The sequence below is a fragment of the Cheilinus undulatus genome, linkage group 15 (assembly GCF_018320785.1).
Source record: "Cheilinus undulatus linkage group 15, ASM1832078v1, whole genome shotgun sequence".
NCBI classification, from domain to species: domain Eukaryota; kingdom Metazoa; phylum Chordata; class Actinopteri; order Labriformes; family Labridae; genus Cheilinus; species Cheilinus undulatus.
In genome coordinates, this window is record NC_054879.1 from 27,465,459 (window position 1) to 27,609,038 (window position 143,580).

Genomic DNA, 143,580 nt, shown 5'->3' on the forward strand with positions numbered 1-143,580 from the left:
GTCTTCGTCACATATGTTCATGTGCTCTGGGTAATGACCAAAAGAATAAGTTCAAGCAGTCAAACTGAGATTTCTCAGGAGGGTGTCTAGGCTCAGCCTTAGAGATAGGCTAAGGAGCTCAGACATCTGGAGGGAGCTCCAAGTTGAGCTGCTGCTCCTGGCTGGAAAGGAGCCAGTTGAGGTGGTTCAGGCATTTGATTAAAATGCCCACTGGTCAACTTCCTGTAGAGGTTTTCCGGGCACATCCAACTGGGAGGAGACTTCAAGGTAGACCCAAGACTCTGGAGGGGTTATAGATCTCATCTGGCCTGGGAATGCCTAGGAATCCCACAGGAAGATCTGGTGCAACCCAGCCCTGGATAATCAGAAGAAACTGGATGGATGGATGGGCTTACTATGTGACAATGTATGCCATTTGTTGTCTTTATAGGTAAAAAATGACCCTGGTATCACTATAGCCCGAACTCTCAATTTGGGATAAATCTGACACTAAAACAGGGGGTAATTCCTGTAAATGATGCATTTTGATGGCAAATTTAAAAGAAAAAGAACAGACTTGTAAGACTAAGCTAAAAGAAAATTGTCAAAAATGATTTAACAAATTGCAGACATCTGCTGCATCTGTCATTCTTTTAAATCAGTGAAACGACACTGGGTCAAAATTGATCATATTCAGAACAAAGAAAACACAAAATTTAAAAAAGAGGAGAAAAAAAAAACAGAGCTGACTTATATGATAGTCTTAAGTAAAGTACCCAAACAGATTCAATGTCTTTGTATTCACAGATGAGGCGACCATATTGTGTATTTTCAGTTTGAAATAAAGTAGATGTTTTCTTTGTTGCCTGTGCTCAGACTCTGCACCATTATGACAGTGCAAAGGTACCAAAGGTGCCAAAGTGCAAGAAATTAATTTCCTGCATAATGTTGTATTCAAATTAAACTCTTAAGGCCCCCTCTATTAAAAGCCATATATTCTTTATTTTGTGTACCTTATGCTGCTATTTCTGTTTTTTTATAATAACACAGTTAAGCCTTTGTTAACACGTGCAACCCTGAAATTTTCTGGATAACTTTGGGGTAACCTGCTCTGTAAATTTCCTGGCATGCTTGTACACTCTTGTCCCTCACAGTAGGGAGTTTTCTTGTAGTCTGCCTACCAGCCAGTGGAGGTGTTGTGGGAGGGTTTAATGTTAAAGGGAATTTCTGGGTAATGTCAGGGTGAAGCAGTCTGCTTTTTGCTTTTCCATGTGCAGCTCACCCAGGCAGATTCAGAGATTTTTAGGGGTTTTGTGCAAGTGTGAAAAGGGTATTTGAGTGGTTGCACAACCTAAAGTCACACGTTTTATGTTACATTTTTTCCAACTTCTTGTAGGTACCAATTTAAAACTGTATTTAAAGTTTCATTACCAGTGGAACAAAAACAGAGAATCATGATTTTTCTCAGTTTCTCTCCTCATGTATTCCCATTAGCTCTATTAAAGTCTTTAAAAATACTGATACACTGATTTTCCTCACTGTGATTATAAAGGACATTGATGTTTAGCTACACAAGGCTGTGACTCTGGATTTGTTGTTGGTTCATTTCGGGGCAGGTTAGACATTTAGTCTCAGACAGAGTAAAGGTCGAGCTGCTGTGTATTGCAAAATGATCTCCAGTGAAAACATTTGGAAGTACAAAATCCAGGAATGACTTTTCCTGAAAAAATAGCATGTTTTCATCAATACTGAAGTTATTGCAGGATTTTCTCATGGGCTGATATATATATATATTTTTTTCTTTTTGTATCATATGTTGAACATATAAATTATAAGTCCAAGAGTTATATAGTTGAATGTTAGAAGAAGCTTTTAATGTCATGTTTTAAGGTCAAACACATTTGACCCGCTGTCATGAGAGACTGCAAACAAAATGTTTCACCTTTATATGCTTTACATTCAGAATCCGCCTGAGGCCTCGTATCCTGCGGGATGTGTCGGTGAGTGACACCCGGACCACAGTGCAGGGGACAGAAATCAGCTTTCCAGTCGGGATCGCCCCCACTGCCTTTCACTGCCTGGCCTGGCATGAAGGAGAGGTGGCAACAGCTCGAGGTATGAGGGGACACCTAGTGGCAAGGGTGAAAAAAACAAAAACAAAACTATAGTTTTTACATTAGAAGTTAATGTTTTACCACATGTTGGTTTAAGTCATTTAACACAGAAGATAGATGTAAAAAGAGAAAGGTTTGACCCTCAAAAAGAGACAGATAAACTTGGAAATACAGGCATGTAGCTCATTTTATATTCATAATATTTTAGATAGAGCTTGGCTGATTTGTCTGTGGAAAGTGTCGTCAGCATACTTTTTCTCTAGAATTAAAGAAACCATGCAAATAGTAAGTGGAATGATTATTTTTTAGACTTTTCCAATCCTTCCATTTACAGTGTTGTAGGTTAGGTAAAACTGGAGTGAGCATGAAGGAGGCTGCTGAGGCGTCTGAGCTCACTGTCCAGCTTCCCCTTAGTGCTGTGAAATAACTTGGATGAAACATCTGTGAAGAGAGGTCTGCATAGCTGGGATGGGAGCAGAGTTTTAGTATGGGCGTTTGCATGTACAGGGCTTGGGTCTGTTGTAGGTGGCGCAGTAACAAAGGGTCTTATGGAAGGTTATGTAACCTATCAGTAGCACATAGGGGTATGACTGGGATCAGGGGTCTTGTCACAGTTCACCTAACCTTTTATTAGGGCACAAGTATGTTGTATTTATTTAAAATTCAACTTACCCAGCAGTTTTGGATATATCTCTTGTAAAAGTGTCTGTGTTTAAGTTATGATCCATGTTTGATACTGCACCCTTGTTTAGTTTATTTTGATTTTATTCACATCAAGAACCATGTACAAAAGCAGCATTGGTTTAATTAGAGAAAATGTAAGTAATGTAAATTGTATGTAAAGTAACTGGATAATTAGAGTCAACACCTGCCACAGCAAATGTGAATGATCTAGATACTATGGAAATGACTTTAATGTTTAATGTTACTTTAAGGGGTTTTAAACTTCTTTGTTAATTTCATCACTAAATTTATAACTAAAATTGTTTGTGGACTAACTTTTTCCACAAGAAAGACTAGACTTACACAAGCTAAAAATAGATCTTTGATGACTAAAACTCTGACAAAACTAAGTTTAGTTTTCCTAGGAGCTTCTTTGACCTGAGATGGAAAGTTGATTCTTTCACTTGTTCCGTACATTTTCAGATCAGTTTGCCATTGTGCACAGAAAACATGAGTTTAGTTTGGCTCTAGATTCAGGCAAAGAGAAGACACGTTTTGACGAAAATTAATAATTGAGAGAAGGTATTGTCATAAGATTAAGTCTTATAAAATTTAGAAAGCTTTGCAAACCCTTTTTTTCAAATTAAAAAATATTTGTTTTTTTCTGAGTTTGTATGTGTGGATTTAGTAGTCATGTTTTCAACCTACCACATTATTTTTATACATTTACAACACTAGATGGTGGTATAGTTTTTGTAATAATCTAGTCCTGTGAGGAAATGCAATGTTGTTGACGTGAGGACTGTGTAGTCAGAGATTTTAGAGCATTTTAACAATATAAACAGCGCAGAGCAGATAACAAACTTGTGGATATTTTTCTCTTAAGCCCTTATTGTTGTTTGACGCCATCTTCCTCATTTTTTTTATCATGTCGGAAATATATTTCATTTTAATGAAATATATTTCATTAAAATGAAATATATTTCATTTTAATGTCTTTTTGCTGTCTTTTAATGCTCCTGTGTTATAAATGTTCCTTTATTCACTGTCTAAAACACTTTAAAATTCTCAGGATTGGATTGGTGCTCTAAAAATAAACTCACCTTGCCTAAAAATGTGACCCTAAATTTGGATGAGCACAGTAGGACTTTCTCTCTTCCCATCTCACAGCCACAGAGGCTCTGAACACCTGCTACATCACCAGCACGTACTCCACCTGCTCAGTCGAGGAGATTGTGGCAGCGGCACCGAACGGTTACCGCTGGTTTCAGCTTTATGTGTACAGAGACAGGAAGCTGTCCGAACAGATCGTGCATCGTGTTGAGGGGCTGGGGTACAAGGCACTGGTGCTAACTGTTGATGTCCCCTACACCGGAAAGAGACGAAATGACATCCGCAACCAGTTCAAGCTGCCTCCACACCTGAAGGTCAAGAACTTTGATGGAGTCTTTCAGGTAACACCACTGCATACACATATTAAAGATAATGTTAAATATGTAAAGACATTATAAATAAAACTAAACAGGGTAACAAGAGGATAAGGATGAGTAATGTAAGGCCTTGAAATGAGGGACGCCATACATATCATCCCATACTTTTTCCGAATATCATCAAACTACATCTCTTATTATTCTGTTGACTAATAGAGCCTAACAGCAGTAATTTAGATTCAAACTGTCTCGGATGATTATTTTGAATCTGGAATCACATGTACGTGTACAATGAAATGTGGCTAAAAGTTTGCAGAGTTGCCAAATTAGTTTATTTAAAGCCAGTAAAGGTAAAAGCAGCAGTATTAGTCTAGTATTAGTCCAGAGTACATGTGTGTTTTTCCAGTGCACTTTTGCAGCAGTTTTTTTCCACCACATGTTTTATAAACAGGAGACAGCAGGCCCTGAGGAGTACGGGATCCCAGCCAATACCTTGGACCCTTCCATCAGCTGGAAGGACGTGTACTGGCTGCAGTCCATCACCCGCCTGCCCATTATCATTAAGGGGATCCTGACCAAGGAGGACGCTGAGCTGGCCGTGGAGCATGGCGTTCAAGGCATCATTGTGTCAAACCATGGGGGGAGACAGCTGGATGGAGGCCCGGCCTCGGTAATCACTGATGTCTTTTCTTTTAAAGTTCTAATTCAGATTGTTATAGCTTCTTGTTGTGTTTTGGGGGCACCAGTAGTTCAGTCTGTAAGGACTTGAGTTGAGAACTTAGATTAAAGTTCCTGTAGGACCAAGTCACGTAATTGGTCTGGCAGCTGAAGAGGTGCCAGCTCACTTCCTGAGTACTGCTGAAGTGCCACTGAGCAAGACACCAAACCCCAACCATTCCTTCATCAGCAGCAGCTCTCTCGCTGACATATCTCTTTTAGTGTCTGTTTAAATGAGCCTGTCTGTGCATTTTTGTGTTTTTCAGCCTATGTATGTTATTGCCCCAGGTGAAGGAGTTTAGGTATCTTGAGGTCTTGTTCACAAGTGAGGGTAGAATGGACCTGAGCTGGAAGGCAAAGCTCTCAACTTACCAGTCAATCTTTGGAGCTTTGGGTAATGACCAAAAGAATGACATCCTGAGTTGAAGCGGTTGGACTTAAATTCATTAGAAGGGTGTCTGGGCTCAGCCTTAGAGATAGGGTGAGGAGCTTTGGCATCTGGCCAGAGCCTTAAAAGGATCTCCTTCTTCTCAAAAGGAGCCAGTTGGCCTAGTGGTTTGAGGCACACCCCATGTACACAGAAATCCAGCCTGTGGCACTTTCCCACATGTCTCTCCCCAACTCTCTCATCCCTGTTTCCAATTCTATCCACTGTCCTATGCTGTCATTAAAGGCATAGAAAGCCCAAAAATAAATTTTTAAGGAAAAAACAGGAGCCAGTTGAGGTGGTTCAGGCATTTGATTTGGATACCTTTCAGGCACCTTGCTGTGGAGGTCTTCTGGGATTGTCCAACTGGGAGGCCCCAGCTAGACCCAGGAATTGCTGAAGGGATTATATTTCTCACCTGGCCTGGTAACACTTAAGAATCCCAGAGGAAAAGCTTGAAAATGTGGCAGAGGAGAGGTATGTCTAGGCTGACTTTCTTAGCCTGCTGCCGCTGCAGTCTGGCCCTGGATAAGCAGACAAAAATAGACAGATGCATGTCCTCTCAGAGCCTCTGTGATCTGTTTTTTGTTTTAAGGCCCAAACAGTTACAGTTTTGAGTAGATACTTTTGAGTAGTTGGAAATTTATAGAAATTTAGTTGGAGGTATCTTCATAAGTAGGTGGTGATCCAGAAATTTGGCCAGTTGAGTACAACTACTTTAGAGGTAGCAAAAATCTAGCTTTAAAAATCTCATCATTCTTGATTTGTTTATATTTGCTACAGAAGCTATCAAACTGTTTCATTAAACTGGAATGTCCTTGTTTCTTTCTCATCTTGTTGCTGACAGATTGACGCTCTGTCAGAGATCGTGGACACAGTGCAGGGCCGAATCGAGGTCTATCTGGACGGAGGAATCAGGACAGGAAGCGATGTGCTGAAGTCACTGGCCTTGGGAGCAAAGTGCGTCTTCATTGGCCGTCCAGCCGTGTGGGGCCTTGCTTACAAGGTACAAACAACAAAGCTTATCACTGTGATACCCTGCTTGGGTTTTAAGGTTGATTGAGTTCCAACATGCTTGGCAAAAGTCCTTGAGGGCTCAAGTTTATCTCAATAACACAAATTAACATTACTGGAGATGTGTTCATGGTTAGGGCTTGATTGATTCATTGCAACAATCAGGCCCTTTATATAGAGAAGTTACGCAGTCAGAACTAAAATAGTTCCATAAAACTTAAGGTTTTACGCACTAAATCTCTTGCTGATAGAACCAAAATCAACAACAGCCATATTGTTTCAGATGCTGAGTCACAGTTTTAGAAATGAATGACTCTTTATCTGTCTTATTGGCAGTAAACAAGTAAATAATTTACTAATGGCATTTCAGGAATAAGTTGAGTCAAAGCAGCTGGTTGTTGTGTAGATTCTGAAAAGAAGAATTATAGATTGTCCTTTTGGTCACTTTGGGTTCTTTTTGGTGTTTCAGGGTGAAGAAGGCGTGAGAGAGGTACTGCAAATCTTAAATGATGAGTTCCGTTTGTCCATGGCTCTGTCAGGTGAGGAATGAGAGAACAATTTTAAAAGATAAAGTAATGTGTTGTTTTTGGCTTTAAATGAGAACAGCAGTATTCTGTCTTTACTGAAAAAACAATTAAGGTTAAAATTTTCTGATCCAGGTTGCAGGAACGTGGCAGAAATCAACAGGAACCTCATTCAGTTCTCTAAACTCTAACAGACCAGCAGAGGGCAGCACTGAGGACAGTTACATAACTAAAGGACTCATTACTGAACAGAAACCACAAGAGCCTGAGACTCCATCATGACAGAGAGACTGAAAGAGCACAAAACTCATGACTTGATCATGTCAGGAAACATTTCAGCAACTTTGCAAATCCAATCTGTAAGCATGTAAGAATGTGAGCATGTCACTGGGAAGCTGAGGGCTGGCGGTGGATAAAGAAAGTGTAAGAAAGTGGGGAATGAAAGTGATTTTGCTGTGGGATTGGAGGGGATGATGGAGGCATTTACAGAAAGCCAATCATTTGGTTTGATGTAACAGATGCAATAATAATGATAACACACACTACAGCTAGAGATGCTGCCATTGTTGTGGTTAAATAAATGCCAGCTGAAGTGACAAGGATGTGTTGGTTTTTTGCTTTCCTTCTTTACAACTGTTGTATGAGGACATTTGATTTTGTTTTCAATATTTAGGCCACCTTTACATGAAAACTATCCACCATGAAAGTTCTCAGTTAAAATCACAATGTTTTAATAGCAACCACCGTGCACACAGAACCACTAAAACCACTAGAAAGTAGCCAGAGTAGGTATAAATGTTCCACTATATGAACAAAAGTATTTGGCCGCCTGACCATTAGACCAATAGTAATGACTTTGTAATCAAATGCTTATGCTTTAGTATAGGGTGGGCCCCCCTTTTGCAGCTATAACAGCCTCCACTCTAGGTTTTTGTGGTATTAGTGCCCACTTATTCTGGAGAGTTTTTATGAGATGAGGCACTTACGTTGGATGTGAAGGCCTGGCTCACAATCTTTGTTTCACTTAATCCCAAAGGCACTGATAGGGTTGAGGTCAGAGCTCTGTGTGGCCCAGTCAAGTTCTCCTACACCAAACTCATCAAACCCTTTCTATATAGTCCTTGCTTTGTGCACTGGGGCACGGTCATGTTGAAATATTAAAAGGCCTTCCCCATAGCATTGTCCAAAATGTCTTGGTTTGCTGAAAACAGACAGAGAAGCATGAGCGTGTTTTCACTGTCCCACAGTCTAGTGTCAGTGCTTTACGCCACTGCATCTGATGTGGCTATGCTTACATTGATGCCAGTGGAAGTTCAGAACTTTTCAGTTATGGAATCAGCAGATAGTTGGTGACTTTATGCACCATGCGCCTTTGCAGTCATTTACTGAACTCTATGATATGGCGTGGCCTTCCACCTCGTACCCAAGTTGCCGTTGTTCCTAAACACTTCCACTTTCTAATAATATCACTTACAGTTGACTGTGAAATATCCAGCAGGGATGAAATTTCATGAACCATCTTATTGCAGAGCTGACATCCATCACAGTACCATGAAGTCACTGAGCTCTTCAGAATGATCTATTTTGTATCACAAATGTTTGCAAATGGGGATTACAGGGCTAACGGTTTAGATTGGGGTATTACAAGATGGATTTGCCTGATGACAGACATGGAATCTGGCCAATCAATCTGCTATGCAATGTTTGGAAATATCACCAAGCAAACAGTGTAAAGAAATGCTGTCCGCCTGAACGCTTACCCTTGAAAGAACAGCATTGCTGCCATTGCCATTCATTTTGATTGCTCAGTAAGGGAGGCATGACTTTAATGAGGGTAAAGCTGTTCCCGAAGATGAAGGGTTTTCAACTAAGAGTGCTGTGAGCATAGCTTCAAAAATGCTGGGGGCTGAGTGCTGGAAACACCAGATAACACTGGTTTTGTATTGAAAATGAATGCTGCCAGCACTAAAAATGCCATGTAAAAGCTCAAAAACATTCCTTGAGTTTCAACTTTAGGACTGTGGTTGAAAAACTAAGGAATTCCCATCAGGTACAAGGTAATAACTCCCAGCTGAAATAAACATGTTAACAGTCTGGTTAAGAGGACATTTTTGGTCTTAGCAGCTCATGTCTTTATCTCCATATACCATACAGAGGGTTTTTTAACCAAGAGTAACAGGATAGAAATAGAAATTGGACAAATACATTTGTTAGATTTGAGGGTTATTTTGTGTATCTACCTGATTACATGAAAATGCCATTAAATGTAATAATTTATTTCAGGCAGTATTCCATTTTGATTTTTGTGTTTTGTTTTCAAAGGCCTGTTCAGGAGCCTATACATTTAAGTAAAAAGAAGTTACAAAACATATTGTGACACTTTTGCTCATTTCTCTAAATGACACTGGTGGGAGTGCAACCATGCAGAAAAGAGAAAGAGAAGTAGCACAGGAAGTGAGTGAGGTCTCGGTTAGAGCAGCGAAACGGTGATGTTCACACAGATGCTTCAGAGTGCAGCAGACATTTGCTGCTCCACGTTCCTCTCAGAGCTCTGGTTGGTAACTCCATCAGGCTGGAGGGAGGCCTCGGGTCCGGTCTGCTGAGGAAGATTTCTTCCAGGTAAGTCACTCAAAGGTGGTTTGTTTTTCTCCTGCTCCGAAATGCAGGTACAGTGCATGACAGGAGAGTCTGACAAATTTACATGTCTGCTTTTAGGGAGAACAGGAAGCAACGTCAAGTGTCTCTGCATTTCATATCCCTTGTTTCAACTCTCCTTTGTGAGTGTTTGTGGACTTGAATGGTCCTTTGTCTTTGTTATTACATCTGTCAGTCAAGTAAGAGCCAGGGTATGGTGACTGTATGTCAGATTGTTTTACTGAAAATGTAATTTTTCAAGAAGAGACTCTAACCTATGACCCATGCTTGGTGAACATGGAAAGGAACATTTTCGAGGCAAGGAGAGTTTATTTATAAAGCCCCATTCATGCACAGAGCAATTCAAAGCTTAAACACTCATATATTGAAAATAAGTATTGTATAAATTAAAAGAGTCATTTAAAAGTAGCCAAGAAAATACTGCATGTATGGGAATGCACCAGTAGATAAAAATGTCAATTTTTAAAGAGTCAACCAAGCAGTCCCCTGTGCACTGGATTAGTCACAGAGATTTTTTTGCCTTACAAAGTTATGCAACAATTTAAAAATGTTTTAAAGTTCTGAGAATTTGGACAGTTACAGATGCAGAAGTAGCAGAAATAAATCAATTAGATCACTTCCTTCTTAAAATTTCAGCAACCACTGCAACATATGATCAGTCAAATATTTCCCTCAAACATTATCCAGTGTGGTATTTTGTGAAAACTCTTACTTATTAAAGCTCTACTTAAAAAAGGAATACAAAAACCATAAAACATTTTAAAGGTGCCTTGGTGTAGTTAAGATATTTGTAATAGCTATTAAAATCTATTGTATACTGTGTTGTTAACAACAGTAAAAGATGTATGATTTCAAAAAGATGGGCATGTAGAAGCTCTGTAGAAAAATACAATTGCCACACTGGAAGGACTCAAGTCTTACCAAGTATTTTATCACTTTTGTTTTGTTTACATTCATATTTATTCTCATTAGCCATGACAAAGTGAAAACAGAGTTATAGAAATGTTATTAGAATTATAGAATTTTATTAAAAATAAAAACTGAAATATCACATTGACATAAGCATTCAAACCCTTTAAAAACAATTAAAATTTTAAGTCAGGCTCCTCCCATTTCTCTGGATCTTTGCTGAAATGTTTCTAGACCTTCACTGGATGAACTTGTGGTAAATTCAACTGATTGGACATGATTTGGAAAGGCACGCACCTCTCTATAGAAGGCCTCACAGCTGATAATGCACATCAGAGCAAAAAAACAAGCCATGAGGTCAAAGGAACTGCCTGCAGAGCTCGGATCTGGGGAAGGCTACAAAAAATATCTGTTGCACTGATGGTTCCCAAGAGCACAGTTGCCTACATAATTCTCAAATGGAAGAGGTCTAGCACAACCAGGACTCTTCCAAGACCTGGTTTTCCAGCAAATCTGACAAATAGGGGGAGAAGAGCCTTAGTAAGACAGGAGACCAAGAACCTGATGGTCACTCTGACTGAACTCCAGAAATCCTGTGTGGAGATGGAACAAAGTTCTCGAAGGACAATCATCACTGCAGCCCTCCACTGATCGGGGTTTAATGGCAGAGTGGCTATACGGACCCCTATCCTCAGGGCAAATTACATGGAAGCCTGCATGGCTTTCACATGGAGTGTTTTACAAAGTCCCAGTTGTTATCTGAAATGTCTTATTGTTTTTTTGTTTTTTTTAAATATGTCAAAAAACTATTTCATAGAGGGAAAAGAAAAGCTGAGTGAGATGCAAAGAAGCTGTCAGATATGAGTCATCAGGAGTTGTGATATTTTGCACTACTTTGGAAGAAGAACTGTGACTCTAATCACATGTAGGCTGATCAAAGTCTCTGACAGTCTAATTGAGGGTCTAAACCTGTCCCTAAACATACAGTATGTATGTATGCATGTCCAGTAAAGCTCCCTTTTTGTCCCTATGTGTAGGAGATCTCACAGGCGGAACAACAGCCCCCGACCCCAGGAAGCCGATGACATGGGGTAAGATGTTTTTGTGTTGCAGAGTTTTTATACAAACCCCAATTCCAAAAAGTTGGGACAGGAACGTGTGACTGGAGACACTAATTGTTAAAAGTGTAATTTTTTCCCATTCTTGCTTGATGCACATCTTAGATTGCTTGACAATGCATGGTTTCTGTTGTTGCATTTTGCACTTTATGACTGTTTCATGACCCTTTTATGGCTGAAATAGGCAGGGACATAACTGAAAAAGATGTTGTCTGGATGAAGCATTAGTTGCTCCAACACCTGTATGTACCTCTCAGGATTAATGGTGCTTTAACAGATGTGCAAGTGGCCCATGGCATTGGCACTAATACACCCCCACACCAACACAGATTTTGGCTTTAGAACTTTCCACTGACAAGAATCTGGACTGTCCTTTTACTCTTTAGCCTGGAGGACTCATTATTTCCAAAAACAATTTGAAATGTGGACTCATCAGATCATGGTCAGTCCATCTCAGTTGTGCTTGGGCCCAGAAAAGTCATGAAAGCCTCTGGATGTTGATGAATGACTTTTTCTTTGCATAATAGTGTCCTAACTTACATTTGTAGATGTATTGATATACTGTGTTAGCTGACAATGGATTTTCAAAGATTTATGCCATTTTTTTGTGAATAAAAACTATACATTTTATAAGACTGAACACTAATCATACTGTCTTTTGTGGTGTCAGGCATTTGCAAATAACTGTATTCTATTTTTATTCACATTTGGAAAATGTCCCAACTTTCATGGAATGGATTTGTATTTCAAAATGTTTTTGATGCTATAAATGGTTGTTAGACTTTGGACGTAGTCTTGTCTATCATTTGAGTCATACAGCAGGTTTCTGTTGTGCTAGATAAGGCGGCAGTGGGTCCGTGGTCAGACGTCTTTTCACAGGAAGCTCTGTGGTTTGATCCCCAGCACTTACAGTCACATGTTGATGTGTCATGGTACAACAACTCACCTAAAATTGCTCACATCATCATCATCAGTGTGAACGTGGCTTGACAGGGTAAATGACATCTGTTGTAAAGAAAAACCCTTTTTAGTCAGGCAGTGAGTGAGACTACACACAACCTCAAGTCCATTTAAAACTGAATGATTTAGTTTTTTTGTCAGCTAATGGCAAACTTCAACACTTTTTACTACATCCATTCAGACTTTGTCTTATTCAGGGACATCCCTGCTTGTTTCAGCAGGACAATGCCATGTCACATTCTGTATGTGTTACAACATCATGGCTTCAGAGTGAAACTTTGTGAGTACTAGACTGGCCTGCATCAGTGAACCTGTCTCCCACTGAAAATATACAGTACTGTGCAGAACCTCTAGGCATATTGGGGCCAGAAATTGAGGCTAAAGTAAGGTGTTGATGTGGCACCTAAGTCCACCTGAGGGTAATCATCAGACAGAAAGGAGGATTGACACAACCCCAGTATTGCTCTGGATGTCTTTGCATATTACCAGGAGAATGGAAAAATAAAAATCCCCTGTGGTTTCTGGGGGTATCACCAGGAGTGAAAAGGCCTAAACAAAAAAGATGCTTGACTCTGGCCGCCCCGTGTCCCTCCCCTATTCAGCCTTGGGTTGTTGCATGCCTGACCCTTTGATGAGTCCTTAGTGCCCTACATGCCTTAAATTCATGCACATGACTATACGTCAATAAAGAATGGGAAAAGGACTCCACTTTCAATGCTCAATCACTTAGAGTCCTCAGACGTGTACATATTGTTGTTGGGAGAAAAGGTGATGTAACAGTGGTAAACATGCTCCTGTCCCAATCCAATACACAAATCCATGTGTCCCAACAACAGTCCGGAGCAGCCATTCAATCGAAACATATTGCCCCTTTTCAAAGAAGATTGGATATTTTAATAAATAAATAAATACACATAAAGTAAGACAAAAAAACGCACATATTGTAGGGGTCAGCCAAAATCACCAGTATGCAGATCTGAAACTGAGTGTGCTCAGAATTCAGACAGAAAACAGCCGCTAAGATCCTACAGTTGGGCCTTTTTACTTTTGTACTGTATGTTGTGGTTTTACAACAAAAAGTGACTCACTTTAAAGGTTGACCAGTTCCCTCTTTTTTAGGTCCACAGGCAGTTTAAAACAAAAAAGTATTTTCACAAGCTGCTCTGGGAGGCAGGACTTCTTACAGGAAAAAGCACCCGATTAATCAAACTGGAGATTAGAGCTGATTAAAGTTCTGGCTGTTGGAGGCTCTGCCAGTTCAACTGAAGGAAGCAGTTTCTTTGAGGAAGTGCTGACAGAAAAATACTCATAAATAGAGTTTAGCAAAAAGACAAAATAGTATTGAGAAATTCTAAAAGTGAAGTTCTTTTGTCAGTTTGTTTGGGTTTAAAAGTGACATTGAAACACAACCTGCTCCTCTTCCTGTGCAGGGGGAGTGGTGATGACAGCCAGCCAGGGAGGCTAAGCCGCAGGTTTTCTCGTCTGAGCAGCAGACATCAGTCCAGAGACCCTCCGAGACCTCCACCTCAGCCAGAAAGACCTCCACCTGCTGCTCCAGTACAACAAGGTTTGCATGGGTCATTTTGTAAGTCTAGTGGTCACATCTGAAGAAATATCCAGCTACAAAAACTGCGCCAGAACTGTTTTCATTCCACTCTGTCTGTTCTGCTTTGTGTTCATATAGATGACAGGCCTTCTCCACCACCTCCCGCTCTACCCCAGGTTCAGGCTTCAGCTCCAGCCCCGGCCCCTCCCCCCCTTCCTCTGGAAATGCCCCCAAAGCGCCCAGACAAATCCACTAAGCCCAAACTTCCTCCTAGGCCGCTCAGTAAGGTGTTCAGCAGCACTGAGCATGGAGCTGCTGTGCTGCAGGTACACATTAGTGATGTATTTACTAAAAAATAACTTCTTTATGTAAAAATTGTTATAGTGTACAAGTTATACTAGCTATATTAGATGATCCATTACAACAGTTATGAGATATACACACTGGTCATCTTGTTCGGAGCTCATCTGTTGTACTTCAGACTTTTAGTTTACATAAGTAGTAGTAGTAGTAGTGTTTCCTTTTTTGATGGAGAGGTCCTAACATTACATCCGGACGCCAAATTTTTGTTTATTCCAATGCAAAGTAGAATTTCATTAAATCTAGCATAATAGTCTACCTAGTCCTACAAGTTGAACATGAAACTGTCCATTTTTTTGTTGTGTTTTGCGACACTTTGCTCCTGCTTCTCATCATCATCTTCACCATTATATGCTTTTCTATTCTGTCCCTGCTGCTAAGGCCAGCAACTCACTTGACAAGCCCAACTTTAGGCCAGGTTTGCCTCCTTGTACAATCAGGGGAGCAAGGCAAGTCGCAAGCAGAATAGAGGAGGTGCTGGGGTGGAGGAGGGCTGCAAAAAGTGGCTCAACAAAGTGTCGCAGGCTAGAGTAACTTAAATAAAGCAGCAAGAGTGTGATTAGCCAAAAGAGTGCTTGGAACTAAAACAGCTGGCTGTCAGCTGATCACGGCTTTGTTTGAGATCAGGTGATTTCAATTGGCAGTGCTTAGGCTGTCAAAACCAAACCTATGCTCATTTTTCCGGTGCTATTCTTGCCGAATTTTCTTTTTGTTGCATGATATTTTACCTACTATTAGCATCATAAAAAGACAGAAAATAAAGCTGCCAAAGAAGCCACCAAGCCCCCTCAGGGGTTTCCTTATATTACTGTTTTAGCAGTAAAGTCAGAATGTACAAATTCAACATATCAGGGTAGTCATGCATTGTTCTTTTATTTTCTTCTTTTAGGGCTGTGATGTTTTACGAGCAGATGAGACTCTCTGTGATGTTGTTTTGGTTCCTGGAGACAGCAAAGAAACTTTCCCTGTCCACAGAGTCATCATGGCGTCATCCAGTGACTATTTCAAGGCCATGTTCACTGGTGAATGTTTTGACATCTTAACTTCTTTAGCATTTGTTTTCTGTTCTGTAAGGGTTTAGTGATGTCTCTAGATTTTCTTATATACAGTATATGTCATAGATCTTACTCAGAGCTGCACTTTAAATTCAGTAAGCTGTTGTTAAAGTAAACACTCAAAAATAGTGAGAAATAAAGGACATCTTCTGACTAACTTTGGCATCAAACTTTCTTTCCCTGCAGTTAAAAGATATTTGCATTGATGCTATTTTTTAATACAGTTCTTTTTAATATCCTCGAACAGTCTGAGCAGCCAGGATTTACTGTCTTTGTATCATGCTGACTCAGCACTTTGCCAAATCCTCTAAAATGATGCAAAATCAGTCCTTCACCTTGTCTTTGCCTCTTTTTTTCTCGTCTTTTCCTCATCCAGGAGGCATGAGGGAGCAGGAGATGAGAGAGATCAAGCTGCACGGCGTCACTAAGTTGGGTTTAAAGAACATCATAGACTTCATTTACACATCTAAAGTCAGCCTGGACATGGGGAACCTGCAGGACACGCTGGAGGCTGCAAACTTCCTGCAGGTCATGCCTGTTCTGAGCTTCTGTAACCAGCTGCTCAGCAGTGAGGTGAGGGGATTTTTGTTTTTTGAAGCATACTTAGGAAGCTGTGTCACTGCATTTATATCAGGGTTTATTTTCAGATACACTGGAGGTCAAAGTCATTAAACTGCCATATTAGAGGTCAGCATCAGTAAGCTGCCCAAGGCTTGGTTCTTTTTAATGAGCCCGACCTCTAATGTGTATGCATGCCCATGTCCTGAAATGCACTCTGTCTGTATTTATAATGCTGTACAAAATAATGACATTTATAAGATAGTTATGGACGTGATTGTCATGGGCTGCAGCTTCAAACTAAATAACAAAGAAGGAGCAGAATGGATGTTGATTTTTAAACATATTAATACTTTATCATTGTTGTTTGTTAATGCAGATCACCATTGATAACTGTGTGGAGGTCGAGCACATCGCCACTGATTTACACCTGGAGGACGTAATGCTCAATATAAGTGAGTGTGATGAAACTTATCCTAAAGCAGAGAAACAAAAGTACAAATGACCACAAACCTCTGGAAATATGAAGATTAGATTAACTTTTTAATTTGAGTAAAACTTTAGCATATGGTGCTTTCACACATGCACAAAACTCCCCAAGTTGTTCAGTTCAAGTTTTTAAATGCAACACTGGTGTGAACCATCCTGAGAGGATAGAGAATGAAATATTTTTTTAATCCATTCTCTAAACCTCACATGAACACAGCAAAGTGTCTCATTAGGATTAAGATATGTTGCAGAGCACACATTCAGCTTAATATAAGGAAGATCAATAAGGGTGTGTTTTTTTAGTTTATTTATTTATCAAGGGACAGTGTGCAGTGTTTTTCAGGTCTGCTTGAATCCCATGCCCAATCTCTCCAGGTAAACAGCTGACCCCTTATGATACACAGCCACCCCCAGAGTCTAGTCCAACCCACTAAGTCCTAGGCACCCAGTATGCAGTGAGCTGGATCAGGCCTGAGAAAGTGCACCTAGTGCATGTAAGACCATATATAGACCATATACAGTCATGGAAAAAATTATTAGACCACCCTTGTTTTCTTCAATTTCTTGTAAATTTTAATGCCTGATACCACTAAAAGTGTATTACCTGAAGAATACAATGAACATGACAAAAAATGCAGTTGATTCCATAATATTTTATGTCCTGTTTGACATGCTTAAGCTTAATTGTATTCCCAGGGTATATAAGAGGCCATTTCATGTCATAAGCAGCACTGCACATGCAAAGGCCTAGAGTGGTTTACTGCTTACATTCAAGCCGTAGCACAACTCAGAAGTTGTCAGCTCTAACATAATGCCTAAAACAAAAGAATTATGTGAAGCCACGAAGGCAGCCATCTTGGCACTGCTGGAAATTGGCATGAGTGAGAGACAGGGAGCCAAAAAACTGAAGATCTCCAAGACAGTTGTTCATCACACCAAGAAAAAGCAAGCCAAACATGGTACTACCAAATTGCTAGCTGGTCAAGGAAGGAAACATCTTTCTACCCCACCAGAGGACCGTGCGCTCATCCGTTCCTGTGTCAGGAATTGTTGTCAGACCTCCAGGGACTTTAAAAATGAGTGGGCACTGTCGAGAAATAAGACTTGTTTAGCAAGGACAGTTCAAAACCGACTTCTTGAAGCTGGTCTGAAGTCACACAGGGCACGGAAGAAGCCCTTCATCAATGAAAGGCAGAGGAAGGCCCGGTTACTCTTTGCTAGGGATCACAAGGATTGGACAGTTGATGATTTGGCTAAGGTTCTCTTTAGTGATGAATCCAATTTTGAGTTAATGCCCACTCCAGCCAACTTACTGGTTAGGAGGAGGCCTGGAGAAGTCTACAAACCAGACTGTCTTGCCCCCACAGTAAAACATGGGGGTGGATCGGTGATGATCTGGGGTTGTTTCAGTATGGGTGGAACAGGGCAAATGCAATTGTGTGAAGGGCGAATGAACCAGGCCACGTACAGGGCTACTGTTGAAAACAGTCTTCTTCCATCAGCTGATAAACTCTTTCCTGCCTCGAATGACTGGATTTTCCAGCAAGACAATGTCCCTTGCCACATGGCAAGGTCAGTTAAAGCCTGGATGGAGAACCAGAACATTTGAGCCATGCCTTGGCCTGCTCAATCACCAGATCTAAATCCAATTGAAAACCTGTGGAACATCATCAAACTCAAAATGGAGAACCACAAGCCCAAAAACAAAGCAAATTGGTTGAATTTTTGCAACAGGAATGGGCAGCAGAACAATGTCAGAAGCTGGTGGAGAACATGCCAAGACGCATGGCTGCAGTCATCAAAAACAATGGTTATGCAATCAAGTACTAACTCCTGTGTGTATCATGTGACTAGCAGACAGAGAAGAAAACATGGAATGCCTAAAAGCACTGTTTTTGGCAGTACAATGCCACAGGTATTGATGCAAGAACTTGAGTGATTTTGGTTATTATCAAGAAAACCATGGAAAATGGCTAGATATCAGCTCTTAAATTAAACTCTTATGAGCTATTTTTGTTGTTATCATTATATTTGTCCAAACAAATGTACCTTTAGTTGTACCAGGCATTAAAATGAACAAGAAATTGAAGAAAACAAGGGTGGTCTAATAATTTTTTCCATGACTGTAAGGCCAGCTGCTACTCTTGTGTCAGGTAGCTGACTCTCCCATCTCTGCTTTCTCATGTCAGCATTAGACATGTGGTTTTGTCAACAATACCCAAAAATTAAATTGTCACATATGGGTCCAGTCTGTGTGGCTGGCCATCAGTAAGCATCCAGATGTCACTTTTAACAGCTTTTCTCCCTCATGATGTGAAATTCATCAGTGAGACCAAAACACTGGTTTACTGTTCAGTTAATACACCCTATGAAGTGCTGTTTTTAATGAACAGAGTCCTCAGTTTAAAACAAGAAGTAAACAGTAGAGACGGGCTAAGTTAAGCAGTGCTGGTCACTAAACATGTGACATACAATTTATACACTTTGCGTTGAATAGCATAAACTATGTGACAGTACATTCAAAACCTCACACATCAGTAGCATACATCTTCACATATGTTGCCCAGGAAAATCAGCAATTCTAATGCTTTTCTATGGAGCTCTATGAGCTGGACGTCAGAGTGCACTGTGTAGCAACAAGAAATGTGATTTGTGTGTTTGAGGTCAGACTTTGCCATGGCTTCATTCCTTTACACCAGGGATCATCAACTCCATTTGCACAAGGGCCAGTTTTTTCTTAATGGATGCTGTTGTGGCCAGGCATTGAAATTAACAAAAAAAAATCAGTCTAATGAACATATTCTTGTAAAACCATTGATTTTTACATCGAAAATTATTGGAACTTTCTGTCTTTGACAGTGAGATCAGTCCCTATCACCTATACTGTAGCCAGCCACAAGGGGCTGACTGAGATATCTTTGCCTCATATTTCAGGAGCCCTTATGATGTCTATCACTTAGTTTGATGCTCATAGATTTCCCAACAAGGAAATTGCACTCTTAAAGAGCCTTATGTGGAAAATTAATGGGAAAAACCACAGTTTTAATCAATAAAAGAATGATGAATATGCTATTACCATGACAAATTACAGGAATACTTGTGTGCTTCTTTCTTAGTAAGTTGTTAGCTTGAAGGTTATATTTAAACTGTAAAGTCACACATTTTAAATGATGGCATGCCATATTTTTTTCTTTCTCAAATTGTCTGAATTTAATAATCCTCTGAGGGCTGGATGGGGGGTCCTGACATGGCCCTCGGGCTGCCAGTTGATGATCACTGCTTAACACTGATTATATGTTTTTCTTGTGATATTTCCATAAAACTTACAGAACAATTTAAACAGACCTAATGGTCAGTACAGTAGAAAATAGAGGTGCTATAAAGGCTCATTTGAGCGCTATGTTTAAAATGCATACAATACAGACGGACCTCTCTGTCCTTACTCTGCATTAATTTTGTCCGTTTTATTGTCTGTTATCTTGTTTGCTTATGGATGAAGACCAAACAGAGCAATTCCACCTCTGATAGTGGGGGCATCGTTGAGCAATGTAGCCAAGAGTTCAACCCAGAGTAGCACCATAAAACTAAGAAGAATCTTTTGAAAAAAGGCGGAAACAGGCCCTTAAGTTGCCACTTTTTGATCAGTAGATATCGATATACAGATTCATAAACTGAGTTAAAAATGTCTGAAATGTATTAATCCAGATCATCCATCCAAGAAAATAAAGCATGTTGTTAGAGTCTGCTGGCTGCAAGACTTTGGACCATTCTTTTGATTCATAAAAGGATCTAGAAAATCAATGTTTATCATCTTTGTTGCAGGTGAGTTTGTGAGTCAGAACCTGGCAGCATTGATAGAAAGCGGCCGTTACCTCCAGCTCTCTGAAACCTCGATGGCCAACGCTCTGTCTAGTAACTCTCTGGGGGGTTTCACTGAGGTGGAGCTCTACAACATTGCCAGAGGATGGCTGGACCATGACCCTCCTAGCCGCCGCTCATCTGTCTATGCTCTAATGCGTCACATTCGCTTCCCACTGATGAGCCCTGGTGAGCTGATCCAGATCTCCCAGGATGATGAGGAGGAGGGAGCGGACTCCATGATGCGCTCTGAGACTTCCTGTGTCAACCTGCTGCTGGAGGCCAGCAACTACCAGATGATGCCTTTCATGCAGCCGGCTCTGCAGACGGAGAGGACACAGATACGCTCAGACGCCACGCACATTCTGGCTCTGGGAGGTGTGATGAGACAGCAGCTGGTGGTGAGCAGAGAGCTGAGGCTGTACGATGAGAAGACGGGCCACTGGAGGGCCCTGAAGCCCATGGAAGTGCCACGTTACCAGCATGGAGTGGCTCTTCTGGGAGGCTTTCTCTTCATTGTTGGAGGTCAGAGCTTTCAATGTTTATGCTGTTTATTGTCAGGGTTATGGTCAACAAGCTGTAACAGCAAACTGTCAGTAAATAACAGTTGTCATTATAAGTCAAAGACTGTTTAGTTTGAAGCGAACACAAGATACTTGTACTCTACAGAAAGGATAGGTATTCAGTGTAGAAGTCTCTAGAACCACTTAAATCCTTACTATTTGCCTCCACAAGTCAACTGTGCTGACCGATGGGCAGCAAGAAGCCAACACTTTGCTGGGGTTGACAAGTGGGAACTCCCTTCACTAGTGTTTAGTTCCCCTTCTATCCCAAGAGCCTGGTTTAGAGCAGTGGGAATCCTGATTCCCAAGGAGAAGGAGTCCTCTGATCTAAACCAATTTAGAACAATTTAACTGTTAAACTTGGAGGGAAAGGTTTTCTTTTGGGTTGTTGCACAGAGGTTAACTAGTCATTTAGAAAGGAGTACAGCTGGGTACATCCCACGAAGCAGATGAATAGATACGATTTTCAAAATTGTATTTACTTCAGAACTTTTTGATACAGATAACATTTCTGTTACTTCAACTATGGATAGTATCAAGAGAGTACTGAACTATGTTATACTAAGTTACAAAAATAAGAATTTCTGATAAGACCGATTTGCAGGTTATGATTTATCATCCATTTCATGTACCAACTCTTACGTATGTTCTTGTCCACATCTTAGGTCAGAGCACTTACGACACCAAAGGTAAGACGGCCATCGACAGCGCTTACCGCTACGACCCACGCTTCGACAAGTGGCTTCAGATCACTTCACTCAACGAGAAGAGGACATTCTTCCACCTGAGTGCTCTGAAAGGGAAACTGTACGCAGTCGGAGGGAGGAACGCCTCAGGAGAGATTGGTGAGATGGCTCTGTTTACTGGTCTACGACCAAGTTTCTTTGCTTAGCAGTATTTTTACTTTGTTTTTGTTCCAGTTTAGGGCTCGACCAATTCCTGAGCAGACTGCTTTTCCTGTTTACTGCAAAAGAACTCTTTTATATTCACAAGCAAGGCAATATCTGTTTTGTTTGATCATTTTGGAGCTAAAAGGGTGTTCTTCAAGGATTTGGTGATGTTGTTAAGTGCGAATGTTTCCCCTTTAAACTTCTAGCAGTGCAAAAAACAAAGTTGCAAGAAACTGTAACACATAGAATGCAGTGTTGACAAATTTCAATTCTCCAACTAATGCGATATTGATTATGTTTAAAATCCATTTTAGTCCCTACCAACTCTTGAGTAAAATACATTACATGGTAAACACAAAATGTTTTGTTATCTTCATGAATTATTCCATGACAGTGTCTGTTCAATATGACCTTTTAAAGGCGTAGGGAGTAAACCAAAACTGGTGAGTTGCAGTAGGAAGTGAAAACACTGAGCTGAAAGTCACTTAGAATGAGGCAGAAGATCTGCACACTCTTATTCTTTGATTATTGTGAGGAAAAAAAATGTTAACAGTTACTTTTTGTTGTTCTTTATGTTCTTTTAACACATGAAAATCAACTCTAAACTAAAACAATAAACATTTTTCTCAATTTATTATTACAGTATATTTTAAAAATATAGTAACTGAAAGGTATCACAGCCTCCAGGATAAGTATGATATTCAAAAACTTCAATCAGAATACAATAAATTTGTTTAATGAATAAAAACCTTTGATAAATGTCATATTCTTAAATTGCTTAAAACTAAATCTGTAAAAATAGCTTGCAATTTTCCGTGTATATTTCTTACATTATTAAATTGTGTTTTAATATAACTTTTTAGTCTGTAAAATGTTTTTCTCTAATATTCTTGTTATCTTTTTTCATTATAATGTAGTTATTTTTTTAACATAATCTTTTAAACATTATTTTGTCAGTATTTTAATGTTTGCAAAAATTAATCCATGGTTGCCTTTAATTGTTTCTTTTTTGTATAACATCATAAATCTTTTATTCTAGAATATGTTAATTTAAGTGTAATTTTATTTCTTAATCATCTTAAACAATCTACCTTTTGTCAGTTACTCTTCTGCTTCCTTGCGAAGCACTCTGAACTTCATCTGCATTGTTTGAAAGCTGTTATAGATAAAGTCTGATTGCTGTTTGAAATGCAATATGAGAAATTCAAAAAGTCAGGAAAACTATCACTGACAGTATTTTTAAAGGTCCTCATATCTCTACATGGCTTACTATAACTGTAAATTCTGCAAATCCATTTATGGAAAAGAAACATGTGAATCAGCGTCTTTGTCTTATTCAGAATCGGTGGAGTGCTACAACCTGAAGAAAAATGAGTGGACGTTTGTGAACAACATGGTGGAGCCTCACTACGGACACGCTGGAACAGTTCATGGAGATTTCATGTATATCTCAGGTAGTGTGACATTTATCTTTATAGCACTCTGTCCATGCAACTTTTTTAAGATCTGACACTTGTCAGGTACCTACAGCAGCATTAGTAGTACTGCCCTGCCTTATTACAACTTTAAAAACTAAAGGTTTTACTGGCTTTTAGATTTGTTGTAAATATTTGAGATAAGGTAAGTACTCAGCTTAAGAAACACAGAACACAGAACTTTTCTTTTTTTATTATTTTAGACATTTCAGTGAAAAATGCTTCTGATTTTCCTTTAAATGTCTTTTAAGGATAAACCATGAGATGATTTGTGAAATTAAGATTTTCATGGTTAAACCAGAATCAAGCCAGAATTTCAAACTTCACTTTCAGAATAAGAGCTGCTTATTTAATAAAACAGTCCAAGAACTAAACAGCTTAAAATCCATAAAAGGCATAAAGAACAGTGCCTTCTGAAACTTCAGGAGTTGTTTCATCTTTATTTTCTATTCTGCTACCTCTATGAGTAATATAAGAGAGAAGTACATGCTCAAGGAAAGATCATTTTGCTCTGCTTTTAGAAGCCCCCATGTGAATACAGACCAAAGCTGAGGTAGTTATGCAACAATGGGACAAGCTGGTCCATCATTCAGACCAGAGCAATCAAACTATAGATCTGAAAATCCCTTAAAGGGTATTCTGGTTAACACAAATAAGGTTTCATTTGTTATGTTCTCTTAGTCCTCATACACTATATAGACAAAAGTACTTGGTCACACCTGTTAATGGTGTTTCCATTAAACCTGTTGCCACAGATGTATGAAATGGCACCTAGCCATGCAGTCTCTTACAAACATTTGTGATACTAAATGTGACGTTCTCAAGAGCTCAGTGACTTATTGTAAAGATGGCATCCATCACAGTAGAGGGTCTGGGCTAGACCCCTTATCTCCAGTAAAAGCCTTCCAAGAACAGTAGAGGCTGTTATGACTTCAAAAGGGGGGCCAGGCCCATATTGATTACAGTCCCTGTTGGTGTAATGGTCAGGCAGTCAGGTACTTTGTCCATATGGTATATCTACTGGACAAAAATGAAATACTCAGAGATATGAGAGCAAGCAAACTTTGCTGAAATGAAACAACCTGAACTCTTTTCAACATGGATTGTCTAAACTTTACCAGAGGTTTCATTATGAACAGCTTGGTGATTAAATACCGCCTGCTTGCCTGACCTGTTTGAAACCACTTCCTGTTCGGCACTAAAGTGAGATGCTCTCAGCTTCTCCTGCTGTAGGTTTCTTGGACAGGAAACAGTTTTTTTGCTCACATTGAGAGCACAGACAAAACAGGAAACACAAAGGCCTGTGGTTTATGTGTCTCAGTTGTTTTAAACAAAGTGCAATCCCACAGCTGTAACATGCTGCTATACGTTATTTACCAGAATACAGCACATACTATAAACAATGCCTAACGTCAGGCTCAGTATAAATACTTTTTTATACTTGAATTTTATTATCCTTTGATTTCATTAGAATAATTTGTCTCTTAGAGTTATTTTAATAAAACTTTAAAATGTTTTGATGTATTCTGTATGTCTGCATACACAATTAAATGACCTTCCTCGACTCTGCCACTCCAGGACATTCACGTTGCAGACTGAATAAAATTATCCTCCAGGATTTTCCCATATTTTACCACATTCATTTTTACCCTCCACCTTTACAAGCCTTCCAGGGCTGACTGCTGAGACTCATCCCCTCAGCATGATGCTGCCGCCACAGTGCTTTACAATGATGGTGTGTTTGTGGTGATGTGCAGTGTTTGGTGTTTTCTCATATGGCCAAAAAGCACCATTTTGCTACAAAGAACTTTCTTTAACTTGACCATGGAGTCTCCCACATGCCTTTGGCAAACTCTAGTCCAGATTTGTTCAAAAGCTTTGACTGGTGAAGAACCTGGACAACATTTGTATGCCGAGTCTCTCTCATCTCAGCTGCTGAAGCTTGTTACTCCCTCAGAGTAGTCATAGGTGTCATGCTGGCCTCTCTCACCTAAACTCTGTCTCATTCCCCTAAGACACAATTGAAAATTTCCGTCAATATCACTAACTTTTATTTGCATTTAATAAAGAGGAACGAAGCATTACATAATTGGCTGGGGTTTTTAAAAGCATTTTATTTTGGTATATTTTAAGGGGAAATACTTTTAACAAACTCCAACATATTTTTTATATTTTCTTTTGTCACACAGGTGGTATCACTCGTGACACGTTCCAGAAAGAGCTCTGGTGTTACGATCCTGTTGCTGACACTTGGAACAAACGAGCTGACATGATGGAGCTCCGTGGGCTTCACTGCATGTGCACCGTAGGGGACAGACTCTACGTCATGGGTGGGAATCACTTCAGAGGCAGCAGCGACTACGACGACGTCCTGAGCTGTGAATATTACAGCCCAGAGATGGATCAGTGGACTGTGGTGGCGCCAATGCCTCGGGGCCAGAGCGATGTCGGTGTGACGGTGTTTAACGGGCAGATCTACGTGGTGGGAGGGTATTCCTGGAACAGCCGCTGCATGGTGGATATTGTGCAGAGGTACGATCCAGAACAGGACATATGGGACAGGGTGTTCAACGTGCTAGAGCCTCTGGGGGGAATCCGGGCCTGCACGATGACAGTTCATCTGCCAGAGGGGTCTGTGGATGAGGCTCAGATACAGGACTGTCCTCTGCCCACTGCAAAGAGCTGATAGAGACATGAGGGGGTTGCTATTTTTGCTTCTTACTGACAAGTTGGGTTCTCAAGTTTGTGTATCCCTGACAAAAATGGGGTTTAAAAGAAGCATAGAATTTGTGGGTTGCAAGCACAAAATGCAGGTTTGAGAATGGTTACCTAACTGAAATAATCCTTTAAAAGTTCTTCTAACATTTTACCATCTTTAAGTGCGTCTTCCATCCTTCTGTTGCATTATTCTTGCTCTTATATTCTTGTTCTTCTCAAGCTTCTTTACTTTTCTTTAACACCATTATATCCTGTTGTTTGTTAGGTGACACTCTCAGCAGATCAACTTTAAGGTAAAGCTGCACACATGTAAGATAAGATCATTCACCAGACATGAGGAGTTTCCAGTTTCTGATTGTGTCTGATCAGAAATGGAGTGAGAAGAAAACAAAACAGGAAACTAGATATAAAAAATAAAGGCTAACTAGCTACTGCCCACAGGAGAAGTGTGACATTATAGGGGCCTTTTTTAATAATTTACTGTTTTTAAACTATATTTTGAGACTCAATGAGCCTTATTACCCACGTCGATGAAATCGGCAGGGGGTTATGTAAAGGGTTCCGTATCTTTGTTTGTTTGTTTGTTTGTTTGTTTGTTTGTATGTCTACAAGATAACTCGGATCTTCACCAAACTTTCAGGGAATACTGGGATAGTGACAGGGAAGAAACAATTAGATTTTGGTGATGATCCACGCACCCGTTCAATTTTTCTCAGACTTCAAAATTTTGAACACCATAGTAATCAATGGGAGCGTGAGTTCCTCGGTGGCGCTGCTTAGGCATGGGTCTTCCGCCTCAGACGGCCATTCTAGTTTTCATAATCGGTGTATCTCTGGCTTTTAACCATTTTTATAAGCATTTTCATCCCTTTAGCCGTGCAGCATCTTTCCTGCTCATGTGTTTTTCCACTCTGCATTAGTATGAAACCCATTCTCCTTCGTAAATTATCCAGCAATTCCTTCTAATGAAACTTAAATTGGACATTTTCGCTGTCTGGATTCAACCAGAGCTGGAGCCATGTAGAGCTTTATCCTGCCTGTGTATATAAAGCCTGACAGACAGTTTTAAGAGGGTCTGAAGGCAATGACTTGTCTGGTGACACACCAGCCAAGAGGAATAAACTGAAGCTTCTTTATGCCATTATTGTTATTTTGATCCGTTTTGACGGTAATGGAGTTCTGTAGCTGCATAACAGCACATGATCTGGGACGAATTGGGATTTTGTGACCTTTAAATTTAGTCTGTAACTAACAAAGAGTCACATTCATTACAGTCTGATCAGAGGGAACGAGCTGATGAGAAATGACCAAAACTAAACATGTGTTTAGGTCTTATCAAAGTTAGCCATCTTAACATTATCATCCCAAAAGATGAACTTGCCAGACAAATAACCATCATTTTCCATGAAGCTTCTGAGTTGCTGTACCTTCTTATAATATCAGATCAGAGACAATGATCTGAGATGAATATTTGTTAATGTTTTATGTTTGTATATTCATATGGATGTTTTGATATGCAATAAAATGATTTTTATGATGTATGACTCACTGAAGCACATTACTCATCCACATCAGATTATTTGTAGATTGCATGTAGAATTTCTCTCTCCATTCAAATATATTGATGTTGTAAAATATTTCTGCTATATTTCCTGGTGCTGTCTTTGTTTTAAATTTTTTTAGGGTAAGAATATTCCAGTGGTCTATTGAATATCTCTAAGATGTCGTGCCTATCCACCTAATTCCTACGGGAGCTTCCAGGACTGAACACAAACAATGGCTGCTTTAAAAGGAAATCATCATCAGTTTAGCAAATCCTGCTTCATTTGCTAGAAAACTTTTTCTCAGGGGGAAAAATGTTTAACCATCTAAATAATAACGTATAATTATGTAACATTACGACACATGAAGCAAATACTCTGAACTATTTCTTGAGTAAACCACTGGGCGGAGTGACACAGTGCAGTAGCCATGTCTGGAGTGTAGCTCCAGCTTTGCATTTAGCTTTAAAACATCTCCGACTCGTAATGTTCCATGATAATTTCATAGCATGGTGCATGTACAGGTCACAACTTGTCCACGAGAGCGTTTTGGAGTTGTTGGATTGTGTATTTGATGAGTTTGATGAGGGTAAGCCGGAATACCATCTGCTTACATTGAGTTGGCACAGCAGGTCCAAATTCGGCAGTGCCGATCTAAAAATATCTTGCACCGACAACTGAAGGTAACAAACCTTTTACTAAGACTATAGAAAATATGGCAATGGCCGAATATGCCAAAATGTTGAAGTACCCCTTTAACAGCTGTAACACTCTTTTAGTAGCATTTATTCTAATTAATGAAGTTTGCATATCTACTAGCTACAGTACGGTAGTTTGACTGCTGTGACACAGAATCAGAGCCCAGGACTTGCTCTGCCCTTGTCTGCCTGTCACCTGTTGTCCTTGCTGAGGAGTGTTTCCAGTCAAACCAAAACTCCACAAGGTTTATTTACTTAATGGTAGACTCTCTGTGGTCTGCAAATGCAGGATTATAATCTAACAAGGAAGGAAAGCACCAAACCTTGCTGATCCAGTCTGAGTCTTCTGGCACATTTTGAACAGTGAGGCAGTTTCCAGTAAACAATGAACGAGGATGAGCTTCTTAGATCTTACACAGCATGTGATGGTGAAAGCTGCATACACTTGCAGTATTAACATTGCATGTGTCAGCACTTTATACTGGTGTACAAATTACCTGGATATACACTATATTGTCAAAAGTATTCACTCACCCATCCAAATAATTGAAATCAGGTGTTCCAATCACTTCCATGGCCACAGGTGTATAAAATCAAGCACCTAGACATGCAGACTGTTTCTACAAACATTTGTGAAAGAATGGGTCACTCTCAGGAGCTCAGTGAATTCCAGCGGGGTGCTGTGATAGGATGCCACCTGTGCAACAAGTCCAGTTGTGAAATTTCCTTGCTCCTAAATATTCCACAGTCAACTATCAGTGGTATTATAACAAAGTGGAAGGGACTGGGAAAGACAGCAACTCAGCCATGAAGTGTTAGGCCACGTAAAATGACAGAGCAGGGTCAACAGATGCTGTGCGCAGAGGTTGCCAGCTTTCTGCAGAGTCAATTGCTACAGATCTCCAAACTTCATGTGGCCTTCAGATTAGCTCAAGAACAGTGCGTAGAGAGCTTCATGGAATGGGTGTCCATGGCCGAGCAGCTGCATCCAAGCCATACATCGCCAAGTGCAATGCAAAGCGTCAGATGCAGTGGTGTAAAGCACGCCACCAGTGGACTCTAGAGAAGTGGAGACGCGTTCTCTGGAGTGACGAATCGCACTTCTCCATCTGGCAATCTGATGGACAAGTCTGGGTTTGGCAGTTGCCAGGAGAACGGTACTTGTCTGACTGCATTTTGCCAAGGGTAAAGTTTGGTGGAGGGGGGATTATGGTGTGGGGTTGTTTTTCAGGAGCTGGGCTTGGCCCCTTAGTTCCAGTGAAAGGAACTCTGAATGCTTCAGCATACCAAGAGGTTTTTGGACGATTCCATGCTCTCAACTTCTTGGGAACATTTTGGGGATGGCTCCTTCCTGTTCCAACATGACTGTGCACCAGTGCACAAAGCAAGGTCCATTAAGACATGGATGAGAGAGTTTGGTGTGGATGAACTTGACTGGCCAGCACAGAGTCCCGACCTCAACCTGATAGAGCACTTTTGGGTTGAATTAGAGCAGAGACTGAGAGCCAGGCCTTTCATCCAACATCAGTGTGTGACCTCACAAATGCGCTTCTGGAAGAATGGCCAAAAATTTCCATAAACACACTCCTAAACCTTGTGGAAAGCCTTCCCAGAAGAGTTGAAGCTGTTATAGCTGCAAAGGGTGGACCAACATCATATTAATTCCTATGGATGAAGAATGGGATGTCACTTAAGTTCATATGCGAGTCAAGGCAGGTGAGTGAATACGTTTGGCAATATAGTGTATAAGCAGGTCAGGTCAGGTATGGGAGCACATGCCAGAACGACAATTTACCATGTCATCCTTGGTCCTGTACTGCTCTGGCCCCTGATGGTCATCATCCAGGCCTGCACCGGGCCCATGCTTCATCTCTCCAGGTATCCTCCCAGCTGATCCTGGCATCTGGGCTGGCTCATTGGGTCCTGTGCACCCAGTGTGTGGTAAGCTGGATCGGGCTCTGGCCCTCCTGGGTATGTCAGCATTAGACCTACAGTCTTGCCCACCTTACCATAAAATATGCCCAAGAGAAGATGTCAGAAAAGAGTCCAGCCTCACTAAAGAACTGTATAGTAAGACCCAAGTCCAAGTCTGCAGTTGATCCCAGCATAGCAGGCAGCGGATTGATGGACCATGCTGCCAAGGTACTAAGACACTGTTGACACTAAGGATGCACAATAGTGGATTTTTGGAAATACCTGATAGGACGCTATGTCCCGTTTAATTTTAGTTGATGCCAATATGGATACCAAAATATAAATGTAGTACAGACCTAAAACTTAAGTCCTTGAAACACACTTTAGAATTTAAGAAATGAGGATGAACAAAGAAAATGACTTCAGCTGACATAGGGCTGCAGGTATTGCCTAAATCTTCACAAACTTATTAGTGCACACAGCCAGTATGAACAGCCAATATTTACAGCCAATACACATCTGTTTAAAATCAAATAAATGCTGCCATCTGCCAAAATATCAGGATCTTCACTTTTACATATAATAAAACATTTTAAATGTCAAGAGAACACTTTTTCTGCCTTGTGTTTCATATGTCTTAGATAAACTAGATGTCTACAGTCAAAGAAACAGCAGCAGCATTCACTTATACAGGAGAACACAGCTCTCTCTGTCAATACTGAAAGACTGTATTACTTCAGTTGACTTCATTTACCATCAACATTGATTAGACATCTGCATCTAATGTGGTGAGTTGTCTTCATGGACAAATTATTCAACAGACAAAATCATGCATGCACATTAACACAAACTCATGAACATAAACAGACTCTTTGGTCCGTCTCCTGAGAGTGAATGATAATGAAACTATCCTTGAGACTTCAACCTTCACCTTCAGAGAAGAACAGACAGCTGTGAGATCGACTGCAAAGCCAAGGACAACAAACACTGAACAGGAGACTGCTATGATGCTCTGATCTTACACTTTTGCATCAAATCAGAATAGGATTATCAAACCATACATTTTTAAAATTGGGATCAATTGCAGAATTTTGACAATTAATTAGGATTAAACACTTTAAATTGTGTTTTACAAATTTTGATGATTTTGCATAACACACATTTTAAGCCCATATTAAGATGCGAAGCAATTATTTTCAGTGTGTTGATTTGTGTATAATCAGTAATCCGTGGGCCAATTCATGACCATTGTTTTCTCGAGACCCTTTACAAAGAAGGTTGGTCTAGACCAGTGGCTCTCAACTGGTCCCGTCAGGACCCACCAGTCTGTCTTACAACACCCAAAAAATTCCCCCCAAAAATTTCAACAACGCATGTTTAGTTAATTGAAAATGTTGCGGTTTGGAGCATAATTGGACCAAAACACGTGATATAAAAAAGAAAAGGGACAAAACTGACAAATTTCATACCCTCTTTCCCCATCATTATGTGTCAGTTTTTGCCAGTTTTCCAGAAAGCTTGGGAGATTACTTAATTATCATTGCAAAAATAGCCATTTATTACAAGAAGTGGAGATAAATTACTTGAAATATTGATCAAACATTTAAATTTACCCAGTTTCACAGTAAAACAGGGGAAAATAAAAGGTATCGATGCATTTTCAATAGGGACATCAGGACTTTTGCCACCATTTTTTTCAGACACCTAGTCGCAACCCACTGAAAACTGTTCACACACTTTTGGGTGCCGACCCACCAGTTGAGAACCACTGGTCTAGACTGTACCCTGAATTGTATTACTCATAAAGATACACCCAACATAAATCCAACATGAGCTCGGCACTAAGCAACATCTAACAAAGTATCAGGGACAATAAAAAAATTCTATTGCCAGGCAGAAACCCTAAGTAGAACCAGACTCATGTTGAACAGTCATCTGCTGAGACTGTGATGGGTTTAAGTGGATAAATGAGTGTTACACTGCTACACCAGAGTGGTCTGAAACCATGACTTAGAGCTAGGAGACAGTTTCTAAGTGTTTAATTCTTTTAAATATACTGTTTAACACTATTATAAATTAAGACATATGCAGGAGGGCATGTACAAAATGACTCACTGGAGTGCACTAATCCCCCATTAATGTGGCAGCATTATACTTTATTTTTTATGTTTATGGAGTTACAAAATCTTCCTGAGAAACTGTTCTTTGTTTTGCTTTTACTTGTAATTTTTGCTGTCTTAGGCTAGGGTTACTTTGCTTTATGTTTGGATGAAATCCTGCTTTTATTTTGATTGAAAATAAGGAACTTTGGTATAATATGCCATCAAAACATGAAAGTAGAAGCACATCTGTTATAATCTTTGTTGTATATAAGATATAATTGGCTGTAATTGTTTTTTCATATGCATCACCACATGCACCTGTAAAAAAAGAAAAATATATAAAAATAAGTAACTATAATGTTCCCTGCATTGAAACACACATTGAAATTGTGTTGATCTCATTTAATTAATAATTTCTATTTAGACTGGAGTTCAAAACCATAAATGTTGGTACAATAAGAGATTGCGAAAGCAACATAGTCTTCCTTTCATTAAATTATTAATAATCACAGTGGTTAAGTTGAGAATCTGTGAAGATCTGAAAATTAATGTGGCCCTCTTGGTATGTATGGTTGCCCATTCCTATTCTAAAGGGACCAAATATCTTGCAACTACAGTAATTTAAACAATATCAGTGTGCTAATTTCAGTTCTTAATCATGCCATAATTAACCTGTTGATGCTAAAAGCTCAAAATTAAAGCAAATCATCTACATAGAAAAGAACTTAAATAAAGATAAAGTTAAACACAGGACAAACTGGGCACACAGTTATTGTGGATGCTTATGTATATTATAATGCTGGTCATAGAGTCCATCTGAAAGTAAAGGGCTAATGAGAAAAAACCTAGCAAAACTCAGAGTTTCCACCACAAAGCTTCATAAACCAATGCACCATTAAAAGAGAAAACCATGGCCAACTGTAATTCATCACAGTTTGAAGAAAAAACACCAAGCAGACAGACATCACCTTGAAACTTTAAATCTTGTTTTATTAGGCTGATGTGGCCTTATTCCTTCTCTGGGATTGGAAAGTCTTAAGTATAATTAATGTCCTGATCTACTCATCTTTCCTTTTCATTGAACGTTTAAAAGTGTTCCCTTGAATTTCTAAAAAAAGCAGCAAAAGGATAGTGACTTCGATGTATCCTTTGTCTCTTTTGTAAGGTAATGGCTGGCCTTAATCAAGGGGGAAGACTTGAGTGTGTGCAACCCTCATCCTCTAATAAAGGTCTGTGTTTAGTGGAAATGGTGTTCAATGACAACCAGCTAGAATATAAAAGGTCTCAAATTAAACATTTTATTACAAGCCTTAAAGGACATTTACTAGTGTTTAAAAATGACCCTGAATGAGCATTTATAAAGCTACACTTCCGCAAAGGAGTTCAGTTTATCCAGAAGTAGGCCAACATTTTATCAACTCATAAATATTTTAGTTTAGTACTTTGGACTTACTATACTTATCAAAACTTAGAGAAACTCAACATTTACTGTCATTGTTCCTGCATCTACAATTGCAAGTTAAAGGTCACATATTATGCAAAATACAATTTTTCAGGCATTTCTAGCAAAATTATGTGACCCTGGCCTGTCCACAATCCCCCAAAGAATCAGAAAAATCCCCACTTTTTGTTTTAAATTTATTAACAACATCTAGAAGTGCCACCCACTTCTCTGAGATGGACTGACCTAAAGTGAAAAATATGTCTGTTGAGTCCACGGACCATCCAGATTGTTATCGATCCATCAAAAGCTAGCATCTAGGATGGTGTTTGGGTGTATTAGTGCCCATGACATGGGTAACTTACACATCTGTGACGGCATCATTAATACTCAGAGATGCATGCAGGTTTTGGAGCAACAAATTCCAGAGGATGTGTTTTTCAGTGACGCCCCTGCTTAATTTAAGTGAGACTGTGCCAATCCAGATCCTGAGTAGCCACAACAGCATGGCTTCATGATGAAACAGTAAGGGTACTAGTCTGGCCTGTATGTAGTCCATACCTTTCTCCCTCCTACTCTTACAGTGTTAGAAGAAAAGGTGATGCAGCACAGTGGTAAACATGCTCCTGTCCCAACTTTTATGGAACATGTTGCAGGTATCAGCTTCAAAATGTGTGTATATTTCCAAATAATACATTTTGACAGTTTTGACATTAAATACCTCCTTCCTATCCCTTTCAAAGGTTTCCTGTTTTTATCCACAATTTACTAACTTTTTGGAACTGGGGTTTGTATTCAGAAACACCTTTTTATTTAAAACACCTTTTTTAAGCATACTGTACATAGCTCAAATTTTGTCTGAGTGGTATTTTTAGTAAATTTGTGATCATTGCAGTGCATTTTGTTCACAATGACCCTCATGACAGATGCCAGTACAGGACTTTTACTTGTAGTTAAGAGCTGTTTTCTTGAATCTTTAATTTTGCTTTAATAAACCTCCTGTCTTTTCCACTTCACCTCTCTTCTGTCAGCCCTTTCTCTTTTCTCCCTTTTATCCTTTATTATATAACTCATTTGCAGCATCGTCCTTGGCACATAAAACCTCCTCCAGCCCCTTATTTTGTCTATCTCACAAAAACGCCTCATTCCTCCCTGAAGCACCAAAGCCCATCCCCTTTTTCCTTGTGACTTTGAGTAAATTACTCTTTATTTCTGGTTTAGTTTTCCTCATTACTCATGAAGTCCTGAGGCAAGCTGCTCCCGTTGTCTTGCGTACAGAACCAGAAACAAGCTTGGTTCATTCTCACTTTGAGCTCCCTAACAGCTCTGTTAGAGGTGAATTTCTGTGTGTCATATAAACCAAGAAGTAACCTGCAATGTCTCTGAGAGGTGATGTTTGTGTTGTGACCGGAGCTGGTGGGTTTCTGGGGAAGAGGCTGGTGAGGCTGCTGCTGGAAGAAGAGAAACTTTCTGAGCTCCGACTGCTGGACAAGGAAATCAAACCACAACTTTTACAGACCCTGGAAGGTAAAACCCACCAACCTGTCTGATTTGTTCTGTTTTTTCTCTGCAAAGAACATGAAATATTAAATGTGTTAAAAAAAAAAAAAAAAACTCAGAAATGTGTCTCCAAAATGTTTATGCATTAATCTGAGCACTTTAAAGCACTTACATCTACGGAAGCCTAAAGCAAACAAGCACTTAACTCACATTATCTGAGACAATTTCATTTTGTGTGAATGGAGTAAAAATACTTCATGCAATGTTGTTTTATGTGTTAAATAAACATGAAGCCTTTAAATGGTTATTTTATGAGAGTTTAGCAGAGTTTTGTTGTCTGCCAGACTGTCGAGGAGACACAAAGTTGAGTGTTTTCGAGGGTGACATCAGAGACGGTGATTTCCTGAAGAGAAGCTGCCGAGGTGCTACGATGGTTTTCCACACCGCCTCCATCATCGATGTGACAGACTCTGTGGAGTACAGTGAGATGTTCAGTGTCAATGTCAGAGGTAAGACTGTTTTTATGATATTCTTTTTAAATTTTAAACAGATTTAGAGCCAGACCACACAAATACATGATGCCTTTGAACCAAAACATCAAAACAAACTTTCATGTACGGTGCTTAACAAATTTATTAGACCACCTGTCATATTTGTCTCAGAGACCATCCAGCATCATGAAGTGCTTTAATGCAGACTCTTTGATTTTCAGTGAGCACTCCACGTTTTACCATTTTGAACAGGAATGAGGAATTTCAAACTGAATTCACCTTTTTATACCCAAATTTGAGCCGGCTCACTGGGCTTCTCTGAGAAGTCAGAAATTAATCAAGCATAACATTCAACCACTAAAACTCATTTTTCTGTTCAGGAATGCAAGTAAATAACTATGATTTGACATATTAATCAAGAAATAATAATGTGCTTTACTATTTTTTTTTCAGTTTTTTTGTAAATCAGTAAATTTTAAAATTCATGGATAACAAAAATAATTATATTTTAGCATAAAGAATATTATTTTGGTTAAAGAAATTCCACATATTGGTGTATTAACCGTTGCAGAAACATAAAAAATGATTTTTGTTTTACCAATTTTTAACAATACTGTTAATTTAGGGCAGCTGTGGCATAAACCTTACTTTGGGTGGTGGTCTAATAAATTAATAAAAATATTATTTTAATTATAGATCCTCTACATATTAGCGTATTAACCATTGCAGAAACATAAAAAATGATTTTGGTAATTACCAATGCTGTTAATTTAGGGCAGCTGTGGCATAAACCTTACTTTGGGTGGTGGTCTAATAAACTTGTTAAGCACTGTATGTCTGAGACATAAAGCGTTTTTGCTTTTTTTTATATGAAAATGTTACAACATTTTATGTTTTCATGAAGTTGATCTCCCTTCACCCATTTGGCAAATTTTATATTAAAGATTTTTCATTCCTCCCTTTAAGTATCTGATAAATCAGGAAAAGCTGGACTACTTCAAAGTAAAATCTTAAAGACACTGTAAAGTGAAATCCAAGGTTTTTGTCTTACACTTTAGATATGTTGGAATATGTTTGCTGTAGACATGTGAAAACATTGAGATCTACATGTGACTGAATTCTGGATTGAGACCATTAGAGGTTTTGGTTTAATGTGGGCGGGGCCAATATGTGGACTTATGATGTCATGAGCCCACAGTAGAGAATGACCCTGCCCCTCTAATTCTACAATATAAAACCACAGAGCAGTTCACCACAGTTCAGTCTGTTGTTAGCTGATGTCACTGCCTTTGTTGAAAGTTAAAAGTCAGTTAAATGCTGTTTTTTGTTCATTATGAGGTATTTTGTCCAAATCTATCAGCCACAGTGGTCTATGGATCATTGAAAGTATCATAATAAAGATTTGAGCCAGAAAACGGACTTTGTCTCTTCTTCTAAGGTCAACAGAAGGTCAAGAGACAAGCTAATAGCATGAGTGTTCTCTTCTAGTCAGATTGTAGCATTTCTTTTCTTTGAGAGGATTGTGTTTCTCCTGAGTGGGCGTGGCTTCAGCTCATTCTACAGACACGCCCACACCATCCTGGAGCAGATTTTATTGCCTCATTTTTCATGATTTTGAAGCTTAATTTTATAAACTTAGAGATGTTTTAGTTGACTGAAATTTGACCTGGTAGTTCATAACATAGTGACCTGTCATACAACAAACTTTACAGGGTCTTTAATCCATAATATTGCTTATCAATGAGTCTTTATTTACAAGCTCTACATGTAGAATCTGTACACGCAGTCTGTTAATTTCTATGTAAATATACAATATGATATGATTTCTTATGGTGCTATACTTTTACTTTTAAAATTTGTTGCAATATATGGTACGATATAATATGTCAGGAAATTGTATGTTAAAGTATAATATGATATAAAAACAATCCAATACGATACAATTTGTTATGATATTGTTCGAATTTTTTCCTCAGTGACAGGCAGAAATCATCAGAATCAAGTCATCAAACAGCCTGTTATGACTCACCTTATGGATGAACACAGGTTGTGTCAGTGAGCTGAGATGCAAAGGCAATAAAAGTCTCTTGTCACCTTAAAAATCGCTGTGTCCATGTAGCACAGGCCATTTAATCCCCTGAGCTGCATGTAGGTGAGTAGATAGGAAGAGCGACATTGCTGGCATCCTAAAAAGGAATTTTTAAAGCATCCATGGTGGCAGGATGGACTTTTTGCCAGGTTAAAATGTCAACAATCCTCATCTAGGTCATGACCCGTGTGGTTACTATGGTAGCTTCTTCTTCTGTCTCCTCCTTGGCGAGTACTCAAACCATCTATGAGCATACAAATAGTCAGTCAGTTTTGTAAAATAAGAGAATTCAATGACTTAGGCCAATATATGAACAGGCCTTTGTGACTTAAGCAATTTTGAACATGACTTAAGCCATATAATTTCTGGAATAAGTGACTTAGGAAAAGCAGTACTTCTTTTTTCCCACTACTTTGGTAGACCATGGGGAAGGGTAGGACACAAACATTAGAAAATGTTAGTGGAGCACACAGAGACTCAGGAGACAGAGACTGCTGCTCCATCTCTTTAATGACTGTCTGGTTGTCATTTTCATTGGATGGTTCCTGATCAGAGTCAGAATAGCCACGACCACCTCTGACCAATAAGGAAAAATATTTTAACCATCTGAGGCATATCTGGTGCCAAATCATACTGGTGAGTTCTGTGCTCTCTGTCATTAGTAATCTCTGCTGTCTACAGCTGAGAGGCAGAAGAGCTACAGATGCATACAGATGTGTTTTTATGGATTTACCCACAGAAGAAAAATATCAGGGATTCTGACTGATGAAAACAAAAATGCAGCTTGACTTTAAGTCACAGTTTAAGTCACCAAAGTTCCACCAAAGTTAGAAGGTTCTATACCCCATTCGTACGAAATAAGAATTGCCTAGGGACCTCTGGTTATTTGTAATAATCGTGGAGGACGCCTGTGCTTTTAATCCCGTACGAAATTGGCCATGTCTGTAATTTGCGGATTAAAATTTCCAGAGCAAATTATTGTCATATTTCAGTTAAAAAAAGTCCATTGGTAATACTAATCAGGTAAGAATCAGCATCTCTGTTATTTAGGGGGTACATTTTTTTTTTTTTTTACAGTCAGCAGTTTTCTCTGCCCCTTTTAATGATTGTAAAAATAATAGAGGCCGTGTAGGAGATTTAACAAAGTTTTGACACATATAGGCTATTCTCTTTAGTTAAAAATAACAGAAGAAGTTCATATTTAACATCAATCAGGGATGCTCGTCTTTCTTCTTCTCTGTCTGATCAGCTGCAGATACACACAGGTGACATATGTGACTTTAATGGGAAATGGAAGTTAGGGGAGATATTTCAGTAGTTTATCAGTCATGGACAGCTTTCTACGGATCTAAAATACGTATAATTTTATATATATATATATATATACAGAAATGGGAAAACACTTTTTTGTTGTCTATTATGTCTATTATAAACTCTGGTGAACAGTCTGTATTGGACACATTAAGGAAACATCTGCTGAATACAATGTGCACAACCCTGCATTTTTGAATGAACTTTATAAATAAAAATCCCCTGTGTATTTTCATTGCTGCAGCCATGCAGCACCTTCATGTTTTCCTCCAGAAATGTCTGTAAATTTGAGTACATTACAGACTACAGTTATCCTGTGTGAATGCACCAAACACTGACGTCTGGAGTCATTCACAAATTTCATAGCATTTTTAGTTTTAGTTGATTAAATTAACAATGATATGGTCCCAAATGTGTCATACTTTTGAAAAACATTCATTGCAGCCACAGACTCTGGAGCCTCTCCACTCTTTGCTTATTGGTAAAATTGCTGTCTTTTTGAAACGGCTGCCATCTTGTAAAGCCTATAAAATGACTTAAGTCAAACTCTTGACTTAGGCCATTATACAAAATGGGTAGGATGTTGGTGATTTTCCAAGAGGTGGCCAGCATCATGAAGAGCTGATTGAGGCAAAAAAATAACTTAAAAATGACTTAGGCCATTATTTTAGGTGACGATATGCAAGTGGGCGCGGATCGATGTTGCTAGTGTGAAAGCAAGCCAGCAGGGGGGAGGGCAGAGGAATCACACTGCAGCGCAGTTCGAAACTACCAGGCTTAATGTGAAAGCACCTTAAAAGTTCCACCTGGCCTCCTATTGTCTTTTATGATCAGATACACATCTTTTCTTTGCAGGGACTTGTCTGCTCCTGGAGGCTTGTATTCAAGAGAATGTGTTGTTCTTCATCTACACTAGCAGCATCGAGGTGACGGGGCCAAACTCGAAGGGTGAACCCATAATGAACGGCACGGAGAATACCATTTACGAGTGCACGCTGAAGTTTGCCTACAGTAAGACCAAAAAAGAGGCAGAGGAGAGAACCCTGCAGGCCCACGACGAGGTGCTCCCAAACGGACACCGAATGTCCACTCTCGCCCTCAGACCGATGTACATCTATGGAGAGGGCTGCCGCTTCCTGCTGGGCCACATGAATGATGGGATACAGAACAATAACATCCTGTATCGTATGTCTTGCCCTGATGCTTTAGTGAATCCTGTCTATGTGGGGAACGTGGCAGTGGGTCATCTCCAAGCCGCTCGCAGCCTCAGAGATCCTCAAAAAAGAGATATTGTTGGAGGAAAGTTTTACTACATTTCAGATGACACACCACACATTTCTTACTCAGACTTTAACCACGCCGTGATGGCTCCTCTAGGCTTCAGCATTCAGGAGAAAATCATGGTGCCGCTCCGCCTCTTCTACTTCCTCTGCTTCTTAATGGAGATAGTGTGCATGATCCTTCAGCCTTTTGTGCAAGTTGTCCCACCGCTGAGCCGACAGCTCCTCACTATGCTGAACACCTCATTCAACTTCTCCTATCAGAAGGCTCAGAGGGACCTGGGATACAGCCCCCGGTTCACCTGGCAGGAAGCTCGCAAACGAACCATTGAATGGCTCGCTTCACAGCTGCCACAGGAGAGGGAGAAAATCAGAGCAAATAATCAGAAAAAGACCTTCATACCATTTTAAAACTGCAGTATTAAAGTATTAAGTGATAATGGGATATGCTTTGTTGCCTTGTTTTTCATTAATGAACATCAGTCGATTAGTGCTGTAAGATCTTTTGGGTAGTATAAGATGTATTTTGACATTTAAGTGAACATTCGAAAGGGATGGTTTGATGAAAACGGGTTATTTAGCATATACACAAACATTTGAATGACCAAACAAGTTTGCTTTGCTCGTTCAGCCATTCACACATCTGTATATGAATTAACAGATACAGGTAGTTTATCAGTTTTTAATCCGTCCATAAAAAGTGCAGTTCCTTACGTTGGATCTGAAGGGGGATGATCAGTATATTTACAGATATACAGCAACATTTAATGCCATAGACACAGAAACAGCCCATTCATAGCAGGGCTGAAATAGAAGGGGTTTTTTTACATATAAAATCTAATACTGGAGTGTTTTTTCTGCAACAAACTTCACAGGCATGTTTTGGGGATCTCGGAGGCCAATAGGAACTTGTCTTAAAAGGGTCAAATATGTCTCCTTTAAGATGCTTGTCCCTGCTGAGCGCGGTCTCTGGAAACATCCCGGGTTTTAGCTGTAACTTAAAAGAAAAAACGTAGTTAATTATATGTCGCATCTTTGATTGTGACTTCACAGAGGCTAGCAGTCTTTTCTTTTTACACTGCACACTTTTCTTTCTTTTGTCAAACTGATCTGCTGTCAGAAAATCCAGAAAATGTTTGCTGTTTTTCTCTGTAAATGGCTGCATTTTGATGAGCAAACAAAAGCTTAACTCAAGTATTTCCTGTAGGTAGTCTAATGCCCCTTCAAAATAAAAGTCAACTTGCACTTTGCTTGTTAAATACTTTAAATGGGAGGCTGTCACAGGAAATATTTCTTCTTAATTAGCAAATCCAATAGAAAAAGTCCCCAGTTTTAATTTCAGAAATCTGGTCACCTTGCTGTACCAGCATTTCCTAATAAATTCATTAGAAACCCATTAAAAAAAAAAATAGTATTGAGTCAAAAAATGAATTGTACTAGTAGTAAGGCTCAGGTAGAAATTAAAAAAACTGGTAAATGTTGCTGTAGTATAAAAAATTGTCTTATGGTTATAATACTGAGCAATTTCCTTATATTTTCATCAAAAAACCTTAAAAAACTTTTACATTTATTCACACATTTGAGGCTCAATCATCAAATTTGTCGTGCTAAGTGACATGAATATTTTTGTATATAGAATCTAAATACTGTTGAGTTTTCTTATTTGACTCATTTTGTCAACAATATTTATCATAATTTAGATGCAGCATTTCACTTTTTTAAGTCATTTTATTTTCTTTTTATTTCCGCATGTTTTAAAAGTTAGTCATGGTCCCCAAAGCATTCATTTTAGATTTTTTTTTAGAACAGTCAGATATCTGTCATAAGGCATGTGATTCTAAACTCATGATGTTTTCTGTGTAAAACCCTGAAAATGCTCCATTTCTTGTTTTTTAGTTTCACACTTTAATTATTGCAAACGGGCTAACAGACTTCACATGACTATGTGATATTATCATCAACTATGTGGGTTACATGTCTCTAAAGTTTACTTTGGTTGGTTAGTTGGCTGGCAGGTATCTTCACATTCAATAATGTGCAAAGCTTGTATGTTAAAAAAAAAAAAAAAGTTATTTCCACCATCAAATTTATGGATAGGAATTTATTAGATGTCATTGATACTAAGATACTAGACTACATTCATCTTATTCCTAGCCTCCATGATACTTTCTGTGAAGTGTGGGCACAACTTCTGGTCCTTTCTATCTAAACGGGACTTTGTATAAAAGGAGATGCTGATCCTTATTATTAGGGTGATTCTGAGAATAAAATATGTAAACTTCATCTGTTACACCTCAAAAAAGACTAAATCATTATTTCTTCATCCTCTGCTGGAGAGTACAAAACGAAGAAATTACCTCAGATAACCTAGATAAGCATATTTTGCAAACTTTATTTTCTTCCTTTCAGAAGGGTTAGGGACATGAGGGACATGACCTTCAGTTAAAATGTAGAGCTCAGTCAGAGCTTTATCATTGAATCTCCACCTCTCAACACTTTCTGATCTGTGATGCAGGAATATTCTATTTTAATTTCAGTAGAGTCTTTCTCCGTGCAAGTTTTAAGGCTACAATGCAAGATCTAGTTGCTGGCGTGGACTAAACTAAAATATCTGGAGGGCTTTGTGTTAAAATTTCTCCATAAAAGAGATGAAAGAACACCGCTTCAGCCCATACCAGTTTCCTAAACCTCTTAACATTGGCACATAGTTCTGAGTCATTATCCAAACTGGTATTAGCGTCATCCTCCATTGTTGAATTTAACTCCATCCAATGATCCAGATCTTGGAAATGTTTCTTCCTTCCCTGCTCTCCTTCTATGTGTTTTCCTGTGGTCTGGTTGGCTTGCCCCCACATTGGATGATGTGATGGTCTGCTGCTGTCCTCCCTGTTGCTCCCCACAGTCTCTGCAGCTTTTCTGGGCACCCCGACGGACATAGCAGTCTCCAATTACCCAAACTGTGTTCATGAGAGGAAACTGATCCACTTTAGCAGGGGCCTCATCAAAGATGGCTGGTTGGTTGTTTGTTTGTTTGTTTGTTTTTGTCTTTTTCATCCACGTATCTCATTTTGTTTTTGTGACTTGTCTTGTTACATCCCCTGCTTTCTCATAAGACCCTGAGTCCATCTTCTTCCCCTACATAGATCCAAATAGATCCAATTTGGTCTGTGGTAGCGAGGTCTTCTTCAAAGCTGATGGCTTGACTTTTGCATTTTCTCTCAGCGGCCGTGGTAATGGTCCCCTGTCTTCTTAGAGATTTTTTTGCTGTCTCCTGTGATTGTAGTCCTTGTTCTTCTGTGGGGTGACCCAGTCCACAGCAGGAAGACCCCACTTACAAGTTCTCTCTTTGCTCCTTGTAGGTAGGATGTACCTTCACTTGGCCTGGTGTTATTCTCAGCTGCAAGATGCTTGATAAAGTTAAACAACTCAAGCCAACTACCTGCCTTTTAGATCCCATCCCAGCATCCCTTTTTAAAAACTCTTATGATTTTTTTAAACATGATATTCTTACCATTTTAAATTATTCTCTTCAGATAGGTATATTCCCCTCTGCTTTAAAGACTTTTAAGAATTTTAGAAAAGAGTGTTTTAAACCAGTTAAATGATGAACGAATGTATTTTTCTTTAAATTGTATTTTGTGTACATGGTATTTTGTGTGCATTGCATTGTATGAAAAGTGCTATATAAGTAAAGATTGATTGACTGATTGACTGATTGATTGATTTGCTTACTTAGACTGAATATGCTTGAACAGATCCACTAACAAATCAGCCCTATCAGCCAAGGTTTTTACTTGAAATGGATGACCTGGCCTCTTATTGATTTCTTTCAGGTCTGGCATTTCAGAGGAAAAACTGCCAGTATTACAACTTCAGTTGCTGTGTATTCAGCTGAAAAAGTCCTGGCAGATGACATTTTATTTGCTCTGTAAACTTGAGCTTACAGGATCCAGGGTAAAGAACAGACCATAGAGACCACATATCTGCGGCCATGCTGAAGGGCAAGCCTAGAATGATCTCAGGGGCCCTGTAAAACCTGGACTGAATGTTAGCACCACACCTTATCTTAGAGGTATCTGATGCAATACCAAAGTTGATTACTTTTACCCTGAGAGGTTGCCTAACATGGCCCACCAGAATGATATATTTTGGTTTTGGTTTCACTCACCTCAACTTCTGATGACCGCCACATGAATGTGATTTAACAAGCAGCACAGTGTGCAGTGTCCACTAATAACACATTTAACTCCATTCAGTGTAAGGTAATCTGCACTATAACCAGCATCTGTTAGGTTAAGTATTAGTGAATACTTGGTTACATCAAGCTGGACAAACTGCACCCACCTTAGACAGAGAATTAAAAAAAAAAAAACCTAAATCTGATGTCTCCTCCAAAACGATATGAGAATAAAGACTCTCTGTTCTTAAATGATTATTATGCACAAACTTATGGCTTTTCTTCACCATTTTCTGAAGTATATGTACTCTCCTGTTCTAGGGTTTCATGTTTTCAGGTACATTATAGTAAGTGTATCTGGCCCAAGGTCCCATCAAGAACTTAATGTAGTTAATTTGTATTTCTGCATCAAATGAGCTGTGTTACATGAGTTTTTTATTATGTTATTAAAAGAAAAATACAAAAGGCTCTGTTTTCAGTATATTTTTTCATCTTAATCACACTGAACTGCAGCAAAACAGGGATGTCAAGCTCATTTTGTGTCGGGGGCCAGATGTGCTCCATTGAGACGTCCTGCAGGCCTGACAATTTTTTATCAACATCTATACGACCAAAGCTGATATAAAAGCTGCTGTAATGTTTCTAAAAAGAAATGACCCAATATTAGATGGAGCTTCCATTTAATGAGTGCTGCATGTTTGCACACTAAAGGGTGAATTAGCTACTTTAGAAAGAGAATTTACCTGCAAGTAAACTGAGCAGGTCAGGCAAAAATATGCTGTCCTTGTAACATGACAATTTTTATAGATTTTAACGTTTTTATGACCCTCTGATGATAAATTTACAAGACTGAAATATTCATTAGGCCTATAAATATGCATTCAACATGACTGTTTGTGGATTTATGTTCCAGGCAAATTCTTGAGGCCCCCCTTATGGACGAGGCCCCAGGCAATTGCCTACCTTTGCCTAATGGTAAAACCGCCTATGACCACACATCTAAAATATTCACTCTTCCACATGTTCACATTTTCTATGTTTATTTTGTGTACCTTTACCTACAATTTCTTCATTGCTATGAGCATGTTACACACCTTTTTTTGTGTAAACAGAGTTGTTCATTCATGTCTTAGGGCCTACTGAGGGAGCCAACATGATTTTAACAGTGATGCTCACAATGTTTGTCACAGTTGCAACTTTGAGAGATACAAAACTGCACAAAAACAGTCTCAAGAATATAATAAAATCCCTGTCTATAATGCGTCTGTTCTGGAATGGAATTGGAATTGGAATGGAACAGACCCCTGTGATATCATAAAGGAGGGGTATCTGAGCCCTGATTGGGCAGGAACTGTTCACTGTGTTCCAGTGTTCCATTCCATCCAATCACAGAAAGGCATATAAGGCCTGAGATATGCTCTGGCTTCATTAATACATCAGTCATCCAGTTATACTGCACGCACAGCGAGTCGTTCGTTTACTGAACTTTTCAAAACTTGTTTGAAATTTTCCACATCGAAATGGAGAAGAAATTTCAGAGAAGGTCCACAAAGCCTAAGAGAAGAAACATGGAGGCAGGCTGCACATCTGAGTCAGTCCTGCAGGACCAGCTTTCACAGCTGATGAAAGAAAATGCTTTCCTCCATGAACAACTTCAGGAAAGTCAGCGTTTACATCACCACAATAGCTGTGTAAACTCATCTCTGCAGAAGGAAAACGCAGAGCTGAAGTCTCAGTTGAAGACGGCTCGCTCAGACCTTTCCCAGGCCAGGGACAGAGTTGCTGTTTTGGAGCATAAAATTCAGTCTGGAGGAACGGACACCCAGGAGCTGATTCTGCAGCTGCAGACGGCTCATGAGGATCTAGAGAGACAGACAGTGAAGCTCCAGTCCCAGGAAGACACTGGGGAGGTTGAGCCAGAGCAGGCTCAAAAGATTCATACTTTAAAAACGGGCATCCAAAACCTGAGTGTGAAGCTGCATCAGGAACAGGTAGCTTTACTGAAGAAGGCGTTGAAGACTGAATGCTGCCCCGGGAAGGAAGAAAGCACCAGCCAGGGGTTCCAGCGCAGTCAAGCTAAAGAGATAGAAAATATCAACCTTCACCTGCAAACCGTCCAGCTGGATCTCCTTAATCAGGCCCTAACTTTGAAGTCTCCAGCAAAGGTGAAAGCCCCAAAAGAATATCAGTGGATCAGAAACCAGCAGGACCAAGAGCAGCAAGCTGATGAGCCGGAGCCAAAGGAGAAAGGCCCAAATGTATATCAGCAGGTCAGAAACCAGCAGGACCAGGAGCAGCAAACTGATGAGCTGGAGTCCAAGGAGGAGCTAGAACAGGCAAGGGCCTCCTTTGTGGTGCAGCTCGATCAGCTACAGCAAGAAAACACAACGCTAAAAGCTGCACAAAGGAAAGCAGAGGAGAAGCTTGAAGAACAGCAGAGACTGTGGCAGGAGGAGAGACGCTCCCTCCATGACACTCTGCAGATGCTCCACAAACGCCACGAGGAGAAAAAGAATGAGTGGATTGCAAAAGAGAGAGAGATGACCCGAAGGATGGATGAGCTGGAGACAAAGATAGAGGAAATGCAGGAGGAGAAGGCTCGAAATAAGAGAAGCTGGTTTAAAAGGCTGTTCACATGCTCCAGTTCTTAATGAAACCAGCGTCAGCAACTCAAAGTTTAGAGAACAACTTGTGGCCTTAGTCAGGATGAACCTGATGGAGGTCACAAGCAAAAAGGAATCAGGTCTAGAAAAATGCATTTTGGCTTGTGGCCTTAGTTGGGAAAACCCTGATGGACACCAAAAAGCAGAAAGGAATCTGTCCAGAAAAATGCATTTTGGCTTGTGGCCTCAGTTGAGAAGACCCTGATGGAGGCCTAAACCTGAAATGGTCTGGAAGTTGTTCTCTAAACTACAAGTGTTTCTGGAGCTTCTCGTCTCCTTTGATTCAAAAATAAAGATTCAAACTTGACTATAATGTATGTCTTGTTTCAAAACCTACAGGTATTTCTTAAGTCAATAAAGGTGTTTTTGATTGATCCCCCCAGGGAGGATGTGCAATCTTCTGCAATAAAATGGTGACCAAAATGATTGAAAATAAATCTAAACACTGCATGCATACTGTATGTCCTCAAGTTGGAGGTTTTGATTTATCAAAATGTAGCCCATTTTGAAATACTTATTAGTTAAGACTCCATCCATAGTGGTGTAAAGCCTGGCACTCATAAAGATAACCTGGTAAATAAAATGGCCCCACTGATGCTGTCTCCTGTAGGTAAAACCCAGAAGTGCCTCACTTCAAAAACACCAAACTATTTCTTTAATTGTTTACTCATGGCAACATTTGGGATGTTGCTAAACTGACTTTGGATGTAAAGGTTTTCTTTCCAAACAGTGTCAGAGTCAGATTGCTCTTTGCAAAAAAAAAAAAAAATCTGTATGATTGTATACATAAATATTTCACTGATACATTGTTGCTTCATATCAAGATATATGGGTATATGTCAAAACAGTTCAACTTTTTAACACTGCCATGTGTTTTCAGTGTTTTCACACATCTAAAGCAGCCATATTCCATCATATCTACTATGTCAAGACACTTTCTTTGGATTTCACTTTACAGGGTCTTTAATTAGGCCATTGTGTTTCGGTTTATAGCCTTTATCAGGATGACCCTGATGGAGGTCTAAACCTGAAAATGTCTAAAAGTTGTTCTCTAAACTACAAGTGTTGCTGGAGCTTCTTATTTCCTTCAAATCAACAATAAAGATTCTGCCTTAAACAATGCCAAATGTACAGAAGACTATTAGGGCCACTGAAAATAACATTTGAGATGATTTTTTTTTTCACTTGTGAGAAAAAAGTCAGAGTTTTGAGATTCTAAGACTAATTTTGTGTTTTTCATTTATGAAAATTTAGAAACAGACATGGATAATATGAGTGATAAATGTATGCTGTGACACTTGTAATACTTTCTGTTTGTAGTTTCATTTTTCTACCACTTGATTCAGTGTATAAGCATGGTTTAAAAAGTTTAAAAATGCCACACTACAAAACTTGTTAAACTATGCGGATAGAACTTTTCCATTTACAGCCACTACACTGAGCTGGTAATAACCACAGGAGCAACTTTCACAGAAATCACTGGAGGCTAATGCCACTACTATAGCCAAGGACCTCATAGACCCGCAAAAAGCAGTGGAAGGGACATTGTCTAAAATGCACCAGTACCAGGTATAATCCATTGACAGTGTGAAGGAGATTGCCTCTAATTTTTAGTACTTAAAAAATCAGAAAAAATAAACAGGACATTGCCCAATATTTGGTATCTAGGAATTGCATTTTTGTTGCTGTGCTATCAGAATTGGTGTCAATAACATTTAGTATTTTCTAGAATCATAGCTAACTTGAAAATACTGATCTTGGGAAAACCCTATTTCAACTTTCCTTATATAATCATCATACAGTAATAAACTCCACTTGGTTGAATGCCTTCACATGTTTGTAACAAAAAATGTAGGAAGGATATCAATTTTCCCTGCAAAAAGCTTTGGCCTAATGGATGGTAATGCACGGTGTCTTAAAGCATCACTCTGTTTGATTGTTCATATATGTACCTGTTAATCTCAGCAAGAAAGTTGATTTGTCGAATTTATTCAAAATAGTAAAGAATGCTAACAAAGTCTTAACACTTTAAAATGAAGACGTAAGCTTCATATGTTTTTTTGTTAATATACTTCTTCTCTGAGTATTTTTGTCTTTCCCACCGTCTTCAGACAGCTGTGTGAGAACGACAGTCTGTCCCTGCTGGACAAAACGCTGGACAACCAGTTCGACACAGCAGGCATCCGCAGCCAGGGCAGCGTGCACTCAGTTGGCAGAGGCGACCAGCAACAGAGAGGTGTGGCCATGCCCAGCCTGGAGCCCTTCAGCCCAGGTCAGGTGTTCAATCACAGCAACACACAGCAGGTCTTGGTGCTTCCTGCCACCGACCACATCATGGAGGTCAACGCTACATGACCTTGGTGGGGAAACCAAACGCCCCTTTCTTAACAGACTGAACCCAGAACCTGGATGGACTCTACTGAGCTTTTATTCCGGGGAGAATCGGGTCCATGAGTCCATGTGGAAGACCGGACTCCTCCCTAAGCATGAATCGTTCACATCACTGGAGACATTACGGACTAGCACAATGAAGAGCCGATGACATCAAGAGGGACCCAACTGCAGTCAAGATGGCCGACATGGGCGTCGCTATACATCCAATCCATGCCGGAAGTCCCAAGCAGAAGTTTCTTCTTCGTGTTGGACTCAGCTGCCAGTGTTTGTCAGTTTTTTCACGCCAAGGATGACCCTTGGTGCTGGATCTCAAATATATCACCTTCCCCACTTCCTTACCCTGAACCTAACCACTCAGGTTTTAATGCATAAGCCTAACCTTAGACGTACGGACTTCGGTTGAGACCTCCGATATGGACTGGATGTATGTCGGCCATCTTGTCTGCATCAAGGTACTCTTGATGACATCTGCAGATAAGATTTAAATAAAGAGTTTTCTTTGCCATATGTCATACATAGCTCATTGGATGGATTTATAGTTATAAATACTTAAATAAATAAATATATAGATAAATATGTATATATGGACTGATTGATCAGATCGAGGCGTGCTCCTGTGAGCTGAAGAGAAACAGTCCTGATTGTCCCATGATGCACCAAAGCCCCACATGTGTGTACACCTCAATCACATACTCAAGTCCTGTCACCATGACTGAGTGCGAGTCCTACTGTACATGCTGCTGTGAGCCTCTCATGTCCTCAGAACTTTTATATTCGTAGATGTTTAGCTGTGATGCTTACATTTGAGAGTGAAGATAAACCACTGCTTTTATAAAGAAATTATAAATCACAAAGTCAAAACCAGACGGACTAAAAAGCTCCAACATATCTATAATTCTCACAGACTTTTCTGTTCTTTTGTTTCAAAAATTCCTCCTTCTTCTGATGCTCGGTGAAAGTGGTCAACTTTAAGTCCTGATTTTATGACATCAGTATTAGCAATTTTACATCGAGAAACATTTTATTAAAATTGTTTCACAATTTTTAGATGATGTTTTTTTTCAGATTGGTGAACCTTTGCCCATCTTTACTTCTGAGAGGCTCTGCCTCTCTTAAATGCTCCTTTGCTACCCAGTCATGTTACTGACATGTTGCCAATCAACCTAATTATTTACAGAATACTCCTCCAGCTGTTTTTCATCAGTGCCACTTACTTTTCCAGCCTTTTGTTGCCCTGTCCCTACTTTTTTGAGATGTGTTGCTGCTATCCAATTCAAAATGAGCTCATATTTTTTTATGAAATGGTAAAATGTGTCAAAATCTGATGTGCCATTTATGTTCTATTGTGAATGAAATCTCAGTTTATGATATTTGCAACTCAATAGATTCTGCTTTTATTTACATTTTGCACAGCATCCCAACTTTTTTGGAATTGGAGTTGTAGATCTATTAATAACAATCAAATGTGTTTATTTTCCCACACTTAGCTCTTAAACAGGATTTAGCTCTAAATCCAGGAGCGATTAACAACATGACTGCCTGCTTAAAAATCCTAATCTTGACCCTTAAACCTTTGTAAGGATTACATTTTTGCATAAAACTTTCCTTTAAACCTGAGAAAATATCCAACTTTGATCTTAATCATGACTAACAACTAACCTAAAAGATACACAAAGTGGAAAAACAACAAACTGAAGTAGCTGAAGCATTGTTAGCACTGATTACATAAGAGAACATTCATAGTGGAACAATCAATCAGCTAAAGATTGAGTTCCATCAGATACAGCATGATGACCTCCCCTCACTTTCTCTGTCCCTCCTGCTCCCTCTAAACACCCGCACCAACCAGACACAGCCAGGCCAGAGTCCAACATTTTAAACAAATAGCCATTGAACACCAATGAGGTCATGGATTCACCGCCAGGCAAAGAGGCTCGACCACTTGTCGGCTCAGTTCACTCAGAGAGAAACAACACTGATGAGTCTAAAGAGGTTAACATTTGTTGTGGATACATTCAGGCTCAGAGAGAGGCTTTACTAGAAAAAAAAAACGTGGGAAAAATCTGCTCCTGGACTCCTTTGTATGGATTCCTACCCCGCTTTTGGCCAGTTGAGTGCTGACTTGTCATTCCAGCGGTACAACACTGCACAGAGCTGCGATTTTATTTAAGCCACAGGCTGATCTCTATCCACCAATCCTGAGATCAGTGCAGCAGCTGAGCACCGTTAAGCACCTACAACAAACTCCAAAGCAACTTCTCTCACCTCTTTGCTACTGAAGAAATGTCTCAGCGACACAAAACCATCCTCCTTTGTGTCTTCACTTTCTCCATAACATCACTGGTGCTGGGTAAGTGGCCTGAAATCTTTTAACTTGTGTTGTTTTTCACAGGATACTTCCAACATTTATGCAAAGATGCTACAAGAAAGGAGTGGGCTTTATTGTGTCTGTCTTGAACTTCTTAAAGTACTCAAATTACATCTTACAAACAATCTAAAGAGATTGCATTTGACAAGTCCAAACGTGGAAAAACTTAGCTGTGAGCACATTGTATTATCTCGTGCCTACATGTTTCACTGTTTGGGGCTTCAGAGGCCCCAGGTGGACATGACAATGGAACGACTAATATGTATGAAGGACAGCATGCCACATGCAGTCAGTCAGTACACAAGTTCAACATTGCATCATTTAGATATACACCAAAACTAGGTCATTATCATTCAAAAGGCTTCTTTATATTGTGACAATATCAGAATTTATTCTCACTGCCTCTCTCCGTAAAGCACTTTGGTCAGCTCATGCTGTTTTTAAATGAGCTATATAAATAAATTTGACTTGACTTGACTAATTTATACTTAAAGAATCTATACAGACATGTTGCCAGACATGAGGATGAAGGGTTCTTTTTCCCCCAAAACTGTACGTTTTTTCAGTTTCTCCCCTCATTTTATAACAAAAAACATTAAGCTGTGCCAAAAGCCATGTCGTATACGTCTTCACACAATCATTAATGGAAGGAGGATCACAAAAGTGGTGCTTTTTAAAAAGAAGACCATTTACAAACCACAATTCCACAAAGGTTGGGACATTGTGTAATATGTGGATCAAGAAAAAAACAGAAAACAATGGTTTGCAAATCTTTTTAATCCAATATTCAGTTGAAAACAGATCAAATACAAAATATTAAATGATCATGATCAAAACTTTGTTTTATCTTTTTGAAATATACACATATTCTGATTTTTAAGACTTCAACTTGTCCCAAAAATTTTTGGTCAGTAACATGTTTACCCCTATGTTTCATCATCTTTCCCTCTGACATCACTCTGTAAGCGTCCGAGGACTGAAGACACTCTCATTAAAGTATTTAAAATGGGATTCTTTACCATTCTTGCCTGATGTAATCTTAAATCACCGGGTTTCCATTGTTGTATTTTATGCTAAATAATGCGCCATACATTTTCTATTGGACAGGTTTGGGCTGCATGCCATATCATCACTCTTTTACTGCGAAGCCATGCCGTTGTAACTCGTGCAGAAAGTGCCATATTTTCTCACAAAACCTGTAGAGCCTCTCAGTATTACTGGTGCCTTTACAGATATGCAAGTTACCCATGCCATGGGCGCTAATACACCCCAACATCATCACAAGTGCTGCTTTTGAACTTTGTATTCATAACAATCTGGAAGGCCTGCTTCTTTTATACTAAATCTTTACCCGTTACTAATCAACTTACTCATCCGGTGAATGCCCCGGGTGTTTTTCGAGCATTCCCTGACTTTTCCAATCTTTTCATGCTCCCATTCCAACTTTTTTAGACCAAGTTGTAGGCATCAAATTCAGAAAGTGTGTATATTTCCAATTGAACAATAAAGGTGATTCGTTTGAACATAAAATATCTTGTCTTTGTGCTTAAATAAGTTGAGTATACATTGAAAAGGATTTGGAAATGACTGATCTGTTTTTTGTTCACATTTAATAAAATGTCCCAACTTTTTGGAATTAGGGTTTGTAGAATTATTGGTATTTCAGAGGGAGACTGTTACACTGCTACACTAAAGAATACAACTTTGACTTCAGGGCTAGAGAGCAGTGCCTCTCCCAACATGATGAATTTACCATTAAAGTGTTTCTGAGCTTTCTTAAACTTGCAAAGCAGATGATTCCCCCGTTTCCCTGTTGTTTACTGCCGAATCCATCTTGCAAAGCTCCCGTCTGAACCGTTGGGGCCCAGTTAAAAAGTGACAGGACCAATCAGCATCGAGGGGCAGTACTTTCGGGTGCGACGGAGTCCAGTGTAATTAGTGGAAGACATTAGCGTGGATGCTGCTAAAGTGCCAGTTTTATCAGAACTTGACGACATTTCTTCGTTAAAAGAAGAACAAAGAACAGCAGAGAGTTGTTTTCTTTTCAAAAATGACAAACGTCATTTACTGACATGTCTACAGTCGCCATGGTTCGTGTTAGGTAGCTCTCTATGGAGTTTCCTCCTCGATAGGGACACACCTTGGTAGCAGCTACATCACGTGTTTTGTTGCCCTGATTGGCCATAAAGATGTGACAGACAGAACGTTCATCCAATCACCCTCCAAGTTTTTTTCAGAGACTCTGCCCTTTCCCAAACACTATCTCTGGCGTGTCAGGTTAGAGCTTTCTTGGATGTGTGTATAACCTCTTCTGTCTGTGGGGGGTAAGTGTAAATGAGTCACTGCTAAGAAGCTCAGTTCCTACAGGGAGCTACCATGTGTCAGTCCTGGCCATGCTTTTCTTCACCTACCAATGACACTTACTGCTACAAGTCACTAGCACCACATTCATCCAGCTCAGAGACCAATAATTGTTCATAAACAGCTACAAACTCTGGACCTTTGGCTGAGTCAGGTATAGGAGAATTGCCTGGTTGCCACGTTTGGCAAGGATAGGCTTTCAAACTCTCCCATCTCTCCCAACCTTTATCCGTTTTTTGTGTCAAATGCACCAAATACAGACAGTAAATTTTCATCACCTTTATTCAAAATGTGCAAGTTTTTTTCTCATGAAACCAACACTCAACATTCAGGCCTAGTCAATCCATCATGTCTCTGTTGTTGATCAGGTCTGGAGGTGAATCAGACGGATGATGAGTGTGCTGATCTGAACAACACCACCTGGCAGGAGTATCGTCAACGCAGACTCAAACTGCAGGTTCAGTATCTGCTGCTGACCAGGAGAAACCTGGACTGTGCACAAGCATTTAATCAGGAGTCTCTCACTGAAACGCAGCAGCCGTCTTACTTCAACATCTCCAGACCCACCAAGGTCATCATCCATGGCTACAGGTGAGGAGGACGGACATTTAAAGCCCTGAAAACATTAAGTTTTCATGAAGATCTGACTTAAAAACCATATGCTTATAAGATAACATTCATAATCTTGCTTAATTACACAAAAGGTTACATAAAATTTGAAACAGAATATTAATTGAAAGATGTGCTGTCAGGATGCCTCAGGTTTTAAGGTTTTTATGACTCGGTATTTCTGTTTGCACATCTGGGACATTGTTATGAGTATCTCCAGAACAATTTGAGTGATTTTCTCTCAACTTTGCCAAAAGTGTGCTCCAAACGAGGCCCTAACCCAGTTTTCAATTTGGCAGCCACCACAGATTGGCTTCAAAGCCTCCTTCTGTAACCAAATAGTTGATGCCACTCAAGCTTTATCCAACGTTTTCTACATTTTACGATAAAAACAGACCATCACACAGACAAATGCATTTGCAATTCTTTGCCTGCCTAGAACTGTCCTCAACTTCTATCTTCTTTCTAATTCAACCCTCTCCCCCCTCAGAGCTATGGGCAGTAAGCCGTCCTGGGTGAAGGAGCTGGCTCTGGCCCTGCTCAGGGCTCAGGATGTGAATGTGGTGGTGGTGGACTGGATCTACGGCGCCTCCTTTGCCTACAACCTGGTGGTGGAGAACTACAAGGAGGTGGCTGTGCAGATCTCAGTGCTCATCAACCAGCTGCAGGTCAGACACACAGCACACACATTTAACTGACATGAATAGATATTTTTTGGTGTTTAATGACAGGTTATTATAGATTCTAGTCTAAAATAACATCTACAGACAGCTTATTAAGGAAAAAAAAAGACTGCATCTGCATTGTACAACTATGACCAATTCCAAAAAAGTTGGGGCACTGTGTAAAATAACAATGAAAACAATAGGCAATGATATTTAAACTCAAAAACTTTTATTTTATCACAGTAGAACGCAAACAACATATCAGATGTTGAAAGTGACACATTTTATCATTTCATGAAAGATATTAGCTCATTTTGAATGGGTCAAAGCCACACATCTCAAAAAAGTAGGGACAGAGCTTTGTTTAGCACTGTGTAGTATCCCCTCTTTTAACAACAGTCTGTCAATATTTTGGAAGTGAGAAAAACCTATGATAGAGTTTTGGGATAGGAATGTTTCACCATTCTTGTCTGATGTAAGATTCAAGCTGCTCAACCATCCTGGGACTTCTTTGCCAGATTTTTTATTTTATAATACTCCACCTGTTTTCTGTTGGAATAAGATCTGACTGTTGAACTTCTGCTCTGCTTCTCCCATGTGAGACTTTTCTTCTCTAAAATATTCCTTTTGTGCCCGTTAAAGTTACTGACCTGTCATAAGTTAGTCTAAGTAGTTGCAAAATGCACCTCCAGCTGTTGTTAGTTAGTACTACTTACTTTTTTTCGTTGCCCTGTCCCTATTTTTTGAGATGTGTTGCTTCCATTAAGTTCAAAATATGCCAATATTTTTAATGGATTGGTAAAATGTCTCAGTTTCAATATCTGATATGTTGCTTATGTTCTATTGTGAATAAATGTATGAGGTCTGAAAATCATCGCATTCTTTTTTAATTTGCATTTTATAAAGCGCCCCAACTTTTTTTAAAGTGGGGTTGTATATAAATGGGCAAGTTTCTCAAGAAAAAGTACATTTAAACCGCATTTTACCAGTGTTTACTAGCACCTCCCAGTGTTTTAGAATGGGTTCAGGGTGAAATATAAGAGAAGTTTACGTCTGTCTGCTCCATCAGAAACATGGATGTAAACTGGAGTCCTTCCACTTCATCGGGGTCAGTCTGGGAGCTCACGTCGCTGGTTTTGTTGGGACTCTGTTTGAAGGGAAGATTGGAAGAATCACAGGTGAGTAACAATTTAGGGCATTATGAAGATTTAAACATTTTAATCAGTAAATAATAAGGATTAGTTACTTAGAAAACGCTTCACTTTAGTCTGGATTCATGCTTTTAAAATGTTTGCATTAAAAACATAGTTGCCTTCATTTAAATTTTTACAGGGATTTCCACCCTGCACCACCCATGCTCATTTGCAAATACCTTGACAAAAAGTTTACGAACCAAAAACAAAATGTTGTAAAATATAAAAGATTTAAGAAATATAGGCTCCAGCTGCTGCTTGGTTTACAGAGCAACAGGTCAGACAGTGAAGGTCTCCAGTGGAGCCTGAGTTAGCTTGATAAGCCGAGCTCTTCAAAGGACAATAGCACTGATAAGAGCCATGAGGAGACGCTCAGTCACCACAAACACAATACAGCTCTGTTCACTTGTTTATATCGGGTCCTTCTGTCTGAGTGGGGAGACTGGTGCAAGTTTGGAAAATCATTCAGGGGAGACAGCTGCAGACTGGAAGCTTAGAAACAAATAAATGATCAGAAAGCTTGGAAAAGGCTTATCGATGCCTCAAAGGAATCAATAAATAGAAATCTTAGAAGCTTTAGTCTCATAAAGATGAAGCAAATAGGGTAAAATGACAGTGAAAAGAAATACTCAGGTATTAATATTTGTAATAAACATTTGTTGTCTTTGTCCCTGTCTTCCAGGTCTGGACCCAGCTGGTCCCATGTTTAAAGGAGCTGATACCTATGACCGTCTGGACCCCTCTGATGCTCTGTTTGTCGATGCCATCCACACAGACTCTGACTGTGAGATTTCAAAAAAATTAGACATATTTTAATACAAATATAATTCCACCCTATCATACAGTGTTAATTCTGGCAGCTATTTTTAGTTTTAGTCTTTAGATGAAATGCCTTTTAGTTTTAGTCACATTTTAGTCATTTCTAGCCTTTTTAAATTTAGTGTAGTTTTAGTCGACAAAATTTTAAAAACATTTTAGTCTAGTTTTATTCCCAAAAATTCCTGACATTTTAGTCTTTACTTTTAGTCAGAGTATTTATTCTCTTGCCTAAATCTGGTATCAAATCAGTGTGGTGTGTTCTATGCCCCCTGCCAAACCTGGGGTCCCTGCTTTCTACAGCTGAGAGGCAAAATGGCCACCAATGCATTGTTTTTGACAGATTTACCCAGTGGAGGGTTAGGGTCAGTGGAGAAATGCCATGGATTTTGAATGTCCGACGAAAACTGAATGACATTTTAGTCTAGTTTTAGTCATCTTGATGAAAACTTAACTTAATTTTTGTCAGTTTTAGTCATCACAGATCTATTTTTGTTAGTTTTAGTCTAGTTTTTGTCGTGGAAATAAAGGCTGTCAACGAACATTTTTAGCCACAGTTTTAGTCGACAAAATTAACACTGGTATCATATCATAGCTTACTGTACCATATTGTATCTGATCATATTCTATTGTACCGTAACCTAATGTATTGTATCACATTGTATAGTAGGAAGTGATTATACAAGTGGGTGTGTCTTAAAATGTTGGAAATATCTGACTGTTACACTGGTTAAGTGTAAAAAAACTCTCCACTTTGTTTTGTTTGCATAGTGAGGCTAATGTTTGCAAACTTCAGACTGTGATTGCCCTGAAACTCATTGTTTTCTGGGTCAGTTTTCTGTGAATATGACACTTCTTTTGCTCCAGCATGTCAGTTTTCTCATAAAAGTAGTACAGAAATTATATACAATTTTGTTCTTTCCTGCTTGTAGGCAACTTAGGTTACTTTATAAAAACAGCTGACTCACATTTTGCTAAATAAGGTGAAATTCAGTGTGCAATTATGGCTGCTGTTCTGCAAAAGTCTGTGTTTTAACCACCAATTTCATGCAAATACAAGGTGCACAGCTCCCTGAGATAATAGTCATTTTCAGGGAGGGTTTCTCCTCCTAACCTTGAGTTTTCTTGTTCCCTGTGAAGAGTTAAAGGACCACTTTAGTGATTAAACAAGGCATGTCCTCCCATTGCTTCAGATTTTGGCATCTCCATCCCTGTTGGTCATGTGGACTTCTTCCTGAACGGAGGAAAGGATCAGACTGGATGTGCTCGCTCCAGGTTTGCTTCAAGTAAGTCCAGCACCCACAGAGACCTAAATAAAGTCACAGCTGAGAGACAGAGCTGCTCTCTTTAGAGACAGCTCAAACAAAGCTCTGACTACATCCCTAAATTCTGATTGAAATATAAAATATACATGGATATAGATAATAATGATATAACCTCTAGACCTCTGGCTCCCTTAGTGTTTGTGTGTTGTCAGTTCTTGTCTACTTTCCAGTGTACGGCTATGTGATCTGTGACCACATGAGGGCACTGCACGTCTACATGAGTGCAATGAACGGCACATGTCCACTGATTGGGATCCCATGCTTCAGCTATGAAGACTTCCTGAAGGGAAACTGTGTCGACTGTGATGTATTCAAGGGCACATGTCCAGCTATAGGTGAGAAAACAAATGAGGATTACACATCTTTATCTGATGAGAGTTATTAATCTGCTGTTTATGCATTAAAGAGGGATGTAAATCCAGAAAGTAAAGATTGTGATGAATTAGGTCTTCCTAGCTCATGTGTCCTGTTACATACTACTTTTTATTCAAAAATGTTTAAAATAACCCTTGTTTAGTCTTAACCTCTTGTGTATTTCTTTTGTTGTGAGGGTCTGAAGTGGCCTGCTTAACTAGACCCCCAAAATTAAGCAGCTTGATTGAATTTTTACCCCAAATCTTTTTTGCATGAAGAGACAACCTGCCTCTCATGACAAACTTCACAAATATCTGGGATTTCTCTTTTCACTGTGCATGGAGAAACATTTAATCACTAAGAAACACTCATTACCAGTAATGTCATATTTGTGTCCTTAAAGAAAGTAGAGGTTTGTATGCTTCTGTGCTGTTCATATGTCTGTCCAGGCCATTTTTGCAAATATTTCAAGAACCCTTTGATCAATTTTCTTTATAGAAACCAGTTTGGTTGGTGGGTAGAGCAGGCACCCATGGCACACTGGCCACAGGACCGATTCCTTGTCCCGGTGTTGTTTGGTGCATGTCTTCCTCCGCTTTCTCCCCATGTTTCCTGTCTCTCATCAGCTGTTCTATCAAACTAAAAGCATAAAAGCCCATCAAAGAAACCTTTTTTAAAAAGTCATCCAAATGTCCCTATGACTCAGTGATGATCAGAGTACATTTGGGGGGTCATTGGTCAAAGGGCAAGGTGATAAGGCCTCTAGTTTGTGATCTTAGACACCAGATAGGCTTTCATATACCCATTGCATGGGTAAATTCCACATTCATCTGGGAAACCTCCGATACAAAATGTTTGGAAAGGGCGGGACTTCCCCAAAAAAATTCTCAGAGGGTGATTGGACAAATGTTTTTCCATATTCATGATGGGCCAATCAGAGTGACAAGACAAAATGAAGTTGTAGAAATGTAACGCTAAACCTCAGTCATACAGGCTAGCACTACCGCAGTGAAAAGCAGCGCTTATTGGTAGTGCAAAACATCTTCACTGCTAAGAGAAGCTTTCTCTTTGCACTTGTTTTAATAAAGAATTATGGTCGAGGTTTGATTATACTAATTTTGTACGGCTACATCCGAGCTAATGGCCAGAGAATTGGCCGGGCCCCTGAAAATCCCAAAGAATGGGCCCTCCCCAGTCGTGACTTATTGATGATATCAGATGAATGTGTGTTGGTTCTGTACCATTGGTGCTAGTGTCCTAGCTAACGATTACTTAATTTTGGAGATGAAATGTGTGTAAAGCTATTATTGAGTTCCGATGTTCAAAAAATGTATTTGTGCCACTTTTTAACCCCTTGTCATCACTGCTTCCAACCATTTTTTTCCCAACATTTATTCCATTTTAACCAATTTATGCCTCTTCACCAATTTTGCCACTTTTAATGCACTTTGCCAATTTTTGCCTTTTTTTAGTTTTTGCTATTATTTCATTATATTTGCCTTAAAGTTATTTCCATTCCTTCTACTTTGTTATCTGGCACCCTGACATTTCTGCACATTATGGCTTAGCTGTGAAGTCTAACATTACTTTCCAAATGGTTTGGTCAATGTACTCATCCACATTGATAACATAAGCAAAAATAAAAGGTAATTCTGTCTTCAGAAAATGGGTCGACATTTTGAAAAAGGCTATGTTTTGCTACGGCATTAATAAATAAAATGAATTTGTTGTTTATTTGATAAGAGTGGTTCTTATTCAGATTAAATTTAAAAAATGGCTATTATAAATTAACTTTACAATGGACCTTGATTTTTCTTACCTCCATTATCCCCCATTTGATTGGGCCATAGAAAGATCTCCCCTTTAACCCCCCCTTATGGGCAGCCATGGCTTCCAGTGTAACTCAACTCTGCCACAAGAACGATCACAAACTTATGCCGAAGCAGGTCTGCAGAAAAGAGAAAACATTTTTTCCACCATGAAAAGCTTTCAGTGAAGCTCTTTGCTCTTGTTTTGATAAAGAAATGTTATCCAGTTTTGATAGAAGTGCCACTATACTATAGCAACGTCTGAGCTAACAGCTACACTGGAAGCAGCCTCAAAGTGCAACTACTACCCCCCAGTAGCTACCGCCTCATTCTTCTCAAATGATCTGAAATTGGACTGAGCCATTTTCAGTTCAGCACATAGGATGTGGACTTGAGCATTTAAAGATGGATTTGTCTGATGACAGACACGACATCTGGCCAATCTATCTGCTTTGCAAGGTCACCTAGCTCGTCCCCTGCTAATGAATGTATTATCTGAAGGATGCATCGAAGGATTTTGTTTGACCTTTGCACAAATGTCTACTCTGACTCAAGGGTGAGGCGATTAGAATTTAGAGGTCAAAGGTCAAGACTGAGCTCCATGTATATGCTTGTAGATCTTAGCAGATGCATCACCACAATAATGTCGTTCACAGTTAGTTACTACAGTGAACAGCAGAAGTGCCAGTGGATTCGGGATCAACAAAAGTAAAAGAAAGTAGTAAAATACCCTCAGAACGTTTTAAAAAAGATGATTCACCATGTTTTTGCTGTCATTTAAGATCAGAGCAGGTATTTTTCTGACCCTACTGATATTGAAATTAAGATGAAAGAGTGAAGAATATAAATCAGGGAGATGTTTTGTTCTATTTTTAGTCTCAGTATCACCAGCTGTTATGTTTGGCATCTGTAGTCATACTGCAGGTCTGGTCGCCTCACATGAAAGCTTCTGGAAACTTCTTATCACTAACACACTGATAGACACACAATTACATGATGCTAATGTACATGATGCTAATGTCCATGAGGACCCTTTGATTTGAGAGGTATGTACAGATGACCTGATGGATGACCCACATTCATATAGTGTGTTTGTTAATGTGTTTCAGGTTTATCAGAAAACAATGGGATAACAATATCTCCACTTCCCAGAGAGCAGAAGCTGTTCCTCCTCACATCGTCTTCACCGCCTTTCTGCGGTCAGTGTTTAAGATCTCAGACTCTTAGACTAAGAGACAAGGCTTTTTGTGAGATTATCTTATTCAAAAGGTTAAATTAAGCAACCAAGTGTATTATAGCTTTTAAGATGAATCCCTTACTATCAGTTCTCATCAAACTAATTTCTAACTCTTTCTTGCTTTCTGTTTTTTATGAATTGATTTGCGACGCTTTGGAAGACCACAAAAATGTTGCTAAAGCATTTGTGCAATTTAGACAGAGTGTAGGAGATTGCTTTTCATTTTCTGATGGGTTCCTCTCCTGTCAATACCTGTCATAATAATAAAGATGCAAGTTTTTTTTTTTTTTTTTTTTGCTAAAATAAAAAAATCTAACTTCAAGCACAAAAGTGAAATTTAGAGATAATTCTTAGCTAAAAATTGACTGGAAAGGGGCCTTTAGTTCTTGCTGTAACAACTCTAGAAACGTAGTCTAGTTTAGTTAGCCTGCCTGCATGGTCACATTGTGCTAGCTTGTAGCCAGCCAGCTGCAAACAAATAATTTGCATTGATGTTATTTTTAATGTCTGTTATCAGTGGAAAAGTATGTTCAGACTCAAGAACAGTCATTGATGTTTATTTAGCTAAAATTATCTTGCTAACACATAGCATTAGCTTGTTAGCTTGCTAATCTAGTTTGTAGATCAGTTTGAAAAGCAAAGCTGGCTTAGCTAACAGCTCTACATCCATACGGCTTATTTATGTATAGCAAGCAGACTAAGCTAACTAGCAGGCCAGTTTTTAACTTTTTGGCTTGCACTGACTTACAGAAAATGTTTCTTCACCTGCAAGCTCACCAGCTAATGTCATCAGACATATTTATGAGAACAGCATTGAATTTTGCCAGCAATGTAGAAGCTACCAGTGTTAAGTAAGTTGTAGGCTAAAGTAATTCATATCATGCTCTGCTTTTTTGCTCATTATAAAAAGTCAGACTTTTGCATTAGGCCTAATGTTGTTGGAAAATCTATTTCATACCACGCTTGTGCTTTAGCTTGCTGGAAGACAACTTTTTTATTTAATGTAAGTTCTAAAAATGTTTTTGTCAATATTTTGTTGTTCTTCTGTGTAGCTCATCACATCCTGCTAGAGCTGGAGGTTTCTCCGCTGGATAAGAGCGCTGAGGTGGAGGTGACACTGAGGACGGAGAGCTTGGGGAAAGATCAGAGACTCAGACTGTAGGTACCTCATAAATACATCATGATTATACTTAATTACTCCTATGTTTTATGTCCAACTCTGCTCAGGATGATCATTAAACCAATGACACAGTTTTGTTAAGGTATGTAAATATGTGAGATTTTAGAGATTTTAGAAGACCAGTCCTATTTTATTGTGAAGCCATGCTGTTGTAACTCATCTAGAATGTGGTTAGCATTATCATGCTCAAATAAACTTGGATGTCCCTGAAAAAGATATCTGAATGGAAGCATGTGTTGCTCCAAAACCTGTAGCCTATGTACCTCTCAGTATTAATTGTGCCTTTACAGATGTGCAAGTTACCCATGCCATAGCCACTAATACACCCCCACTATCACAGATGAAACGTTGTGTTTCTAACAATCTGGATGGTCCCAAGGACTTAATGACCATTAATTCCTAAAACATTTTGGTACGTGGACTCATCAGACTACAGCATACTTTAGGTCAGTCCATCTCAGACAGTCCAGGCCCAGACGTTGGCGGGGCCTCTGGATGTTGTTGATATATGGTAGTCCTGATTCACATTTGTAGATGTAGAAATTTACTGTGTTATTTGGCAATGGTTTTCTGAAGTGTTCCTGAGCCTGTTTTGAAATATCCATCATAGAATTACGCTGATTTTTAATGCAGAGCAACCTGAGGGGTAAAAGGTCACGGGCATTTAAGTATTTGTTTTAAGCCTTGCCCTTTACATGTAGATATTTCTCCAGATTCTCTAAATCTTTGATGATATTATGGAGCGTAGATGGTCAAATCTTGAAATACCTTTCAGTTTCACATTGAGGAGCCTTGTTCTTAAACTGTTGAACTGTTTTCCCATGTAGTCTTTGACAATGTGGATATAACCTCATGCCATCTTTGCTTGTGAATGACTGAGCTTTTCGGGAGTGCTCCATATTTTATTTAATGAATTTCCTGACCGGGGGGATGCTTCAGCTGTCTGAGCAATACACAACTTCCCCAGTCTATTATTGATCCTGTCCCACATTTATTCAAACGTGTTGTATGCATCAAGTTTAGTATGTGCATACTTTTGCAAAAGATAAAAGGATATTAGTTTAAACATCAAAACTTTTGTTTTCATTCTGTATTTGACTAAACAGAGATTGAAAAAGGTTTGTAACTCAATGTATTGTTTTCATTTGTATTGTACACTATGTCCAAACTTTTGTGAAATATGGGTTTGTAGATTAGTAAAAGACTTAGATCTCAGATGCAGCACCTTCATCTCATATCCATGATTCTCTATCTTTTACCGTAGAATAGCTGAGCAAACAGAATCTATTTCTAGATGATTCTCTGTACAGTGTTGGACTGTAAAGACCTGGCCAGGTGCAGCCACAGGAAATATGCCAATGTAGAGGTTTACTTCAGTTCAGGAGGATTTATTACACCTTTTTGCCATGTTATGCTATGTTTGTTCTCTTTATTGCAAGATTGCAGAAACTCTTATTGCAAACAAAATGAGCTCATGTGCTGCCTTGTTGATTCAGAACCAGTGAGACAAGTAGCAGACAGTCTGCTGCAGCTCTGTTTCAAACACAGAAGGTGATAACTGTCCTCTTTGATAGATGTTGTTTATCTGAAAGTGTCTGAGATTTTAACGTGTGTATTTTCAGTCAGACGGACACGACAGTGTACAGGACAGTGTTGACTCACCCTCTGCCTCTGTGTGAGATCCAAACCATCGAGATGAAGAACACCGGAAGTCGTTTCTACAGACAGGGAGACATCCACATCAAGTCTGTGTGCGTCTCAAAGATTCCCGCTAACAGGTACTCTGTCTCAGCATGGCAGGTGCTGATTTTAGATTTATTCTTATCATGTTTCTTTCAGTTTCAGCTGACTTTGAACCAAAAAGACTACAATGCTTAAAAGCAATCCTGTTAAATACTAAGAAGTTTCATTGTAGCTTACACTGTTTGGTTTAACCTCCTGAGACCTGAGCTTTTGTTTGGAATGGATTTTTAGTCCCTCCCACTAATCGGGATTATTAGGACCTGGTCAGTTTATAAGCTCAGCCTCATCCCAAAATGTTCCCAGAATTACATTGAAATCCCTTAGCATTAAAAACACCCAAAAATCTCAAAGCAAATTCCCCAAAATGTACAAACATTTACCCCAAGATTCTGTGAAAATGATGGAAAATCCCCCGAAATACCCTAAGGACTTCCCAGGAATTTTCATGAAACACTAGAAAGTTTGCTTGAGAATAACTAAAAATTTTAAAGAAAATTCTCCCTCAAAAAATTCAAACAGAATTCCCAAAAGTGACATATTTCACAAATCCACACAAAAATTTCACCCAAAATCACCCCAAATATGTAAAAACAATTTCCCAATTTTTATTTTCTAAAAAGTTTTATGGTAAATGACATTGGAAAAACTTCCAATGAAACTTAAAAAAATACAAACCTATTCCAAAATGTCCCTCAAAACACTTTTCCTAGATGTATTCCCAAAATATCCATTAAACTTCTTGAACATTCTGAAAAAATTCCCCAAAATTTCTGTTTAAATTTCAAAGCAAATCCCCCTGATATCTCAAAGCAAATTCCTCAAAATGTACAAATATATTTCCCAAGATTCTATGAAAATTCCCCAAAAGATCCTAACAAATTCCCTGAAATTTCCATAAAATTCTTAAAAATTCCCAAAATTGAAAGATTAATTTCCTGTTTCCTGGAAAACACGTTAACATTTTGAAGCAAATCCCCCCAAATTCAAATAAAATTCCCAGAATTACAAATACATTCCATGAATTTACACAAAAATGGCTGAAAAAAATCCCAAATCTTCTCAAAAATCCCAAAACATTTCCTGGTTCCCATGAAAATACTCAAATTTCATTGTAAAAAATTTATACTGTATATCTTAACTGTAATAGTAAAAATTATTACAATGTTGTAGGTAAGCCAGCATGTTCTGTCCTCATATGTGCATAAAGGGTACTAGGAGGTTGAGGCTCCTGATTTGACTCTTGTGTTTGTTTCAGACATGACGTGCCGCTATGTGTGAAGAACTTTAATGTCAGACGAGGATCTCCGTGGTTTCATGACTTTGTGCAGTTGTGCGACTACTAAAGGAAGCCTGCAGAGAAAAACATCAAGTGCATCTACAGTGAAGTCACCAACATGAAGCCAGTGTTTAACACGCTGTTTAATGTAAACACAGATGATCAGAGATTATAATCTCAACCAGTGGAACCAAAGAAATACATTTTATTTTGAAGATGAAGGAAGTCTATCACCCTGCCACTAAATGACAAAATGTAGTCCAGTTACTCTTATTTTTAAGTTATTTATCTAACCAACTGACCTTTAACATGAAACATGAGTAGGATGATGTGTTTATAGAGCCTTTTTTAGTTCTTTTATCAAGAGTCAAGTCCTTTGTTATTCTTGTTCAACAGTTTTTTTTTCTATAATCTAGTTTTAGGATGTCTTAGTTGTGTTTTATGTTTTTGTTATTTGGTGCTGCTGAATGCTGCAAAAATTGGTTTGTTCAGGGCAATGCAATAAAATAGCTGTCTGTTTTTTTCTTTTGTCTATGAATCTCGTTATACTCAATAGGAACACATTCCTGGTTCAAATCCAGGTCCTGGTCTGTACAGAGTTTGCATGTTCTCCCCATGCATGGGTGGGCTCTCTCCTGGTATTCTGGCTTCCTCCCACCACCACAGACATGCTCGTTAGAGTGCCTGGTTGTTTGTCTCTATATGTCAGCCCTGCGATCCACTGGCGACCAGCTCCCTGCGACCCGCACTGAAAGCTTTTCTGGTTAAACAAAAAAAAACTTGCAGGCTTTGGCAAAACTTTGATTTACTAACTGGCTCCACTGATAGGGAGGAACAATAACGGCTGCCTGTCAAGCTTTTTTACCACCCGGGGTCATACATGCCCTCCATGCCATACGGTGCCTGTAAGAGGTATTCACCCCCTTGGATTTTTTTACCCTTTTATTTATTTTATTAAAAAATCATGTCAATATAATTTTGCTTTTTCGACAAAAAGTGCAAAAACTCTTAAATGTTAAAGTGAAACCAGATTTTTTTCCCACAGTAATGTCAATTAAATAAAAATATATAGTTTAATATGAGACTGCATAAATACTCACCCTCTTCAGGTAAGTATTTAGATGCACCTTCGGCTGCAATGTTCAGGGGGATGTTCAGTGCTGTGGATTTTTTTTTAGTTTATACTTTTCAATAACCTTTTCTCTGAGTTGCTTGGAGTGTTCTTTTGTCTTCGTGGTGTAATGCTTGCCAGGAATACTAATTATCCAGTGCCTGGACCGTCCAGACACAGGTGTCTTTATACAACAATCACTTGAGACAAATTCACTGCTCTCAGGTGATCCACATTTCACTAACTGTGAGACTACTAGCACCAGTTGGCTGGACCTCTGTTGAATGAGGTCATTCACTTTAAAGGGGACAAATATGTATGCTGTCACCTATTTTACATGACACATTTTTTGTTTTATTGAAATTATTTTGTAGAAATCTGTTTTCACTTTGACATCAAAGAAGTTTTTTTGTATTTGTTTTAGTCAAAAAAGCCAAATGATATTATAAATTATATTATAGCTCTCATGCCATATATGTGAAACACTCTTGTCTGGTGTGTCAGGTTAGGTAGGGGGGCAAGTCAGGCCTAAAGTTGGGTCAAAGTTGTCTAATACATGGGCCCTAAATTTTGTCATGCCATGAACCCTGATACACCCTCAGTCTCTGGCCGGGACCCCTCTTGCAGTTTTCTTTCATTCCTTGTAACTTATAGTACCAGTTATATGGAAAGTTGAAGAATAACCCTTGAGGTTTTTATATCATCCATTAGATATTTATTCTTTAACTAGAGGCAAAACTGAAACAAAATAGAGAAGATGGTTTGGTTTGTATTCATGTGACAGATATTAAAGGAAGCAGACATTCACACAAAAACTACATTTCCACTGCATACAGAGAGTTTTATGGAGAAATCTTGGCCCCATGAAGATATTTAACAATCAACAATGACTTCATTCATTTTAGTCCCGTCTTCTTCAACAGAAGTCAACAACAGACAAATAACATTTCACAGTTTACAGGTGAATGACAAAAATAACAAAGACATGATCTACAGGCATCCTATCTCTTTTAGAAGAAGAGTTTCCTACAGATGAAGAAGGCATCATGCAGCGTACATTTATGACTGATTCAAGAAGTTCAGGTGAAAAAAATAACTAAACATGCCAAATAAAATTAAAGTGAAAAGATCATTTCTTTATTATTATGAAACTGGTAGATGGAGGAAAAAACATTTTTCATATTGCTTTGAAAACTTTTAGAGTAATGAAAAAGAAAAACATCAAAATTCATTGAATTAAGAGAGAGTTTAGATCTTCATTTGTTTATCAAAAAGGGAGATTAAAACAAAAATCACGTGTTTTGGTGTCTCTGAAAGGGCAAGTTAAGAGGAAATTAAATAAATATGGTGGCAACTTAAAAGGTGAATGGGAGCAGTCAGTATTTTATGATCCACTCAAATTGAAAGTGGATTAAATGTTAACTATGCAAATTGGCATGTCCTTTAAATTAGAGGATTTTCATTTGACAAAAGTTTCACAAAACACTCTAAACTTTTAATTTAGTCACATAGTTGTCAAATTATTTCAAATATAAACAAATGTTATTCTTTCTACTGGAAGAGCTGCTTAAAGAGACTATAAGAGTTGAAATGTTGATTTAAAACCTTCAATCTGTAAAAGAAACATGTTTCAGGCATGAAACATCAGTACTGAGGGAGTTTCCAGTAAAATATTATGAAAAATATCAGCCCCAAACTAAAACCTTTTTTCAAACAGAGACAAGCAGAAACTGTGGGGTTGAATGAGGATAAGAGATGTGAACTGAAGTGAACACAGAGATAGACAGTGAGGAGGAGACTGTTTTAAAACAGCTAACATGGCACATTTATACTGCTTTATTCTTCATATTAAAGCGTTTCCAGGAGAGATCCTCCTCACAGTTTGGGGGTGTCGGTGGGAGCCAGCGGCGCTCTTCCTCTCTGGAATCGAGGTGGAACATTTCTGTCGCCATCACCTCCTGCAGAGTCAAAACAAAGGATTGACTGAGGAGGGAGTTTAGATCAGAGGGTAGTTTTCACACTAATGTCCTGATAATTGGATAAACAAAACCACTTCAAACTGAGCTACAACTTCATATTCTGCTGTCATGATGGTAATTATCCAAACAGCTTGAGTTAGAAACTGCTACTCAGTCAAGCAAAAGTCTACATTTCACATAAAAATCTGACATTTCAGGGCTAAAAACAAAACTAACTTGGCACAATTATAAGAATACAAAATTATACGGCAGAATTGTTTTAAAGTGAGAAATAAACAGTCAGACACAGTGCAATCAGAAAGTATTCAGACCCCCTTTACTCAGTTTTGTAATGTTGCAGCCTGATGCTAAAAATTTGGATGTAGGCGTCTATTTCCCCATTCAACAAAATGCCCATTTAAATAGCATTTAACAGACTAGTCTAAAGAGGAGATAACCAGTCAAATTCTTCTCAGGGTCATTGTGTTAATGGGTATAATGTGAGCCAGATATACTTTGTACAGCGTGGCTAACATTAGCAGCTAGCTCCACCAGCCTTCATTCCCCTTTGCAGATTAATATAGTGCTTTGATATGTGGCCTCTTTTCACTTCAGTTGAGAAGTGTTCAACCCTAAACAGCCCACATACCACAATTTCCATTTAATACTTAAAAAACTGTCATACCACGCTGTTCCTACTACACGCTAAGCTTCTCATATTTACGTATGTTGAAGTGCCGGGGGAAAGCTCAGACAAGAAGACAGCGGCCATTTACTGAAGCTACAGCGGCCTCGAGTGGCAGGAGGTTTATCACGGTTTAAAAGAGCATAATAGACCGGGATTTTAAGCCTGTGTTTGTAAAAAAATTATAGGTAATTAGTTTAACCGACACTGAAATCTTGCGCTGGTTAATTTGACAAACGAAATAGAACCATTTAGTTTATTTGAAAAAAAGAAAAAAAATCTCATTAATTGACACTCAGTACCCCAGTGAAAACAGAATTTAAGAAAATTTTGCAAATTAATGAAATATCACATTGGCATAAGTATTCAGACTTTTCTCAAAAAGTAAAAGTATAATATTCCATCGATTTAAAGTGAACCACATGTATTTAGTGAGTTCAAAAACTGCATTTTTCTGCTACACCACAGATCTATGGTTGTGCATCCACTTGTGTTTGTAGTCTCTGCTCTAAAGTTGCATTACTACTCTGTCTGACCAACCAACGTCATGTTTTACAGCCCAACCTGCAACCCAAACCAAGCCCTGACCCCTCCACCATCCAGCTATGAAACATGATCCTCCCTCTCTGATTGGTCCAGGCCGGATTTTGGGTTGGTCAGGGTGCGGGTGGGGCTTTGGAGGCGATGAAGGAATTAACAGACAGTCTGCTTACAGGGTGGGCACGCTGGATTAATAACATGGCACTGAATTTTTTGGACATCCCCTAAATTTCCAGGCTGTAATCCTCATCAAATAAAAACCACATCTGCTGTCAGCCACAATGTCGAACCCCTTCTCATCATGCACACAACGACACACTGGACCTCATCATCTGTTTGAAACAACACTAATGCTGCACTTGTTTGGTGCTAAACTGTTTTTCCTCTGCAGAGCTCTGATCTGAGAGGACAAATTTAACTCTGCTACTGTACCGGAAGACGACTGCATGCCTGAAGCAGAGCCAAAGCAAACAGATTTAGAGCTGTTGGCATGGAGGGGATTTGATCTTTAAATATTGGCTGAAAAATAGACTAATAATCCAAATAATGCAAAGATGGAGAGGCTGGAGGCAAAAAGTTTAGAGCCAATCTGTAGCTACAAAACGTTTTATAGTTCTCTTAAAGCCTTTGAATCCAAACTTAGATTGACTTTGCACAAACATTTTTTGCAAAAACAAAAGCAGATTGCAACATGACATAAAATAAACAAAGCAAAACAACAGAAAACATAATTACATAACAGCTTAGGCTGTTAGACTTCTAGGGAACATGACAAATCTGCTTGTTTAATTTGCTCTGACAGATGAGGTTTGTATCCTCTCATGTTAGAACGGATTTTCATCCCGCTTGATTCATGTAAGGCCAATCTGAAACATTCATCTGATAGGCGGAGTTAGAGTGCAGTCCAGGCTTTTTTTTTATCAGACCAGACTGCAACTGCAGCTGATTTGAAGCATTCAAAATCCACCACAAGAAAAGTGTTTGAAAACGGACTTTAGCTCATGTAAGGTGCAACATTCATGTGTTATGTTGAACAGAAGCTGGAGATATCCTTGCTGATGTGTTCCTCTACACAACTAGCTGTATCACACATGTAAAGCCCGATTAAAACTTCTGTGTCAAATCTATGCTTTCCATAGATCTATGCTATCCTTTATGGAGTTTTTTGGGGTATGACCCAACAAGCTTTGCACAACTGGATTGGGGGATTTTCTGCCATTCTTCTTTGGAAATTCATTGAGGATATGTCCGTCAACTCTCTCTCAACCCTAACCAGTCTCCCAGTCCCTGCTGCTGAAAAACACCCCCGCAGCATGATGCTGCCACCACCATGCGTCACTGTTGGGATGGTATTGGGCAATGATGAGCCAGGCCTGGTTTCATTTAATGTTTAGAGTTAAGACCAAACAGTTCAATCTTGGTTTCATAAGACCAGAGAATCTTGTTTCTCACAGTCCTAAGTTCTTCAGGTGCCTTTTTTTTAAACTCCAAGCAGGCTTTCATGTGTTTTGCGCTAAGGAGAGGCTTCTGTCAAGCCACTCCATGAATGACTGCAGTGATGGTTGTCCTTCGAGAACTCTCACAAAGGACCTCTGGAGCTAGTCGGAATGACTGTCAGGTTCTGGGTAACCTCTCCTACTATGGCCCTTCTTCCCCAGTTGCTCAATCTGACCAGGCAAGCAGCTCTTAGAAGAGTCCTGGTTGTGGCAAAGCTCTTCCATTTGAGGATTATGGAGGCTACTGTGCTCTTGGGAACCTTCAGTGCAGCAGAAATCTTTTTTACAGCCTTCCCCAGATCTGTGCCTGTCAACAATCTAGAGCTCTGCGGGCAGGGGGCAACTGGGCAAGAGTTGTTGCAAAGTGTCTAAATATTTATACAAATGTGGTCATTTGTTTTTCTCTTTTTAATAAACTTGCAAAAAGAAATCTTAATTTCTATTTTCACTTTGTCATTATGGGGTACTAAGTGTGGATTAATGAGAGAAAAAAATAATTTAAACAGCTGTAACATCAGGCCAAAGTCATCCTTAAAGCTCCTGTAAGGGACTTTTATGTTGTGCTTATGGCGTCTCTGTAGACAGAGTAGCATCTTTTCTCTCTGTTCGTCCTGATCCTTTTAACAATCAAACCCAAGGGCAGCAGTGCCAGGCATTACATGTAACTATATGGAAAATGTCAGCATGGTAGAGATGGTCTTGTTTACTTTTATTACCCAAATAGAAAAATCAACTTTAATCCCAGTGAATTATAACAGACTCAAAAAGTCCTCATGAGAGCTTTAAGCAAAGTCACATAACGACTATCAGATGATTTCAGTCACTCATCCCTTCATCATGAAGCCGTGTTAGTAGGAAATGTGCACCGCAAGCCACTCATGCACACACACAGCGCCCCCCTCTGCCCAGGTGAGGTACTTACATGTAGCTTAAGTGGTGACCCCGTGTGTTAGCTCCAGCACCCTGCCCCCTCTACCTCAAATAATCCCTCTCACTGCCATAATCCATTAAGGACCCCGCCACATCAGCAAAGTCCTCCAGGACCAGGCTGGTGGAGTCCTCACCAGAGGGCAGGTCCGGGTCTGACACCCATGGGTGCTGGGGGGCCTTGATCTCGTCCTGGGAGGTCTTTCTTGGTCCCTGAGGCTGATCCAACGTCTCATAGGCCGGTGCTGGATCAACACCCGGCTGCTCCTTGGTAAAACCCGCGTCACTTCCGCTGCCACCCTCGCTGCCCTGCGAGGAGGGGGCCAAGACATGGTAGAGACTGGGCAGGCGGATGTCCAGCAGCACACCGCTCTTGATGTACAGCTTGTTGTTGAGGTTGTAGAGCTTCTCCGCGATGTCGTAACCCAGCATGACCGAAAAAAGACGGGCGATGTAGCGCTCTTTTGATATCAGCATGTAGAGACGACGGCGGCGCCATGAGATGTAGCGAGAGTCTTCTTCTGCTGTGAGAGTCACCTGTAGCATGTTAATGAAGACAACACATAAATAATCGAGATAATCATGGGAGTTTTGACCTCAAGAGGAATCTACATTGTTTTGTACAAAAGAGGTGATTTGTTTTATAAATTTAGGTCAGGAACACTTCCAGAAATCATTGTTTGTCAATACAGTTGGCTGTTCCGTCCAGAAATGCAAGTTAAAGCTGTATCATGCTAAGAAGAAACCATATGTGATCATGACCAAGAGAGATCTCTGTCTTCTCTTGGCCGAAACTCTTTTAAAATGGACTGAAGCAAAATGGAAAACTGTTCTGTGGTCAGCTGAACTAAAATGGTCCCTCTCCTCTTCAGAAACTTCAGACGCCGTGTCTATCTGACTGAAGAGGAGAGGGACCATCCAGCTTGTTATCGACACACAGTTCAAAAGCCAGTATGTCTGATGGTATGGGGTTCAGTAGGGCTTATTAGTGCTTACAGCAGCTTACACATCTGGAAAGGGACAATAAAAAGTCCATAGAGGTTTTACAGCATCATGTGCCCTCATCAAGACACTGACATGGCACTGTCTCTACTATTTTGAGATGTGTTGCTGCCATCAAATTCAAAATGAGGTAATATTTTTCATGAAATAGTAAAATGTCTCAGTTTCAACATCTGGTATGTTGTTTATGTTCCACTGTGAATAAAATAGGTGTTTCTGAGATTTGCAAATCTTTGCATTACGTTTTTATTTGCGTTTTACACAGTGTACCAACTTTTTTGGAGTTGGGTTGAGTGTAAATAACTAATAAGATGCTTGATTACAGCAGTAAGACTATTGGAAGTTAAATTAATCCTTTATGACGGCTAATAAAGACTTTATTGACATTTAACAGTGTCTTTGCTGTTGTGCAAAATGAGCTGCAGGTCAAATCCCATACCTGAAACTTCCCCTCCTCGTTTGGTCTGATAGACTCCCACTCTGGAGAGTCCAGGAACTGGTGGCGATGGATGTAGTGCAGGAACTGACCCTCCAGAGATACATTGATCCTAAAGAGAGAAAAGAGACACAGGAATTAAGAGGTGATAAGGAGAGCAGAAAGAGACCTCAAGGTCACTCTGCAGGGCCAAGCAGAGCAAATATCACCTCTGTAGCCAGCAGAGGATCACACCCTTCCTCCAGCAGAGAATACATCCATCATCTTTCAGATTAGTTAATAGTTCCACGTTTCCTTTTCTGTCAGGATTCCTGTTGCCAAGGGAAGTTAAATTTTTAAACACCAGAAGTTCTCTCCCTCAGATGAAGGTTTGATTTTTAAAAGAAAAACTTCCACTGAGTGAGATAACCCAGCACACTGAACATTTAATCCTCCAGTGGATTATGTCAAGAGTTTCCTTTCCAGGAAAGACTTTTAAGAAAAACATTGCTCTCCCTAAATTCATGTTTTAATCAAATTAAAGAGGAAGAAGTAGACATTACAGAAAAAAACAAAAATGTGAGAAGTGATGAGGCTAATTGTAATAATGTTTGTTCTCTTTTGTTAGATAACAGCATATTAGTGTGACTGTTAATTATAGACCATCTATTTGCAGCAGTTTTAAATGACTAGAAGCTTTTACTGAGACTCTTCACAACTCTGGGTGTAAATTAACAGCTATTTTGTCTGTGTGCCGTAGTGTTAATTAGCCTTTAACATACTTCACACTGTCAGTGGCAGGGATTTCCACCGGAGAGCACCGAGCTAAAAATGTCACCGTACAGATGGCACTCCTCCTTTGTGACACATATGACCGAAAGTATGTGGACACCATTGCCTTTGTTCAATGCAGCACTCCTGCAGAGTTTAGTCTCTTTGATTTACATAAGAAAAGTCTCAGTTATTAAACCTACAATGGTTAAAATTCAATAATGTGCATCATTTTTATGTTGAAACGGATTGAAGAGGACTGTAAGCTTCTCCAACATGACAAGTCCAAGCTCAGAGGAGGAATCTTTGAGGAAATGTTTTTTTGAGTTTGGTGTGGTTTTCAGCTAGAAGTGACCTTAACCCTCTCCAAAACTTACTGGAATGTAAACCAAACCTTAGCATACAGCATTGGTTTAAGACTCTTGTAAAGACCAATTTGCATGTAGTATTTGAAAATATTTTAATTTTTTGAGGTTGTTTTTTTACATCACAAACACCAGAGTTTTGCTCTTAAACTGTCATTAAAAAGGTTATTTTTTAAAATCAATATTTGTTATAATTATCATGGCTGGTCTTGATAAAAAAAAAAAAAGTCATGCAAAAAGAAGTTAAAAGATGCATTACCTATGTAAGGAACAGAAAACAAAGCTACGTAGCTAACTCAAAGCTTATGAAGCTACATTAGCTAGGAAGGTTACGTAGCAAAGACTGACAGAGAAAAAAATTAAAGCAAACAAAGCTATGTTAACTATGTAGGTAATGTAGCAACAAAACTTATGTAGCTAAATCTAAAGCTAACAAAGCTACATTACCTATGTAAGCTATGTAGGTAAATCTAAAGCTAACAAAGCTATGTTGCCTATGTAGGCTACACTGGTTAAATAGCTATGTAGGTAAATCTAAAGCAAACAAATCTATGTTATCTATGTAAGCTACGTGGGTAACATAGCTATGCAGCTAAATCTAAAGCTAACAAAGCTTTGCTATCTATGTAAGCTATGTGGGTAATGTAGCTATGTTGCTAAATCTAAAGCTATAATGTAAGAAACGTAGATAACATAGCTATATAGTGAAACCTAACCCAAACCTAACAAAGCTATGTTTCCTATGTAAGCCATATAGTTAAGTTCAGCTTTATAGCTAAAGCTGATACCAACTAAGCTACGTTATCTATGTGAGCTATGTTACGTAGGTATATAGACACATTTAAAGCTTACAAAGCTTCAATAGCTCAGTAGGTTTTGAGCTACAGAACTAATGTAGCTAAAGCAAAGCAAATAAAGCTGCTTTAGCTAAGTAACATTATGTTACGTTTACTTAAGCTAGACCTGTGTTAGAAGCAGTTACATGAATGGTGGCATCTTTAGCTTTGTTGACTTTGACCAAAGCTAACATAGCTAAATTGGATTACATAGTAGCATTCACTGTGAAGCTAGTGAAGCTATGTTAGCCTTAGCTAAAGCTAACATAGCAAACCACTGTTTGTGTAACTGCTTCTAAAACAGGTATACACATAATTAATCCCAGGTTAGACCTCTGACCATTTTCTGTTATTTATGAAATGCTTCGTAGTCTTTAGTGTTTGCAATTTTGTTATTTCATGATTGTAACAGCCAGACTTTGTTTGAAACAAAAAAAAGACTTCTTAAATGTTATCCCACAAAATTATGTCCCTTCCGAGTAACATATTTGGTGTCTTACAGTTGTGGTCTGCAAGAGGGGAAGTCGGAAATCTGGGGTCAACAGCCAGACCCCTCTTGCTTGAAAAGGTATGGATCCTTACAGCTCATTTTAAACTTTGGTTGGTTGAAGTAGTAAAAATTTTTTTAATGTAGTAGCTGGTTTAACTCTGATTACATTAAATTTATACAAAGATTGTGATACTAGTGCAGTTGAGGAAAAATAGCATAACTGCTTTAAAATGTAGTGAAATATTGATAGAAGTGGCACAAAATCCCCAAAATTGTTTTTGAGTAAATATCTTCACTGTTTTTTTCTGGTATTAGAGATGTCTGTGGTAACATGTTTGAAGCAGCACTGTGGAGATGAAGTCTACATAACTGATGCTTATCTTTATAAGTGAGAAAATATACCATAGAAGTTTGTCAGACAGTTTAGCAAGCAAATATTTTGGAGCTATGGGGAAAAGATAACAATATGCTTTATGTCTGTTGTTCTAACTTTGGCTCATACAGTATTCTTTCTTCTGCCAACATTTATTTAAGTTAAAAGGAGTAGTCAGTGTCTGGTTCTGTCCCAACTAGAGGTATCATTAAACCAGCTGGCAGTGTGTGGAGGGACGGCACAGTGGTGACTCACAGACAAAAATACTCTGTTTACAACATTTCTCTTGTGTCGGCTCCAGGACTGTGAAATGTAATGCAGCTAGACTCTGAGGATGTTTGGGATGAAGAGGATTCACTTCCTGTTAAACTAACAGTCTGCCAACAGCATGAAAAAGGGAGACAAAGGAGCCCAGATCTGCAGGTGTTAGTTATAACGACAGTTTACTTGAAAAGAATGGGAGTTCTCCACAACATGAGGAAATTAAATCAGGAATACATGCTGTACCTAGAGACCAGATGTGACAAAATCCTGCAGATAACTCACTGTTGCCTTTGTGCTCTCTGGTCAGAGCAATGGGCATGCTCATTTAAAGATCTGTGTTGAGCCTTTATGTTTTTTATTTTTATGGTGCTTGTTGGCTTAATCATGAGCATATGAAACTGACAGTTCAGCAAGTTATTGTTTTATTTTCTATGGGAAAAAGAGGGACAACATAACAGCTGCACAAACGTGAAGACAAAATGTCTCTAACAGCTGCTGGTGAGTGGCTGCGAGATAAAGTCCAAAGCACCAATTGGTTTAATGAATTTGCACGTTCTCCCCTCGCATTAGTTGGTTGCACAGAGAGAACCCTGCCAGATAAAATAAACTGCAACAGTTTGGAAGTTGAAACAATAAATTGGCTAATTATTTTGTGGTACCATGGCATGCAGATGTCCAAACTGTATGGTTTTTTGCAGAAAAACAGATATTGCACCATTAATGATCATGTATTTTTTATTGTTATGGTTACATCTTGCCTGGAGATGTGTTAAAATAATACAATATGATGAGATTGAGTTATGATGCTCCTCTAAGAGCTGATGAAGGGTTGTTGGGTATTTATATTTCACATTTAGGTATGTGTTGTATCTCTCTTGCTCACTGTGAAGCCATTCTGTTGTGATGGATGTGGTATTTGGTGTAGCATTGTCTTGCTGAAATATAAAAGGCCTTCCCTGGAAGAGATGTTGTCTGGATGGGAGCAGATGTTGCTCTAAAACCTCTACCTGCTTTTCAGCATTGATAGTGCCTTTCCAGATGTGTAAGCTGTCCTTGGGCACTAATGCAATACCATACCATAAGAAATGCAGATAACAAGCTGGATGGTCCCACTCTTACTTAATCTGCAAGACACGGCACTTGTGGTTTCCAAAAGTAATTTCAATTTTTGATCCATGTGACCACAGAACAGTTTTCCATTTTAAATGAGCTTGGCCCAGAGAAGACAGTTGCATTTCTGGATCATGTTCACATATGAATTCTTCTTTGCATGAAACGGCTTTTGTGGATGGCACAGCAAACTGCGCAGACAGACTGTGATCTCTGGAGATTTTTCTGAGCCCATGCAGTGATTTCCAGTACAGAATCATTCCTGTTTTTAATGCAGTGATCCCTGAGGGCCTGAAGATCACGAGCATCTATTATTGACCACTGGCCTTGTCCTTTGCACACAGAGATTTCTCCAGATTCCCTGAATCCATTGAAAATATTATTTACTGAAGATGGTGGGATATTTTTTAATTTTACTTTAAGGACCATTTTCTGAATATTGTTCCACAATTTTTAGATGCAGAGTTTTTAGTGAACCTCTGCCGATTTTTCCTTCTGAGAGACTCTGCCTCTTTAAATGCTCCTTTTACACCCAGTCATGTTACTGACCTGTTATCAATAAACCTAATTAGTTTCAAAATTCTCTTCCAGCTGTTTGTCATTAGTACCACTTACTTTTCCAGCCCTTTGTTGCCTCCTCTACCAAATTTTTTTTAAAAATATGTTGCTGCCATCAAATTCAAAATGAGCCAATATTTTTTCATAAAATGGTAAAATGTCTCAATTTCAACATTTGATTTGTTGTAAGTGATCTATTGTGAATAAAATATTGGTTTGTAAGATTTGCAAATCACTGTATTCCATTAGTATTTACACTTTACACAGCGCCCCAACTTTTTTGGTTCTGGGGTTCTATTTCTCACCGTGATCACTTTACGTCAAGTAAAGTGTGTTAGTCACATTCTACGCAGACAGGCATTGTGGGTTTGGATAATTAAGTAAAGGTACACACTCATGCCCCACCTCCCAGACAGCAGAAAGGAGAGCTGGTCGATGGGCGTCTTTCCCTCCACTGCGTACGTCTCTCCCGCCTTCAGTTCCACCACCCTGTTCTCAAAAGCTCCTGCGATGTCCTTGAACACCTGGACAGGCACACCCAGCGGCAGGTAGACTCCCTGGTAGAGGGAAGACAGCTCCTCACTGGGTATGCCCTCCTGTTGCAACCGGTAGAGGAGGTGGCAGATCTGACCCAGGCAGACCAGCAGCAGCAGCAGGTTCCAGGTGTAGACGTCCAGGCCACACATGGTGATCCAACCCCACACCGACAGGCACACGAAGGCTGGAACCAGGAAGCCGAAGATGAAGAGGCACCCATAGGCCCCACTGCCCCCCATGTAACCCAGGAAGACCATGGTGTTTCCCAAGTGGTATATGGCTCCTTCTGTGTTGTTGGTCCAGCCATCACAGAGAGGTGGGAAGAACAAGCTGTCCAGAAGAGTCGAGTTTTCTGCACTCATGATTAAAACTCCTAAAAACAAGCTAAAATAAACTCTAAAGTACTTCTTGTCCGATAGGAACTGGGTGCTATTTCTGTCCCTGTGATACTAACAAGATGTTTTGTTTGAATGAAAGCGTGATTCAAAATAAATAAAGTCGGCCAAAAAATGTCAGACGTAAATGTTTGTTCTTTTGGCATGCAGCTAAAAAATCTTCAATGTGAAGAAGTTCTCACGGCTCTGTTTGTTTGAGAAACACAGCTGGAATGGGACTCTTCTCCTTCTTCTCTCATTATGCGTCCCCTTCTCTCTCTCTCTCCTCTAGCTTCTCACACCTTCTCTCCCCTCCAAGTTCTCCTGTCGAGTGCCGTTTTCTGTCTTTTCTCTCAGCCACCAACTGACCGGCCTGCACTGTGGAGCCAACAGCTGGAGGAGTGGGGATAAGGGAGGGAGGGGGGAGTCGATAGAGCCCTAGAAGGATAACCATGTTTGGAATTGAAACCCAAGGAGGAGAGAGTGGTGGACAGAAAGCAGGCCTGCTACTTAACATAACAGAAAGAGGGAGAGAGGGGCAGGAAACGGGAGGGAGGAGAGAGGCTATGACAAATAACTTGAAGAGTGTCACACGTTTAAAAAGTCCCTGCACAGCTACAACAGCAATGTTATTCCCACGTAAACCTGTTAGAGTCATGTTAGCTTACAGGAGAGCAGATTAGACGGTGCATATTTAGAGACACTGTCAGCACAGGTCAGATTTCAGGTATAAACACCACCAACACCACGACAGCCTCACATATCCTCCTGTCCTCTCAGCCAGAGAGACTCAGCTCAGTGGAGTCCAACAGAAATGCCTCTGCTAGGCTTTATTTTACTTTCATGTTTTTGCAAGAAGCAAACAGCGTACAGAATCATTGCAACTAAATGGAAATCTAAATGGCAAATGGTGTTTATAGTGTTTTTCTAGTCTTCTGACTTCCTTAGAGCTCTTTTAAAACTGCAGGCCACTCTCAATACTTTTACATGCAGCTAGTAAAAGTCAAATTATTGACTTTTACCCCCGTGATCTTTTGGGGCCTCCCCAGGGGTACACGGACCTGAAGTTGAGAACCGCTGCTGTAGCTTAACACGTGTACTTGGTGTTAATAACTTCCTTAGGAAAGTGTGATTGTTTGGGTAGTGCAGTGAGTCCTATATTTTTAGGAAGGGGCCACCTGGAAGGCCTTGAAAGTTCTGCACAAGGGCTGCAAGAATCAGTTTTTTAGATTTATATATTTTTTTCAATTACTTTTGTGATCCAGTGCAACATGGGGAAGAGTTATGCACAATAAACAGAAAACAGGCACTCAGAGGATGAAAAATGTAAAAAAAAAAAAAAAGAAAAAAAAGAGGAAGATGATGAAACCTTCCTGGGATCATTAATAAATATGATGCATGATGAACACATGCTCATCGTTCAAGTCCTGATTAAAGCTGGAGGGTTTTTTTTTTTTTTTTCCAACTTTCCAATTCAGGCTCTTGAGTGTGCAACATCCATGCCTGAGATTGAAAAGAAAAGACAGTTTCCTGCACATTTCAGGACACAGCGTAGTAGTGATGGTAACCCCACAGATACGATGCCAAAATATCTCAATTGCTTCCCTGTAGCTGACTGCACTATAGGCAGTAGAGGCTGATCTCATTTTTTATGCCTACAAATTGAAGGAAATACAAATCCTAAGAAAATAAAGTTAATCAGACCAAAATATTTATCTAATTCAGGTCATTTAAAAATCTGGCTCTCTGATGCACCAAATTATAAACTAGTTGTTCTTGTAGATAATATCCTTCTGATGGAAAACATTACCTATAGACTGAAAGTGAAGAAAGATCGCTTTGCAAGAGACTAGGGGGAAATGGTTAACACGAAGCAAATAAGGACTCAGCCAACAAATAGTAAATATTAGTAAGAACGGTGGATTCTTTACTTAATCCAAACTTCAAACAGGCTTGGGATATGCATGACACTGTTTGTTTGGATGTTTATTTACACAAAACCCAATTAAAAATTTATCTAATTTATCTATAGATTAAATTTATCTATTCTGAACTTCAATGGTATGTTTTTTAAGCTTCAAACTGGATTTTTTTTTTTAAACTTACTTCTTATGCCTTTATAATAGGCTGATTTAAAGTAGCCTGCATTTTGACCACGTAGGCCTTCAAACATTTGTGGTGTAGCCACCACACCTCTTCAACCATAGCCTAAGAGGCAGTCACATTAATCAGAAAAAGGGAAGCCAGGTGAGTGTTCAAACAGGCCTTATGTAACAGCAATTATGGTGTGGCCTCTCCCATTATCAGCTACAGTTAATGAGAGGCAGTACAATGAAGTAGAGAAAGACTGGAGACATTAAGGTCACTGGTAACAGGTTCCTTTTAAAGTTTAACTTGTAAAGTAAAACCTTGAACCAATGCATGGATGAAGGATGAACACGTTACTGTTAAGCACGAGCGCAGAATGTTTCAAACCATGTCCACTGCCAGACACACCTCAGTACAAGTGACACACTACAGAGCAAGAATGCAGATATGCCAAGTATTGACTTTGCAGGGGCAAGAGTTATTTTTAAGTCTAAGTGCATACCAGGGACAGCAACTGCAGCATGCAACCCCTCACTGAGAGAATGGACCTTCAATAAAGAACTATCCAAAGATCATACAAAAATAATGATTCAGACAATAAATCTTATTGCATAGGACTTTTATTCAATTTCACACAGCATTAGATATTCACACATTTCTCATGTTCTGCAGACTTTAAAAATCACAGAAAGACAGTCAACCAAGCAGAGAGTGATCAGTGCATCACCGCATTTCCCTTACAGACAGGGTATAAATAAAAGGGGAGAGTAGAGAGGATCCAGGGTTGTTCCACTTTCATAGCAACACACTCTGCAAGAGAAGAAAAAAATATGAGTAAGAGTCTACGAATTCAGCCTTTAAAACATGATTTGAATCTGAATTAAATAGGAAAAGTCACTGAACAGAGGCAGTTTCTATATCAAAATTTTGACCTTTCCTCCAGCCAAAAGATTTCAGCCTCAAGTACAGACATTCAGGTGATGCCACAAACACAGCGAGTTATTACACCGCAGTTGGAATATGAACTGATACATGCAGCTTCAGGCATGGATCATGTTTAGTCGTGCAAGAAGAGAAAACATTTGCTTCACACGCTCTTCCCCGCCCTGCCAAGTGTTACATGATGTTGCACAACAATGAAACAAAATCATGAACACCGGAGAAGGTGGAAAAAAGGCTCTATTGTTGCAAATGTGTAGGGTTTAAATTAAAGAGGGCATTTATATGGTTCACAGAGAGGGCAGGAACTAATTACCACACTCCAGAGACCCAATTCAGGCTGGCTTCAGGTTGTCAGCAGACATTAGTCGAGGACAATAAACTCAGCAGTGCATCACATGTAGTGTAATGCAAGTGGACAGTCAGATTTTACCCTTATATTGTCATGATCCAATTTTGATATATGCAACAAAATACACTTTGAAAAATCCAGCTTAAATTAAACAAAATGCATCAATTTTGCATGTGAGAAGGCAAATTGGAAGATTTTATTGCAAAATTAAAACTAAGTGCAAAACTATTACCTTTCTATTGAGCATTCCATGACAAGTTAGACAGGATGATGTATTGGCCCAATCAGTACCATGCTAAATGTGCAAAGTGTACCACTCATGCTAAATGGCCATGATTCTTAGTTAAACTAGAGCATACCTTAACCAGTGAAGGAACAAAAAACTTCATCTGTAACTCAACCTGCAAATAGTAAAGTTTATTTGCAAGGATAGTCCATAGTGGAAACTGGAGTGTTAATCTTTCTGCATCATACAGTTTGATTCAAAAGGTCTTGATTTAACATGAGCTTCTGATTCACAATACATTACACATCTATTAATCAAGCAGCTTATTCTGCATCTACTTCAGTCTGCTGTGCACTGAAGAGCTGCAAATTATTCTACATTAAAAAAACACAACAGTGTTCTGGATAATGCAGCTTTTAACCTACATTTGTTGATACTTTTTACTTGCATACTTTTCTTAGCAAAATGAATTTCTAAAACTTGCATGCAAGCTGCATTTTGCCCTCATTACATCACTTATTTGATCTTTGCAGTCTGTGGGTAGAATCAGATTTCAAAGTTGACATTAATCTAAAAATATTTTATTTTATTCTACTGCCAACCTAAGTTACATTCCAGGTGTGCATCATCATGATCTCACCAAGGTAGTCCTACTCTTGACATTTTAACCTGTACAGAATGACTCAGTCACAGCTGAAAGACAAACGTTCCAGAACATGGTTAAAAACTCAGTGATGATAAAATCTGCTCAGTTTGATACTTACCACACAAACGGAACGGAGCAGTTAAATCTTGAACCCAAGCGCCCGCATGCAGTCTTTGTGTGCGTTGATCAGTGCTGTGCAGTTCTCTTCTCCCTTCTCAATGATGCTGTAGAAAAATGAGGGGTCTAAATACAACTTCTTACTTGTAAAATGTTTGGCAACGCATTTTTTTTAAGTACTTACCAGGCATCCCTGACTTTCTTTGTCTCTGGACAGGCGCAGCATGGCTTCAGTGGCTTCTTCTCAGTGCTCTCAGGCAGAGCAGCGGACTCCACGCTGGCAGCAGACAGGGTCGACATCTTCTGGCTGAACTAGGAAAGAAATGGTGCACTTTTTTACCAGGAGACCAAAGGTGTAGTCAATGCACAATTTGCATCCATTCACAGGTGTTGCCAATTATCTCCTAATGAGTCAATCTTCAGACAGCTGTGATTGTTAAGTAAAATTTATCATGTTTCTTTTCTCAGGTTTGAGGATTTTTAAGATCTGTGAAGTGACTTTACCACTTTCATTACAGACAGAAAAAGGTCAGCTGTGAAAAAGTCAGAAAATAAACTTCAGGAACAAGACCTATAAAGACTAAAGACCCTACTTAAGCATGCTCTTGGTGTCTGCACAGAAGAATCAATGAGCAACAATCACAATCATCTGTGACTAATTTGAGTACTGCATAAGTTTCAAGTTGCCTTACCAATATGTCATGCAAATCTCAAAAATCACCAGGCTCTAGTTAACGTAATTTGCTTTTCAGGTTTTTATTTTTTTAACAATGTACTTATTCAATAGGCTAAAAGATCCACAAAAAAAAATCATTTAACTTATTAGAGTCCAAAGGGCTGCATTTAAACATTTATATACTCTTTTCATACTACAAAATCTCTGCTATGCAATGCAAACATATAACTTAAGTGATGAAGCTTACTATGGGTTGATTTTTTTTAAGTTTATACAATCTTTTAAGTATTTTTTTTTGCGGGGGGGGGGCGTCAAAGCTTTAGTGTTTCTATGCTGCTACAGCAAAAACAAGCCGATAAGCCGCACTGTACTGTTATTGTGGCAATGGCATCATAACAATATTTTGATGGAGGTATTGACTTCACTTGGGACAAAACAAGCAAAACATGCTTAAACTAAGCTATGTTCACCTGTTAAGGGGCACGTAATAGTGCACATGATATGTAATCAGTGGTGCCTTGTTAAAACCTGCTGCTAAGTATGCTTTTGACTTGCTGCACTGCCAAGTTACTCAACATCTGTGAGGCTCAACTTTAACGGTTCTTTAATGATGTAACATTAGCTCACGTGAAAGAACGACGGCCGGGACGTGCAATATACGTGTCTAATAGTAGTTTTAAACGCTAGGCATACGCAAAAACCGCGCATTAAAACAAGTTTTAATCAATTTGTTGTTTAGCTCCTAGCATTAGCTAATCACATGAATTCATTTCATAACGCCAACGCCAGCTAACGTTAGCTAACATTGGCTAACATGTGGTACCGTTGGCTAAATTAAAGTGTCAACAAACACGCTTATCCCTCGTATAACAGCAGATGGATATCAGGCTTTAATTAACAGGAAATGCAGTGCTAAACTCTGAACACCTGCCACCTAATGCAACAGCGATGCTAACTTATGTAACTTACTGGAGTGGAGGCTGGAGGCACGAGCTAGCGGACGCTTCACCTTCAAAATGAAACCAACACGGAAAGAGCAAGCTCACGTGTTCGGCTTTTATACAAAATCACGTGGTTCTGCAAAGACTTCTGGGATATGTAGTGGGGCAGACAAAGGCGGGGAAAACGGGAACTTTTAATTTTTGAGACACATCAGCCCAAAGAAGCAGAGGACATGTCTACAATTACACAGTAAGCTTTAAAATTTAATTAATGTGATGTTTACAGGGAATAATCTCATTAAGACCCTACAATACCAAATCTGTGGAGCTTAAAATAAATTTCGACTTATTTTAAGAAAATAATCTCATATATCACCTATTCAGCTAACATTTTAGCTAGATTTTGACCGCCAAAACAGCAGTCACTAATACAAAACAAGCTGTTTTAACATTTGAAAGTGTGTTGAGATCATAGGTTGTGAAGTTGATTAAATAAAGGTTTCCATTAATATTTAAAGGGGACCCTAACTGCATGAGTGGTCAGTTTAAGAATAGGCTCTGATTTCTACCCATCCACAACACAGGGACACACAGCATGTATGGAGCCACAAATCATAAATTTCCCCTGTCCAATAAATAATTAATACATTGAAGATTCATCATTCTGCTGCACAGCAATGATAAAGTTGCTGACAAGGCAGCCATCATCCATGTATTATCATCAAAGAACTTAGATAAACCTTCCTAAACTGCTGGATCACCTTGGGACAAAATTATCACCTTTTTTCAGGTACATTAAGCTTCCTGAAACAGTAACATTACACTGTCAGATTTTGCTAAATCTGCTTAAAGGCTCTGTTCAGTTAGAAATAGTGGTTGAAAATAAGTATTCAATATGTAACGATAATACAAAATCATAACCCAAGAGTTATCACTATATTGTGCATCCAATAGGATTTTATCACAGTTTTCTTCTGTTTATAAACTTTTTGATATGAATGAAGCAGAAGTCAGTTCAGGAATTTATATGATTATTTTTAGTTCTCTGACAGTTATACAAAATATAATTTTCCCAGTTTTATAAAATTAAGTTGTTGTTTTTTTACTTTTATGATGTATTACTGAATGAATCCGTTTTTCTTTGTGAGATGTGACAGTATTTTACCAAGAGACCTTTTGTTTTGGGTTTTTTTTTTTTTTTTTTTTTTAACTATTTGTACTATATGGACAAAAGTATTAAGCTGCTTCACCATTTGACCAGCAGGGACTGTAATGACATTCAAATACATGTACTTTGATATGGAGTTGGACCCCCGTTTGCAGCTATAACAGCCTCCACTTTTCTTGGAAGGTGTTTCTGTGGGGATTTGTGCACATTCATTCTGTAGAGCATTTATGAGGTCAGGCACTGATGCTGGACAAAAAGGCCTGACATGAATCTCCCTTCATCCCAAAGGTGCTTGATGGAGTTGAGGTCAGGGCTCTGTGAAGACCAGTCAAGTTCTTCTACACTGAACTCATCAAACCATGTCTTTATAGTCCTTGCTTTGTGCACTGGGGCACAGTCGTGTGTCCTGTTATAAAAACTCTGGCAACACTTAAGTTTTGTTTCTGTTAGGAGATGAGACCAGTTAAAACACTAGCAGTGGATTATCAGACATTAATGTAATCCATGATATGAACCAGTAGCAGTTGTTTGTGTGTGTGTTTGTGTGACAGAGAGAAGAGTACGTTTGTGTGTCCATTTGTGAATGAGGGCAAACCTGACAACAAGCATTAACAAACTGACAATAGCTTGAAAAATCAAGAGCTGGGGTTCAGCCGTATGCATACTCTCCCCTATGGGCATTTTAGAGTCACCATTTCATCTTATGGGCGTGTTTTAGGTCTTTGGAGGGAAAGCCACACAGAAGGGCCTTGTCTGATGGATCATTCAAACCTGAAACCCTCTCACTGTGAGGTGACAGTGCTAACCACTGCACCACTATGTTCCTATAAAAACATTAACTTTGCACATGCTCAAATCTTGTGTTGATACTTAAAAAGTAACTGCATGCATTAAAAATAAGCCACCACACAGATCTGTGCATTTCCCTCACCATCAGCTGCTTTTCAGATATAATTTTCTTACTGTGAAATATAGCAGCAGCTGGTGGGAGAATATAAACAACAGCGGCTGCTGAGATTTCTTCAATAAGAAGCTGTTCATTTCAGTCCTGTATTACAGTAGGTGTGTGTTTGTTTCCACATGTCTACTGGGTGTACGGTGCGTCAGCACAGCAAAGCAATGCGTAAGCAGAAGCTCTGACTCACTTATTCTAGTTTGGGGGGCAGCTGTGTGCTAGATAAATGAGCAAGTAAGCATATCATTTGTTTGCTCTGACCTGTGCGAAAGATATGCACCTCTGTCTGAAAAACACATTTCTGCAGTGTTTGCATGCATAGGATCAGAGTTCATGCTACATGTTAAAAATATGCAAAATATAAGAGAAGTATTGAATTGTCCTTTTAATTTATTCTCTGTTTTTGTTTGTTGTTCCTGCAGAATTCAGCCCCTTGAAAGATGAGAGGTGCAGGGCCACCCCCACTTCAGCAGAAGCATAAATGTGAGTACTGAAGAATGCTTTTTCGAATCTTGAATAAGTTATGCATTGGTCCAACTATTTAAGCTTCAATCAGTCCAGTACCTGGGCTGCACTGTGGTTTCATTTGTTTATTTGCTTCAAGGAAAGTTTCTTTTGTCTTTGCATCTCTGCCAAAAAATTTAATGGCTTGTTTTTATTTTGTTTCATTTGCCTTCTTTGTTTGAACTTCTGGTTAAACCAAATCCAAACTGTTTAACCTTAATTGTTAGCACCCTCCATGCTATCTTTGCCCCATCTAATGAAAATCACAGGCTTGCTGGAAAACAGATCACACTGATGTTGCACATCCACATGTTTGCTGTAAACACAGAATAGCATAGGAGGGAGCTGTATAGATTGGGGTTTTATGTGACAACGGGCCAATCAGGATTTCAGAATCAGGATTGAACAATAGCAGGTAACAGGATTAGGTTTGTGCATGTCAAACATCACTGTCTTTTATGTTCTATGTTTTTTGGGCTTGATTATATTGAAAAGTGCCATAACTTTCAAAATTCTAATTTATTTAAACAACAGATTAATAGGACAGGAATAAAGGCACTAAAAATTGTAAGCAAACTTCAATTCGCCTGAGTGCTAACCATAGCAGAAGGTCCATATTGGGTTAAGTAGTGGCATAGTGGCAAAAGTGGGTTGTAAAGCCATTATTAGTGGGTCATGAATGTGCAACTGGTAAAAAAAAAATACATATTGAAGATACTGAAGGATGCATCTCTGTTGCTGTGTTCCATCCAATCTTTTGTGCCATTTCAAGTCCAAACTCACCCTATTTGTCAATAAAAACATTCTGCAAAGATTAAAACATTTAAGAACTTTGGGTCTCAGTTTGTTGTTAAGTAGGTGATGGTGGGTCCTGATTTGGGCTTAACTATTTGTGAAAATGATGCCAATAACCATTTTTTCCACAAACATTATGATTTCAATTTAGAATTCAGTTATTTCTGAAGTTCCTCACATCATGTGCCTTTCAACAAACAAGCAATAAATCCTTCTATATTACAACCAACACATTATTAAATAGATTAAAATAGGGATGAACAAAGTGGAAAAAAATCTAATGGTGATTATTTTGACTCATACGGTCAGTTTGACATGACTTGCTGTATTAAATGGAACGATGACTTCCTTGCTATTCTCATTTTAATAAAAAAAAAAACATACAAAAATGAGGAAATAGGATTTTTTTGTAAACTATCCTGTAAAGAGCCACACTTGCATGTGTGCATAATGTGTAGGACATAACATCTCTGCTGCAAAAAGAAGTTTTAAACTGGTATTTTGACAAAAAGCAGGCCATATTACAATTTATTCTGAGTTTTGACTGATTAATTGCCAGTCCTAATGCAAGACTAGCTGAGAACCTTTGGTTTAGAGCAGTGATAATCAACTGGAGGCCACATCAGGCCCTGCACAGCTTCCCATCCGGCCCCCAGAGGATTTGAGAGGGTAAAATATAGCATGCTATATTTTAACTTTTTTTCTTGAAGTCTAAAGAAACCTTGAACCTGGCGGCTTATCAGACAATGAGCACAATAGTATTTAATTTGGCACAGTAAACACATACTTATTATTGTTATCTAGATTAAAGTTGCAGTTTTTTGCAACAATTTTCCACATAAGGCTCTTTGAGAGTAGAATTTCTCTCCTCTGAGAATCTTCACAGATCTGTTTCCTGCCTGTGTTTTTGGCCAATCACAACACAGCATATTAGCATCAAACTCAGTGACAGACATTAAGAGGGCTCCAGAAATATGTAGCTAAAATATCTCAATTCCCCCTTGTGGTTGGCTGAGATTTTATTTCAGTTTATTTCAAGGTCCGGCCCCCACGCGTCAGTCAAGAAAAAGCTGGCCCTTGTGAAAATGGAGTTGATGATCCCTGGTTTAGGGGGGTATCGTACTTTGTATGTGTACAAAAAGTATAAAGCAGTGCATGTACAAAATGTAGAGAGGTGTCAAATGTGTCCATGTCTGCTCCTTGAGATAAGAACTCATTTAGCACCTTGCTAATTTGTTAGCCAGATCAAAAGGAAAAAAACGTTAATTGCCGCCATCTGAAATGGGGTGTATCACCTCCGTATACTGCAGCAGAGGCCGACATGCCCCCATCTATAAACCAATTGTCTTATTGTGCATGTATACTGGGACAAGGGTAATAGTCCAGTTAAATCACCTTATCAAGCTATAACTGGAGTTTAACTAAGTTGTTAATGCAAATATACCAGTTTGCACAAATACTGGAGTATTGGCAATGCATTTGTAAGACTTTGCTTCCAATTTTTAAATAACTGAAAACAAGAAATGTATGGGACTTAGGGCTGAATGATTTGGGAAAATAATCTAATTGCGAATTTTCTCCCCAATATTGCAATTGCGGTTGATATGCAATTATTTGTTAAGTTCCTCATCTCATGTATTTTCTGACAAACACAAGCAATAAATCATTCTATATTATAGCCAACACAATACTAGATTAAGAAACGACTAAACAATTTTGAAAAAATATATAACTTTGATGATTTTGACTCGTATTGCACACTGAAGATTAATTTTTGTATTGAAGGGAGGATGATGATCATTTTTATTTAATTCTCATATTTAATAAAAAAAATGAACAAAAATGAAGAAAGTTGGATTTTTTTAGTAGACTATTCCAAAAGAATGACTGATTGCATGATATGTAATGCATAACATCTGTGCTGCAAAAAGTTTTTAACTGGTATTTTGTCACAACTTTCAGGTAAAATAAATATTTCAACTTCTGCAATTTGAAAATTGCAGCAGGCCACATTGTGATTTAATCTAATTTGCAATTAATTGCCCAGCCATAATGGGACTAATACTTTTTAGTCCGTTGGTCCGTTGGTTGGTCAATGAGCTTTCGTCTGACTAAAATCTTGTTGATCTGACAGTCATGGGTGTAAGGAAGCATGCAGTTATGGAAACAGACATTAGGAAAAATTACACAGCTCAGTGCAACTCAAAAACAATAAACCCAGTCTGAGACAGTTACTATTACACTTGTAAGCTTGCATGATATCATCTGCCCAAACGTAACGGTTTATACTCCAGGGACAGAACACGAGAGTTCATGTATGATCTTCTGAGCTTGTTTCACATCCAGATGTTCATAAAGGGACAAAAAAAGCTGGCTGTTCCCTCTTACCAAACACTTTAATTGTCGAGTGTGAGTCGCCGGCAGGGCAGTGCCACCTGTATTATTATTGTATGATTTTTACTACAAACATAAAGAAGTTAAAAATGTGATATTGTTACAGCCCTAGTGCCCGATCTTTTACGAATTTTCCTTCATCTATGAGCAGTGCATTAATATTCTTTTTTGTTTGTCTTCTGGTGAACAGAGACACTGTCACAAAACAACATTCAGACTGGGCCAGCATTCCTAAAAAAACCCTGTCCAAATTTTCACCAGATCACCTTGTAGTGTCATCAGACAGTGACTCTAAACAGGGCAAATGACCTGTCTACAACACTGCGGACACATTTGTTATTTTGCCTGGTAGTAAGTGTCAGTCTGAATAATGATGGTAATAATGCCGAGACCCCTTTAGAGAGGCCCAGCGCTGAGTCTGCAAAAGTAGCGAAGAAACACTTCACAAAGCAAGCAGCCAGTCAGATCAAGTCAAGTCAAATCACAGTGTGCCTCAGAGAGCTTAACAGTCTGTAAAGCAAACCATCTGTCCTTAGTCTCTAAATATGGATAAGAAAAAAAAACAAAACATTTTATATCAAAACTAAATACTCAACCACAGTGCTTCCCCAATATTAACAGGGTATTTTTAGTTACCTTTACCTAACCTGGCTGTACCATAGGTTTCATATGAGGGAAAATGTTTTACCATCGATTCCTCTGGGAGGCAATTAAACAACTATTTTTTGGATATTACAGTCACGTTAATTGGCTCCCAGTCCTAAACAAGCTGCCCCAAAAAATAGGTCAGCTCACTCAGTGACCACTTTAAAATCTTGTCTTAAAACATGCTTTTATCAGAGAGCTTTTCCTGATTTCACTGGAGTGTACTATTAGTATTAGTAGCTCTGTGATTTCAGGACTTTTTTATATAAACCTGTTCAAGTCCACATTTACACCAAAGAGATCCACTAAAAAACAACATCTTTCTCAGTGTTTGTTTGTGAGTGGCCTTCCTGGTGAAGGCTGTGTACATTACTGGCAGTGCAGACCAGGAGGGACTCTTTTAACAGCTTTTCTCCCTCATTATGTGAAATTCATCCATGAAACCAAAATGTCAGTTTCTGTGTAGTAAATATACCTTATGGAGGTAGAATTACAGTCTTCAATTCAAACAAGAAGTAACCTGCAGAGGAGACTCTTAGAACCACATCTGTTCTCTACTAGACCTAAAATGACCTACTGCGGCCTTTACTCTTCGTGGATGGGGGGAAGGAGTTCCACAGTACGGGGTTGAGCCTGGGGGACTGAACTCAGAACTAATGGCAGAGAATAACCAGTCCATCACAAGCAAGCATCACAAATCATGAACGAGATAGAGTAACAGAACCGCAGCGCTCAGCAGCAGTTCATACCACATTATGTAGCAGTCTTTCACACAACATCAAGCATTTCCATGGACATGGCTGCTACCATACCCAGACACATCATTACAACTATAAAGTTTAGGAAATTTTTCTGTTTATACCTAATTTCTGTAAAGTTTAGGGGTTTTTCTGGCTTTGAAAACTGTTAGAAATATTTGAGGAAGTGTAAGAACTCAATAGAGGAGTGGAGTCATCATTTTTAATTAATATAGACATTTCAGTGCAAAACTTACTTAAATTGGAGGTCAGAGTTTTAAATTTTTTAATATTTGTTCAGTGACTCGTCTAATGTACAGGTTAGACATTAAAAAATAATAATGCCCTGATAATGAAAAATTCTGGCTGATGCCAATACCGATGTATACAAAATAACAAGCTTGCAGGGTGTTTGCAGCAAAAAGTTGTCAGACAGCTGTCTGTTATTGCTTTTGTCATGTTTTAACTTTATCTCCCACAGCAGCCTGCACTTTAGATCAGTCTATTTTACCATGTTTGACACACATGCTGCCGTCGGGGCATGTCATATTAATTGTTAATGACTATTGGCTAAAGCCAATGTTGGACAGATACACTGGTGCATCATTATAAAGAGTAATTACATAAACTAGAATTGGGGGGACAGGGGATCATTTTGTGATTCTGCGATAAACAAAGATTATCAAAATTGTTTGTTATTTACTAGTATCATATCAAAATTCAAAATTTTGGTATTGTGACAGTGTTACCCAAAACTGGATTGTCATATAAACAAACAGCTAAAACAGTGACTTTGACAGCTATCCCCTGTATTGTCAGCTTAAAGCCAGATTTATTTGTGCTTATTTTTTCTTCACATTTATCTCCCTCTTTTCTCTTGTATGTTTTTATCATTCAAAAAGCATTTAGATTTGATGTCTAACACTCACAAGCTGCAACAAGATACCACGATATATGTGGCATCCAACTATAACTGCTTTATTCTGTGAAATCTGAGTCCCAGCAGGCTGAAGCCTATTTGGGATCAGACATCGGGTGAGGGAGTGTCCTGGACAGGACTCACACAAACACAGAAACATGGCTTTGCCAACAGCAATTCATTCGACCTTAAACTCTGAACTAAACATATCATCCTGCCAGTGAAACTAAGCTATAAATACGTGAGAAAAGTAGCTCTCATTCGCATAAAATCTACCATGCAGAAAACAATAATCTAGTAAACATCCCTCACATTATTAGGCATGCACTAATCTGATAGTAGTTCACCTTGCTTTCTGACATGACCTCAGTTAATCCCACAGTGCTGCTGCATCCTTTTATATCACTTTGCATATTCAAACTTTGCCGCATACTTAAACCCTCCAAAAATGTGAAATAAAATAGGACAGCTGGGTAAATCTCAATATTTTACTTTGAAGAACTTGAAGAAAAATGTCAGAGCTCTTGTGTTGGTTTGTTTCAAATGTTAAAAAAAAAAAAAATAAACAGCTCAGGACGACTCAGAGCAGAGAACATACGTACAGCATCAGGTAACACAGTGCAGTGTTTAATTACATCCCTGATAGAAACCGCCGGACTAAGCTCGTTCCTGCACGCGCTGCCAGATGTCTACTACACATGACAGTTATTGTGATCCCCCATACACACACACAGACACACACATGCCATTGTGTTGAGTATTAATGTGAGTTGGACCTTACCCTCTTTGACATGGCTTGATTCATGTGGGGATGAGACACAGATACTGAATAGTTGATGAGCTGCGAGAAAAAGAAAAGAAGTGAAGGGTTGGGGTGGGGGCAGAAATAGAGAGAGGCAGCAAGAGAGGGAGGGAGGGATGGAGGGAGGGAGGAGATAGGCGGGTATCCACTCGCCTCGCTCCACACAGCCTCAATAAGCCCGGAGGTTGGGAGCCTTGATGGAAAATTACCTTGTGACCACGAGGGGAGGTCAGGACGGGTAGAGTCAGACTTCACTTGTCCCGAGAAGAAGATAAAGCAGCAGCAGCAGCAGCAGCAGCAGCAGCAGGATGGCCTGTGCGTTCGGCTGATCTGAGGGGACGAGGTCGGGCCATGGAGAAACTAAAAGGTCCCACGGTGGGATGCAGCAAAGCCACCTGTGGATGGAGAGCCCTGCTTCTCCCACAGCTGAACCGCCAGTCGCTGTACGTTTACGGCAGCGAGATGGCCGTGGAGAAGGAGTGCCAACGCCAGCTCCAGAGTGGAGTTTTTGTCATCCACCCCTTCAGCCTCATGAGGTATTTTTGATACTTTTGACCATGTCAGGCCAGGCTCCACCTCTGCTTTGAGTCTGGATGTTTCTGTAAAAGTTTCTGTAAGTTCTTGTAGATGATCATTTGCCACCTTATATTTCAGGGATCATTCCCAATCAGTCTTCAAACTAATAGTGAAGGGAAAAGTAGCCTGAGTTTATTTTAATGTCAGTTCAAAGAAGTTAGGATTTTATCTAAGGTCTGTCTTTCTGTGTCTTATTTTGCAGTAAACTGGTTATTTTAAGGTAATTTAAGTCTATCTCAGGGAAAAAGCATTTTTAAAGTGATGAATCAAGATTAAGAAAACCCCATTTATAATATTTTCTAACCCTTTCTTTGTCTTCTCTGGCAATAATGTTAAGTTTTAAGTGAAAGGACTTTGTAATGAATGAAAAGTAGGCTAAGTTAAGGTTGTCAATTGTGAAGGAACAAGCCTGTTTACAGAATATTTGGAAGTTTTTAAGCATAGCCTAGAACAATTACCAAGCATCTTATTGTTATAGAAAAACTGAACATTTAGTAGTAGTAGTTAGTACTTTAGCCTCTAATTGTCGTCTCATGCCCTTTTCTGGCAGTAAACTGATATTTTGAGAAAATGACTTAAATATACATGAAAAGTCAGTTAAGATTGTCAATTTAAGGTGAATTTTTTTCAATATTAAACAATCTAGAGAAATTACCAGGCATCTTATTAAAGAAAAGTAAAAAACTCAACATTTAGTAGTCTTAGTATCTAAATTTCTCAAAGTTTCAGTCTATTTTTGTCTATTTTCTGCAATAAACTAGTCTGAGGGGAAGAGATGAGCCAGTTCCAGGATTTTCTTCCTTTTTTTAAATTTATCAAATTATCTAACAAAATGACAAAGCATATTTTTGATATCAGTTTCAAGACATTTACATGTTTGAGATTTGAGTAGATCCCCGTTAGCTTTGCCAAAGAGCACAGCCAGTCTCCCTGGGATCTACGCTTTATAGAAATATATTTACAGGCATATCCAATTTACATTTGAAAATCCAACAAAGCTCCACTGTCTGTACAAACAGTTACGATTCAGAGAGAGAAATAAAAAGTTAAATATGCAAAGAAGTCAAAAAGCTTTTAAAATATCCATTAAACTCTACAATAATTTAAGTCAAACAAAATATTCAGAATAAATTTTAGTCAATACTGTTATATACACATGCTTGTTCCTCTATTATAAGAAACATGTAATCCCGTCTGTCCCAGAATTGATCAGTTACTCTAACTGTGATCGTCTGTTTGTTTTTGAGATTCACTCAAAGTAACACAACCAGCATTTGGCTTTACAATGGGGTAGATTTGTTCTTTTCAAATAGAAACATTCAGTGATGAAAAACTGAAAGTTATTTCTTTGGATTGCATGAACATTACATGAAAAATGTATTTTAACTATAACACTAAAAACAAGCTTCATGTGCCTTTTTGAGGGCTACAAACAGTGACAACCAGCTGGCAGACCGTGAGCTCTGTATGCTTTATATCTGCAAGGTTATCAGCAGATGTGGACATTTCTGCAGATATTTACATAAAAATTAGTTTAAGCCAGAACCAACTGACCTAAAGTGTGTTTTAAACACTGAAGTGTGCTGAAATTATATATCAGTATCAATAATGGTATCAGAAAAAAATGAATTTTGAAATAACAGATATCGTCAAAAGTTCAATTTTGGTGCATCCCTGCTCCATGGAGCACTAAATAAAATGTGCCCATGTTTTATAAGGCTTATACTTTCAACTTAAAACTGATTCTACTGTTAAAATGGCATGTTTTATAGCAAGGAGCTTCCCTGAGAGCATCCTAACAAAGTGCTTGAAATAATACAAAAATTCTTGTCCTGTATTCAAGAATTAAACTAGGTGATCTCCCACCTGAAATTTCAGTCCTGTACTGAAACCACCACCTAATACTTTAAGGTGGTGATTCCCAAACTTTTCCTGCTAGGCCTCCCTTAAGCAAATAAAAGATTTTTCCAAGCTGAAACTGTCCCTTTAAGATTAGATTTGTATTTTGTCTGAGACAACAGCAGAAAACAAAAGCAGATCAACTTATTGTATAGCACTTCACACACAACACAGCTGATCCAAAGTGCTTTACAGTGTATCTGCAGAAGACATCATTAGCAGAAGGAAAGGAAACATAATGAAAAAATAAAAAGAAATCAAGAGTAATAAAAGTAGAGAGATGGGATTAATACCTTCAATAATAAAAAGGAAGGATCTGACTCTCTTTATTATCCATTGTTGTACAGGTGGAGGCGAGATATGACTCATCATGTTTCCTTGTCTTTGTTTAATGTAATCGTGATGTGTAGTGTTCTGCTCCCCCCCGCCCCAGCTTTGGGAATCCCTGCTTTTAGGTAAGAGGATGCAAGAAGTTGGGGATGTACAAGTTGGATTTTTGTCGTCATCCAATATTTTGAAATTTCCAAACTCATTTTAGCTGATGCCAATATATACACACTTTTGTTTACTGGTGTAAAAACACTAGTTGTTTTCAGTGCAAAGAGAGGCTGAGTCAAGCGGAGCTGAGGGAGGAGCGGGGAAGTAGACTGCCTAGTAGTTGTTTATGTTTGGGGCTTCATTCAAAATGTTCAGCACTCACAGTGGACCTCTTTGAGTGTTTGGAGCCCTACACAATAGTGTCAGGCTGTGCAATAACATGATTGCATAAAAGGCTTCAATTATTTTTATATCAAGTAGAACATGAAAGGTTTACACAAATGCCTGTAGAAAGGCCTTTAAGCTTACAAAAGTGCGACTATTGCACTTTACACCTTTAATTTAAAAAAAGGGAAAAAACATATTTTTTGAAAAAAGTTAAGCTATTTTGGAGTGGCACCATATTTTTTAACGCTACTTAACATTTGAATGTGTTGAGTTGAGAAATACACACTTTAAAACAAGCATAATTCTCTGCATTTTCCACAATAGTAAAGTAAATAGACTCATGGTACCATGGTAAAAGCAATCAGACATTATTATCAAATGCAGCCCTACAAGGTAACCCACCTGTACTTGATTGCAGAGTTGTACAATCTGCAAATATTTAACCCCTTAAAGCCTGTTGTATCATTTTGGATACATACTTTTATGATCCCTCTATCTAATCCATATGATCAATAAATTACTAAAAAAAATTCTGATAAATGATAAAAAAAAAGCCCTCAAGTGGATTATCAGTTACCAAAAACACCTAATGAATCAAATGAGATCCAAAAATATTATGTTAAATTTTATGGAAATTTGGATTTTTTTGGATTTCAGTAGAAGTGAAATAAACATTTCAGTTCCAAAAAATTAGAATTTTCTGGCTATAATTTGTGTATTCAGGCTTTAAAGGAATGAGATCAGTCTACAATTTATGCTGCAGATACAGTCATATGTTTTAGGCATGTGGGGCTCCAGGGATTCATCATGGGGTCCAGTGTGCCACAACCTGGGGCTGGAGGAGGGGGGCAGCCAGAGTCAGGCTCGACACATGTTGCCTAACTGCCAAGGTCAAGCTTGACGGCATTTCTTTTGTTCAGGCCTTTCACCAATAATAGTTCTCTGGCCATTAGGACATTCACATGAGAACCGAAGAATGCATTTTGACAGCACCACCAGGGGCGTGTGGCAACCCTACTTCCCAACCCCACAATACCCTAGGCCACATTTGCACTCCACATCCACCCCTTACTCTGCCTTAAAGGAATGGACTTTATTATTTTTTCAACAGATTATTTTCCCATGCTCTTGGTAATATGCAAGGACTTTATCTGGGTTGTGTCAATCCTCCTTCCTACCCGATGGCGCACCTAAGCAGCTTTCTTAAGCCTCAATGTTTGGCCCAAACATGCCTAATAGTTCTGCACAATACTGTATGTACAGCTGAATTATTGGCTGTAAAAACTGTCATATCTGCAGATATCAACTTTTATCTTTCCAAGCTAATATCTGCATAAACAATCTAATGCAACCCTACAAACATATAAAAGCATCAGCTGAGGTAAGTTGGTTTGTTCTATATAAAACTCTGCAAACTTAATTGTCAAGAATCAACAATTCTGCAGGCATGTACCCTATATATATTGGTTGTAAATATCAACAGAAATGTTAATCTCTGTGGATAGTTTGCTCTTTTGGCTATTATCTGCTGATCTTATATTAGGTAAATACATGATATTGCACATCCCTAATGTTCAAGATAAAGGAGATTTATATAGATAAAAGGGCATATGATGAGTGTCAATCTAATGTTAAATAATGAGGAATTTTTCTATATTTACTGATATCTGACAGTTAACTGGTTGTTTAGGGTGCAGTTTGATTTAGTTTTTTTGTTCATTTTTGAGCCTGGAGTGCAATTAGTGTAAACATGAGCTTTAGAAAAATGCCAGAAATAACCAAAAAGCCTAATTTAGCCCATGGCCAAGGTGTTAAAAAGCTACCAAAAATACTTCAAAGGCAGAAGCAGGGCATGCAGTTTAAAGACACAGCACATAAGTCTGAACACTAAAAGCTGCAGAAACATATAAATATTGCAAACAAGCAAGACATTTGGAAAACAGTTAAAAAAAAAAAAAGCCATAAACTAACAATTAGTAGCAGCCTTCTTTTATTGTAGTTGCATATTGCATTGCTAAAAAGGACATTGCATTTTTTGCACCACATGAGAAGAGCAGAATGCCTTATGATAAGTATGAAATATATAAAAAAGGAACATTAAATGAAAATGTCACTTAAGAGAGTAATGTCATGTAGATGAACAGTTTAAACTAATAAGAATTGATTAATTGCTGCACTTCCAAGTTTTGTGAAGGGATTTTTGAGATGCAGCATTAGGATTACAGGGATGAACAGGGATGTCCCTCCTTTAAGCACTGTTTTTGGAGACTTGGGTGGTTGTCATTGTCCGTGTGGCATTGTTATTAATAGCTTGTAAGGTGAGCACATGGAGTGAAAACAGAGAGGGAATGAAACAATCAGGGTCAGAGAGCAGGGAGTTATTTGAGCCTGGCAGTGGGATCCTGTGTTGCAAACATGTGCAGTTACAGTGCCTGAGTATTTAGTGTGCATAAATCAGCTTGTTTTACCCGCTGCAGCATGTCTGTCTAATGAGTCCTTCTGGCAAATAATCTGAGACTTTGCTCTACATGGGAAACAAGATCTGAGACAAGTCGCACATGCTCATAAATGTTTGTTTTCCCTGCAGGAGTTACTACATCATGTGCATGATGGCCATCACATTCCTGAACCTAATCGGGATCCCTATGGAGATAGCGTTTCTGGACGGGCACAGCGGGCTGGCGTGGGAAGGCTTTAACGTGTTTTCAGACACACTGTTCCTCATAGATGTGGCTCTGAATTTCCGCATGGGCATCATAGCAGAGGACAGTGAGGTGAGAGTGGCCGTGCTCTATTTTCAGACACAATCTGATGGACTATAATCCCTGCACAGACAAGCACACACAATCCATCTCTGCCTCATCTGTAATCTACCAAATACACGAAAGGCGAGATTAACAAACTCCCTCCTGCAGCGCCTGGACATGGGCATATTGGCACCTGCTTTTTGATTTTATAACAAGGATTATGATGTATTAGATGAATGAGGAGTATAACATTCACGATTAAGTATTACGGAGAATATACCCTCTTTGTTTTCATCTGCTCATGCTTTGTGACTTCTATCTTGCCAATCAAAAACAGCCCATCTGTGGTGTACTTTGTGTTTGGGGTGTTTACTCTGGGCTGCATCTGGTTATGCCAGATTTATTTTCAGTCTGTTTTGTGCTGCTCTGTTTGAAATATTCATGTATATGCTTTGGCAACATTGTCAAATTAATATAGATCTCCTTTGAACACACTGCTAATCTTATCTAACAACACTGTGTCCCTTAATTTCTGGACTAACTCCCAAAATATTGGTTCAGTTCAAGTGTTAAATTATACATGTGATGGTGATGGCACGTGCTGCGTCTCCTCATCCATCTGCTCATTCTGCTGCTCTCCTCTCTTTCGCAGGAAGCTATTCTGGACATCAAGCGGATCCGAGTCTGCTACCTGAGGACATGGTTCATACCGGACGTTATTGCTGCCTTCCCAATCGGCTACATTCTGCTGTTTGCGGTAATAATTAGGAGAGAGTGTTGAAGCAGCAAACAGCCACCAGTGTGCTGCAGTTTGTCAGAACAAGTTATGCACTGAGTTTGTTCTTGGTTTATTATTAGAAACTTCTCTCAGAGCTGTGAGAAGATATTTAAAAGATGATAACTACCAGGGAAAAGGTGACAAAATGAACACAGCAGGATCTAAAAAAGAACATTTAATGATGATTACACATGAAATGAGAGGATCTAACTTCTCTTATTCCAGGACTTGCAGTACAACAACGATGACAACCCCTCAAAAACCAACAAGATGATGAGGATCCTGATGTTTGTGCGGATCCTCAGCCTAATCAGACTCGCTCGAGTGTCCAGACTAGTAAGGTTTTTCAATGAAGTGGAGAAAGTAAGTTCACAAGCCTTTAATATTCATGCAACCTTTCTTCAACCTGCAGATACCCTATACAGAACGCTTACGATGCCTTTTTTACAGGAGCAGATACAATGCTTTAAGTTATAGGCAATAGTCTGTTTTTTTCACCCTACACACTGTCCTCTGTCCTGAATCAACGGAAAAGGACCCCTATTACTGATAAAACCCAAATGTATTATAATAACACATTGCGAAGTCTCCTTGGACAAATGTTGACATTTCTAATGTATATTCACTAGAAGTTGTTTGTAGCTCCCAGGCTTAAGATGGCTACTGTTGCTGGAATAAATGACTTCTGATTTTTGGTATTAACTCTTTAGAATTACAGGTAAAATGTGTCATAAACACCTATCCAGGAATACCCAAACTGAATTGAATACTGTGTTTGAGCTATTTGGAGTACGAGTACAAATAAGATCCCTTCAGTAACCTTCTGAAGTTTTTCCCAAGCTGTCAGACTCACTGTTGCTGTAACTGGTATGGAGTAATACTACAAAAACAATGTATATTTTTCTAATTCTCACTTATGAAACAGAGGCCTCTAGATGACTGTAGCTGCAAAACTCAACTGTACCAAAGCATGATGTCTTAGCTAGTTCAGGTTAAAAGCTGATAACAATAGAACAGAAATGGAGTATTTTACACCGGTTTAAATGAGGGAAAGTCCTGGCCTTTTTTTCAACTGGTGATTCCAAAAAGGATCAAGGTTGACAGACATTTTTCTTCAAAGCAATGCTATTAATTGTCTATAAAAACAGTATTACAGCAAATACAGTGGACTATTAAGAACAATAACATCAAATATGAAATTATACAAAAACGTCTGTGGGTCTTTATGGATCTAACTAGTTTTTCTGACTAAACATTTGACTGGATTTAGATTGTAGGACTCTTCTGACCTAGTTGGACTTTTTTGATGGACTATTATAATCAGGAGAACTCCTAATGGTGAGCTGTGCCACTTTTATTATTGTTTTATTAATGTTTGTCTGTTTATAGTCTGAGAAATGCATTAATTGTGGCTGCTATGGTGGTTTTATCCTGCTAGCCTGCCAGTGGGCCCTCAGTTTTTCAGGGGTTCAAGCAGGGTACACGAACTCCTTGGGCTACTTTAAAGAACAACAGGGGAATGCTTTTATTTTTTTAAGCTATTTTATGATTAAAATAGGTTATATATGCAGATGGGCTTAGAGCTGTTGCATCATAGCAAGAAGGTCTCAAGTCAGAATTCCAATTGGACAGGGTTGCATGTGTTTCTGTGTGGCTATGCCAGCTTTCTCCCTCAATCAAGTCCGACTCGTGGCCAGATTTGCCTCCCCTGTCAATCGGGGGGCTTATACTGAGTGGAGGCTTGTCACAAATGATTATTTCTCCAAACAATCCCCAAATCGCATCACATCCTAGTCTCCCAGACCCAAATCATAAATATCAAAGAAGTTTGATATAAACGTTACTAGGTTGTTATGCCTCTGACAGTATACCTGCAACAACCGGTAGCGTCAACAGCCAGATGCTACTGCATGTACCTTCACCTTCACAAACATGAACAAAACTGCACCTTCATTCCAACCAGGCTTCCATCCAGTCCAGAGTGGACACGACCTCTCGCCCAATGACATGGGATTGGCTCCAGCCCCCTATGACCTTGAAGGGGACAAGCAGTATATAAAATGGATAGATGGATGCAGAAAACAAAAATCCCTATAATTTAAATTCTATTCACACCTTTATTCTTGAACGGACATTGGGGTTTCCCTCCTTTCCAGTGCCATTGAGGTTACAAGCACGTTAGTACAAGCAAGAAACAACAACAATCAAGTGCAGTCAATGAAAACAGTAGAAATCAATCAAAACATTAACAATTGGCAACAAAGGGACTAGAAATCAAGGTCCTAAACTCTGCAAGAGAGGGAAGAACTTCAATCTTTAGAGTTTGTTGGGGGCTGTTTCATGAGCTTTGGGCATCAAAGGAAAATGCAGTATTACCAAGTTCAGTGCAACTTTAAGAACTAACTAAACAGTAGAGCGGGTCAGGTGAGTGCTTGAACTCTTCTGTCTGTCTACAAGTCTGAGATGTTAATGTGGTAGTTTTCCCATGAAGGCCTTAAAAAAAAACAATATCTGCTGCACCCAATGTCTGTGATGATTAATGGTTGTAAATTTCTATTAACAATATTTTATTTATTACCACTAAAAAGCAGCTAATTATTTATTTGTTATCAAGAAGGCATGCCAATTTTAGTTTACATTAACTATCAGTTAATTACTTACTTTTTAACTAGTAACTTAATCATTTTAAAATAGATTAACTAACCAATTGTTAGCAGTTAATTAATCACATTACTCAGTTTTTATGTAGATTAGGTAGAATAAGTAACGCAGTCAATACCAAATAACTGCCATTGTTTGTGTTTATTAACTAGAAGTTAATTGATTGTTCATTACCAAGTAACAATGCAAGATTAACTAACTGATTAACAAGAATTTGATCTCTCATATATTACCAAGTAACTGTGCCAGTTTTTGTTGACTTTATTGTCAAGCATTTCCCTGCTTTTTTAGTTATTTTTAGGTCTTTTATGCCTTTATTGTAGAGAAGGAAATAGATAAAGCAGGGAATGTCATGCTGTATTGTGCTGAGGCTTAAATTTGAACCAGGACTGTTCCCTCAAGAACTACATCCTTCTTACCCAAGGCATGCAGCGTAACCACTAAGCATTATGCAGTAAAAGACTCTCATTTTCCGTTTATGATAATCCTAGTCTTGATCCAGTTTTACGTTAACCTCATATTGACCTTGAAAAAGACTCATGTCAAAATACTCATAAGGATGACATGAGGATTAACATGAGGGCTCATTGCCATTCCAATTGCATGCTTCATATGTTATTGGAATTGTACCTGGAATCACCTGACTCACAAGGTCATTTAACACCTGAGGGGTCTGATTATACAGCATTTTGCTCAGACCATCATTTGCAGTTGCCTCCACGTTGCTTCAACATTAATGTCACGACTATTGCTTTTATACTGAATAAGACTTACTCATTTTAAATCCTTGTTTGCTTTGACCTCAGTGAACAATTTTGCTTATAATGCTGATTATGCCCTTTTCTAGCAGGGGTTATAAAAAATGTGCCAGTGAAAAAATATTTAACCTCTCTGTCCTTATCTCATTTTCTCTGGCAGGTGTCAAATGCAAACCTGGAGGTGGTTCGCCTCTTCTTCCGTGTTTTGTCTCTGTTTATGATGATTTTCCTGTTGTGTCATTGGAACGGCTGCATCCAGTATTTCGTACCTATGCTGGAGGAGTTTCCTTCCGACTGCTGGGTTCGAAAAGAAAACTTAATGGTGAGGCAACTCTTTAAAGGTTTATACAACTCTGAAACTATGCATTAGTGATAGGTGCTGTTGTGAATTATGTTAACAATATTTATTATCCATTTCATCAATCAAAATGTGAATGTTTGTAAAACTTTTTAAAGAAATATTACCAAAAGTTTCAGCTTCTACAAAGATTTTAGGCTATTTCTACTTGTAAATCTTTTTGTGTAAAATGTTGAGAAGCTTCAGATTTATTTGAATAGTTTGACTGAATATAAAATAATGCATTTCAGAATGCCACAGTGATCGTGAAGTACTCTTGGGGAGTTTTCCGGGCTCTCTCTCAGATGATCGCTCTCTCCTATGGATCCATGGATGCTCCTACAAGTGAGACGTATAGATTTTCTTTATGCTTGGCTAAAAACAATTCAGGCATCTCACATTTCATCTTAGATATTTATACCTTTCCTTTCAAACTGAAAGAGCTGCTGAGTCTGTGTCTTATTCTGCAGATTATGTTGAGATGTGGATCGTTATGGTCAGCATGGTGTCCGGCTGTCTGATGTACACCGTCCTTGTGGCTAACGCTACGACCATGATCGCTAACATCGACCCTGCTGCCAAGGAGTACAAGAGCAAGGTCCTAATGGAAGATATAATGCCATAAACTATCATTGGCCTACAGATTCCATAACATCCCAATTCATTAATTATGCAACATTTTACATAATTGCAAGAAAATCAGAGAATAGAACAACATATCTGCTAACATTATTCATTGTGGTGTTAGTTTCCCCGATTCTTGTTTGATAGAGCAACTCCTGATCACATTCATGTTGTATGTACCACCATGAGGAGTTTTAGTAGTAGTCGTTACGTGGTAATTGGTTCAGAGAGTCATATTTCTCTCTGCTGAAGTGATTTTTGGCACCAGAGACAAAATAACTGTATTACCTAAGTCCAGATGGTAATTTGTTGCTTTACTGTTTGTCCCACCCATTAATGACACTGCCTTTATAATGTTACTGTTCTCAGTAGTACGTCATATTTCATTTGTTTTAGGTCTTTCCGGCTTCACACATTAATTGCAATGGGAATTAGGCTTGAAGTTGTGTTATTGTGTCACACCATAGTTAAGCTGCCTCAGGGTCTTCCTGCTCTCACAGTGATGTAAAATAATGGCAGTACTGCTCCACTGATACCTCATTTCACTTAAAAAACAAAAACAAGAAAAAAAAACATTTCACTCTTTCATTGTTCCTTCTAATTATTTTCATTCACTTGTCTGTCTGGAGCAAGTTCTTCAGCATGAAGCTAATGTTGTTAGTCTCAATCTACCGGAAGTTCCTTATGTTCCTTGAAAATGAAAGCAGGTTGTATCTGAACAGGAGGTATAGTACCTCAGTCTTAAACAGTACAGATTACAAAGTGAAATCATTACAAAGAACAACTTCTAGAGAAAGCTTCTTACTGGTTAACCTTAACTGGGCTATGTACAAAGAGAAAGCAATAAAACATGATCTCCTGAAAAGTTTAAATGCTGTCACATTAACCGAGGGTCATTGGACATCAGTGAGTCATTTTATACATCCACTCCTGTATATTTACTTAATGTATAACAGTGTTGAACAGTGTATTTGACAGAATAAGCACTTTCCTCTTAGTCATGGTTTCAAAACACACTGGTGTTGTAGTGCAGCACTCATTGAAATAATTAACTAAAAGTCAACATGATAAAATACATTTTTTTGACACAGTAATTAACACATTAATGCTGACAGCCCTTTTTAGTATCCAAACTTTTAATGATTAATTTTGCACTTGTTAAGGCAAGGAAATCTAGTTGTATGTGTGGGCAATGAGAAGTGAAGAGATGTCTTTTCATGTCTCAAAACTGGTCCAAGTCTCTGTTGGGGCAAAAGATAGACTAATTTAATTTTGGCTGTTTAAGAGCAAGAGTAAAGTTGGGATATCTCATTGAAATTGTTTTTGCAAATAACTCATAATACTTCAGAAAGCCCGGACCCAACATCTTGCTTATTTCTCATTATTTATGTATTGAAGACAAGAGTATTATGTGCAATCAAAAAGAAGGAAAGCATGCAAAGATTGTGTATAGGCAGTAACATCCGCTGAAGGTAAAACCTACTTACTCTCCACAGATGAGTCGTTTGGAGCACTACATGGCGTTCATGAAGCTTCCACCAGAGCTGTGCCTTCGTATCAACAACTACTACCAGGCCCGCTATGGAGGGAAGTGGTTTCATGAGAAAGACGTCATGGACACAGTGTCTTCAGCACTCAAAGAAGTATGGCTCTACTTCATCTGTTAATTTTAATTTGTTGATGACCTTTTTTTTGTGATGATCTTGTATTCTCACTTTTCTTATCTCTTAATATTAAAATATTTGGACTTCATTTTCAGCAAATCATGATGGTGATGTGCAGCCGGCTGCTCAGGAAGGTGCCGATGTTTCAAAACAGAGATGAAAACTTCATTAACGCCATCCTCCTCAAATTGGAGTACGAGGTTTTCCTGGAGGGAGACGTCATCGTCCGGCAGCATGTCCCAGGCGATCGCATGTTCTTCATCGACCACGGCCAGGTCCTCCTTGAGACGGATTCCTACGAGAGGGAGCTATGTGACGGGGACTACTTCGGTGGTAAGTTGAATTTACTTTTGTGTTATCTTGAACATCGATTGATTAATAGATAGTGATAGGGGATTTAAAGGAGAACATCTGGAAATTTAAGTAAAGAAAGAAGAAGAAGCTGCAGTAAAAAGGTTGTCCCTCACCAACAGTGAATGTAAAATCTTGTAAATTTAGATGCTTTCTGTCTGGAACTTTGATTCCTTCATTTTTTGAGTTGTTTTGTTCTAAGAAAAAGCCTTTTAAAAGCTCTTAAACATGACAGAAGTTGATGCAATAATGTCGGTTCCAAAAAATTGTATGCTGTATTTGTCAGAGATGAAACAGCTGCCATATGTTGCAGGGCTTCTTGTTTTAAGTCTATTGAATGCTGCTCTTTCGTTTAGGAAAATCCTGCCAAAATCTGTGCAAAAATCAGTCTTTTTCTGTCCCTCAAAAACCATTAAGCGATGGATAATCCATCGACTGCACTGGAAGTACTTTAAAACAGAGAGAGAGAGTCAAGGCTGTTCTGTGGATTATCTACTGTAACAAGGATCATGTTTCTAGGAAAAGATGCTGCTGCTGCCATTTTTGATTCTTTTAGTTTTGCTTAAATGCACTGCTAGAGGAAGGGGGCTTGAGAATTAAAACGTTCACGAGTTATGCAAGAGGCTGACATTGGCGAAACAGCAGAAAAGTCAACCTTACTTGTCTGACATGTTGACAGAAAGTGTAAATGAAGTTACTTGTGTGATTTATAACTGTGAAATCTAAAAGACTAGTCCATTCTGTTGGATTTTTGCCAGATAAAATGTGGTCTTTAAAGTTTATATATGCTTTTCTTTGCTCATCATTCATTGCTTTTCCAAATGACAGAGACTGCATACAGCTGTAAGCATGTATTTCTTTGAATTTCAGAGCAAGAACCTCTTTTTAAGTGAATGAATCTCCCCGTTCTGTTTTGGGGGATTTGTTTAATTCTCTGACTTTAAGTAGGAACAGGTCTTAATCTTTTTGGCAGCAAACCTCAGCAGAGCTAAGCAAGCTTCCCAAAACAACTCGGCTGAGTGTGGTGAATTAATTTAGGATTAATTGTCAGATCTCATCCCCGTCACTCATTAACCACGCCTTTATGGTTCCCTCTGTGTGCACAACAGAGACATGCATGCTGACCAAAGGCAAACATCTGGCCACAGCAAAGGCTCTGATGGAGTGCCAGTGCTTCACTCTGTCCTGGGACGACTTTCACGAGACGCTGGAGGGCTTCCCAGATGTCAAGAAGGACATAGAGAAAATGGTTCAGCTCAGCCCTGATGGTGGACTCGTGTAAAAACAAAAACAGTACCTGGACTTTTTTATAGCACAAAGGACAGAAGATCTGGATATTTCCAGGACATCTCATGTGAGGGACAGAGGAGCTGTGAATGATTCCTCGTGTGGACACAAGCTGGACACATGTCCATGGATGAGATGGATAGCTTTAGAGAAAAATGACCATACAGTATATATATTTTCTGGGCATTAGTCTGTACGCTTCTCCATCAGTTATCAGCAATAAACAAAGACCTCAACAGTATCCATCCTCCTTTCTTTTTTAGCCTTGGTGATTCAGAAGACAAAAGTTGCAGCCAAAGCCTTTTTTACACATGCACTCCTGAAAATTAAAAAAAAAAAAAAAAATCTGAAATCTTCCTGAGTTGCTCTTTCACACACAGTCATGTGCATACATTTTAGGTACATAGGGCACAAAGGATTCATCACGAGGCCTGATGTGCTACAACCCAGGGCTGGAGCTGGGGGGGGTGGCTGCCCTAGGCTGTGCTTGTTTGCCACATCCACCCTTAGGCCCTGTCCACACAGGGATGAAAATGATATATTGCCGTTTCGTTTTGAAAAAGTTTTCCAGAAAGACTGGATCGTTTCAGGAAATATCCATGTAAGCCCAGAACCACTGAAAACAACTGAAAACAACATTTAAGAACATCTGGTGTAGGCGTTCTGTCGTGGTGGTAAAGGAGCTCAGTAACTTCTGCAGCACGAACACAACCCTGTAATACGCCATTGTCGTTTTGGCCAGACCCACGCAGGCGTCTTAAGAGAGCTATGCTATGTGACCTAATCATTTCAAGAAAGATGTGATTGGCTGTCCACATGGAGACAAAACGGTAGTGGTATACGGGTTTGTGCACTGTGGGACCCGTTTCCAAAAAGTATCGTCTACAGTCACCCAAAATGCTGTTTCTGTGTGGATGAAACGCCGATTCGACAAAAAAATTTAAAATACTCCTGAATTTGTCTCTGTGTGGACAGGGCCTTAAAGGGGACATATTTTACCCTTTTAAGACAAGTTTATATTGGTCTCAGAGGTCCCCAAAACATGCCTGTGACGTTTGTTGCTGAAAAAACACTTTAGTATAGGATCTTTGCATGTCTGAAACCCCTCTTTTTCAGCCCTTCTCAGAATGAGCCATTTCTGTGTCTCTGACTCCTCCCCTGACCACACCCCTCTCAGAAAATGGATGTGGCCCTCCTGATGTTACAGACATTTTTATCCAAAGTTTAGGACCTGATCGAGATTTGAACCATCAACTTCCCTGACCAAAGTCAGCAGGGTAACCCACAGAGCTATCCAGCATCTCAGCTAGCTAGTTTTTCTGGTACTTGAGGAGATTGTGGACAGGCCAGGGGGACATATTTCTGTTAGAAAAGCCTGAAAAAGTGATTTTTATAATATGTCACCTTTAACTCTACCCTAAAGGTGTGGACTTCGTTTTTTTTTCAACTGTTTATTTTCATGCCCCGGTGAGATGCAAGGACATCCAGAGGACGATCGGGGTTGTGTCAATCCTGCTTCCTGGCCAGTAGTGCTATATCTCTCACAGCGGGATCTCAGGAGGCAAGACATGACATAAGAAAGACACACAGCATATTTAAATGCACAGTTAAGGCACGCTACAGCTATAGCTCAATTGAAATATTTACTGGGCTGCTGTATTTATTCCAGTATCAAGCACGAGGAAAAAAAGATTTTTACACATGCTACTTTCCATTTCCTGATAATGGATTTAACTGAACTCTGAGTTCTCTGTTCACTGCCTTCGAAATATTCTTGTATCCATCCCCTGACTTATACCTTTCAATAGCCTTTTCTCCGAGCTGCTCAGAGTGTTCTTTTGCTTTCATGGTGTACTGGTAGCCAGGAATACTGATAAACCAGTGACTGGACCTTCCAGACTCAGGTGTCTTTATACCACAATCCCCTGAGACACATTCCCTTTACACAGGTGATCCCCATTTCGCTAACTGTGAGATTATTAGCACCAATTGGCTGGACCTCTGTTTAATGTGGTCAGTCACTTTACAGGGGGTGAATATTTATGTAAATACTTTATTTATATTTTACATTTTTGTTAATTGGCATTACTTTGTAGAATTTTTTTTTTCAATTAAAGAGGGTTTTTTTTTTTTAAATTATATCATGAAAGCCAAATCATTGTAACCCATGCAATTAGATTACTGACAGCAGAAGTCAGTGTATCACTGGTCACACATGCAAAACGGCAGATGAATCAGCAAAATCTCAAAGTATTCTTGCTTTTATGTCAATGGCAAGTGTATAACATGTGACACAATGTCAGGAAACAAGTGGAAAAGAAAATACTGAGAATCAGTCAGGCGATTTAAAATTCCTCAGTCTTTCAGCCATCATACTCCATCGTACTAATTTTGATTTTTTTCTTCTAAAGAAGGCAATATAAATGTAAGTCAATTTCTTCTTCTCCAGATTGTCATTCACTGTGAAGTAGTGTAACATACAGTGTGTTAATTCCACTGTGAAAACAATAAAATCAAAGCTGATCCCGTAATAAGCTTATGAAACAGCTGTGTGAGAGAACAGCATGTTGTTTTCCTTCCTTTCTCTCTCATCCAAACACGCACACCGTGCCCCAGGCCACCCGGCGTTTGCCATCGTGGAGGCGGTGAAAGGCTGAAGGAACATTGTACTTCATTTTCATCCTGTGTGGGATCATGTGGACTTCCAAAACAGATCCCAGAGCCTCATTCAGTATCTGCAGCATACATAAGGAGCATTAGTATTGTTCTCTACCAGGGTCCTTCTTCCATGGAAGTGTTTGCCTCAGGTGTGCAACTTAGGATCTTTCACTCTTGTCATAGAAACATAACAAACCATTACCTCTTGGATTTGTGTTCATGACTCCTGTTCCCCCATCATCTCTCATCCTTATCATCCTCCAAATGTCCAATAACAAGGCAGAGTATGTACGGCCATCCTAGTTGGGCTCCTCTTTACCAGAGCTGTTTCATGCATGAAAAGTAGATAAAGTAGATGTAGCTACTTTTATATTAAGGGTCATATTTCCACTTTGAAGCCTCAGGTGTAGCATTGTGACACCGCTTTGTTGGTCCTTTGGAGCCCAAAGTGACTGTATTGGGGAGCAAGGTTGGAGCTGGAGTTGTGGATGCATTTTCACTTTTCAGACCTTAAGGCAACCTTCATTTCTTTTCCACACTCTACACACTAAAGGGTAAAAAAAAGTGTTTTGCCCTCTCAGTATTTACTTTAGGAGGTAACAATGCTGAAAGGCTTTAAGTCTTTGGATGGGGGCCACGGTCTTGGGCCAGGTGAGCTGAATCAAGAGATAGATGAGTGTGGATAGATGGTGAAATACATGGGCAGAAAGTGGGGAAAAAATGGGTCAAAAGTTTCAAAAATGGGCAAAAAAGTGGCGAAAAAAATGAGTTTAAAAAAGGAAAAAGGTGGTGAAATGGGTGAAGAAGTGTAATTAATGGGTAATAAGTGGCATTAAAATATTTGCTGATAAAAAATAGCCACAAAGTGACAGAACTTAATCGAAAATGGCAAAAATGGGCAGAAAAGCAATGAAAAGATACCAGATGGGTTAAAAGAGGCAAAAATGTGTTAAAAGTGGTGGTAATGGATCAAAGGTAGGTAAAATGGTGAGAAAAGGTGGTGAAATGGGTAAAAAAGTGGCTGAAATGAGCAATTTAAGTCACAAATGAATTTACAGAGGCAAATAATAGCAAGAGAGTGGCAAAAATTGGTCAAAAGGGGCAAAAACAGGCAAAAAGAGTGGTGAAAACAGGCAAAAGTGGAAAAAATTGGTTAAAATGGTCAGAAAAGGTGGTGAAATGGGTAAAAAAGTGTCATTAATGGGTAATAAGAGGTAGAAGTGACTGGCAGATGCAAAAAAAAGCCTGAAAGTGGCAAAATGGGTTAAAATTTGCAAAACCAGGCAGAAATGTGGTGAAATGGGGGAAAAAGGCAAAAATTGGCTGGAAAAAAATTTATGAAAAAGGAGTTTAAGTTTGGCAAAAATTGATCAAAAGTTATCAAAAATGATTTAAGTGTACTAAATGGGCCGAAAAGGTGACTAAAGGGGTTAAAAAGTGGCACAAATAAATTATTTTAACATCAGTACCCAATAATAGCTTGACACAATTTTCAGCTCCAAAATGAAGTCACTATGAACCAGAATGCACCAGTGCTACCTATCCAACACACATACATTGACATTAATAAATCATGACTTGGGGGGGTCTATTCTCTGGGTTTGTCAGGGGCCCAGCCAGCTCTATGGGCAGGCCTGGGTAAAAGGAAAACTAACACTGTATCATTGTCAAAGAGGAATGCCAAGGGGAGAGGCAGACAGCAAAGCTGAGGCATATTTCATGGCTACAGGAGGCAGAGGCAATTTCTGAAAAAGTCCAACAAGGCAGACACGTCAGAGGCAGACAGGGTCAGCAACAGGATGTCAGTTTGAGAGTGAGTGCTGAAGAGTCTTGAATGGAGATGGAGAAGAACAAGCTGGCAACGAGTGAGTGAGCAGGAGAGGCTCATGTACTGGCTCGATTGGACGTTGGAAAGAGTTGGGTACACGGGTGAGAAAGGTTAGCTTTTGAGATCTGAGTGGGTGGTCAGCAGCGGAAAAGAGAAGCTGGGTGAGTGGAAAATTACTGTGACACCATTCTGATAGCTCCTGATCTGTCTAGAAGTAAAATCTTTGACTTTGTTAGAGAGGCAGGAACAAAAGCACCCAAACAGATCTGAAATGAAGGATCATTTCTGGGGTCTGTTTGCAGTTTGAGTGGCTGAAAAAGTTTCTAAGGACAAAAGGAACCATCATAAGGTACAACTTAGGCAAACTTTACACTGTGTTTTTAGCAACCTGAGAGATTTTTAACTCTATGTTACACAAATAAGAAGATGACCGCACAAAAATATCCGTTAAAACTTGGTGCATTCCACTTTAGCAAAAGATTTTCTCCAACATGTATGTGTTGTTGGTGAACAAAGTAATACACACGGATAAAACACGTCCTTTTTCTCAAATCTATGTTGTCTGCAGCCACACATCACACTGCATCGTCTGCAGCAGCACACTTCTCTCCCATCTAGGAGTATTATCACAGACCACACTGAACAAATGAGTGTTTACAAATCTCATGGTTACAGCAGAACAGAGGCTGGCTAAGACTGTTTTGGCTCATTCTCTTAAACTGAAGTGAACACTTGGCCCTGTGGGACTGTCCGACTTCCTCTCTTTCCTCAAAATAAACCTCGCAGATGTCACAAACTCTTTGTAAAGAAAAACAGCGATGCAAGGTTTTCCAAGGTTAGTGCACACATTGAGCATGTGTGCTGTCTCTGCAGAACTTTTGGTGACGTATTCAGAAGATCCTGAGCGATGAAAATAATTGGATGCATTTCAGACTTTTTGTGTTGTTTGTGATTAGATAAGCAAAAAAATAGAGGTTTGCATATGTTTCTGTGCCTAAAGGAGGGTGTTTCTGCAGCAGGAACAGGGACGTAATAACCCAAAACTTGTTTATTTCACAAGCTTACAACACAGAAATATTTGTTTCTGTGCTTAAAAAGCATCTAAAGACACCCTTAGAGGATTCGTATCCATACATTTTATTTTACTAAATTTTCCTGCGACACATTCTTTAGACCTAAAAGCTTAATTTTTTTTTTTTTTTTTTACAAAAACCAGGTGGCCTAGAAATACATTGTGGCCATTATAACTTTAACATAAAAACTCAGGACTCCAATTACCCTTAAGACAGTATAAAAATGAAAATTTAAACCAAAAAAAATTAATTGTAGAAAATGACTGAATTTCTGAGATCAATCATTTTTAAGATTCCAATCATTTTACAGTCTTATACACAAGCAGTATGTTGTTTTACTCTGGGCAGATGTCTCTCTAGATTTTTTCTGATAGCTTTCATTGGAGAAGTAGTTAAAATTATTTAAATTCTGATATGTTCACTATATTTATAACATTTACACCCTCTATGTCACATTATAACGGCATTAATTTATAAAAACTGTTATGTTGTGAAACTGTTGATTGGATAATTTCATTATGATCCGCTCTGACTGCCCACAGAGGGCAAGTTAAGAAATTCCTTTTGCCTCACTCAGCTTTTATACATCTCAGTGCGTTTATGCAAATCAGGTCGACGCAGGGCAAACAAGTCTTTGAAAGGAGCATTACACAAACAAATCACTCGTTCAGCACCAATTCCAAGCAGAAATTGCTTTAGCATTAAGGCTAATCCAGTGCAGCTGGCTCCCTCACACCGTGCAGTCCCCTGAGAAGTGAACTCTGGACTGATTAAAGGAAGAAAACTCTGACCTCACAACAGCTGTGTTGTCATTTTGAAACTTATCAACACTGCCCTCATACAGCCCTGTACATAGGATTTAATAAGGGGTAAAACAGAGGTCACACTAAAGATGATTACACAATATCTTCTTGGTTCATTTCTCCTCATAGTGGACAGTCATTATGGCCGTCCTGCTCAAAGGCAGAGGACAGATGGACTTTTTGACATGGCTATTAATTTTTATCATTTATCAATCATTCCTTTGTATTTTTACTTTTTCATGGAAAAGAGAAGAAAGCTCTTTTGACCCTAATGCAACAAGGTAAATATGTGCACTCAAAGTGGCTTTTGTCTGCCCAAAACATACTTGCTATTTAATGGAATAAAAAGGACCAAACAATACAATTTGAGACCATGTTATACACTGTTGGAGGGAAGTGTGATATGCTGAGATACAATCTAATTCAGTACAATCAATATGGTATTGGAGGGTAGATGTTAGATCAGTCCTATATGATTCAGTTTGATTTATTGTGATATGATGTGATACAATGTAATGCAATGGTATAAAGTGAAAGGTGATATCAAGTGACATTTTACCGATAGTACAGTTTTATAACATATGATATGGTGCAGTGCAGTATGCTCACTATGGCACAGTGCAGGACAGCAAATTCAGAGACAGCTTGATATGATGCAATACAATACAATTTGACACAGTGAGGTATGGGACAAGGAACTAGGATTTGATTCAATAATATAATAAAAAATTAAATGAAACAATGTGACATGAATACAGTACCAAACTACAAGAAAAAAGGAAACGATATAATACCAATTATTAAACATTAAGATACGGTACATTACAATGCAATATGATAAGGAATGATACATTGTGATATGATACAGAATGTGACATTACAATATGACATGATATGTAATGACATGATAGGATACAATATTAAACAATATGATATGAAAAAGGAAAGGAAATGATGAAATACGATACTAATATTAACAAAATGATACGATGAATATAATACAAAACAAAACCAAATTGTACAATACCATAAGATATGTTACAATACAATGTGATGCATTAGAAAGGATATAAAAAGATGATGCAAAATGATATGATATGATAAGAAAAGAAACATTATGATACGATACAAAAATGAAATGAAACAATACAATGTGATACAATATATGGTGCAATTCTAGACAATACCATATGAAACGAGTCAAAGCAAATGATATGATCAGTACACTGCAATAAAAAAACAAGTGGTAGGATGGGATGTGATACAATACAATGTGATAAGATACTTTATAATACAAAAAGAAACACAAAATCAAATCATTTAATAGGATGCAATAAGAATCAAAAACCAAATGACACAATTAGTATGATACAATACAAAACCAAATGGTATGTCATCATATGACACCATGTGATATGATGCAATATGCAATGTAAACCAAATTATATGATTAATACAAAACAAAACCATATAGTTCAATACGATTCCATATGAAAAGATGTTAGATGAAATGATATGATACAATAGGATAAGATAAGATACAATAAAGTATGACATGATAAGATATGAAATTATACATTATGATTGGGATATGAAAATATATCAAATGCTTTATGCTAAATCACATCACAATATGGTACAATATGATAAGATACAATACATGCAATGCATTAGAAGGGGATATGGGATATGATATTATATGATGCCATATCATACATTACAAAACAATCGGTTACAGTACAATGTGATATGATATGATATGATATGATATGATATGATATGATGTGATGTGATAGGATGTGATGTGATGTGATGTGATGTGATGTGATGTGATGGGATGGGATGGGATTTGGTGTAAATGATGCTAATCAGTGCAGTTCAATACAGTATTATCCAGCATGATGCACAGAGCTTTGTTTCTCTTCACTTTCGTCCAAAACAAGTTTCCCTCCTGGATATCATATGAAACACAGATATAATGCAAAATAACAGAATACTATTTAAGAAGTTCCTTGTGTTACTTTACCACAGGACTCTCCTTTTTATCCACAAATTAAACTTTGTCTAAGACCAAAGTGCTCCACACATATGAGAGCCTCCACATCAGAATCAATAAATAAAAACTTTCCCTGTAAAGTTAGAAACAAATGTCACAGAAAATCACAAAAAACACAATCCTCATTTATCCATTTTGCATGTTTCATACAAAGCTCAACCAAAGTATTCTGTTTGATATTAAAGCCATTTCAGCACTTTCTGTCACTCCTTTTTGAGGATAGAAAGACGTTCCTGTTTGCCAGCACATAGGCAAAAGGGAATTTGTTGACTCAGCTCACAAGGAAAAGACAGTAGAAGGTCACAGCTCTGCTAAATTAAATATTCAGTTTATTTTCGTAGCAAAAAAGATAGATGCAGCATGCATCATCCCCCCATGGGATCTCAGTGTTTTTCTTTTTTCTCTCAGAAGTATCTTTTTGGTCTGGAAACTGAATATTTAATCTTGTACAGCTGTGTTGCTCAGTGAAGAGATTAACTATTGTTAAATTATTTTACTGAATTAACTTTTAAATTGATTCCTCTTAATTCTCTGATGTGATGTAGTGAATGAAGGACACATAATAGCACAGCAGCTGCACTTTAATCCCTCTGTTAACTGTAGTAAATATGTCCTTTTTCTCTGTGTTTTTCTTCCTTGTACAGTGTATTTGGGTGCATGTTTTTCCACTAGACAGTGTTGGATTGCTGTGTCACTTCAGACCTCCTCCGGCTGCAGTTAAGCAGGACTGTGTGCGTCTGTATAATGATCTGTAAAATAAGAGAGAATTAAACTTTAATGACACCCTCAGGGAGACGAATTACACAAAGAGCAGTCCCACACCTTCACCAACCTTGATTCTAACCCGCCTAACCACCCAGCGTTGTAGGTGGGGCTCAGTATCAGACACTTCGGCTGCCTCTCTAGACAGCAGTGTCACAAGAAACGCCTCCTTTTGATGAGACTCTCACCTGAAATAACCCTACAAAGAGGAGGTTTTTTATGTTATAGCAGTCAAGAAGGTTTGTCTCCGAAAGTCCTTTTATTTAGCTTCTGAAGAGTGCTTTAAAATAGCATCATTATTCATTTGGTGTAGAATATCCTTATTTTCAGGGTTTGGATTCAGGTTATTGGCAAAGAGCTGATATTTGTTAATTGCCTACAGATATGGACAGCACAAAAATATGCCACCAAACTGAGGCATAAAAGACCCTTTGACTCCCCCTACAAAGGAGCCCAAATTAAGAAACTTGTATGTTTAAAAAGAAAAAAAGATCTGCTGTCTGGTGGTTATATACCTCAGCAAACTTTCCTACTGCTGGACAGTGAAAGTATTGTGGTGGGTCAAGAAGAAGGTCTGGGGAAATTCTTGTGGTACAAGCTAGGGCCTAATTACCTTTAACTTTGACCTCCAAAGTCTGAAGAGTTGGCTTCCAAGATCCAATGAGGTCATCCTTGGGTCAGGGTGAACAATGCGCAAGAACAAAGAACAGCAGTGAGTTGTTTTCTTTTCAAAAACAACAAAAGTCGAGTACTTACATGTCTATAGCCGTCATTTTTCACGTTATTCCTCAGTAGATGCGCACGCACAGCACATGTTTTGTTGCTCTGATTGGCCCATAGAGATGTGACAGACAGAATGTTCATCCAATCACACTCCGAGTTTTTTCGAAGCCTCTGCCTTTTCTCAAATGTTTCCTATTGAAGCTTTCCCAGATGGATGTGTGAAACACATCCATCTGGCGTGTCAGGTTAATGTTTTCATACCTTGTCCAAGGCATTGCACTATTTGACGCTTTTCAGCAGCAGAGAGGTCCTTTTTCTTTTCCATATTGCTTGAAACCTGTGGCCTGCTTAATAATGTGGATTGTCCTTCTTAAGTGGTTTTCCTTCAATTGGGTTCACCTGGCAAACTAATTATCACAGGTGTCTGAGATTGATTTCAGTGATCCAAAGAGCCCTGAGACACAATACCATCAATTGAAAAACAAAAAATTGAATGTTTATGACACTAAAATCCAATTTGTAAAATAATTTGGAATGCAGTGTATATAGCTGAGTAAGCTTTAGAAAATGTAGCTTAATCTAACTCAGCTTTTTAGATAACATAGCTTACATATCTGCTCAATAAGCTTAGCCTTAGCTACATTAGCCATTTAGCTTTGTTAGCTATGTAGCTAAGTTATCCTAAACAAATGTAGCTAAAGTTAACTTACCTACATAGATAGCGTAGCTCACATATCAGCTAGTGACATTAGCTATGTTTTTCTGTTATTTATGTAGCTAAGTTAGCTTTAGCAAACATAGCTGCTTTGTAAGATTATCTTTGGCTACATAAACTACGTAGCTATGTTATCTACTTAGCTTATGCAGCTAACTGAGCTCTGTAAGCTACACTGGTTGCGTAAGAAACATTTTCATGAAGGACTGGCTTTTTCTTGTGAGGTAACAGTTAATCATCAGTTTTGCAGGTCAGGTTTTTAAATAATAACTGTTGGTATCGTAACCATAGCCTTAACCCTTACCCTAGCCCTAAACAGAATTTTAATTTGATTTTATTTCTAAAGTTTAAACATGTATTTCTATTTTGGCCTGGTCAGTTTATAACTGTCGCTGTAGCTATGAAACATGAAATATTAATGAATGAATTAATGAATCAATATTTCAGGAGTGCTTTTGTTCTGATTAGCATCAGCTTTCTTGACCACCATACACTCAAATATCTGAGGAATTTGATTTTAAGGGACTGTGCTTGCTATGTACCAACAGTCACATTAAATAAACAAATGATAAACTAGTATGTACTGTATATGCTAAGTTTATACAATAGTGCAGTGATTCTCCTACACAACCATAAAAACTGCTGCACAAAACACTTTTGTAAACTCTCTGGCATGCCACCAACAACCAACACCCAATCATACTGTGTAACGTCACCAGCAGATGAAACACCTCAAGTAGTTGATGGTACGTACATTACACTTTTCTTTTTGTAAAAATGCCCAAGAGGGCATACCTGCATACATTTAATTTCATTCTGTTTTCCATTAACCATAAATCATTTTAATGTTGTCCCAAAATGAGTTCATGTCCTCTAAAGTCATCCATAGCTTGTGTCTTATTTTTATATATTTTTATGTTTTTATGTGCATCAGTGGTTATTTTGTCTTTTTAGTTGGCCATCTCCAACCTCCAACTTTTTTTATACAGTTCCTCTGAATTTTAGATTTTTGTGCTCAACTGAAATAATTTAGGCATGCTTGTCTTAGCTTACCAAGCCCATCAGTTATCATTAAATAAAAATGTCTGAAAAGTTATAGGCAGAAATAACTTCTGTATTATATTCATTCAGGATAACAGTTAATGCCACTCAAAAGAATAAAACCCCAAACAAAAAAAACACATGTCCATTAATACTTAGTCCACCAGAACAACACAGATGCTCGAGTCATACATCTGGTCACATATCTACGTTTACATAACACGCTTAGCAGGACATGTTCAGCCACAGGCACGCATCAGTTTGTGAAACCTGGCAGTCCGTGTGTTATTCCTCAATGTCAGATCTGCCCTGCAGAATGCAGAATGTGTTTATAAAAAGAAAAGGGATAAAAAAAACAAATCCGGTTCTGTGGTTAAATCTGAAGCATTTTATATGGAGATAAAAGTGTAATCTGGAGTGTTTAAAGGAGTTTTCCTCTCACACTTGATGCTCAGAACAAAATAGCACAGCATTAAATTTTTAAGCTAACAAAATTCTTGCATCAGGAGAATGAATAAAAGATTAAAGTGTTTGTAATTTGGGAGGAAAATGAAAATATGTGAGACTGAAAGCCCAACTTGAACAGTGTTAACAACATACATGGGCTGTATACCAGTATTTATATCTCTCTGTAACTTGACATATTACTGAGGATAAAACTAAGCTCAGGATGATGAAGAAACAGTTTTTTTCCAAGAGTACAGCAGGTCAGTTGATTATTTATATAAAGATAAATCTAAAATGTAAATTTTTAACACTCTGTTGTTGAACATGCTACACAAGAGCCAGTAAAAGTGGTTCAGGCATCTGACCAAGATGCAGCCATGGTCACCTCCCTGTGGAGGTCTGGCTACATCCAACAGGAAGGAGATCACGGGGTAGACCCAGAACTTGCTGGAGGGATTTTATATCCCATCTGGCCTGGAAATGCCTCGGCATCCCCCAAGAAGAGTTGGAAAATGTCGCTGGGGTGAGGAATGTCTGGGTCAACTTGCTTTGCCTGTAGCCAGCATTAGTGATGAATGAGTGTGAAAAAATGGATTAATAAATGTGCACCAACAGGTTCCTATATGGCCAGGTTCTAGAGCAGTGGTTCCAACAGTGAGGGCCAACAGGAGGGTTGTCTTGGGATACTTTCCCAAAAACATGAGATATATTTAAAATGAGTTAAGGCTGTATATTTGATCAATTATTGAAAAAAGTAAATTGAGTTCCATTCAAAAAATAGGCTTTTAATTGGGAACCCCTGCTCAAGAGATATCAGAGAGCTGGAGCACTGTCTGGGCAAGTGGGGCCTCAGTCCCTCACTTAGGGTCACTGTAGTATTACTCAGGAAGTGAACAGGTTCCTCTCCTGCTACCAGACCAATTTCCAGACTTTTTTTTGACAAAAATTCAAACTGGCTGCCCTCTGGTTTTTAAACAAAGAATCGGAGAGCTCTTTATTCTTTCATTGTCAAACTCTTTTAATTAGAATGGCTAAATAACCATTAATGTACTTCATTGGTGCATTTCTTCAAAGTGCTCTAGTTAAGTTCAGTACACTTGGGTGCAGTAAAACACTGATCTTTCTTGCATTTCCTCAGTCAGTGGTGTACCCCAACTTGGTGGGTAGAGGTGTAAGTGAGCAGTAAGTCTACAAAATTAAAAAGATTACAAAATTAACAACAATTTTGGTACTTTTCACAACTTTTGGCAGTGGAAATACAAAAAAGCAATGCATATGATTCCCTTACAGAACTGAACTCAACACCTTAATAAAACACCAAAAGCCTATAGTCCTGGCTAACAGGAACAACATAAGACTAGTGGTCTGGAGGCCTTAAAATAGATGCAGTAAAATCAAGCTTGAAATCTGGCACCCACACAATAATCAGTGTAAAACAACCATGTGCAGGTTTGGGTGAGATTGGGCAAAATTCAGCACAGCATATAGCAAATAATCTGAACACAAAGTCAATGAATTGCCAAACAGCTCCATCTTCTGGTGGAACCTACATATTTGACTCCTTACAGTGTCTTTGTCACTGTACTGACAAAAACCTGCCAGTAAACTCATACAAAACTTAAAACATTACCTGTGTGAAATGACACTCTGAGTCAACATGATTTTGATCCAAATTAATGGAAACATGTCAAGTGTAGTTCTGTGGTGTAAAGACAGAAAGCACTTTATTTATTTTTCAATATAAACTTAACTCAGTAGAAATTAACTTGACAATAATAGGAGGATCCCTTTAAATAATTATGGCATCAGCCTTTTAACTAGACAATACTAAATAAAATATCAAGAACTGTACACATTTACAGAGACAACTTCAAACTGATCCAGTTCTAGATAGGATGAAGCCAGCTGTTATGTAGCACTCCAACAACCAAAATATTATAATTTTGCTGACTAAGAGAAGCTGTTAGCTCATTTAACCTTAATGAGAGATTTGGAGAAGTAAACACATTCATAGAATCTGAAAATTTCATGAAGAATGAAGATAAACGTGTTCACTCAATATGGCAACCTTTAATAGACTGCAGCAACTTCTGAAAAAGTTTGAATATGCAAAATGTACATAAAAACTTGATGTGAGTATCTGAAAAACTTTGAAAGCCCATAGCTTAGGCTATCCAGTTGAAAATAAAGACCACATATATAAGACTGAAAGTGAGAATTTGTATTATTTTGTAGAAACTGTAATTATTTTTAGCTTGGTGCAGACACCATGTTTTAGAAATGTTGGGACATGTTCAATGCCTTATTTTAGTATTATCAAGAAGACAAATCCACAAATAACAAAAGAAACATGAAACCCGCCTATTTTTCTTTACTGTTCTGATACATATTTTTAGTCTTTTCATTGAAGGTATGTTTGTTATGTATAAAGATCGAAGCACTTACTAAAAGCCCAATAATAAGTTGGGAAAAAAAGAAAGAACGATGAAAGGATCGGGGGCGCACATTAAATAAGTAGTTTACCGAGCGCCTCATTTTGAAGTAGAAGAAGAAGGAATTTCCGGTAAAACCGGAAGAGGCGCCAAAATTGAAATGTTTTCCGAATGGTAAAGGTAAACAATCGGTCTTTGCGTTGATTTATAACAGTAATTCTTAAGTTTAGTTTCCATAAAGTAGGCTCGTATGTGAAAATGGACCCAACAGCTCGGTTTTTTGCTAAGCTAAGGAAGCTGGCGGTGACTCTGGAGACAGAAGCTACCAAACTACAGCAAGACTTTGAAAACCGTAATAACGAGGATGACAGTGGTGAGTTGTGATGGCAAGGACTGTTTGTAGACGTTTTATAATCTTTTTAAAACATGTAACTACACTCTACACGTCCATTTAAGTTTTTGTTTATTTTCAGAAGCAACAACGAGAGCGATGAGAGCCTATCACGATCTGAACTGTGACGTTGGAAACCTAAAGGTACGTGAACAAACTGTAAACCAAACCTCTGCCCATCGAAGGTGACGTTTCAACAGCATAATGAAAAGGGGTCATAGCCGTTACTGGGTAAGGACTCACTTAAAAGTATGTAGTAGTACAGCTTGTGCTCAGCCCCTCCAACCAACTCAGCTTTCACTTTAATTTAGTATTTAATTTAAGTGAGGGCAGAGGGAGCAACTACACATGCCCTAGTTAATTCTAAACAAGAGAAAGGTAAAGAGGATGACACAAAGGCAGCATGAAACAACCTCAGCCTTATGGAAGCACTCTGGTTTGAGTGACTGGACGGGGAGCAATACAGAATAACTTGTAGAATTTATTTCACATTTGTGGCTGCCCCTAAGGTAACACAAGAAGTTTGCCTAATAATTTGGACCTTACACACAAGGTGATGTACTTGTAATGGTGATCCTACTTTTCCCTGTAATTCAAAATCTATATTTCAAAATAGAATTAAAATAGGATTGGTATTAGAGAATAAGCAATGTATTTAATCAACACAATTTAATATCAGAATTATAAAATAAGAACTTTTTTTAGCTGTAGAGCTAAGTGTCAAAAATTAATTTGAAAAAAAAAACAAAAAACAAAAATAACGTTGTGGAGAATTATTTTTTGTTTATTTATAGGGATTATTTAGACCAGGTGTTCCCAAACTTCTTTTTGTCCATATTATTATCTTTATATTCAGAGTTGAAAACATAATGACAAACTGTGTCGCATTCATGTGTACACCCAGGTCAAAAAGAAGTGTATTTACATAAGTGTGTAACAAATGTACAAAAAATCTCAGAGAATGTGTATAGTACTTTTATATTTCATATGCACTTACTTAGAGTGTATTTAACATACATTAATCATTCCTTGAATTAAATTTTTAAAAGTGTACTTCAAATAGTTACATGGGAAATGTTTTTGTAGTACACTTTTAGAAGATGTGTTAAATTGTAAGTATGTTATAAACTTAAATACTTGTGTATTTACCAATTGTATGTTTTATTCACTCTTAGTTAAAATGCCTTTTAATTTTATTCTATTTAATTACATTCTTAAATTTTATATCACCGTATCCTTTAAAAACATGTTTATGACAAAATGAGGGAGAAAATCTGTTGAAGAGGCACCACTAGCTTCTTTGCTCATGGCTAATTCACCTTCCTTCATTCTTATTGCCAGCAGCTTCACTTTACACAGTGTATAGGGATACAGTGTATAGGGATACAAACCTACAGTAAGAGAGACATGGGATTTATGTATGGGCTGTTTGCATAAAGGGTAAGCAAGTGAGTTTTCTGATATCAGATTGTCACTCAAGAGGTATTGTTAATGTATAGTGTTGAGGCACATATAAATGTGCACACACTTGGTATCTGAATGCCTGAAATGCGAAATATAAGCAACACCTAAGATACCTTACAAAATCATCTCTTTCTATTAAGCATAAATGTTTTTAGTTTTCATTTTTCACTTTGTTCACAATACAGCACACTAGTATCAGTGTTGTCTAGGGATTTATGTCTTTCACACTGCATAAATCTGTAGTCTGCTAATTTTGGGAGTAGTACACTGATCAGATCACTTTGTCCTCACACAGGGTCAGATCCAGGAACATTTGGCTCAGCAGAAAACTCGAGAGAACGAGGTGAGCAGCTTCATTAAGGCCTGCAAAGTGATGGAGCAGAGGTTCACTAAGGACATCCAGACACTGAGAGGACACTGGGAAAAATATGGGTACCAAGCTCCACAAGACACCCAGAAAACAACCCGTAAGTAGAGACTAGGGCTATAATGGTGGAGGTCAAATGTGGTTAAACTTTTTTTTTTTTTTTTTTTCTTTTAAGTTTTATTTTTGGGCCTTTATTTTGATAAAGGAGGACAGTGGAAAGAGTCGGAAACAGGGACAAGAGCAGGGGAGAGACATGAGGTAAAGGGCCTCAGGCCAGATTCGAACTCGGGCCGTACGTGGGGTGCGCCTTAAACCACTAGGCCACCTGCACCCCAAATGTGGTTAAACTTTTAGTGGCAGTACTTAAATTAATAAAATGTACTGCAGCACAAGGAAAGCTATGCCTGAGAGGGTTGTTATGATATTTAAATCTTAAACTTTGATACCATAATAGATAAGATGGAATAGTACTAAAATGTTGTGTTTGAGGGATTTAGACAGCATGCAGTGCAGGAAGTTGTATGCAACTTTTGATGTATATATTCCTCTTCTTTACACACGTCCTAATCTAGGGTTGTAATTTCTGTACTTTTCAATACCATCACTCTTAGAAATGGTATCATTTTACAATGTGGTCTTATAAAGTACTGACATTTTTGTAAATCTTCCTATGTGAAAAAAGTGAAACAGTTCTCACTCAAAAATTTCCTCCACAGGGTCTAAAAGTCAGGAGTCAGAGGCTGAAGCTGAAGTCACAAATGAGGGTGAAACATCAGCAGAAGGAGAAGAGGAAAGCCAGGAGGAAGCAGGAGACGATCCTTGCTCTTTGCCTCCAATCCCAGGACCTCCGGCATTCACTGACGTGATGCGAACCCCTCAGCTCTCTGACTTCGGCCTGTCTGAGATGCAGCTGAAGAGAGCTCTGGCTGGGGTGGAGTGGTGCTCTGAAGCGCCGCCTATGCCTGAGATGAACCTCCCTCACCCAGTACTCCGCACCCCGGCTCCCCCACCCATGTCCTTGACTCCCAAACGTGCCCTGCGAATGGATGATGAAGAGCTACAGACGCCACAGATGCATGACTTTGGAATCTCAGAGCACACCATGTGTCTGAACAACGACTTCACGATGGATCTTTTTAAGAAGAACGTGACAAAGCCCCAGAGGTAGATAGAGATAATGAGCAGAGAAAAATGTATACAGCATTGACCTTTATTGGGCTCCACTAGCACAGTGGTGGAGTATTGCTGATATGATTTTCACCGCTTAAAAATTCCCTCCTCTTTGACAGACCATCAGAGGACATACCTTCGCCACCAAATAAGTCTCTGATGGAAAGTTTGCAAACACAAGGTATCAAACTTTGTATCCTTCTCCTTATAAACCCCATTATTTAAACATTATCTTAAACTTATCTCTGCCCTTGCATGTTATATTTGCACTGTTTGAAATGTAAGGAATCACTGTATTAGGGTTTGTTTTTCTCTAGCACATATTAGAGGTTCGATTTTTTTTTTCCAAGCCCAAGACCAGCCCAACCTACCTGCAGCCTGGAAAACATTTAACTGTACCATACTACCTTTGTAACATATTGCTGTTATTGCTTACAGTAAATAAGCTGGAGTCTCCAGAGCTGCCAGTGTTTTGCACCCCAGGGCTGAAGATCAAAAAGACAAAAGCTCACTGTACCCCAGATGCTCAAGCCAGTGTAGATCCAGCATCCCCTGATCATCCTGAAAATCTTCCCTCAACCCCTGAGGTCCCTGCTTTTCAGACTCCATACATGAACCGACTTGTAAGCACTAAAAAGGTAAAATTAAATGGAAAAACCACTGAAAATGTTTGTTTAGCCAATAGAATTGAGCTTGTTCTTCTAGCTTCCCCATTGAACCAATTTTTGCAGAGTGCACAGCAGACTGAGCCCATCAAAATGCAAACTGAAGATGACAGCTACAACTTTGAACTCCAAACAACTCCTCATAACAGGCCATCAGGCTCTAAACGCACCTGGGAATACAACATGCCTGAGATATCCATCATGGGAGTGGAGGACAAGCAGGTGCCAGAGATGCCAAACCTGGAGTCTCTTCTGGGAAATTCTCTACAAAATGTAAGACCAGAAGAAATGTTTGATTGTTTAGGTGAAGATCACACTGTCTGGTGTTTCCCAAATTTATGGCATTGTTTTTGAAGGACTGTAAAATCAAAGTGAAGGCTGATGATTTACTGAAGCCTTCACAATCACAGCCAAAAAATCACCTCCATAACTGCTGATCTTTAAGAAAGTCCATGCTTCATTTCTGTGTCAACAAGCAGGTTTAATCCTTACAGGAGATCAATAAACACCAAGCTTTTATCTGAAAATAATAAGACAAATACTTTTGACTATTATTTACTTTCAATAAAGTAAAATAATCCATTATTTCTGTGTAGAAGATAAAATAAAAGATGGATGGTATCATAACTAGGTGTAAAATGTTGGTATCATGACAGTCTTGGTCTCATTTTTACCTCCAGAGAAGTGCAAAAATCCCAAAGAAGACCAGTGAGTGTAAAGAGGTAACCAAGAAGCCCTCTGTCAAGAGTCTGGAGCTAGATGGGCCCACCCAAGAGTTCAGCCTTGGGACGCCTCGCATCAGGATGGACTACCAAGAGCCAAGCACACCGGAGATGCCAGACCTCAGCTCTGTCACACAGGACATCTGTAAAGTGAGTTAATTCTGAATCACTGAACATCTCTGAACCAAACCTCATGCTCTGTGTAGCTGACTGATCACAGTAGTATTATACTGATTTCAATTAATTTACCTGCCCTGTTTTTCCAGCTCTAGAAGGCTCCAAATGGATGGATTTTAACCTTTCTGTAATTTGCTTTTTAATCATGATTTCTTTTCTGTTTTGAAGCTTTTGTCAGAGGCGCAGAAGAAGAAGACTGTCATGACAGTTGTGAACCAGAATGTCAGACCGGAAAAAGATAGAAAGAGGTAATTCAAAAACCCTGATGTCCAAGATGTGGCATTGATGCATCCGGATACATCCTAGAAAACACTACTCCAACAATCCAGGCACAGAAAAAATATGGATAATGAGAGAAAACACAAAACTCTTTGGAAAATCCTGTACTGAAATGTTCTTCATAGTTCATTTTAAAGTTCACTAAAAATGACTTTTCATCATTTTCTGAAAAGAGCTAATTATGTTAAGTTTCATATTAAACAATGGCAGTAGTTTACTGACAGTAGGCTACAGGCTAGCTGCAGCTTTATACCTGTAAAATTGTTCTATTGAAAAACTAAGTCTAATGCATGCTTGTTATTATTATGAAGTAAGGAATATGTGTGATATTCCTGTTGACTTTTAGTTTTAAACAGACTTATCTTTTTTTTTCCTTTTTTTTGAGAAAATAAGACGAAAAACTAAGTTACAAATGAGGCAAATTAGACAAAGTGATAATTAATTTCAGGATCATGCATCTTCATTTATAAGCGTGTAAAAGTTTATGGTAATATCCATGGACTGCTCAATGTATTCCTGTCATACCAGCCAAATTTTCACTGAAAATATCCTGCTAAATTGTCTTTAAGGTCACATATTTTACCCCATTATATTGGTCTAAGAGGTCCCAAAACATACCTGTAAAGTTTGTTGCTGAAAGTACACTCCAGTATTGGATTTTTGGATGTCTAACAAATCCCCTCTTTTTCAGCCCTGCTCAGAAGGAGCTGTTTCTGTGTCTGTGGCTTTAAATGTTACTGAGCTGTCTGACCCCACTTCTGTCAGGATATGGATGTGGCTTAATGGATGTGGTTCTCCTGGTTCTCCTCTGAGCTGCCAGCTCAGAGGAGGATCAGGAGAGGAAGACAGAACTTTTTTCCAAGTGGGGAGGGCCAGCCGAACCTGGGGGCAGTGCTAACTCCTCACATGAGGTCATGAGGAGAAAATCTAAGAACGGCTTGTTGTAGCACACATTTTCTGAAAGGTGGAGAAAGAGAGGGAGGGAGGGAATGGAGGTTTCTAGTACTTGAAGGGATTGTGGACAGGCCAGGGGCACATATTTTTGTAGAAAAGCCTGAAAAAAGTGTATTTTGCATGATATGTGATCTTTTAGAAAAGAGTAGATTCCCTTTCAAGACATGATTTGATTAGTACTGGCGATACTTTCTATAGAAAGTGTTGTTACTACAAGACCAGTCGAGAGTGTCTCTATTAGCGGCTTTTTTATAAATATTTCTATACTTTTGGAATTTTTTTATGTGGAAGGTTTGGTTAACATGCGGGTCAAGGAAGCATATATATATATTTTCCTCTATTTCCCCAGATAGGGAAATATTGATAATTTCACAAGGAATTACTTCATTATCTTAGAACTTTTGTATTCTCAGACATAAATAAGTTGAAATCTTGAGAAAACAATCACAATTTAATCATTAGGACTGGAAAACGAAATAAAACAAAATGCACTGATGTATGTCCATTAAGGGCTGTCAGACATCATGTAATTTTTGCGACTTTTTTTTTTCAACACACGCATTCACAACTCACTTTTGGGGTTGAGCACCACTGATCTAGGAGTGATATTAAAGATTAGATTGGGTTATGAATGCTGTAATGTGTAGCACCTGTTTCTGATCATACTTGTGCATGGGCTGCATGTGGTGCAGTGGTTAGCACTGTTGCCTCACAGTCTTTCTGCATGGAGTTTGCATGTTGCTCTCTGCGTACTCCGGCGTCCTCTCATGCTCCAGCAATCCTCTCTTTCTTCCAAGTACAGCTTGGATCGCCTTCTGCCCCCAATTTCTCTGAACAGGACATGTGGCATAGATAATGGATATATACTTGTGCCCTAATAAATAAATGAATAAGCATTCATTATACTGCCCCAATGACATCCAAGCCTTTATGTCTTCTATTAGTATTTTAATATTGATGTTCTGTCCTCTTCACAGAGCTCTGAGTGTACCTGTGGTGTCAGAGAGCGAGTTCCAGAGTTTACCCAGCTACCTGAGGCAGATGACCCTCAAGGACTTAAACCAGGCTGTTCACAACATCAACAAATACACAGAGGAGTTTCGAGGTCAGTGAAAAAATATTGATATCAGAATTATTAAATGAAAGTTTTTGGACCAAGCAGCTCTGATGCATGTTAAGATTCACTGTCACTGTGGTGCCCTCTGCAGGAGAAAAGACAGAGTTTCAGATGGATGAGCTGGGCAGGATTACCAATGTTGGAGTCAGGACAGCCGTGTACATCCTGTGTCTTACTGAGCTCAAGAGGCTGAATCATGTAGGAGGAGCCATGAGCACGTCTGTGTACAAACTGAGCACACACAACTGAAGTTGGTTTTGGTGCTTTACACTGCATTGTCCATCAGCTAGATTCACAAAACACAACAACAGTCAGAGAGGCCAGGACCGTCTCTGGTCGTATGTCATACTTGCACCAATATACATCACCAGTAGAATCCTGAATCACTGATAAAGCACAGAGGGCATGCCTGTTAACTTTTGGCCCTTTTAAATCAAGTTTGTAAATATTTCTCAATCATAGCTCTTTATTATTTGCACCTCTGGGAAGGGTTATTTCTGACTGACCTGTGTATAATAAAACAGTAACACATTTCTTCTCAAAATATTTAAATATGTCATCTTTTGACTAAAGCATGGAATCTGTTAAACTTGACATAAAAAATAAAGTTAAACTAACGATTGTTGCAAAGGAAAATTATTGTAAAATCTGATTTGGGAACACAGACCGTGCTGTAAAGACATCCCATTTCTGTCCCCATTCCTCCACTTTTACTATCATCCCAGCATCGATAAATCCCTTGACCCCTACCACCTCCATTGCCTGTATCTCTCAACCGTTACCCTCATCCCTTTTATACCTCAATCCCATGACCCTTAGACTTTAAATCAGTGTTAATATTATCTCTGTATTAATCTAAAATCCAGTCCATAGCATTATTAATCAATACTTGATGCTTTTTTACAAAAAAAAAATTACAAATACCCATAAATGGTCCCAAAGTCTATCTCACTAATTGTAAAATAGCACACAGGACCTAAATGCTCATATATTCCCTTTAACCCTTAGAGCGCACAGCTATTTTTTTCACCATCATGTCTCATCTGGACTTTTTGTCTTAAAAAGCTTGTAAAACATCAACCCTGTGGTGCACAGTCAAGCTCTATACATCATTTTTATCTACGACGGTAATGTCACTTTAAGTAATTGGACTGTAAAGACAAAAGGAAAAACAAATCAGAATTTGAAACCCAGAGATTTTTATTTATAACACACAGAAAACATTAGTGACTAAGCCTTTTCTTTGCACAGACTTGTTCTCCAGTCTCTTTGGGACACAGCGGTGAAAAAATAAACATTTTGTGACTCATGGTTTTCAAAATATCTACACACAGTATATATACAAAGAAAAAGTCCATGTGCTTTTTCGCAGTTAGACTCATTTGTGCCAATCCTCAAAACAGTAGAGACTCAACTGGTCGACTGCCACTCCCACAATGCATTGTGGTAAACAACATGGAGATGCCCTGGGCATGAAGCTGATGTAAGTGAAAATGGATTAAAAATGGACTAAAAGACGCTTATCTGATCTAACAATGTGGATTCAATCTTTAAAGACCCCAAAAAGTCACTGAAGTTCCGGGCTCGCTAGAACAGCATCCTTTAGGGCTACGGAGACATCGAGGGTTGCAAACGAATGAAAAAGAACATCAGCTTTCAGAGGGAAAAAAGAGTAAGTGTCTATGACTTATGGTTCAAAAGTTATCAACGTTTTTATAAACTTGTCACTTCTTGTTATTTACGACAACACCGTCCTCAGAGACCCCGAAAAGTCATCCAAGCTCAGGGCTCACTAGAAAATGTTCTGTAAGAGCTATGAATGCATGGAGAACATGATTAGAAAGGCACAATGAAGAGCTTTACATATATAAACAATTTAGTGGATACGACTTACGGTTCAAACGTTACCAAGTGATTTATAAAGGGATGTGCCTGCTGCACTGATCCGTGCCATGTGAACGCTAAGGGTTAACTACTGCTTGATGAAGCCAGAATTCATGCCTCCAAATCAAATCAATTTTCTCACTTTTAGAATAAGATGGGGGGGGGGACTTCAAAAATAATTGTAGATTTCAAACAACTAAGCAAATTCTATCTTTAAAGAGAGATTATGTTGTACATTAGACTGCCAAAACACCATTTTATTGGTGAATGCGGTGAAACAGTGTTGATGAATTTTGTTGTATTGTATTAATCAAATTGCAGTCGCCCGTCAATTTTGCAGAGACCACTAAAAAAGAACCACATAAAGATTAACACTTAAGAAATGTCTGTACTGTTCCACACTACATGTAGTTAAGATATAGTTTTAAAAAATATTTCACACTTCACCAGAGCTTCAGTAACTTGAAAATCTGTACCAAGGTGGGTCTCCTCTAGAAAGAACAGAGTCAACCTCATAGTAAGGCAATGAATTCTGATAAGGATATATGCTCTATGCATCTTTTAGAAGCACCTGAAGCCACAGATAACTCTAACTTGGTGGATAACTTCACACATGTTGGAAAATGTTTCTGACATCAAAAACAGCAACAATCCTAGGGAAACATGAGCTGAAGACCCCAGCAGGGATTACTGTACAACAGGAAATATCCAAACACAACAAACACACTTTGGTAGTTAAAATCAACTTGGAAATATCTATCTAACATTAACTCTCCAGTTACAAAATCTGTTTATGAATGTGATGGGGAGTCACTCTCTCACTATTTGCTACTGTGTAGTCAACAGAGATGGAAAAGCACAAGAGTGTTGTACTCAAGTAAAAGAACAGCTACTCTGGTTAAAACTAACTTAAAAGAAGTAGCCTAAAAGTACTGATTTCAAAGTGTACAGAAAAAAATACAACTATGTAAATACTTATGTTTCACTCATTGAGATCTTTTTTGGAGGATGTTTTGACCACATACAATGGGTCACTATGTTGCGCCTACCCCTGGTATTGGTTTAAAGCATTGGTAAAAACAAAATAGAAGTAAGAAATTTGGTTTCTGATGGTATCTTTGCGTTTTAAGGTCATAAACAGATATTTGTATTCATTTGGGTCGGTTCATTACCAGCTATAAAGTACTCACAGGAGCTTTAATGTACGTGATGCTGCAAATGGTAGGTGCAGAAGGTACAAATGGCACTTTGTACAATAGTTGAAGCCTACCATGTGATAGGCAATGGTCACTTAAATTTCTTGTTTTAGAAATAATTGAGAAAAAATTCAGTTGTTGTTTAATGTTGATGGGTGTAAGATTAGTGGAGATTATGTGATAGTTTTTTCCTTTATTACTTTAAACAGGTTGATTATTTCCACAAGAGACCGTAAAATAGGTTTATAGGTACACACATCCCAGCTAACAGTAAGAATGTAAGAAAGTAGTTGCTAATATTTGGCGGAACATTGTTAAACAGTTATGTTAAAAGCTGCGATAACATTTTCTTGATAATAGATTTGGTTTATTGTTTTTTTCCCCCCATGAATCTCCTTTCATTCGTTGCTTTAATATTTGTAATATTTGGATTGTCTTAGTTGATTTACGATCATTTCAGACTGTTAGCTCTGGTGCATCCTCGCGCGAGCAAGGATCGCATTGCAGTGACGTCGTTCATATATCGTCCAATCAGATCAACGATTGCAAACGGCCGTTGATGACATCGCAACGTTTTTTCATCCTCTACTCAGCCACCATTTTGGGAGTCAAAACACCCAACAAATAGTAGCACACACCTCCACGCTTCTTCTGGTCTTACTATGGTTCACACATGTGTGGTGGCAGGCTGTAGGAACAGAAGGACACCGGGCACCACTTTATCTTTCTACCGTTTCCCACGGGACCCCGAGAGGAAGCAGCGCTGGATAGCTGCTGTGAACCGACAGGGCTGGGTGCCTAACGACGGCAGTCGGCTGTGTAGTACTCACTTCATCTCAGGTATGAGTACAGTACAAACAATACTGGTGCAAGAAAAAGTACAGTACTGTTTGTTCTTCTTCATGTTGTATTTTTTTAACCTGGGACTGCATCTGCTTAGATATTTGAATAGCATTTTCTTTCATTTTTAAACCTGCAAATTATCGCTTCTTAATATATATAATTTCATTAAGATAGGTTAAAAGAGTGAAGATTAGTTGTTACGTTTCAAGGCGTAAACACTTAAAAAAATATTTTTCTTTGACATTTGTAATGTAAATCATCACCTTTTGTCAAATTTGACTTATCAATGGTGTATAGGTTTAAAGAAGGACTATTTTAACTAGGAATTGTTATCGTAGTTACAACAGATGTTTAAGACAAAGTGTCCTTTTCGACGAATGGCATTTTGTTTATTTATTGAGCCCAATTGTGTTTTGTTATAACGTCGAAAAAGAGTTATTTATAAGGAAACTTTCTGTCTAACATTTACCCTGACTACGATCACAAACGCATTCCGCTTAAGTCTCCAGTTAACACGGTAATCTTTTAAACTATTACACTGGTGATATTTTTGGCTAACCACAAGTAATTTTTCTATCTAAATAAGCGTCTGTAAGTTACTTGAAGCAGCCAAAATCGTTCCTTTAATAATTGCTAATGTTTTGAACTGGAAACTACCTTTTCTGTTATTAGTTTTAACTCCAATTCAAACTCTACTGAAAAAGTAAATGAACTGTAGCTTACCTCTCATGATAGTTTACGATCATTCAGACCAGTGGGGCTCAACCTGTCCAACCTCAGGCCCCACTTCTGCCTCTTAATTTAGGGATATACCAATACCACAACTTTCCAGATCAAGTATGAGTACCAGAACTTACATCTGGGTACTCACTGATAGTGGGTACAAATTAATAGTAGGGATGCATGCCATTGGATTTTTGCCTATATCTGATATGCCAATATCTACAAAATACTTTTAGCCTATACTGATATCTGAATGTAGTTCTGACCTAAAACTCTAGTCCTTAAAACACATAATTTAAAGTTTTAGGATGAACAGCTTAATTAAACTTAAGTACATAAAACACACTTTAAAGTGTGAGGAATGATGATTGGATTAGATACTTTGTTTGATCCTGATGGAAATTTTATATTGACGAACAAAGATAGACACTTTAACTGATGTAGGTCTGTTGGTCCTGCCTAAAACTCCACACATCTATTTCATTGTACAGCCAATATGTACAGCTGAAGTATGCAGATTTTTATAGCTGATTTCTGCCGATGCCTAAAATATAGAGCTACTTGATAGTACTGTAAATGTTCTAATAAGTACTTAGAAAGTTCGTTGAGTTTTCATGGATGTTCTTTATCCCTCCGCTTGGTAAATTTTCAGTGCATTTCATTTTCTTCCTCATTTTTGTTAAAATATCATCAAACTGCAGACATGGCTCCAATTTTAACCACTTATGCACATAATGAAAGTCTAATATATTTCAAAAAGATACCAAGTACAGTATGTGCAATGTTTTATGAGTACATGTACTTAAACTCTTGGTTATTGGGATCCCTGCATCCCTCTGGAAAATAGCAAATTTAGCAAATTTGCAAAGATATTCAATCTCTCAAATGTATGAGATAGAACAAAACATGCTTGAACAAAGAGCCTGGATCAAACAAACGAGTTTTAAATACATGATTACAAAAGCCATGGAAGAACATGTGCGTACTTTTTTTTCTAATGGTAACATGTCAATTATGTTAGTTTTCTAGAGATCTTGTGAAATTAGCACATAACAATAGTAAAAGCTTTGGTATCCCAATATAACAAGATAAATAAGACAGAATCTCAAGAAAATAATAATTGTTATCATGACAGAACAGGTTGAATTGAGTTATATGAGTGTAGTTTAGTTCCTGGCCTTTTAAAGCTTCTACGAGGAGGTTTTAGCTGCTTATGAAACTTAATAGACTTTGATAAATACTAATAAGTTTATGTGACTTACAAAGCTAACAAAAACATTTTTGAAAAGACTAGTAACTAATTTATTTGTTGTCATTTTTAATGTTGTCTCTGTCACTTGGAAGGTGTCATAAAAAGTGAGTGAAGAAGCAGCTTTTGCAAACATTTTCCACAGGAAATATTCAAAGTGAAAACTTTATTTATCCGTTAAAAACAGGATGATTCATCTGAATGGGGAAAAAAACAACTTTCACATGTTTAGAGTAAAGAGTTTGAAGGTATTTTGTCCATGGGGGTGCTGAAGAAAATATAAAGTGAAACTTCCTTACAGGAGCTTTACATTTGACTTTGAAAATGATTATAATGTTTCCCATCTGCATGTTTTTTTCAATCTTTGTGTTTCGTAACTCACTTTTGCCTGTGCTGTCTTATGTATTTTAATACTCCATGCACACTACTGCATTGTTCATGAAAACCTTGTCCCATTTTTTATATTTGCAAATCAAACACATGCATATTTAAATTAATAAGACCTTGATTTAACATCAGAATAGCCCTTAAATTTCTCACCCACAAAACTGTCATTAGACAGATTTCAAACCTCTACATTTGTTGTTTTTTACCAGTCTGCTTACTATGTTCTTTTTTTATGGACGGTGTCCCAGCTCAGTCAGGAAAAAAACATGGCAGTCTTCTACTACAGTTTGCCCTGTATCTTAATCTTTGGATGTTGGCTGCATTCTGGGATGTGCAATTTTTTCTCCTTCTCACATATACTACATATTCTTTTCCCACATGCAGGTAAACAGGTGAAGAATCCCCGTTCCCCGGATTATGTTCCTTCAGTGTTCACATCAGCCACCTTATCCCCGGAGATGAAGGAGCCAGGTGTCTTGGAGGTCCTGGACAAGCAGGAGGCTCGTGTGGAGGCAGCCAACGCCTTGTTGTTCCTGCAGGGTCAGGGCAGCTCTGTGACTTGTGAGCATGCTCAGGAGGAACCTCCCGAGGAGAGAGAGCAGGAGACTATCGTGGAGGAAAGTGCCTCCTCTTCTCTTAGCACTGATGAAGATGATGATGAGGAGGATGATGAATCTTTGAGTGACAGCAAGAAAGGAAAGTCTGCTCATACTTCTGATGCACAAGCTAACTATGACGATCTCCTAAAAGCCCTGAAGAAGGAGAACCAGGCCCTCAGGGAGTCTGTGGAGAGGATGTCACTCTCTGAGAGCTCCTTGAGGAATGATGCAGAGAAAGTGAAGTTTTATACTGGTTTACCAAACTTCTTTGTCCTAGAGACAGTCATGTGGCTGCTGGCTCCTCACATGGACGGGATGAAAAATGTGAAACTCTCCAAGTTCCAGCAGCTTCTTCTCACACTGATGCGTCTCCGCCTTGATCTCCGCAACCAAGACCTGGCCTACCGTTTTGGAGTCAAAGTCAGCATGGTCACCAGAACAGTTCACCAGATGGTCAACATCATGTCCTCCACTCTGGTGCCCACAGCCGTCTTCTGGCCCTCAAGAGCCGAGCTCAGGAAGAACCTACCTGCGGCTCTTTGTGCCTCCCACCCTGACTGTGCTGTCATCATAGACTGCATCACGGTGCCCTTTGAGGAGCCGGTTTCCCGGGGCAACCAGCAGCAGCTACAGCAAGTGACGGGGACAAGCTATAACGTGTTAAAGTATCTGATTGGTGTGGCTCCTCAAGGAGTTGTCACTTTCGTCTCCAGGGGTGTGCTGGGAAATGTCAGTGATAAAAGCCTGGCTGAAGGCTGTGGGTTTCTTTGCAAGCTTCTTCCAGGAGATGTTGTGTTAGCAAACCGGGATCTAGACATTGCTGAGTCTGTGGCTGCTAGGGGAGCAATATTTAAAATCACCAGCAGCTATGGGAGCTCAGAGGGCTCAGCCCTCGCTGAATCTTCCTCTGAGACGCTGAGTGTGCAGAGGCATGTGGAGAGGGTGATCTCCATGGTGAAGCAGAGGTACGCCATGCTCACCGGCCCCGTCGAGAGCCCCTTCACAACAGCCTCTGAGCGCACATCCAACCTCTCCACCTTCGATAAGATTGTGCAAGTCGCCTGTGCCTTAAACAACCTGTGCATCTCTGCTGCTCCTCTAGAGTGAATTAGACACAAACTCCTAGTGTTCCTTAATGCTACCCAGGCAATCGAGTTCCCTTTACTGCTTTGGACCTAATCTGTTCTTCTCACACTTGATCCTTGTGTCGACACTCCAGCAGTACTACAGAAAATTAATTCTATACTTATCTGCTTTAATTTACACTTTCAGCGTAGGTGACTTCCTGTTATCTAGGCCGGTCTGTACTTGAAGATAAGAGCATGTCTCCCAAATCCAGAAACAACATTGCTTAGATATGATGTCATTACGTTATGCAACTTAACTGAGAGTGAATGACAGGCTTATAGTGGGTGTTTTTTTTTAATGTAGGCATTGAACAACTGCAGTGTGAGTAAGATATGCCCTTTAAATACATGTTGGTTTGCACTGTGTTAACACTGAGGTATAAAGTGCAGTTTTATAAGAGGGCGGGTTCAAACCATCAGCTGATGCTACAGCCTCTTTCATGACCAACTATCTTGTGTTTTATGTTATTTATTTGTTTCTGATGTTTATTTGTATAGGGAAAAGTAGGAAGCAAGTAATCCGTCACACTACAGCGCTTACAGTAGCATAAGCTGTAGTAATGCTGATGCCTAAATGGACCTTTAACAGACATAAGACTCAAAAGTAAATGCACAAAAAACAAACTACAAAATGAAACAAAGCAATAAAAGATAGGAAATATACAGTGAAACACATAAAAACGGGAAGCACAAGCCCACACAAGACTAAAAGACTGGTGCAGCTGGAAAAGAATATCCACTCTAGACTTCTTTTCTGCGCTATGCTATTATTTGAAGTAAAGATGTTCCCAGAAGACTTTCATTAAATGCAGTTAACACAAATTTAAATTGCACTCATCCAACTAGTGTATAGATAAGAAAACATTAGGAAAACCTTTAAAGCTAGTTACATTTACTGTATTTACCACAAGAGTACAGCGTCTGCAGGTGAGCAACATGAAATGGGTCAGCATAGCTAATATTCACCGTTGATCCTCAATCCTCTTTGAAGCCAACATCCGCATGCCTGGACTGAATGTGGTAGTACATAAACTCAACCAAACAGAACCTACAAGCAACTTTATCTCCATTTTATAGATTCAAATATTGCCCAGCAGTGTGGCTTCTATGAGATACTATGAATGCTGTCCCTTCACAATGCTTGTTTACATTTGTGTAATAGAGCCTTATGACAGTATGACAGTAGTCATTGACCGGAGCTAGTGGGGCTAGTAGTTGCAGATGGCTTTGATGTAATTTTGATGGAGAATTCGATTGGGATTGCAGGCCTAAAAAAGGTCAAAATTTTGTTTAACCAGTTAGTAATTCTGGTGGAATTTGTTTGTTATGCAAATCCCTAGTTTAAAGTCTAACAAGCAAATTGAGAAGCGAGAAATGAGTAGGTGTTGGTAAACAGTGTCAAACAGGGAGTTTTTGGCTGCACTTGGCATGCAATCTATATTTATTATAGACATTATTTAACTTAAGTCATTGTTTAATGGTAGCCACATGCCTAGGATTGCATTATAGATGACTGAGTTCCTTTTCTTTGGGTGTTTGCAAGGAAATAATCAAAGCCCGCTAAAAGACTGGTGGATAACACTCCTCTGACCACAAAACCCCAAACATTATTAAAACTCAGTCTCCCCGTGCAGTCTGCTTTTTGTACAGGATCCGAAATAGACCTGTCTTGACCTTGCACATCACACTTAACCCAAATTTGCTTTGTTGGGTATGGATGCATTTGAATGGGATTAGCTAATACTGATGGTCAATTCCCCATAGCTTTGAGTAGTCAGATGACTACAAAAGTGCTACACAAGCTCAAGTCCACATTACGTCACTATTATCATGCCTTACAACTCAGTCCCAATGCAACCTTTCACAGATAGCTATGCTCTAAAGTATACCCTTCATTTCTGCCTATGTGAATCAAAAATGTGGCAGAGAGACCCTTTAAAGAGTTTTTAATAGTTATGTAACAAGTAAAAAGGTGATGGCCTTTATGACCTGCATGAAAGGAAAAGATATCACCTGAAAAATACATAATAATTCTGAACTGTAAAAATGTTTATGCCTGACATTGCTGCCACACGGTGGTCATCAGACAAGAACATTTACTGTACACGGAGAAAACCGCCTTTTCTTCTTCCACTGTATGCATTCACAAAGCATGATATATTTGTCTATGAAAAAGAAGCTGGATGAGAATCAGGAAATCAGGAAAACTCTACCTATCAACAGGAAACATCAGCAGAAAGATTAGATGCACAGCTGTGTCCACAAGGCATGACATCAACACGAACCAGCAGTTTCTTTTAGGAGCTATTTGAAAATTCTGCTGAATTAAGTTGATATTTTATGGATCCCAGAGGGGAAGACTTTAAATTTGCAGTTTTAAATATTAACACATTAGGAATATTTTAAATTTAGGAGAAATTTTCTCATTACTTCCATACAATCTGACTTCCTTTTTTTTTTTGCTTTCGATGGATTTGCCCCCTGCTGGTTCAGAACAGTTTCTTATTTACAGCACTTAAAACCAAGCAGTTCCTTCCACTATTAATGGCATTCTAAAACACAAATGCTTGTCATAGCATGTTGATTGACTCCCTGTTAGCACAGACAAAACTACAATTTTCACAGCTTACCAATTTTTAGACCAATTTACTCTTTGATGATCTGATTCTGATGTAATATTTCTGTTTTGATTTCTATGAGTTTTCATTAATAGCTTTACTATAGGGAACACATCTTGGCACAACAAATATTTTCTTTACCATGTCTTTCCATGTACAGCATTATTTTTTTTCTTTGCCTCCTAAGCTGCTAGGTGGTGGCTGTAAGTATTAACCACTTAAACGCACTGATGGACAGTCAGACCACTCAAAGGCTTATATGGGTTTATTATTTACAGCTCACAAAAGTGTTAACAATTGCTGGTGCCAGCTACATCTTTAGTTCCTCCTGTTTAGTCTTTCTCAAAAAAGGTTAGGCCTTTTTATTTTCAAAACAGAAAAAAGGTAGGACTACTGCCTGGCTGTTGTAAACCTCTGCAAGGTAAACAACACCCCGACAGTAAAAGAACAGTGATGGGTAAAGAAAGAAAGGCTGGGGTGGTTTTCTGTAGTTGTGTGATTTGTTGAGAATAAGCAAGTGATGAAAGTGAGGTCCTATGATCTTGACCTTTGATGTCCAAAATGGAATCAGTTCTTTCTCGAGTAAGAGAGGTGATTTGTGGAAAGTTGATAGAAAATCAATTACATTTTCCTGAGATATGCATTCAAAAGCAAGGGATGAACATGAGGCCCACTAGCCTTGACTGCTGATCTTGCAGAATCTCATCAGTTCATCCACAATTCAGAGTGTACCTTTGTGCTAAGAGTGGAAAAAACACACTATATGACCCTGAATATTGTGTTTACAATCACATGAAAGTGATGGACATGAGGCCAGTGGTCTAGTCGTGAAAGTCTAATCAATTTGTCCATAAATCTGAGTGGACATGAGACCAAATGACATTTGCTAATGCCGTCCAAAATCTTAAATCATAATTGTGCAATTTTAAAAGCAATGAATAAACATGAGGCCCAATGACCTCCACTTCTGTTTTCTAAAGTCTGTCTACATCCATGGTTCAGAGTGGACATTTTGCAAAGAGTGAAAAAAGCACACTCTGTGACCTTGAGATATTATGTTCTCATACAAGGAATGAACTTGAGGCCCAGTATCCTTGGTGTTTGATCTGTTTTTGTCAAATTGAAACCAGTTTGTCCACAAGTCAGAGTGCACAATGGTACAAAGTCAGAAGAAAATTCAGGTTTCTTAAGCAGTGCATCCATACACAGGGTTGGACATGAGGCCCAGTGAATTTGGCCTTTGCTCTCCAAATCTTATAAGTTTATCATTCAGTCAAATTAGATGTTTGTGCATAAGATGACAAAAATCCCTCAATGTTTCTTTAGATATTCTGTTAACAAGCAAGGAATAAAAATGAGGCCCAGTCAACCTTGGCCTCCTAAAACTGTCAGAGTAGATATTTGTGCCAATTTTTTGGAAAATCTTTTGAATTGCTTTTGACATGTTGC

The 143,580-nt window shown here is 38.7% G+C and overlaps 9 protein-coding genes across 13 annotated transcripts in view; 7 read left to right on the forward strand and 2 right to left on the reverse strand.

Annotated features, from left to right (window-relative positions):
• The window catches only part of hao2 (hydroxyacid oxidase 2 (long chain)), a 15,990-nt gene extending 8,532 nt beyond the window's left edge, over positions 1-7,458 (forward strand). For all 3 annotated transcript variants that reach the window (XM_041806356.1, XM_041806357.1, XM_041806358.1), the window contains 6 exons: positions 1,943-2,094; positions 3,927-4,210; positions 4,638-4,856; positions 6,178-6,336; positions 6,814-6,883; positions 7,004-7,458. In XM_041806356.1, the coding sequence (XP_041662290.1) occupies positions 1,943-2,094; positions 3,927-4,210; positions 4,638-4,856; positions 6,178-6,336; positions 6,814-6,883; positions 7,004-7,059 (940 nt within the window). In that variant the 3' untranslated portion in view covers positions 7,060-7,458. The remainder of the gene's footprint in view (positions 1-1,942; positions 2,095-3,926; positions 4,211-4,637; positions 4,857-6,177; positions 6,337-6,813; positions 6,884-7,003) is intronic.
• Positions 7,459-9,352: 1,894 nt separating this feature from the next.
• si:rp71-68n21.9 (kelch-like protein 9) lies at positions 9,353-27,464 on the forward strand. Its single transcript, XM_041806398.1, has 11 exons — positions 9,353-9,487; positions 11,470-11,523; positions 13,941-14,077; positions 14,195-14,382; positions 15,306-15,438; positions 15,848-16,044; positions 16,409-16,484; positions 20,341-20,901; positions 21,605-21,784; positions 23,170-23,283; positions 25,494-27,464. The coding sequence occupies exons 2-11, from the start codon at positions 11,519-11,521 to the stop codon at positions 25,988-25,990; spliced, it is 2,088 nt and encodes a 695-aa protein (XP_041662332.1). The 5' UTR covers positions 9,353-9,487; positions 11,470-11,518; the 3' UTR covers positions 25,991-27,464.
• Positions 27,465-34,967: 7,503 nt separating this feature from the next.
• hsd3b1 (hydroxy-delta-5-steroid dehydrogenase, 3 beta- and steroid delta-isomerase 1) lies at positions 34,968-40,834 on the forward strand. The gene is made up of 3 exons (XM_041807912.1): positions 34,968-35,245; positions 35,563-35,727; positions 39,965-40,834. Exons 1-3 carry the CDS (start codon positions 35,095-35,097, stop codon positions 40,798-40,800), a joined length of 1,152 nt encoding a protein of 383 aa, XP_041663846.1. The 5' UTR covers positions 34,968-35,094; the 3' UTR covers positions 40,801-40,834.
• A 10,712-nt stretch (positions 40,835-51,546) lies between these two features.
• pla1a (phospholipase A1 member A) lies at positions 51,547-67,077 on the forward strand. Of its 2 annotated transcripts, none has more exons than XM_041806577.1 (11): positions 51,547-51,973; positions 54,721-54,943; positions 55,452-55,629; positions 56,696-56,804; positions 57,502-57,603; positions 58,829-58,921; positions 59,113-59,295; positions 62,232-62,321; positions 63,412-63,517; positions 65,162-65,317; positions 66,538-67,077. In XM_041806577.1, the coding sequence occupies exons 1-11, from the start codon at positions 51,907-51,909 to the stop codon at positions 66,623-66,625; spliced, it is 1,395 nt and encodes a 464-aa protein (XP_041662511.1). In that variant the 5' UTR covers positions 51,547-51,906; the 3' UTR covers positions 66,626-67,077. The 2 variants fall into 2 exon arrangements, with proteins under 2 accessions (XP_041662511.1, XP_041662512.1); XM_041806578.1 differs by having other exon boundaries at positions 59,131-59,295.
• A 1,324-nt stretch (positions 67,078-68,401) lies between these two features.
• On the reverse strand, positions 68,402-80,733 carry popdc2 (popeye domain containing 2). 2 transcript variants are annotated; one of them, XR_005992962.1, is made up of 4 exons: positions 79,865-80,733; positions 74,717-74,825; positions 73,271-73,812; positions 68,402-69,627 (listed from the first exon to the last, which is right to left on the reverse strand). XR_005992962.1 is itself a non-coding variant. In XM_041806504.1 (4 exons), exons 1-4 carry the CDS (start codon positions 80,356-80,358, stop codon positions 69,545-69,547), a joined length of 1,086 nt encoding a protein of 361 aa, XP_041662438.1. In that variant the 5' UTR covers positions 80,359-80,733; the 3' UTR covers positions 68,402-69,544. The 2 variants fall into 2 exon arrangements, 1 of the variants encoding a protein (XP_041662438.1); XM_041806504.1 differs by having other exon boundaries at positions 73,413-73,812.
• Positions 80,734-83,060: 2,327 nt separating this feature from the next.
• On the reverse strand, positions 83,061-86,500 carry LOC121522251 (cytochrome c oxidase copper chaperone). The gene is made up of 4 exons (XM_041806415.1): positions 86,384-86,500; positions 84,923-85,050; positions 84,740-84,845; positions 83,061-83,268 (listed from the first exon to the last, which is right to left on the reverse strand). The coding sequence occupies exons 2-3, from the start codon at positions 85,036-85,038 to the stop codon at positions 84,761-84,763; spliced, it is 201 nt and encodes a 66-aa protein (XP_041662349.1). The 5' UTR covers positions 85,039-85,050; positions 86,384-86,500; the 3' UTR covers positions 83,061-83,268; positions 84,740-84,760.
• Positions 86,491-109,809, forward strand: hcn5 (hyperpolarization activated cyclic nucleotide-gated potassium channel 5). The gene is made up of 11 exons (XM_041806414.1): positions 86,491-86,605; positions 88,901-88,961; positions 101,042-101,228; positions 101,854-101,958; positions 102,205-102,342; positions 105,559-105,720; positions 105,987-106,080; positions 106,206-106,333; positions 107,856-108,002; positions 108,119-108,356; positions 109,484-109,809. Coding segments are annotated over exons 2-11 (1,374 nt in total). The 5' UTR covers positions 86,491-86,605; positions 88,901-88,959; the 3' UTR covers positions 109,657-109,809.
• A 14,514-nt stretch (positions 109,810-124,323) lies between these two features.
• ska3 (spindle and kinetochore associated complex subunit 3) lies at positions 124,324-132,123 on the forward strand. Its single transcript, XM_041806552.1, has 11 exons — positions 124,324-124,572; positions 124,673-124,734; positions 126,350-126,521; positions 127,138-127,585; positions 127,711-127,772; positions 128,030-128,229; positions 128,323-128,529; positions 128,937-129,128; positions 129,324-129,403; positions 131,366-131,493; positions 131,597-132,123. The coding sequence occupies exons 1-11, from the start codon at positions 124,458-124,460 to the stop codon at positions 131,752-131,754; spliced, it is 1,824 nt and encodes a 607-aa protein (XP_041662486.1). The 5' UTR covers positions 124,324-124,457; the 3' UTR covers positions 131,755-132,123.
• Positions 132,124-135,211: 3,088 nt separating this feature from the next.
• Positions 135,212-139,932, forward strand: LOC121522289. The gene is made up of 2 exons (XM_041806488.1): positions 135,212-135,425; positions 138,172-139,932. Exons 1-2 carry the CDS (start codon positions 135,248-135,250, stop codon positions 139,491-139,493), a joined length of 1,500 nt encoding a protein of 499 aa, XP_041662422.1. The 5' UTR covers positions 135,212-135,247; the 3' UTR covers positions 139,494-139,932.
• The last annotated feature ends 3,648 nt before the right edge of the window (positions 139,933-143,580 follow it).

Excerpts from the sequence above, each read along its gene's own strand:
- si:rp71-68n21.9 (XM_041806398.1), top strand. Across the intron at positions 14,078-14,194 it reads TGCTGCTCCAGTACAACAAG|ATGACAGGCCTTCTCCACCA; the intron begins GTTTGCATGGGT and ends GTGTTCATATAG. Across the intron at positions 14,383-15,305 it reads ATGGAGCTGCTGTGCTGCAG|GGCTGTGATGTTTTACGAGC; the intron begins GTACACATTAGT and ends TTCTTCTTTTAG.
- LOC121522289 (XM_041806488.1), top strand. The coding sequence starts at position 135,248 with ATGGTTCACACATGTGTGGTGGCAGGCTGTAGGAACAGAAGGACACCG. Across the intron at positions 135,426-138,171 it reads TAGTACTCACTTCATCTCAG|GTAAACAGGTGAAGAATCCC; the intron begins GTATGAGTACAG and ends TCCCACATGCAG.
- hcn5 (XM_041806414.1), top strand. Across the intron at positions 108,003-108,118 it reads TGTCTTCAGCACTCAAAGAA|CAAATCATGATGGTGATGTG; the intron begins GTATGGCTCTAC and ends CTTCATTTTCAG. Across the intron at positions 108,357-109,483 it reads TGACGGGGACTACTTCGGTG|AGACATGCATGCTGACCAAA; the intron begins GTAAGTTGAATT and ends TGTGCACAACAG.
- ska3 (XM_041806552.1), top strand. The coding sequence starts at position 124,458 with ATGGACCCAACAGCTCGGTTTTTTGCTAAGCTAAGGAAGCTGGCGGTG. Across the intron at positions 126,522-127,137 it reads AGACACCCAGAAAACAACCC|GGTCTAAAAGTCAGGAGTCA; the intron begins GTAAGTAGAGAC and ends TTTCCTCCACAG. Across the intron at positions 127,773-128,029 it reads GGAAAGTTTGCAAACACAAG|TAAATAAGCTGGAGTCTCCA; the intron begins GTATCAAACTTT and ends TATTGCTTACAG.
- LOC121522251 (XM_041806415.1), bottom strand. The coding sequence starts at position 85,038 with ATGTCGACCCTGTCTGCTGCCAGCGTGGAGTCCGCTGCTCTGCCTGAG. Across the intron at positions 84,846-84,922 it reads AAGAAAGTCAGGGATGCCTG|CATCATTGAGAAGGGAGAAG; the intron begins GTAAGTACTTAA and ends ATTTTTCTACAG.
- pla1a (XM_041806577.1), top strand. The coding sequence starts at position 51,907 with ATGTCTCAGCGACACAAAACCATCCTCCTTTGTGTCTTCACTTTCTCC. Across the intron at positions 55,630-56,695 it reads TGCTCATCAACCAGCTGCAG|AAACATGGATGTAAACTGGA; the intron begins GTCAGACACACA and ends CTGCTCCATCAG. Across the intron at positions 63,518-65,161 it reads AAAGATCAGAGACTCAGACT|TCAGACGGACACGACAGTGT; the intron begins GTAGGTACCTCA and ends GTGTATTTTCAG.
- popdc2 (XM_041806504.1), bottom strand. The coding sequence starts at position 80,358 with ATGAGTGCAGAAAACTCGACTCTTCTGGACAGCTTGTTCTTCCCACCT. Across the intron at positions 74,826-79,864 it reads TCCTTTCTGCTGTCTGGGAG|GATCAATGTATCTCTGGAGG; the intron begins GTGGGGCATGAG and ends TTCTCTCTTTAG. Across the intron at positions 73,813-74,716 it reads ACGAGGAGGGGAAGTTTCAG|GTGACTCTCACAGCAGAAGA; the intron begins GTATGGGATTTG and ends AACATGCTACAG.
- hsd3b1 (XM_041807912.1), top strand. The coding sequence starts at position 35,095 with ATGTCTCTGAGAGGTGATGTTTGTGTTGTGACCGGAGCTGGTGGGTTT. Across the intron at positions 35,246-35,562 it reads ACTTTTACAGACCCTGGAAG|ACTGTCGAGGAGACACAAAG; the intron begins GTAAAACCCACC and ends GTTGTCTGCCAG. Across the intron at positions 35,728-39,964 it reads GTTCAGTGTCAATGTCAGAG|GGACTTGTCTGCTCCTGGAG; the intron begins GTAAGACTGTTT and ends TTTTCTTTGCAG.